At 43.1% G+C, this 144179-nt stretch overlaps 4 protein-coding genes and 1 long non-coding RNA gene across 12 annotated transcripts in view; 3 read left to right on the top strand and 2 right to left on the bottom strand.

Moving 5' to 3' along the window:
- Positions 1-48616: 48616 nt before the first annotated feature.
- SGO1 (shugoshin 1) lies at positions 48617-58868 on the top strand. 6 transcript variants are annotated; one of them, XM_082193409.1, is made up of 9 exons: positions 48617-48758; positions 51105-51253; positions 51335-51531; positions 52284-52388; positions 52652-52719; positions 53931-54094; positions 55181-56029; positions 57721-57904; positions 58498-58868. In XM_082193409.1, the coding sequence occupies exons 2-9, from the start codon at positions 51112-51114 to the stop codon at positions 58637-58639; spliced, it is 1851 nt and encodes a 616-aa protein (XP_082049535.1). In that variant the 5' UTR covers positions 48617-48758; positions 51105-51111; the 3' UTR covers positions 58640-58868. The 6 variants fall into 6 exon arrangements, with proteins under 6 accessions (XP_082049535.1, XP_082049537.1, XP_082049534.1 ...); XM_082193411.1 differs by lacking the exon at positions 48617-48758 and adding an exon at positions 48761-48793; XM_082193408.1 differs by lacking the exon at positions 48617-48758 and adding an exon at positions 48772-48862.
- Positions 58869-59514: 646 nt separating this feature from the next.
- KAT2B (lysine acetyltransferase 2B) lies at positions 59515-113171 on the bottom strand. 3 transcript variants are annotated; one of them, XM_082193329.1, is made up of 18 exons: positions 112797-113171; positions 94554-94680; positions 90139-90284; positions 87220-87309; positions 85776-85957; positions 84410-84601; positions 79400-79506; positions 78976-79101; positions 75995-76131; positions 74809-75017; positions 73269-73395; positions 71461-71571; positions 69607-69750; positions 67840-67954; positions 66572-66608; positions 66308-66371; positions 66137-66221; positions 59515-61726 (listed from the first exon to the last, which is right to left on the bottom strand). In XM_082193329.1, the coding sequence occupies exons 1-18, from the start codon at positions 113154-113156 to the stop codon at positions 61533-61535; spliced, it is 2553 nt and encodes an 850-aa protein (XP_082049455.1). In that variant the 5' UTR covers positions 113157-113171; the 3' UTR covers positions 59515-61532. The 3 variants fall into 3 exon arrangements, with proteins under 3 accessions (XP_082049455.1, XP_082049454.1, XP_082049456.1); XM_082193328.1 differs by having other exon boundaries at positions 74809-75020; XM_082193330.1 differs by having other exon boundaries at positions 61533-61726; positions 66308-66366; positions 74809-75020.
- Positions 113172-117181: 4010 nt separating this feature from the next.
- PP2D1 (protein phosphatase 2C like domain containing 1) lies at positions 117182-133934 on the top strand. The gene is made up of 4 exons (XM_082193326.1): positions 117182-117364; positions 119064-119114; positions 125391-127150; positions 132427-133934. The coding sequence occupies exons 3-4, from the start codon at positions 125392-125394 to the stop codon at positions 133428-133430; spliced, it is 2763 nt and encodes a 920-aa protein (XP_082049452.1). The 5' UTR covers positions 117182-117364; positions 119064-119114; position 125391; the 3' UTR covers positions 133431-133934.
- Positions 133566-144179, bottom strand: part of RAB5A (RAB5A, member RAS oncogene family) — a 20084-nt gene continuing 9470 nt past the window's right edge. The window contains exons 2-6 of the mRNA XM_082193559.1: positions 144096-144179; positions 142007-142158; positions 140824-140946; positions 138129-138222; positions 133566-135026 (exon numbers count right to left, since the gene is read on the bottom strand). The exon at positions 144096-144179 is cut by the window's right edge and continues 167 nt beyond it. Coding sequence (XP_082049685.1) covers positions 134911-135026; positions 138129-138222; positions 140824-140946; positions 142007-142158; positions 144096-144179 — 569 coding nt within the window. The 3' untranslated portion in view covers positions 133566-134910. The remainder of the gene's footprint in view (positions 135027-138128; positions 138223-140823; positions 140947-142006; positions 142159-144095) is intronic.
- LOC309515622 lies at positions 136939-137736 on the top strand. Its single transcript, XR_014212582.1, has 2 exons — positions 136939-137245; positions 137589-137736. It is a non-coding gene; the product is annotated as an uncharacterized lncRNA (long non-coding RNA).

Genomic DNA, 144179 nt, shown 5'->3' on the forward strand with positions numbered 1-144179 from the left:
AACTGCCTCTCACAAATGTACTCATGCAAGAGCTGATATTGCATTGGCAATTTTACCCAAGTGAGCAGAGTTATCACACACACACACACACACACACACACACACACACACGACTTTATATGTCTTTGCTTTTTCTTCAGTTTGTATTTTTTTTTAATTCAGGAACAAATGAAGCCTGTAATTGCTTTGCAGCAAAATACAACTTTAGGGGTTATTATTTCCCCCTCCCCTTAATTCTGATCAATATGCAAACTTAAAGCCCCTTAAACTGCCCTTTTATGAATTGCGCCAACTGTCCTTTTGCGAATTGCACACTGCACATTTCCCTGGAATTATTATCACAAAACTGCTGAAAGGCAGCATTGGGGACTAATGAGAATGTACATTAGCTGGTTTGAAAAGGAGAGAGAACGAATTGTCTAACGCAGATGTCGCCCGAGGATGTCTGCAAGAGGACAGGGACGGCAAAATGAGATAAGACAGTATGGAAACAAGAACGTTAACAATGCTGGTACCCAGACCTCCAGAAAAACTCTGTAGATGAGACAGGCACCGGCGCATTATGAAAGAGTTTTAAAAATAGCGCCTTGCCCTTGTGTGTTAATGAACGTGAATGCACACAACCAAGTGATTGGGAATACAAGGTGGCAATGAGGAGGCAAAGAACTGCAGTACAGCTGAGCAAGCACAAGGCTTTTTGACCTACTCACTCAGCAGCTGCAACCTGATTGATGCTTAGGATGCTCTCTGTAGGCTCTCCGCGTAGCAAGGCATTCTGTTCTCGTGAGCTTACAGCCACCTACTGGTGAGAGGCTGCTACTGCCTCATCTGCGCCCAAAGTTACTTATTTGAAAATTGCATGCCAAGTGATAAATGGCAAAGTGACCCCGCACAACTTCATACCAAATCAGCTATAGATTTTGTTATATAAAATTTATCTCAATAACTGGAAAAAACAACACCCGTCTTGCTAGCCAGTCAGCTAATCAGCTTGGGCCTTTTCTCCCCTTTCTCTCTCTCCCACCCCCCTTGTGAATATTGCCCTGGATATAATTTTCAGAGAATTGGACAAATTTGGAATCAGCTCAAGCAGCAAAGAAAAGCAACAGTCAAATTAATCAGAGCAGAGTCCCCAGACGAGACATGCGCTGCTGCTGAGCAAACCTTAAGGGGGAAGAAGGTTGACCTTGAAATATATTTCACTAAGCTGCTTTGCTAAGAAAGGGAATTAAGCAATGGAGAAAATAGGAAAGGCTTCAAGGACTGGCTTAATTCATGGAGCAGGCATGGCGGTGTCTAAGGGATGTATGCAGGCCAATTGGGGGGGAAAAGGTCTCCCTTTGAAATGATATTTGCAGCTATGCTTGTTAATCCAGGACATCCAAATTGCATGCTTTGGGACATGCAGTGATGGATGCAAAGCTTGAGGAAATGTTCTCCAACTTTGCTGGCTTTTATCCCCCCCAAAAAAATTATTCATTTTATAACACGAATAAAGGACACAAACAAAAAAAATACACAAACAAATTCTTGTCATATCCTTATTTTTCTAAGCATTGTTAAGTGGGCTTCCCCAAGTCCCCCCTATCTGATTTTCATTTTACTTCATCTTTAGCAGTTTACATATATCATAGTTTCTAACCATCTTTTTTTTTATCAGACTTAAAATAACTTCACATTTTATCACTTACAAATAATACTGTTTTAAAATACACTATCTTCTGCTTCTAACCCTACAGCCTATATCCACTTCCAAAGCTATTCAAAGATTTAAATATTAACATATTTTTTCAAATATTCTTTAAACTTCTTCCAGTCTTCTTCCACCGTCTCTTCTCTCTGGTCTCGGAGTCTCCTGGTCAGTTCGGCAAGTAGTCCATCATCGTCATCTGCCATTCTTCGATAGTTGGTATTCGCTAGCAATATTCTCGCAGCTGTTGTGGCATTCAGAAAAAAGTAACATCCTTTTTGGGGATTTCACCCCCCACTATACCAAGTAAAAAGGCTTCTGGTTTTTTAATAAATGTGTTTTTCAACACTTATTTCAATTCATTATAAATCCTTTCCCAGAACTCTTTTACCTTGGGGCACGTCCACCACATGTGGTAAAAGGTTCCTTCTTTTTCTTTACATTTCCAGCATTTATTATCGTGGATATGATACATTTTTGCTAACTTTACTGGTGTTAAATACCATCTATACATCATTTTTATCCAATTTTCTCTTAATACATTACAAGATGTAAATTTGATTCCTTTTTTCCACGCCAACTTTGCTGGCTTAATGATTATGCTTGAAGATCTGTAGTGTAGGCTCTGTGAAAGACTATTGCTATGGAGAATGCCATCAATAAGTTCAGATTGCTCCTAGGGTTACTATGCAAACCATGTGCATGTCCACCATTCATGTGTATTCATACACACACACACACACACTACCAAGAGATTTAGGATCTTTTGCTAGAGTTATGATGGGCGTTCATTATGAATATGTGTTTGCCCCAGCCTTATGTCCACAAGAAGTTCTCGCACAAAAGAAGTAAAGATTGGTTCCTTACCTGAAACTTTTTCAGCAGGGGGTCGGTCCACTGTCCCTCAGACCTTGTGGGGGGTGCGGACTATATTTTTTGGGGGGAGGGGAAATGAACAAATTCCTATGCCCCACAAATAACCCAGAGGTGCATTTTAAATAAAAGCACACATTCTACTCATGTAAAAACACGCTAATTCCCGGACCGTCCATGGGCCAGATTGAGAAGGCAATTGGGCCTGTTCTGGCCCCCGGGCCTTAGTTTGCCTACCCATGATCTAGTCCATCCCCCTGGAATGCAGGAATATGCATCTGTCCCATACAGGGATCGAACCTCAACCATGGCATTATCAGCACCGTGCTCTAGTCTAACCAACTGAACTGTGAGGTTCTGGAACTGATTATGGGTGGACTACATAGAGTGGCTATCTTGGGTGGGGGCTGTGCTACCTGTCCATTGTAGGATGTTAGGCAGGGATAGGGAGACCTACAGCAATACAGTGGTACCTCGGGTTACTGACGCTTCAGGTTACCACTCCGCTAACCCAGAAATAGTATCTCGGGTTAAGAACTTTGCTTCAGGATGAGAACAGAAAATGCGCAGCGGTGGCGCGGCAGCCCCATTAGCTAAAGTGGTATCTCAGGTTAAGAACGGACCTCTGGAATGAATTAAGTTCTTAACCAGAGGTACCACTGTACTGGAGAAGCCAGAGCAGTACAAGGGCTGTTGGTACTTACGCCATGACAGCTATGGGGAACCTGTGGTCCTTCATATGTTGTTGGACTCCAGCTTCCAAAAGCCCCATCTAGCTAGATCAGGGGTGATGGGAGTTGTAGTCAACCAACCTATGGAAGAACACAGGTTCCTTACCCCTGCTCTAAGGTTTATAATGCTGAAAGGATAGAGAATATGTGGGCTCCAACATAAGGGCATAGGTTGTACTAACCAAATCTGCTTGTTCTAGTAACATCTGTTTTGACAACCTCCCAATCCTCTTTTTCAGTCATCTATTCAGAGAGCAGAATCTGTACAACTTTTGGGTGGGCCACCCAGGGATCAAAACATCTTCACTTTCGAGCAGGTCATAGCGGTGAAATACTGACCCCGAAGACCTTTGCAGAACCGTTTTGAATGCAAGACAAAACAAATAAGTTACAAAATGTGTTTGCATCTGTAAGAATGAGCTAAACAATTTGCCAGTGTAAATGACTCTTCTGATATGCGATAAGTAATTCACAAATAAGAAGAGGGAAAGGTCCGCAAAATAACCAGCTGTTAAAAAGACTGGCGTTTCTTGATCTGTCATTACTATATTGCTCAGTTAAGAGTAAAAAGTAATAGGCTTTTATCAGAGGCATCTATCATCTCAGTTGTGGCATGAAACAAATTATGTTTTTAGACGAACTTTATGCTTCATATTGTGGTTTAAGGGTATTAGCAATTCCGTGTACAGCCAGTATGCTCTTTAAAATTAGATCCCATTTCTCAACACTGCTCACCACATTTGTTCTTATCAAAAGACAATCTAACAATTTCATGGGATGTAATGAAAAGGCATATTGATGATAGACTGTGAATACGCGTACTGAGTAATCACACCCTGATTTCCATGGGTGGACCGAAGCAGAGTGATATATACTAGCACCAACAAATCTTTTTGCCATCAGCACATGGCAGTTCAGGAATATTTCTTGTGTAAATTCAACTGAAGCAATGTCACATTTTGAAGACTTTTCCCCCCAGGCTGGTTCTTGGCCTAGCTATATGAGGACAACTCCTAGGTCAGATGGACAATGTGAGGCCCTCCATATGTTGTTGGACCACAACTGCTATCATCCTTGACCACTATCCGAAGCTGATGTGAGCGGGGAGTCCAACCACATCCAGAGAACCACAGTTTCCCCATCTGTGCCCTAGGTTGGTCCAGATGTTTTTCGGGAATGGGCTACAGCAAGCCTCACCAACCTTGTCCCCAGTTCTGCTAACTGGGGCTAATGGGAATTGTATCCCAAAACATATAGCAAAGGCTGAACTATAGGAATCCTGTTTTTCTCAAGGAAGTAAATATGGATGATTAAGCGCTCTACTTACTAATTAGGTCTATTTACTAATCAGGTCAGGGCCTTCTCGGTAGTGGTGCCCATCCTGTGGAATGCCCTCCCATTAGATGTCAAGGAAATAAACAACTACCTGACTTTTAGAAGACATCTGAAGGCAGCCCTGTTTAGGGAAGTTTTTAATGTTTGATGTTTTATTGTGTTTTTGATATTCTGTTGGAAGCTGCCCAGAGTGGCTAAGGAGGCCCAGCCAGATGGGTGGGGTATAAATAATAAATTATTATTATTAATGACAGAGCAAAGACAGAAGAAGCATCTAGCTTATGGCTTTGTAGCAATTCAACAATCAAGTAAGGAAGTAGCTGAAAAGTCTGAGACTGGCTTTTACCTAGCCCAGGGGTCAGCAACCTTTTACAGCCGTGGGCCGGTCCACCGTCCCTCAGACCACGTGGTGGGGCTGACTATATTTTGAAAAAAATAATGAACAAATTCCTATGCCCCACAAATACCCAGAGATGCATTTTAAATAAAAGGACACATTCTACTCATGTAAAAACGCGCTGATTCCGGACCATCCACAGGCCAGATTGAGAAGGCGATTGGGCTGCATACAGCATACTATTAGAATGGGAGACGAAAGATGAGGAGGTAAAAACAGTTATGATTAAATGGGCACAAGATGTAGGTCACAACATTATGATGGAAGATTGGGAAAAATTATGGAAAACTGGTTTAAAATTTACAGATTGTTCCCTATTGAAGGAGAATTACATGAAGATGATGTACAGTTGGTACACAACACCAGTGCAGTTAGGGAAAATGTACAAAACTAGTTCAAATATATGTTGGAAGTGTAAGGAAAAGGAGGGGACATTTTATCATATGTGGTGGGGGATTGTAAGGTAAGTAAAAAATTTTGGGAAATGATATACAACGAATTGAAGAAAATGTTCCATTTAACATTTGTTAAAAAACCTGAAGCATTTTTGTTAGGGATTGTAGGGAAAGATCTGCCAAAAAAGCTGAAAAACATCTTCATGTATGCGACAACAGCCGCAAGAGTTTTAATAGCACAAGGATGGAAGACTGAAGAAACCCCAACTAAAGAATCATGGCAAGAAAAATTGATGGACTATGCAGAACTGGCAAAACTGACATACAAGTTATGGGACAAGGATAACTGTGACTTTAAAGATGAATGGGAACCCTTTACAAAGTATTTGAAGACGCAACAAAGCGAACTGGACTCCTTGGCTGGCTTTGAATAAACATTCACAAACTTTTTATTGATAATAATCAGCTACATAGTTTGAGGATCTATACAACTGTGTAACATGCAGAAAACAGCATTTTTAGAGGAATCAAAGCCTAGAACTGAGGGAAGTCAGGGGGTGGCAGTGGGTGGGTTTTATAGGGGAAGGGAGGAAAGATGGGGGGAATAAGGATGACATGTTTCTGGATAATATGTTTTGTTTTAATTTTGAATAAAAAAGTTATTTAAAAAAAAGAGAGAGAGAACGTGATTGGGCCGCATCCAGCCCACGGATCTTAGGTTGCCTACCCCTGACCTAGCTTGTAGTAGTTGGAAGTTGTCCTGAAGCATGAGAGAAAGAAACATCTTCCTATTTATATTTTTAAAATGACCCGATCAAAAGTCAACAACTTGGTTAACAATTAGATTAACGGCTATTTCTAGGAATTGTTGATCTGAACGGGCCAGCAACCGAATCAAAAAGTTGCCTTGTTTTTAGTGGCCTCCTTGCCTTTAACAGCAACTTGACACATGACACAGGGTCCGGGAGGTGAAGCTATTCTACATTCTGTGGAAGTGTTCTGTACTTTGTTAATATAAAGGCGCCTTTGTGCCCTGCAAAATGAGTTGTCCGAGTGGTGGTTTTGCTTTGTTCAGAGATTAAGTTATTTCAAGGTATGGCTTAGAGAGCATGTTCAGATCCTCGGGGATGAAAAGTGCTATATAAATGTAAATTGTCACCATTGTTATGCATGAACTAGTGCCAAGCTTTTAAGCTCGCCTGACTATGAAAAATGGCACTCCCGCTGACCTTCCGCTGATGAGAGCCACTAAGATTAGAAAATCTCTAAACTATTTGGACACGGAGACAAACTCCGCTCCAAAGTCTCAAAAGGGTAATATAGTTTTACGCAAGGTGAGAGCATTTGCTAAAGGAAAGAAATCTACTTAATCTAGCGGATAAGACAGTGGCCAATGAGTCAGAAAAGCAGAGCTCTATCTTTTTTAGAGGCGAGGCCTCAAAGGGGTCGCTGGAGCAGAGCGCTTGATGCATTTCAGAAGAGCTTCTTTCCTTGAATACCTCATATTGATTGTTCTTAGGCATTATGTGCTATATACCTCAGCCATGGTGTATCGAGTGATACGGTTCTGCCTCCTGAACAAACGTGAAATTATGCAGTATTCTGCTGCTGCACTGTGCAGTGTTTGTGTGTGTGTGTGTGTGTGTGTGTGTGTGTGTGTGTGTGTGTGTAAATAAAACAGTGAAACCTTTTCCCAAGTGCCTTTCCTTATGTAGACCAATGCTTGGAGAGAGGGACTCAAAGTTTGCAGAAGTACAGAAACATATCTGAGGAGAAATAACTAACGGGGCAAAAGATCCCAATGAGGACTATGCCTGCTTCAAGGGCCTAGGATGGAATGTCCCTGGAAGAAAGCCTGACTTATTAGTTGGGATACTTAGAGGAGCACTTCCATTCTGCAACTTGCCTATCTACAGATGGGGAATTTGGGGTGTTGAATGTGTACTGATGTTAAGGCTCTAATCAGAGTTAAAGACTTGCTTTAGAGCTTTCATGAAATTCAAATGTGCATATAATATGGGGCGGGGGGGAGGACGATAAACAAATCCAAAAGCATATATACCCACAGCTCTGGCTGCAATTTATTGAAAATGAGTGGTGTAAGGAAGCGGAAGGGGCAAGCAGAATATAAAATGGAAGACTTGTATAAAGAGGTGTGGGATATAGCTATAAATGATAAATTTAGGTAAGATTGAGGTAAGATGGGGAATATGCAGGAGAAATGATCTTGAGGAAATATGGAAGGTGTTTGTAGAATTCGTACTGTTAAAACAGAAAGGGGTCAAAGCACCGCAAGAGGTGTTGAAATTTTGGGAGGTTGGATAATTACAATTGAATGGTCTCAGTGGTGGGGTGCACATTTTTATTCTCACTTATTTATGATTATTACTTTGTCAAAACAAAATTTAAAAAAGAAAACTAGAAAACAAGTCCTGAAACAAACCTGCAGAATTCCAAAATGAAAAGTATTTAGAAATAAGGAAGATCCATCGAGGGAAGGGAAGTCAGTAAGGAAAGCCATGGGTGTGGTGGGAATGGGAGCAGGAGCAGATGGCATGATGGGTTTGTGTGCCCCACCTGACTTCCCTCTGTCTGCACTGCTGACAGCAGTTTGGATGGCCTCCCATTCGGTAGTGGGGTGTGGAGTGGCAGAGCCACAGTGGTGAGGTCAGCACGGTAAAAGTGCAGAGCTAATCTGGCACTCCTGCTAGTGCATTCGCATTGCAACAATCTCACCGTCGCCTCCCTCTCTTTGTCCCAGTAAGCAGCAGTGACTCAGCTGGAGCACACAATGGGAGGCCGTTATTCTATTATTATTATTATTATTATTATTATTATTATTATTATTACATTTATATACCATCCGTCATCAAAATATCTCAGGGCGTTTCACAGAATAACATGTAAGACTAAACACAGTAAATAACAAAACATTAACCTCCCTTCCCAGATGGAGACAGCAGCCACGAAATTAAAAGACGCCTGCTTCTTGGGAGAAAAGTGATGACAAACCTAGACAGCATCTTAAAAAGCAGAGACATCACCTTGCCAACAAAGGTCTGTATAGTTAAAGCCATGGTTTTCCCAGTAGTGATGTATGGAAGTGAGAGCTGGACCATAAAGAAGGCTGATCACCGAAGAATTGATGCTTTTGAATTATGGTGCTGGAGGAGACTCTTGAGAGTCCCATGGACTGCAAGAAGATCAAACCTATCTATTCTGAAGGAAATCAGCCCTGAGTGCTCACTGGAAGGAGAGATCCTGAAGCTGAGGCTCCAATACTTTGGCCACCTCATGAGAAGAGAAGACTCCTTGGAAAAGACCCTGATGTTGGGAAAGATGGAGGGCACAAGGAGAAGGGGACGACAGAGGATGAGATGGTTGGATAGTGTTCTTGAAGCTACCAGCATGAGTTTGACCAAACTGCAGGAGGCAGTGGAAGACAGGAGGGCCTGGCATGCTCTGGTCTATGGGTCACGAAGAGTCGGACATGACTAAATAACAACGAAACCTCCCTTCCCACCAATACATTTAAAAGGCTGCAGGATATTAATCAGCCCAAGGCCTAGTTCAAGAGTAATGTTTCTTTGCCTGGCACCTAAAAATATATAATCAGGGTAAACAACCTAGCACTTCGAAAGCATGCCAGTGCAAGTCGATAAACAGGTACTGCTTCAGCGGGAAGGTAAACAGTGTTACCGTGTATTCTGACTTACATCACAGTGTTCCGTTGCGCCAATAGTGGTTTATTCCTGATGGCCACATGACCTGGAAAGCTCTCTGTGGACAAACGCCGGCTCCCTCGGCCTGAAAGCAAGATGAGCGCCGCAACCCCATAGTCACCTTTGACTGTACTTAACTGGCCAGGGGTCCTTTACCTTTACCTATATAATGAGGGTGCCAGGTGAGCCTCCCTGGGGAGAACATTCCACAAATGTGGAGCTACTACAGAGAAGGCCCTTCTTGTGTTGCTACCCTCTGGACTTCACATGGCGGAGACACACGAAGAAGGGCCTCAGGTGATGAATGGAGTCCAGGGCAGTTTATATGAGGAGAGGCAGTCCTTGACGTATTGTGGTCATGAGCCGTTTAAGGCTTCATAGGTCAAAACCAGCACTTTGAATTGGGCCCAGAGCTAATTGGCAGCAGTGGGGCCAGGATCAGTGTGATATGCTCAAACCACCCAATCTTTGCGGTCATTTGCCAGTCAGCTGTTGCCCACTGCATAGCTTTTGAATATGCTTTGCATTCAGTGCAGCGGGTCACGGTTCCTAGATAAAAGTGATGTTCATAAGACTAATGGCAATGCATTAGTTTGATGCATTTCCGCTTCAGTACCAGGCAAACTTTTATCAGACAATCCATTTAAATCTATTTTCCATGCAGCAGAGCTGAAGGTGGCACATCTCTCCTTAAATTCATCCTTGCTTGGGACCACTGGCACTGATCAAACGTCTGAAATATATGTAAGGTTTTTATTTGTTCCACCACTTCATGACTGCTCCATTTCAGTGCTTTATCTGTTGTCCCTTGTCCTAGATGCAACCACTTTGTCTTTTTGGCATTTACTGATACCACGGTGAAATTAAAGGCAGGGTGTAAGAAATCAATTCATTACTAAGCCAGGGAGCATCTCAGGGGGGAAAGAAAGAATTTACTTCCCTAGTTCCCATCCCCGCTGCCACTGCCGCCATGCTCTTAACAGTGTGTGTAGACTTAAAAGTACAGGAACAGCAATCAGACCCCTTTGAGAAATCTTTAAGTTTTAAAGTAGAAGATGCGCCTCAAGAAATTCAGCTTGAGCTGATAGAACTACAAGGAAACAGTGAACAGACAGGGGAGGAGTGCAGGAAACACAGGTTACACTCACACAATATCTTTAAAGCTATGATGCCACTTTAAACAGCAATGGCTTTCCCCCAAAGAATTCTGGGAGTTGTAGTTTTTTCAGGGCATTGAGATTCATCAGAAGGCCTCTATTCACCTCACAGAGCTACAGCTCTAAGAGTGGTTTAACAATCAGATCCTCTTCTATGGTAACTCTGGGAACTGTAACTCTGTGAAGGGGACTAAGGACTTCCTCACAACTTTCAGCACCCTTAACAAACTATATGGCTCCCAGAATTCTTTGGGGGAAACCATGACTGTTGAATATGATAATATGGCACTTTAAATGTTTAAACATGGCAAATGTGGCCACAATAATTCCAGGGAGATTCCAGGGAGTTCCAAGCATTTCCCCAGGGCCTGTCTTTCCTTTTGGGGAAAAAAGAGCCACAAGAGATTGGTATCTTTGTGACATAAGGTTTATTTATGCAAACATACAACCTGAGCCTACGATGGAGGAGTGCACAGCATGCATGCTCCAAGAGGCTCTGGCTTCTCGCAGTGACATCATTGCTCTCTGACTCTCTCTCTCTCTCCAGCCCGCTGTTTCCTAACTCTGTGTCAGGCTTCAGGGAATTGGCTTCCTCCCCCGTGGCAACAGATAAGCAGAACAAAGGGAAAGGAGTCTTCTTACCAGTTAGAAACTTTAATAATCACAGCAGGAAAACAAAGAACCCATCTCCTGGAAATGGCGGTGCTCCCAATTAAGGATTCCACCCCCTTACTCCCTATTAATCTACATCACTTCCACGTCTTGTAATCTGAGCTTGTACCCTTTGTGTTTTGTGTGCTTTCTGTTCTGCCACTTTCTGAGCTCTTCTTGACCTTGGGCTGAGCTGAGGAATGCTTTCTAGAGACAGGGAATCTGTTAACCCTCTCTCCCCCAGTGTTTTGTCTCCTAGCTGTTCCCCATCCGGTATTTCCCAGCTCCTGCCTTCTGAACTATGTCCCTCTGCAAACCACTGTTCCAAATCTATACTGTCCTCCTGCTCCTGGGAAGATTCAGGATACGGATCAGGAGCTGTGGGGGCAGTGGCTGCGGCAGGGGACTTCCACCATTGCTCCTCGGTCCAGCCCTCCTCAGCACGGTCCCTGACACTCTGTTTCATAACTCCCTACCCATCTGACTGGGTTGCCCCAGCCACTCTGGACCGCTTCCAACATATATAAAAACATAATAAAATCCCAAAAGCTCTCCCCTGAAACACTGTCATTGTATTTTAAACTAAATTCTTCAATTGAGGGAGGGAGGAAACCCACTAATTTGCAAATGAGATTAACCTTTGATCCTTTGTGTTGCCTAAATGGCTCAACCCCAGGCTAACACCTCAAAAGGAAATTATCCGAATTAATTAGCTGCTAACACATGTTGATTCCAAGTGATAAGCGAGGTGTCTAATACACAGTCTTATTACCAAAACCATGGAGATACCTGGTCTGAATAGAGACATTGGATTCTTATCTCATTATACACGATATAGTATTTTTAGCCATCTCACCCCTTGCTTTTTCCTATAAGACCAATTGCAGTCGTTGACAGTCGTCAACAGGTTTACCACACCTATCAGCCAATCACCCATTCCCACCACCCTTCTGAGGAATACCCCTCGCCACCCTCCCCCTATATATAAGGGTCTGGTGACTTCTGTTTCAGTGTATCTGAAGAAGTGTGCATGCACACGAAAGCTCATACCAATAACAAACTTAGTTGGTCTCTAAGGTGCTACTGGAAGGATTTTTTTTTGTTTCTTTGTTTTGACACAGTCTAGGAAGTTTGCCTAGCTTAATCACCTTTTCACATGTGCTAATTCCAGAAGATTAAAAGTGTACTTTAATACACAGGGAGCCTGTAGCACAGTTGGGCGGTGCATCTGACTGTTAACCAGAAAGTTGGTGGTTCAAGCCCACCGGAGAGGGCTGTGGGAAGGATTCCTGCACCACAAGGGGTTGGACTAGATGATTTCTGGGGTTCCTTCCAACTCTACAATTCTATGATTTTATGAAGATATTGAAACACTTGGTGGTCTGATACACAGCTTTAACACTCAAGCCTTAATTAAAGTCTAGCACCTATAACAATCGTTGTACTGGAATTCTATAAACTGTGCATGTCTGTGGAGAAATATCCTGCCCTCAGGAGATATGCACTAAGAAAAGTGCCTGTGTTTGGGATAACCTGCTGCTGTGAAGCACTGTTTTCAAAGTTCACCCAGGCCAAAGTTAACCATCTTTATGCCAGATTGACAGGTGACAACCCAGAAAGGCAGCTGAAATTGGTATCCACAACAGTAGAGGCCGACGAGGCTTACAAAGGAAAAGAGGCTGGAGGATTGGACAACTGACTGAGGTAGGCGGAGACCTCCAGGTATCCCACCTGAGGGAAGGCAAAGCCAATCCTATGCTGTTGGAGCCGCTCCAGACCTAGGGGCTGCAAAGAGCGCCCCCCATTTTAAGCGGGGAGAGGTCATTACACTAAAAAGAGGTCGGGTGTGGAAGATAAGGGTGGATGAAAGGGAAGTGAAGACCAAACAAAGGAAACCACTCTGTTATTTGTATCAGAGGTAAGAATTTTATTTTTGCCTTGCCCAATTTAGCCCCATCTTCTTTGCCTCCAGCCCTGCTAAGGATCAGGAAGAATTCGGTTTACATTTAAGCTGAACATACCTAAGGAAGGAAAATGTGGCAGTGGGCAAGGACGCATTTGCAATGCTGAGCTCATTTGTCCTCCCTCTGGGTTGCCTCATCTTATTTCTTAACTGATTTGTGATATGAATCGCTGCCAAGGCTGGCCTGAATGGAGAAGGATTGGCATGGTTAATACTAACTTAGCATTCTGTGGAGCTGAATTTGTTACTGGAAACAGCAGCAGCCCCTCAGTGAGAGGCTTGCTCTTGACTATAAATAGGACACTGTCTTTATTAGGAAAGCTAATACTAGGTTAGCAACAGGACAAGACATTTAGCCACATTTGTTGAAGGCCAAGGCGCTGCTTCTCCTCCATTCCAGGTACAAAAGCTGACTAGGAGAGCTGTTGAATCCTACTTCAACACTGGGTCCTCCACTCCACCAGAGGCAGCAGACTAACTTAGTGGCTGCAGGTGGAACATAGTTCTGTCCACTCTGTGCACATCAGCATCTGCTGCCTGAGGCAACTGCCGCACTCTGCCTAATGATAGGGCTGGCTACCATTGGCAAACATTGTTTTTTACCCTGCATTCTGGAACGGATTTCCCACTTAAAAAAACAAGGAGTAGCTGGGACCACACGGATCTGGACCATTAGTCCAGCTAGTGCAGTAAGACTGACAATAGCTCTTCAGGACCTCAGGCAGGATTTTGATCACTAAGCTACAGCTCTTCCCCACTGTACCCTTTTACATAGGTGTAGGGCTTGTGCATGCCCCTGTTCTTCCTAGACTGCTGGCTTATACATTCAACTGGAGCGATGCTGTAATAGCATAATAGGGGAACAAAACAAGTCTCTCCTCTCCACAAAGTAGATCACCTCCAATATGGACCAGGTCCTCTGAATGAGAGCTCAACAAATTGCTGTTGTTGTTGTTTAGTCGTTTAGTCATGTCCAACTCTTCGTGACCCCATGGACCAGAGCACACCAGGCACTTCTGTCTTCCACTGCCTCCCACAGTTTGGTCAAACTCATGCTGGTAGCTTTGAGAACACTGTCCAACCATCTCGTCCTCTGTCGTCCCCTTCTCCTTGTGCCCTCCATCTTTCCCAACATCAGAGACTTTTCCAGGGAGTCTTCTCTTCTCATGAGGTGGCCAAAGTATTGGAGCCTCAGCTTCATGATCTGTCCTTCCAGTGAGCACTCAGGGCTGATTTGCTTAAGAATGGAGAGGTTTGATCTTCTTGCAGTCCATGGGACTCTCAAGAGTCTCCTCCAGCACCATAACTCAAAAGCATCAATTCTTCGGCGATCAGCCTTCTTTATGGTCCAGCTCTCATTTCCATACATCACTACTGGGAAAACCATAGCTTTAACTATACAGACCTTTGTTGGCAAAATGTAGGCCCAGTTAATTTGAACCCTGATTTATTGTTGGTTGGCATCCATCTGCCTTGGAGAGACAATGGGTGGAGGTGAAGCCAAACCATTGGAGACTTATAGCGCCTGCTGTGGCTATACAGGCCAGTCTAGGAAAGACATGTTTTGTTGCAGCTGGGGCAGATGAAGGCGTCCAGTTGTGCTGCTGCAGATGCACCATGCCATTTCTTCTCTCTGTGCTCCTCCCAGCGGTCATTCTTCCGCTGGTCACTGCTACGGATGTACAACCTGTCTGTCTGTCTCCAGGCACTGCGATCATCTGCAAGGGATTCCCACATGGCGGGGTTGATGTCGCCAGCCTTGATGTCACATTTGCAGGCATCTTTGTAAGGCAGAGTTGGTCTGCCACTGGGCCTGGTGCCTGAAGCCAGCTCCCCATAGAGCATGTCCTTGGGGATTCTTCCATCTTCCATTCTGTGGACGTGACCAAGCCAGTGGAGATGTCACTGAGACAAGAGTGCGAACACGCTGGGAATATGGGCTTGGGAGAGCACATTATGTGTGTGTGTGTGTGTGTGTGTGTGTGTGTGTAGATGATAGCTAGCTAGATAGATGATAGATAAAAAGGTAAAGGGACCCCTGACCATTAGATCCAGTCATGGCCGACTCTGGGGTTGCGGCGCTCATCTCTCTTTATTGGCCAAGGGAGCCGGCATACAGCTTCTGGGTCATGTGGCCAGCATGACTAAGCCGCTTCTGGTGAACCAGAGCAGCGCACGGAAGTGCCGTTTACCTTCCCACCAGAGCGGTACCTATTTATCTACTTGTACTTTGAGGTGCTTTCAAACTGCTAGATTGGCAGGAGCTGGGACCGAGCAATGGGAGCTCACCCTGTCGCGGGGATTCGAACCGCCGACCTTCTGATCGGCAAGTCCTAGGCTCTGCGGTTTAACACACAGCGCCACCCGCATATAGATAGATAAGATAGATAGATGATAGATAGATGGTTTGCAGCATTCATCCACCCAGTTATCATAGAACTACTCCTGGCTGAATGTTTGAACTCAGTAATGTCCCAGATCAATGACAGATCTGCCACATTCCAATCATTAAGTGGTACAGCATTTGCTTTGCATTTAGAAAGAGCCTGGGTTCAATCTCCAGCATCACTAGGTAGGACAGAAAAAGAAAGCCCAAAGTGTTGCTGCCAGTCAGCTAGATGGGTGGATGATCTGGCTAATAATAATAATAATAATAATAATAATAATAATAATAATTTATTTATACCCCACCCATCTGGCTGGGTTTCCCCAGCCACTCTGGGCAGCTTTCAACAGAATATTAAAATACAATAGTCTATTAAACATTAGAAGCTTCCCTAAACAGGGCTGCCTTCAGATGTCTTCTACAAGTCTAGTAGTTGTTTATTTCCTTGACATCTAATGGGAGGGCATTCCACAGGATGGGCACCACTACCGAGAAGGCCCTGACCTGATTAGTAAATAGACCTAATTAGTAAGTAGAGCGCTTAATCATCCATATTTACTTCCTTGAGAAAAACAGGATTCCTATAGTTCAGCCTTTGCTATATGTTTTGGGATACAATTCCCATTAGCCCCAGTTAGCAGAACTGGGGACAAGGTTGGTGAGGCTTGCTGTAGCCCATTCCCGAAAAACATCTGGACCAACCTAGGGCACAGATGGGGAAACTGTGGTTCTCTGGATGTGGTTGGACTCCCCGCTCACATCAGCTTCGGATAGTGGTCAAGGATGATAGCAGTTGTGGTCCAACAACATATGGAGGGCCTCACATTGTCCATCTGACCTAGGAGTTGTCCTCATATAGCTAGGCCAAGAACCAGCCTGGGGGAAAAAGTCTTCAAAATGTGGCATTGCTTCAGTTGAATTTACACAAGAAATATTCCTGAACTGCCATGTGCTGATGGCAAAAAGATTTGTTGGTGCTAGTATATATCACTCTGCTTCGGTCCACCCATGGAAATCAGGGTGTGATTACTCAGTACGCGTATTCACAGTCTATCATCAATATGCCTTTTCATTACATCCCATGAAATTGTTAGATTGTCTTTTGATAAGAACAAATGTGGTGAGCAGTGTTGAGAAATGGGATCTAATTTTAAAGAGCATACTGGCTGTACACGGAATTGTCTTCTACAAGTCTAGTAGTTGTTGTTCTCTTTGACATCTGGTGGGAGGGTGTTCCACAGGGCAGGTGCCACTACCGAGAAGGCCCTCTGCCTGGTTCCCTATAACTTGGCTTCTCGCAGTGAGGGAACCGCCAGAAGGCCCTTGGAGCTGGACCTCAGTGCTGAATGATGGGGGTGGAGACGCTCCTTCAGGTATTGCTATAAGGCAGTTTCCTCTATTGCTTTGGGGGTTGCCTAACCTTACAGCCCTGTGGATGCTAATCACCTTTCATTAGATAATTGCACATGCAGCAAAGAAGAGCTTGCCATGAATCAAAACTACTTAATATAGTGAACACAATCACCCTCATGCCTGTTCGCCTCCGGGATTAAAGAATGGCATTGACTGTGACATTATTATTTCCGGCTTCAAATATCCAAGTCATAGACTAGTGACAAATATCGTCATGAATTTCTTTTCCTATTTCACTCTAATAACTCAGCAGGAACGGACTGTGCCTCAGGCAAAATGGGGTGGGCAGGAAAGTAAATAGATGGGACACACACACACACCCCTACACAAACACACAAAAGAACACTTCCAGGAAATCACTCCGTTTTAGGTAAGTATCCATAATTCCGTCATATCTTTTGGAATGGGAGGGCGCCAGCTCCTCGGTCTCGCTCTGTTTTCTTTTGTGCTATTCCGGCTGTCATTATTTCCACTTCGCCTTTTCATTCTCCTTCCCCTGCTAGCAGAAGCAAGATTTTAAAAGCAAATATGGCATCGTGTGCTCCAGTACTTTGCCAACGCCGGCTGAGCCAGCAAGTGTAACAACCTAAATAAAATATGTAAGGCGAGCGCTCGGGTCACGCAACTGAGAAATCTGCAATCAATCTTCCCAGAGTTGGAATGTGTCATTCATATACTGCTTTATATCCTGATGGCTGCAGCCATCATGTTACAGTTAGGATTACATTTAGGAAATAATAAAAAGGGGAGAAATATGTATGATATTTTCATACTTCTTGTCACCAATGTATAAATCCTGTATGAACAGCAGGCTAGGATCTACAAATCCTGACCTGCAGAAAGGCTTATAAAGTGGGATATTATTGGAGTAGGAAAAGAAGCTATTTTCATCTTTACTAGTAGTGCCCAGGAACAAATAAATCTTCTACTACAGGGGAAGGAATCCTTTTTTTATTTTACTGTTGTTATGATTAATAATCTGCACCATAATGTCCATAGTACCTTTCCTTACACCACAGCTCAAAGACACATACCCGCCAACCTTCCTCCGATGACAATTGGGGTGTCTTCTTCCATAATAATAATGATAATAATTTTATTATTTATATCCCGTCCATCTGACCGGGTTGCCCCAGCCACTCTGGGCAGCTTCCAACATACATAAAAAGCTTAATGAAGCATTAAACATTTTAAAACTTCCCTGTACAGGGCTGCCTTCAGATGTCTCCTAAAGGTTGTATAGTTACTTTTCTCCTTGGCTCGGGGACCACGTAACACCATACCCTCCGGTGAAAATAAGGACATCCTACCATACGCTCCAACATTCCTCCCAATGGAAATAGGGACGTCCTAAGGAAAAGAGGGACATTCTGGGATCAAATCTGAAACCAAGATGACTGCTGTACATCCAGGACTGTCCCTGGGAAATAAGGAAACTTGGAGGGTCTGTAATGGTTTATGAGGTCACAGAAGACCTGGCTTCAGACTGTATTCAACCAATAAAAGTAAGGCGAAAGCAATGGTGCCTTGTCCCCAAGGTATTGGTAGTTAATAGGAAACAGGGCAAGGAGAGGAGACTGGGCTGCATCCATTTTGAATTGATCTATAAACATTTATAACTTCTTTCATACATAGGTATTTTAATGCCGTATTGGACTTGAATTGTAGTCCAAGGTCATCTCGAAGGCCACAGGTCCCCCATCTATGACTAAACATGACAACATTATTCAGAAGAGGTTATGACCCAACATCTGGAGACAGGTAGAAGGGCACCACACTCAGCATCTTCAGTTGAGCATCACAGGGACAGGTGTAGGAAAGAGAGAGAGATGCTTGTGGTGAATAACTCAGACAAGCCATGGACCAGAAATATTTTACAATCTGGGCTGGAAAAATGTGCCCAACAGCAAGGTGGACAGCTATATATGTACATACGTATATAAATGTATATGATCATTGGAGTTCAATTGTTCCAGACCTTGCCACAGCAATTCTTTGGGATCACAGAACACTACTTCAGACTTACACTCAGTGTTATAGTAAATACAGTGGTACCTCGGTTTTCGAACGTCTCAGAAGTTGAACGTTTCAGCTTTCAAATGGCGAAAACCCAGAAGTAACTGCTTCGGTTTTCGAACGCTTTATGGAACATGCCTGTGGCTTCCATATTGAGTTGCTTCCGGCAAAGCATGGTTCGGTTTTCGAATATTTTGGAAGTCGAACGGTCTTCCGGAACAGATTACGTTCAAAAACCAAAGTACCACTGTACTGCTAATGCTTCTTAAAGCAAGAACTTTGAAGCCATTATATTAATGACTGCACTAAGACTGACTTTAGCAATAAGAAAGTGTGTATATTAATTACATGTTCATTATAGGCTCAGGAAATGCCAAACTAAACAAAATGTTCCACACTTCACCAGTGTTCACATACTCTGTAATTATTAGCTGTGTGCACAAACCATAAGATTCGGTTTGGACCCAGATTCAGTGCTTTGCAAAACAACCCAATTTGGCTCGAACCAATCTGACGGCAACCTAATTAAAACCTGGGGTCTGAACCCATTTTATTCCCCCCACTTCTATTTACATTGTTAGGGACATCCCTAAATACACACTCATTTCAGCTTATAGACCTTTATAACAAAATCCTGGTTGGTGGTAAATATATTTAATCCCACTTGTTTTATGGGATCAAAAAACCCTGAGCAAATTACCAGCTCCTATGTAATCTATGATAAAACTCTCGCTAACTAACTACTGAGAAAGAAATCTTTCCTGGTCACCTTGAGAAAAATCCTCTATGTTGTCCTTAAACTGCAGCTTCTGTAACTGAATTTCAACAGAAAATGTTACATTCCATCAAGTATTTTGTTTGACATTTTATATCACTCACGTCTGTCGCCCAAGTTGCCTAATATGAATTGACGTGAGTGGCAGGAGGCCAAAGTCACTTGTCACACTTGTGATGTGCTAGCAGGAAGATCTGTCTAACAACTGGAGTTCTCTTAAATAGAGGTTAAAGCAATGATGCCTTTATGGAAAGTTTATGGGGATGTCTCTTATATCCCTAAAAATCAGGCATTGTGCCTGAATCAAGCTTTTGCAGAGTATAAATAATAAACTTCTGAGGAGACTACTGACAGCTAAATTGAAATAATGCTTCTCCACACAACATTTCATCACTGTAATTATCAACACACAACAATCTTATTAATATTGATTCCTCACATGACACTCTCTCTGTATTCTACAGCAAGTATACTCCCTGAAATGCCCAAATCTTCTGCAACACTAAGGTTAAGGAAAATATTTCTCTTTTATCGGGTCTCTGTTTATATGTACGGTCGTGCTGAAAATGGCTTCTGTCAATACATTTTGTGCCTCCTTAATACATCTACTATAGCTGCTAAAATTCAGGTATTGAATTCTCATATACATGTATATGAAACTTGCACACACAGATGTTCCAGTACAAACCGAAATGACTCCTGCATCTGGGCCTCATTGCATCATAGTCATTCACTGAGTACAGTGCATTACTCAATCCAGGAGGAGACAACATAAGGCCAAACCAGTCTAGTTTGGAAGTCTACTCTCTGCCAGAAGACAGCAAGAACATGTTTCTGGCACCAAGGAATCCTGTTGCATCTTCTGGGCCAGCAAATCACAGCGGGACATTGCCTTGCTGCAGAGCCACCAAGTTGCACCCAACATAGAAGGTGTGTGTGTCACATGTATATGGTGTCACAAGTGTGATGTGCGCACGTGACGTCACACACATCGCAAGGTCATGTGACTGCCACAGACCTCCCAAATGTCTGTGTGGTGTCTCCCAACACTGTGCAGCCCAGGTTGACCTCCAGCCAGGCTGTGCCAGAACGTGCCAGGCTGCATGGCATCTCACAAGGACCACAGAGAAAGGTTGGGAGGGAAGGGGCAGGCGGGTGAGGAAGGGCTCAACAACCTCCACCCCTCAGTATTGAGGAGTGGGCTCAACCCCATCCCAACGGACATGGGGGGGCAGCTGAAAACACCTCAGCCCTATAGAGTTGGCACCTACGCTTTGCTCTATGATTTGTTCTCTGGCTTCCTTCCTCTTTATTATCCCAAGAGAAAGCGCAACTGTCATAATACTGCCGTGTTTCCACAGATGGGTGGCCTAGAAGCAATCTCTACTTGCCATAGGTGACTCCTCAGAGCGATGGACTTGTAATCTGGTGAACCGAGTTCATGTCTCCGCTCCTCCACATGCAGCTGCTGGGTGACCTTGGGCCAGTCACACTTCTTTGAAGTCTCTCAGCCCCACTCACCTCACAGAGTGTTTGTTGTGGGGGAGGAAGGGAAAGGAGACTGTTAGCCGCTTTGCGACTCCTTAGGGTAGTGATAAAGTGGGATATCAAATCAAAACTCTCTCTACAAGGATTTGATAGGGTGAGGCAGCCACCACAGGCAATTGATCTGTGCTGTCACAGAAGGGCAGCAAACTATTAGTTATTTAATTTATTATTAGCTGAACGGTTACTGCAGGTTACAGGTGAATGGTTGGATGGTTGCAGGTGGTCGTGGGATATTCTGTACTAAGTGCCAAAATAACTTGAGTGACCTTGATTACTGTCCACCTTGGCTTGGGGACAGGACGGGAAGGCATTTGCTTCTCCCACCCCACCCCCATCGTTCAGCCCCGACACTGAGGTCCAGCTCTGAGGGCCTTCTGGCGGTTCCCTCCCTGTAAGAAGTGAGGTTACAGGGAACCAGGCAGAGGGCCTTCTCAGTAGTGGCGCCCACCCTGTGGAACACCCTCCCCTCAGATGCCAAAGAAATAAACAACTATCTGACTTTAAGAAGACATCTGAAGGCAGCCCTGTTTAGGGAAGTTTTTAATGTTTGATGTTTTGTTGTTTTATTATTAATAATAATAATATTCTGTTGGGAGCCGCCCAGAGTGGCTGGGGAAACCCAGCCAGATGGGTGGGGTATAAATAATATGTTGTTGTTGTTGTCCACCTCAGGCAGTGCTGAATTAAACCATGTGGAAGCTCCTAGGCAGTCAAAATCTCTGGGTTGCCCTCACAAATTATCTCCTAAAACTAAGAAAACTTGATTGCACTTTTTTTTTTCCAGATCAAATCAATATTATTTCAATCCGTTGTCACGGGGCCCCTGAAAAGCATGGGGCCCATAGCTTGGTGGCTACTCTGCCAGTTTGGTAATCCAGCACTGACCTCAAGTAACAAAATCCCTGGTCCTGCAAAGATGTGCACAATTAATTTCAACAGAACATACTTCCACATAATTTGCTTAGAGAAACACAGTGCTGTTTTTGTTTTGCAAGAAACCCACATGGAATAGAAAGCAAGAATAGATTGTGGTTAATTACTCCAGCATGTGATTTGTTCAGTGAGATTTGGCCATCAGCAGTAATATCTTATGCATGATCTGAGCAAACCAAGATTACCTTCCAAATACCCAATCAACCTTCAGATTATTATTTTCTTAAAGAAATAAAAAGTTTTTTATATAAAAAAAAATATCCAGGCATTACCTCACTTCTCTCTCAGAAGCCTCATTGACTTCCAAAAGAGCTGGCAAAAGCAGAACACCCTGAAGATAAGGCTGCCTAACTTTATTTTAGATTACAGATTTAGGAAAGCTTTGAATTTCCTACGAAGACAGTTCTATAATGGAATAGGAATAATCTAATAACGACGCTGTCAGCAATGCAAAATCCTGTGACATTCCTTGATAGTTCTGCGCCACGGACATGCACGCGATAAAAGAGGCAGGCGGAATAGCACACGGAAATTGAACATAAGGCTGTTTTACCTCCGGCTGAAATTCTATCCGTGCTAAAACTGAAGCACAATTATTAGGCTGCAGTGGATTTAGTTCCATCGAGCTCCTAGTAAACCGGCCTCCACATTACGACGGTTCTAATGAGAAGTAGCGTTCAGCAACCCCCTTCCTCCCAATAAAAGAAAGAAAGACAATATAAAAAACAACAACTGTGGGGAATGACCATTAACGAGTTTATCACACACAGCCCATGACTGTAAAATCTACCATGGCCGGATCCAAAATAAAACAGAACCTGTGCTTTTCATTTCTGTCTGGATTATTTCATATACAGTGGTACCCCGGGTTACATACACTTCAGGTTACAGACTCCGCTAACCCAGAAATAGTACCTTGGGTTAAGAACTTTGCTTCAGGATGAGAACAGAAATCTTGCTCCGGCGGGGCAGCGGCAGCAGGAGGCCCCATTAGCTAAAGTGGTGCTTCAGGTTAAGAACAGTTTCAGGTTAAGAACAGACCTCCGGAACGAATTAAGTACTTAACCCGAGGTACCACTGTACAGCAGCATTCCACACAGCAGTAAACACTTGTGGCTGGTAACTCTTCGGGGGAGGGGAGGTGCGCATGTGTGGGTGAGAGGGATCACTCGTCTACAAACATTACATGACTCGATGCATGTACATTTTCAAGTTGCCCAGACTGAGCCTCAATTTGCAGAAATAAACAGTGCTTTTTCTGGGGGGGGACGCAGGGGGATGCATACCCCTAAACATTTTGTGAATCTAAGTTTGGCCTCATTGAGGGGCGGTATTTCAATATGAGTAGGAAAATGGGAGTACCCCTAAATATTTTTTTAGGGGGGGAAAGCACTGGAAATAAATAATCCCCGCAACAAGGAAGCCCCAGAGTCAATGGTCAGTAACCCTGGAGATAAACGTTACTGCTTTACCCATTGCAGACATAACGTATTTACTGATCCAGCATCACAGCGATAATTAACAGCGATAAATTAGTAGCTGGCTTTGCATTGGAAAGCGATTAAAGGAACTCGTGTTACAAGAAGGGAGGGAATTGCCCTCCTGGTGGGAGAACATTTCCTTCAACAGACCATATAACACCGGTCCTGAAAGACCTACATTGGCTCCCAGTACATTTCCAAGCACAATTCAAAGTGTTGGTGCTGACCTTTAAAGCCCTAAACAGCCTCGGTCCAGTATATCTGAAGGAGCGTCTCCACCCCCATCATTCTGCCCGGACACTGAGGTCCAGCGCCGAGGGCCTTCTGGCGGTTCCCTCACTGCGAGAAGCCAAGTTACAGGGAACCAGGCAGAGGGCCTTCTCGGTAGTGGCGCCCTCCCTGCGGAACGCCCTCCCACCAGATGTCAAAGAGAACAACAACTACCAGACTTTTTAGAAGACATCTGAAGGCAGCCCTGTTTAGGGAAACTTTTAATGTTTGATGTATCACAGTATTTTAATATTCTTTTGGAAGCCGCCCAGAGTGGTATAAATAATAAATTATTATTATAATTATTACTTCAACAAAGGGCTTAGCCTCACTTCCTCTGCTCCTGCTGCCCTTCCCCCTTGGGAAAACCACTCTTTGGCTTTATCCTACCTCCCAGAGGTACTTCACAACAGCAGGGTGAAGCTGAGGGTGTGGTTTGTGGATGAGCCAGCATTCAAAACCTAGTATTCCTAGCCCAAGGTGAACACTATATCCAACAGGCAATTGTGGTTTGCATCTGTCTTCCTCATCTGACTCATCCCTATATCTTATTATATCTAAGCTAAAATGCATACAGTTGAAAGACTGACATATTCTCCCCTGGCTATCAATCCCCAAGGTGGGATGGCTCAGTCGGCAGAGCATGAGACTCTTAATCTCAGGGTTATGGGTTCGAGTCCCCGGCAAAAGATTCCTGCCTTGCAGGGTGGTGGACTAGATGACGCTTGTGATCTCTTCCAGCTCTATATTTCTATTATTTTAAACCTCCGTTTTCTCCTTCCTCTGTTGTTTCCCTCTATTTCTTTCAGATTGTAAGCACCTTGAAGTAGGGATCTGCCATACCTGTTCTCTTATAATGCTCATGGACCTAGATGGTGTAATAAAAATAATATACACTGTGCAGGATTTACTGATAGCACTGGAGTCTTAGCAACAAAGGTGTTGAGATAGATATACAGTGGTACCTCAGGTTACAGAGAGAGCCAGTGTGGTATAGTGGTTAAGAGCGGTAGTCTCATAATCTGGGGAACCGGGTTCGCGTCTCCGCTCCTCCACATGCAGCTGCTGGGTGACCTTGGGCCAGTCACACTTCTCTGAAGTCTCTCAGCCCCACTCACTTCACAGAGTGTTTGTTGTGGGGGAGGAAGGGAAAGGAGAATGTTAGCCGCTATGAGACTCCTTAAAGGGAGTGAAAGGCGAGATATCAAATCCAAAACTCTTCTTACAGATGCTTCAGGTTACAGATGCTTCAGGTTACAGACTCCGCTGACCCAGAAATAGTACCTCGGGTTAAGAACTTTGCTTCAGGATAAGAATAGAAATTGCGTGGCGGCGGCGCAGGAGGCCCCATTAGCTAAAGTGGTACCTCAGGTTAAGAACAGTTTCAGATTAAGAACAGACCTCCAGAACGAATTAAGTTCTTAACCCGAAGTACCACTGTACATGATTTGTTTCTGATTTCCAAAGTATGAGTACTGTGGAGAAGCAACTACTTTTGATAGTCTGACTGCATCGCAAGACAAGTATGCAGCATGTAAGCATACTCACATGTCTTGGATATCTGAACTAGATCCAATTTCTTTCTGCTAATCTATTAATAGTGAGGCTCCCCAATTCATTTCGTCACACAATAGCTCTTTTGTGTTTTGTTGTGGCAGTTGTTTTCTGAGGCCGCAATTCACCAGGCACTCTCCCTCTGCCGCCTCCATTCATTTAACAGAGACTAGAATAGTTGTACAGTTTAGTGGATTGCACTTTAACTCTGTTGGGACATTCTTTAAATTTATCTGCTAATAGTCTGCTTAATTTTATTTTTGTATCCCATGGTCCTTGATAACAGCAAACTAATTCCAGTAGCCCTCTTTAATGAAAATGTGCTGATGGAACTCATATTTCACTTCATTGACCATAATGAGCTATTTCATCAAACTGTCCATATGACACCATTAGAGGGAAAATGATAAATTTACTAATTTATTCACTTGAAATTCAGCTCAGAATTAGAAAAGGGAAAAACCAAAGAGCTCTATAGAGAGGGACATTTACACTTCAACCAAGTGATATGTCAGGGTCGCCATGAAACAAAAGCACTGACTTTTGCTACACTTAATGGAGTGTAAACATTAAGTATGTGTTGATTAATTATTTGCATTGTAACAGCTCAGCAGAACAAATATATGCTTCATAAGTACAGGTTTCCTCTTGTACATATCTTAACGGATTAGGCGTTCATAACCGGCTGAATTACGATCATTCTTAATCTTTGTTCTATTAATCCATCCTTTGCTTGGCTCACTGATTTGAATAAAAGATGGTAGTGGTTGTCATTTAACTCTGCCTTACAAATCATGTTTTACTGTGCAGCTGACAGCAAATTAAATCCTTCTTAATATTTGTTTTAGTCCAAGATAGATGGGCTGTTCTGTGCCCCAATCATAGATAGGAACGAACTCCTAGGGGTCAAGGTCCCTTCAGTCCTCACAATAAAATATTTGAGGGGGCACCCCCCCAAAAAAAAGTTGATGGACATTGCATGCTCTTGTAATCAGTTATTCAGGACAGGGCTTACCTGGGGGCCCACAATATTTTATTCAAGTTGGCACCCCTGGCCCCAACATCACAAACCCTTCAGTGATTTAGAATATGGCATCAGATCATATTACCAAATGGCAAAGAAAATGAGATTGTGGTACCAGACACTGAGTTGGAGTCAGACTTAGTCATGTTCAGAACAGACTCTCTGAATTCAATGAGATCAGCCAATATGTGTCCCATTGATTTCAATGGGTGTTCTCCCCACTTTATCCTCCCCTAGGCTCCCACCTATTGGCTCACACTTGATAACTGTCTTGGCTCTATCCTGACAGCGACTTTGTTTGGTCTTTATATATATATAAAGATATATTATATGCATGGCCACCAGTATAACGTGTGATGATGACTTAGGTACGTTTGTGCCCTGCATGAAGAAATATCATTTTTACCCCTGACCTGCATGTACACCTCATCAATTTTACTCAAGCTCCATGTTCCTGTCTATCCGAAAATCTTACCTTTGGTTGCTTCTGTCTTGAAGCACACCAGGAGATTCTTTATAAATAGCTTCCTAACAGATGATACATCGTATCTCCTTTCCTTCTTTAAAAATGCATGAACATTCAGATGGGACACATTGAACTCAGTGGGACTTGCTTCTTAGTTTACATGTACAGGATTGCACTGTTGGATTATTTTGATCAAGGCTAGAAGGTTCACCCCTTCTTTCTTATCATTCGTTCAAGTCCAAATACAGTGATACCTCAGAAGTCGAACGGAATCCGTTCCAGAAATCCGTTCGCCTTCCCCAAACATTTGGGAACCAAGGCGCGACTTCCGATTGGCTGCAGGAAGCTTCTGCAGCCAATCAGAAGCCGTGTCAGATGTTCGGGTTCCAAAGAGCGTTTGCAAACCAGAACACCGACTTCCGGGTTTGCTGCGATCGGGAGCCAAAGCGTTCGACTCGGAAGGCGTTTGGGATCCAAGGTACGACTGTATATAAAAATGTGAAACAGTCTCCTTTGCCTAACTGGGAGTATGGTTCACACTTCAGTTCCTTTCCTGGAAAGTAAAAGGAGTGGGAAAATGAAGACAGATTTGTGTGTTTGCTTCAGTAAGGACCTCACATAATCATCTACATGCAGCCGCATCAATAATCGCTATGCTGAATGTGTGTGTGTGTGTGTGTGTGTGCAGTTTTTCTCACTCAGGCTGGTAGGAGAAATCTGATTAGGCTTTTCAAACCCACTGTGAAGTTTTAACCTTATTCCCACATTGCCTTTCAGTTCAGCAGCTATTCCTTCACATTTCCTCTGTGAACCAGTCAAGAATGCCTGCCGGTTCATCGGTGCTCTTATCTACAAAAGCTGTCTCTCACAGCAGCTTGATCCAGAACAGCCAGCTTCTATCAAAGAGGAAACTACTGAAGAAGAAGTTAGGCAAAGCAGCAGCTGCTCATTTTGCCCCCAGAACTGCTTCTTATACAAATCCCGCCCCCCATACTCTACATGTAAAGATCCCAAGCTTTTGACTGCAAGCAGCGTAGCATAGCGGCTAAGACAAATGGAACACATTGCTCATTTTGCACATGTAAGGAAGCAGACTAAAACACCTAACCCTAACCCTAACCCTACACTGGAACTTCCTGCCCATTGACTGTAGGTAGGATGCTTCCCCTGTATCTGGAAACCAAGCCTTATGAGGAATGGTTGAGGGAATTGGGTATGTTTAGCCTATAAAGGAGGGGACTGGAAGGAGGTATGATAGCCACCTTCAAATATCTTAACCGCTGTCACATGGAAGATGGAGCAAGCTTGTTTTCTCCTGCTCTGGAGAGTAGGACTTGAACCAATGGCTTCAAGTTACAAGGAAGGAGATTCCAACTAAACATCAGGAAGAACTTTCTGACAGTAAGAGCTGTTTGACCGTGGGACAGACTCCCTCGGGAGGTGGTGGACTCTCCTTCCTTGGAGGTTTTGAAGCAAAGGTTGGATGGCCATCTGCCATGGATGCTTTAGCTGAGATTCCTGCATTTTAGGGGGTTGGTCTATGTATTGTGTATTCTCTGCAAGCTGCTGAGAGGTTTATTTAGAGTAAAGTGGTATATACGTTTTGTTAAATAAATAAAACAAACCCCAGTCCAATCCTTGCTCGTACTGCTGGTGTTGCTGCAATTGGGGGTGGACACACACACACACACACACACAATTTGAAATAGGAATGAGTGAATCTGACAATTTCAGTTTCTCTCAGTCTCACTTTTTTCCGTCATAGATTCACTTCTCCACGTTTCCCCATCATGATTTTTTCAAAAATAAAAATAAAATCATAATGAAAACTTCACCAGCATTTTAGCGTGAATTTCTCAGAGTTAGGGACTCCCCCTGCATGTGAAGACAGGCATGTGAACACTCACTTCCGGGTTTGCGGCGTTCGGAAGCCAAAACGTCCGTGTACCAAGGCGTTCGACAACCAAGGTACGACTGTTTAGGATTTCAGCCCTTAACTTTGGTATGAATCGTTTTATTCACATGTCTAGCAATATTCAACGTAAGTGAATAAACAGATAACTGCAAAGACACATTAAAGCCCTGTGGAGTCCCCCCCCCCTCAAGTAGCCTTGGGCTGTAAAAGAATAATACTCATGACATTCTGAAACAAAATAATAATTTCCATCAGTGGATCTGCAGTGAATTTATTAGATGGAAACATGACTAACATTTTATAAATAGAGATGCATTACATTATACCCACAAAACATTAGGACATTTTGACATTTTAACTTGAAAAAGCTATTAATTACAATGCTTTGTTTTTGTTTTTAGAACAAACAACAACAACTTGCAAGTTGGGGTGCCAGGGGAAAAAATACTTACATAGTTTCCATAGTCATAACACCACAAATGTGGTTTATAATCATAGTGGAGAATACAGAAATACAATGGAATAAATTTAGAGGAATATGAGCAGGAAAAAGATTTGGTGCTCATCAATAAATCATTCAGACTCCGCTCCTATAAATCAACTCTACTTTAGAATTACCTGGTTTCAGACCTAGTAAAATATTATTTCCACCATACAAACTTTTAACTGCTATGAGATGTCATATAAGGTTGCTTCTTGGCCGTAGTTTCTTCAAAGCAATTACCGGTAACTATGTACCTAGGTATTTGCATATTTTAAAAAAGTCTACACATGCTCAGTGTTGTTCCAGTCTTCAGGGAGGGAAGTGTTTGTGTGTATGAGTTGGACGGCTGGAGAAGAAGATCCAGGAAATGTCAAAACAATCCATCTGAGTTCAATACCAGGGAAGATACGAGAATAGATTATAACACAGCCAGTTTGTAAGCATATTGATAGCTATACAGTGATTAGTAGAAGCCAGAGCATGGATAAAATTAATCTTCTTTCTTTCTTTCTTTCTTTCTTTCTTTCTTTCTTTCTTTCTTTCTTGTTCATGGATTGCAGGAATGCCCTGGGTGAAAATTATCTCGATTTCAGCAAGCTATTTCACATTTATTTTTGGTTAACTGGTTGAATTCAGGTTAGGTGATAATATTAGCAAAGAGGGGAAACTCTAAGCAAACTAGGTAGGAAACTGTCAGTAGAAGGAAAGTGGAAACAGTATAACCAAAAAAACCCTGAACTTCTGTATTTAAAACTCCCTGATGCAGGACCTAAGAAGTTGGAAATGTGTAGGACAACCTAACAGCTGTTTAACAACCAGTGCATTCAATGCTACGTTGCAGGTCTTTTGGGGAACTGGATCTTGTATAAAGTTAAGACAAACAAGATGATCCATCGGTACACTGACATTAGCAAAGAGTTAGCTACACAGCTGAAAGTATCAAAGGAACACTCAGATGATGATGACTAATGAATAATAATAATATTGCAAACTAGTACTGGTTTATTCGACATGTAAGGAGCAGAGAACATAAACTGAATTCTCCACAGACATCTCTGGAGGGACCTTTTAGGTTAAACAAGAAAAAAAAGTGGTGATTATTTACCCTTTGGGAACATGAGTGTGCTGGCCATTTGTGATAGTAGAGATCTGAGTTTCCTTGCTCACCTGGGTCCCCCTCCCCACTATGCTTAAATGTTGTTTTCTATGGAGCTGTGGTATGGCTTGTGCTATCTATTTTTCATTCAATAAATTTATTTATTTTTTTAAAAAAGAAACCTAAGTAAATGATTATATTGGTTGGACAATCCTTTTCCAAAATGCTTGAGCTCTTTAATATGTCTGCCAAATTGTGGAAGACATCGGTTCTGCTTTGGGCAGTGTAACAGCAGCAAGTTACCAACTTTATAGTTCTTGCCTAATTCCAGAGGCGTTAAATGCCATTGCATTGACATTTTCGAGCAGTTCTCTTTCAACAATGAGCTCACAGTAAGTTGACTTCCAGGTCCAAAAAGGAATGACTTCTAGAGGCATTTCCCTTTGTAGATTCTTGGAACCTAAAATTGTTTTAAAATGAGCAACGACGCAAATCACTAAAAAATCAGCAATTTAATCCAGCACTCATTTTGACTACAGTGGTACCTAGGAAGTCGAATGGAATCCGTTCCAGAAGTCCGTTCGACTTCCAAAACATTCAGAAACCAAGGCACAGCTTCCGATTGGCTGCAGGAAGCTCCTACAGCCAATTGGAAGCCATGGAAGCCATGTCGGATGTCCAAGTTCCACAGAACGTTTGCAAACCGGAACACTCACTTCCAGGTTTGCAGCTTTCGGGAGCCAAGACGTTCGACTCACAAGGCGTTTGGGATCCAAGGTACGACTGCATTTGTTATGTTACTCATGTATTTTATAATGTGAATTTGATTAGGTATTTTACTATTCCCTAAATATCTGTTATGTGTGCTGGCGTGGTTGCTCGAGAGCAAACAGGCAAGACTCCCCGTTGGTCTTTTCAAGGCTTTATTATCTGTCCAAAACGTTCACAATGCAGATCGACTCAATTCCATGTCTGCTCAGTCACTAGCAGAATCTGGGAGTGGGCGGTCCTTAAACTTTCCCCAGCAGAGTAGTATTTTGACCCCCATCCTACGCCTCCCCTCTCTGCGCGTAAACTGACTGCGCAGAGAGGGCATGGGCAGAGGGTGACCTGCTTTCCCCCCCCCTCATGACCTTTGGAGGCCCCCTGTAACCCGACAGACCTTCCACCTCACACCTCTGAGTTCATGGCAGTTCCCTGACAATATCCCTGCATTTTATTTTATTTTTAAATTCCATCAAGCTGAAAGGTTTGTTAAATCAGACTTGGGAACCTGAAGTCCTTAAGTGTATAAAAACGGGGTAGGATGCACATGGATTTTCCTGGCTTCTCTTCCCATTGCACCTCCTTGAAAATACCTCCTGAAGCATCTGATATAGTCTAAAGACCTATAATCAGAAGGCAAGCTCAACAAAGCAGCCTGCCTGCCCATGGAAGCTTCTTAGCCGTACTCATAGAGCTCTTTGTATCGAGTTCTTTGCTCTAGTTAGGCATTATCTTTCCTCCTCTAAATCTGTCATGTCAGCTCGAATTATACTATCAGTATAATGGAAATGAAGCAAGTTATTATGCATATACTTTGTTTTGCATAAGGAATTTTTACTTTTGCGAGGAACAAAGTAACAAGAAGAGAATGACAAGAAAAAGAGCAGGGGGAAATTAGAGTCAAATGGGCAATGTGACAGATTGTGAGGCAGGGAACATTAATGGTGGGTGGGTGGGTGGGAGGGAGGGAGGGAGATGCTCAGACTACTAATATATCACCTACTTTATGCTATTTTGAAACAGCATAAAGCTTTAGTCACTTTCCAAGTTCAGTTCTACAGCCATGAGGTCTAGGAACTTGAAAGTTCTTGGAGGGTTTTTAATGAAGACTCTGGAGATATTACAAAGCCCTGAACAAGTTAGATCCAGGGTGTGTTAGGGACCACCTGAACCTTTACATCCCAAGCTTGATCAATGAAATAATCACCATCATTGGTGTTATGTACTGAAGTTCTCACCCTGGGCCAGCAGGGGGATACTGTAGATAGTTCAGGTCCACATATGCTGATAAGGGATTGAAAGTGACGTTCAGTGATTGGATAGTTACAGAAAATGGTTACTGTTGCGTTCTAGTGGAGCTCTATATAAGCAGGTTGGCTGAACCCTTCAGTTCAGTTCAGTTCTGTTCTGGCCTGTGAATAAACAAGAGCTGTTTGAAGAATTGCTGTGTCGTCTGATATGTTCACCCACAACTTAACTATTGGTCATCTCCCTGAGTTGGTAAGGCTCATCTGACAGTGACATGAAACCTTTAGTGTCATTGGTCCAGTGCTCTCCCAACAGAGATTCAGTGGGAACCTTCAGCTTTAACCTTTAAATATTCGCTGCAAATTTTTCTATGCTGCCAAGCAATTAAGAAAATACCATGATTAGTGGTGTCTAGGGCTGGGTGATATATTGATATACCGGCCAAAATCAGTTTGAAGTCCATATCATGATATTGGTTTCACCATTTCTGACCTGGCGAAATATTGTGAATCATGATGTGTGTTAAGGATGGGCAATATATCGTATAAAACTGGTTTGAAGCCCATATTGTGATATCGGTTTCATAACTTTTGACCTGGCAATATATTGTGAATCATGATTTGGCATGTGTGTGTGCTATGCAAAAATCATGATGCAGGATAAACTGTGAAGCCAGCCAATGCCTCTACATAGCTCCATCCTTATTTCAGACATCAGTATATCACAATCTTTAGCTGGTGATATATCACAATGTTGAAAACCGGATATCGTTCAGCCCTTCTGTTTGCCTCTACATAGTTCCATCCTTATTTCAGACACTGTAATATATCGGTATATCATGATGTTTAGCTGGTGATATATCACAATGTTGAAAACCTGTTATCACCCAGCCCTAGTGGTCTCTGATTTCAAAATTTTATGTTGTCTTTATAGTATATATGTATGCATGTTGCAAACTACTCAGTCATTTTTATGAATACAGTGGTACCTCGGGTTAAGTACTTAATTCGTTCCAGAGGTCCATTCTTAACCTGAAACTGTTCTTAACCTGATGCACCACTTTAGCTAATGGGGCCTCCTGCTGCCGCCGGGCCGCCGGAGCACAATTTCTATTCTCATCCTGATGCAAAGTTCTTAACCTGAAGCACTATTTCTGGGTTAGCGGAGTCTGTAACCTGAAGCGTATGTAACCCGAAGCGTATGTAACCTGAGGTACTACTGTAGTGGTATATAATTTTTTTATCTTCTGTAGATTGTACACTGGAAGGATGTATTGTAGGAAGAAAACAAGTGTCTGAGAGCATCGATTTAGTCCTGCACCGTTGTCATGTAGTGCTACATGGCTGAATTCTGTTGAAAAAAGCATGCCTTCTTAAGTTTCACTTGCCTTGTTCAAATGTAATATACCTGCCATTTTCAGTTTGCTAGAATTGTGGTAAGTTTAGTGGCGTTGCCATACCGAACACATTTTCACCTCGGCTTCTTCAGCTTTTGAGAAGACAGCTGAATAACCAACTAAATAACAACGGTATAAATCTTCTTCTTAGGGTACATTTTTTTCTGTTAGCATTGGGCCTTCCCTTGCAATTACAGTTCATCATGCATAAAAAGTACTTGACAGTCTATTAATTTTCAACTAGAATCCTCTATTACTGTTCATTTGAGTATGCAGTTCAAGCTGCATTAGAATCCAAACACTACTGGCCATCATGATGAGAGAGAAATTCTTATTCCGTTCAACCTGTTCCATTTTAGCGACAGAGAACTTTCTTTGGAAAATGCTGCTGGGCTGAACATTTCGGCTTTTGCCCGAGGCCTGTGCTCAGTAACCATAAAGCCATGAATAAAAGTCACTTCTGTAAGCTTGTAAACCGAAAACCATGCATTCATTATGTTCCAAGTGGCTTTCTTATACACACAATTCCCTCCTGCTAAATGGCCAGTTGTTTGAAAGGGAGACACTTTAAGTCAAGGTTGGTCAGCCATTAGTTGTACTAGTAGTACTACTACTAGTAGTAGTACCGGCAAAATTATATACCACTTAATACCATGATGAGCCAGTGTGGTGTAGTGGTTAAGAGCGGTAGTCACGTAATCTGGGGAACTGGGTTCGCGTCTCCGCTCCTCCCCATGCAGCTACTGGGTGACCTTGGGCCAGTCACACTTCTTTGAAGTCTCTCAGCCCCACTCACCTCACAGAGTGTTTGTTGTGGGGGAGGAAGGGAAAGGAGAATGTTAGCCGCTTTGAGACTCCTGAAGGGGAGTGAAAGGCGGGATATCAAATCCAAACTCTTCTTCTTCTTCTAAGCGGTTTACAAAGTATAACAACCAACTGCACAATATTAAAATGGAAGCACACCTCTAAATGAAATTAAGATCAGGAGAATGCAACTTCCAAATTGGAAAAATAGGTAAAACATTCCAGTACTGTGTGCTATAGTTGGTAGTAACTAAGGACATTTAGCTAGCATTAATGGCTTGTTAGATGCTAAGCATGGAGACTCTCTGTCCTTGGGAGCAGCAGAGAATTCAAGAACATGATTTCTGTTTGTCCTTCTACCTCCACCTGCATGCATCTGCTTGCCCTAACTTAATATGTCCCTTTGGGTCTTGTCCCTGGTAAGATTACGGTCAACAACTACCGGTACGTCAAGTTACAAGGAAGAAGATTCCAACTAAATATCAGAAAAAACTTTCTGATGGTAAGAGCTGTTCAACAGTGGAACGGACTCCCTCAAGGAGGTGGTGGACTCTCCTTCCTTGGAGGTTTTTAAGCAGAGGTTGGATGGTCATCTGTGATGGATGCTTTAGCTAAGATTTCTGCATTGCAGAGAGTTGGACTAGATGACCCTTGGGGTCCCTTCCAACTCTACAATTCTGTGATTCTATGACCTAGCACATCAACTGTAGAATATTTCATATCCATCATGGCTGGGTCAAAGAGCCAGGACCATGCAGAGATATAGCAACAGTTGTTTGTTCCACTGAGAAGTCATGTTTCACCATGACCTGTGGCTATAGGGCGGTGTACAATTAAAAAAAAAATCTATTTGAGTCTGGTTAGGAATAGGGGAGACAGCATCAGACCCCACCCGAGTATGCAAGTTGCAGTCTTAATTGCCTATCAGGCTAACTGACCTCGACTGGAACAATTTCAAACCGCTTGGATTAAAGCATTAGACGCGAAGCTCATTCACCGACTGATGTGCAATTCTAGTGCAGGCTTTGATTCTGAGGTCTCCGAGCAAGTCAAGTATGGGTTGTTAGGCCTGGCCTCTTGCATTATCTGCCCTATTTTCAATATCTTTGCGAGCAAAGGATTGTTGCAAAATCAAAGCCTTAACGTATTCCTCGGTGTGTTGGCAGTCAATAATGTTCTCATTAAGACTAACTAATGTTCTTACGGTTGCTTGAAACACTTTATTGGCCTTTGGAGCTAGCTTACAGATTTGCAGGAGTAAATTAATTGTAGCAGTGTTTGAGTTGAAAGTACTCTCATCTACTCATGACCTCCTGAGACTTGATGGTCAATGCCTCTAAATCTAATCTGGAAAGCAACGATATGAAAGCTAATGATCTTGGCAGTTAAATCTCCATCTTCGGGCTTTTATAGATAAGCAGTTATTTGACTGGTAGAATCTCAAGAACTATTAACTACAGGGTAATTGTTAAAAAGTGCTATAGGAGAAAAGGACATCCATTGCTGCGATGTCTGCTGCTCTCATTGTCATTTCACATTTTCTTTGTTCATCACAGATATGTACTTTCATCTTTACCTTCCTTTTGTCTGATGCAGTTAAAGCTCCATCCATAGAACAACTTCCAAGTACTTTTGTAATCGGTCAATACAGTGATTGGACTTAAGTCTGCGTGCAACATGGATAATTCTGCAAATGATCACCATCACTTTTCCCTTGTAGAAAACACCTGTTGCCAGACCGGTCAAAAAGAACAGGATCTTCATAGCCACATTAGGTTTGAATGCCTATTTGCTAAGGAAGAAGTGATTTTGCATCTCTGCCATTCCTATTCAAACATGAATTTAATCTGAAAATGTATTAGCTAGAGTTTGTGTACAGCAACCCTGCAAAGTGGCTGCACTTTTCAGGTGACAATCACACATACATAGAACATGCATGGGCAGAAGCAGGATTATGGGGGCAAGCCCCCTGACTTAGGTTTTGTACACATTATGAGCACAGTGATCCAGTTGCAGCAACAGGGAACTACTCTCCCTCCACCAGTTTATGTACCTTCCCCCGACAGGCTGTGCACATGCAGCTGGAGGCTGTGCCTGCATGAAAACTTCCTCTGCTCATCCCTTTTCAGTTCCCTCCTGGTTCTGGGAGGCAGTGTTGCAGGAGAGGGTGGGGAAGCACCTGGCCCTTCACTTGCCTAACCTGCCTCTTCCTCCTCTTCTTCCAACCCATCCTGTGTTCCTCAGCTCTGAAGCCCCTGCCTCCTGGGTGGTGCTGTGGTCTAAACCACTGAGCCACTGAGCCTCTTGGGCTTGCTGATTAGAAGGTTGGTGGATTGAAACCCTGTGATGGGCTGAGCTCCCGTTGCTCTGTCCCAGCTCCTGCCAACCTAGCAGTTCGAAAGCACGCCAGTGCAAGTAGATAAATAGGTACTGCTGTGGCGGAAAGGTAAGTGGCATTTCCATGCACTCTGGCACTCATCACAGTGTTCTGTTGCGCCAGAAGCGGTTTAGTCATGCGGGCCACATGACCCAGAGAGCTGTCTGTGGACAAACGCTGGCTCCCTCGCCCTGAAAGGAAGATGAGCGCTGCAACCCCATAGTCGCCTTTGACTGGACTTAACCGTCCAGGGGTCCTTTACCTTTTACAGATCCCCACAAACCACTGCCCCCCTCTCCCAAGTCAGACTCCAGCCCAGCTTCCCCTGGTGCACACCCACCAGCATTCTTCCAGCCCCTGACACTTCCCATAAGCAGCTGCTTGGCCATTGGGACAACAAAATGCTGTGCTAGATGGATCACTGGCCTGATCCAGCAAGCTCATCTTATGTTCTTGAGGAAATATGGCAGTGTATGCATGACATTAGGGGGACGCGGGTGGCGCTGTGGGTAAAACCTCAGTGCCTAGGACTTGCCGATCGTATGGTCGGCGGTTCGAATCCCCACGGCGGGGTGAGCTCCCGTCATTCGGTCCCAGCTCCTGCCCACCTAGCAGTTCGAAAGCACCCTTAAGTGCAAGTAGATAAATAGGTACCACTTTATAGCGGGAAGGTAAACGGCGTTTCCGTGCGCTGCGCTGGTGCTGGCTCGCCAGAGCAGCTTCGTCATGCTGGCCACGTGACTCGGAAGTGTCTCTGGACAGCGCTGGCCCTCGGCCTCTTAAGTGAGATGGGCGCACAACCCTAGAGTCGGACATGACTGGCCCGTATGGGCAGGGGTACCTTTACCTTTACCTTTATGCATGACCACATGTGAAAGTGCACAAGAAATTTTTCATTACGCGATTTTACTTTTTGCTGGCATTGATTCCTGTCTTCCTGGTTATGTGCTAAAACACAAATTTGGTCTGTATTTTTTTTTTAAAGGAAGTGATAAATTTGTGAAACCATAAGCATGCTTAGTTCAGTTAAGAGACCCAAATCTGCACTTACACCACCCCACCCATCCAAACAAAATTTTCAGAAGTCATCCACTAGCTTCTGTCTGAATGCCAAATCTGAACGTACATACCCAAATTCATGCTTCTTCTTTCCATCTAATTACAAACACAACTGGTGAGTGCTGACAGGTTTGTAGCCAGAACAGAACCCCTCAAAGAGATCTCGGCATCAAGGGAGCCCTGAGGAAAAAATGGGGGAGAACTGAATATGCTCAGTGGTCATAAAATGTTGATAGTATGTTGGAAGAAAAAACAGAAAATGGGAGCAATATATGGCCAACTGGCACAATGAGCAGCACTTCATACGGTAGCATTTTGTTGCAGTCACGCATAATAATTATTACACAAAGCTCACATGCTCCTATCAAAAACTGCAAGATAGCTAAAGTGTTAATTTTTGATGATACACTTTTTAAAAACAGTACAAGCCTGTATGTGTTTACTCAGAAGTAAGATCAAGTGTGTTCAAAGTATATATAGGATTGCAGCCTGAAACACTTCCAAATAGGTTTGTTTTTTATTAATTAGTGCGTGCATGGATGTTCTCTTGCGAACCACTCAGGTGCCAAATTTAATTGAGCTACATCTGGAGCTGACCGAATATACATAGGCTAGGGATTTTCTGACTGATTAACTGTCTCTGCCTTTTAACCTGGACAAAGAGGCAACCACAAACAGATGACATCTGTATATGAGAAAAACTTGTGGAGGGCAGCAGAAAAGGGAAGAGGAAGAGCAAAAACTCGATGTCTTTGTGCTCAGACATCAATTAAAATGTCACATAAAATAAGGACCTGAAAATACTCCTCTTAGAGTACTATTATCAAAGCAAAGTTCTGTTGTGTTTTTTTTTAAAAAAAGATTCAATTTGTGCCAAATAAAAGAGATAGAAAAAACACGTATTAATATTCCAGTAGCCGTGCAACATTTCGCTGCAGAAGTAGAATAAATGAAACCCAATTTTAAAGCCTTCCAGCCGACAAGAATCAAATCTTACTGTCACCCAGGTGGTCAGAACTGTTCAGCTGGCACAAAGCAGGGAGGGAAAAGATATAGCAAAAATGCTAAAACTAAATCTAAATAATATGAATGGCAAAAACATGCCAAAGAACCTTAGGAGCTGAGTTGGTATATTTTAAAGATGAAAAACTAGATCATGGGTGGTCCTGTTAGCAAAAGGGCTTCCACCTTCACAATGGGACTACCTCTGTTTCTCCTCACATGTCCAGTCCCCTCAATCTGTTTTTGAGGTTGCTTGCCCCAAATCTCCCAAGCAGATTTGGAGGAGCATAGGAGAGGTCCTGTTGTTCCAGTGAAAGTTCGTAGGCTAAGTTGGATACAACCAGGGCTTTTTTTTCCAGCTGAAATTCACCGGAACCCAATTCTGGCACCTTTCAGGTGAGCGCCATTGCCATTGTAAGAGAACAAGGGAGGTGTTCACTGTGACTTTCAGCACATCACTTTTTCTAGAAAAATAACCCTTATTTTTTGTTACAGAAATGTTATCGCTTGAAGAGTTTAAAATTGAGAAATAAAAAGGAAAAACAAGGATCTAAAGGGGTTTTCACCCTGCCATAACATCCGAACCACTCCATATTATGTCCAAATGGTCCTCCCCATTAAGCCCTATGTGCTGGTGCCTGCTCTGAAACAACCTTATTAATTAAGTCACCCTCGTATGGTGGATCTGGCTCCTAATGAAAGAAAAGCTGCTGCAAAAATTAAGTTTTTTATTTACACCCTTGCGTGGTGTCTCTGGTGTACGCCATCCAGACCCAGATCTGCTGAGCTGCTGTATCCTACACCTTCAGACCACGGACTTCAAAATTGGGTGTTAGGTAGGATAATTGTTATTGCTTAAGATAATTATGCTAGGCATTAGGGTTAAGCAGGTGCCATAGAGTGGCTAAGGGCATGTACAGATGATGAGCAGCAATCTCAGATCCCTGCTGCAAACTACATGAGACTATAGCAAAGCAGGTGATAATGTGCCAGATAGGAGGTCCAGGCAGAAAGAGCTCACCATCCATCATACTGACACAGAAGCACTCTCTGTAGCCTTCCTACCAGTGGACTGGAGAAGGAGTTCTGCCTAGCCAGTGGTGGGAAGTGAAGAAAGGCAATTAGAAATGCTTTAAACTCCCGTTTTTCCAAAATATCTATTTAAATTCTCCTTTCTAAGTACAGTGGAACCTCGGGTTAAGAACTTAATTTGTTCTGGAGGTCCGTATTTAACCTGAAACTGTTCTTAACCTGAGGTACCACTTTAGCTAATAGGGCCTCCCGTTGCCGCCGTGCGATTTCTGTTCTCATTCTGAGGTAAAGTTCTTAACCCAAGGTACTATTTCTGGCTTAGCAGAGTCTGTAACCTGAAGTGTCTGTAACCTGAGGTACCACTGTAATTTATTACATTTTTCGGTACATTATTTATTTTATTTATACATGGCTTTTCCATTAAAAGATCCTCAAGATGACTTAAGGCACACTGCAAATGCATAAAAATAAAACGTACACAACTCCAAACGCAACACACGAACCCCAGCAGCTCATGGATGCAATCAGAGTGTAATCACAGTATTGGCCACTAGAAGATTGCACCTTGCCTCTCAGAAAGAACGTCACACGACAAGGGAAAGAACAGCCTGGCACTCCTGCCACTGGTTTACTTCTGAACAGTGCCTTTGAGATCTTCTATGAAAGTCTTTACAGCAAGTCTGTCGGTTTTGCCATTGATCTCTTAAGCGGTCTGCTGTGAAAATACACTCAGTTTGGGAAACAATCTAGCTCCACCAAGTGACCCTTTTTGTAACTGCTGTTCTGAAACTGAGATCAAACTAATGTAAATTTCGACATTTTAAAACCTGTCAAACAAAATGTTATCTCCTTCATAGAACTTATCGAGAAATGGACCTGACTTCATGCAGAAGAAGTTTATCTTCCTTAATTTATTGTAAAAAAACACATACACGCCTCCTCAGATGATCATGGAGCAAGGTAATAAAATAAGACAAAATATAGTCAAACAAACACAATAAACATAGCAGAGAAAACATTGCATCATTCCGTTCTATGTTTGTATTTTATAATGCAAACCACAGCTTATGTGGAAAACCTTCGTAGGTATATAAGGGACAAGAAGAAAAGCAAGTGACATTGCTAAGAAAATGAAGTGCAAACCGATTACACTTAGAAATGAAGATAAAAGATGAAGATAAAAGAATTTCCAGAGCTTTATAAGACTTGCAGCACAATCCTATGCATGTTCACTCAGAAGTGTCACTGAATTCTATGGGGCTTATTCCCAAATACATGTGCATAGTCCTATGTAATGTTGGCCCAGTGAAGACAGTAGAACTAACTCCAGAGAAAACATTAATTGAGATGTGCTGTAAGGGACTGAGAAAGAAAATACGGGGGGGGGGGAATCTGCCCATGTTCAGCTTTTCTGTCACTCAAAAATCTTGTCATAAGGGAACTTGGCATCAACCAGAGTCCAGTTATTGCTTTTAATATCTCTTTGCCAGCTTCCAAGCTTCCTAGCACTTATAACTACAGACATTTTTTTCCTTCAAACATTCTAAAAAATGAAGAGGAATACAAGCAGCAGGGTTCACTTAAAAAAAACATTTACAGTAAGTCATGATGGTATTGAATTTTAAGCCCCTTACCTCCTTATGAAGGACTGTTCTCAGCACTAGGTCAACACAAAGACTAATTTTAATTTCAGCTGAGGTGAGTTGGTAGCTAAGCTAGAAAAATCAGAAATAACCTGCCCCGTAAAGTATACAGCACATGACTATCCTATATAAACACTATGCAAGTATTCTTTTAAGTACATCTTGTAAAGCATGAGGTCTGAGCCAGCCTTTTAAAAATGTTTTAAAGAGGTTCCCTCTTATACATTCTACCTTCACAGATACAGGATCATAGGAAGGGACCCACAGTGGTGGGAATGTAGAGAAATGAAAAAAATTGGGAAATGATATACAATGAACTGAAAATGACATTTGTAAAAAAAACAAAACCAGAAGCATTTCTGTTAGGGATTCTAGGACAAGACCTGCCAAGAAAAATAAAGAACTTATTTATGTATGCTACATCAACAGCAAGGGTCTTGATAGTACAAGGATGGAAGAATAAGGAAATCCCAACGAAAGAACAGTGGCAAGAAAAATTGATGAGTTATGCAGAACTGGCTAAATTGACATACAAACTGCGGGACAAGGACAACTATGACTTTAAGGAAGAATGGGAGCTTTTTACAAATTATCTAAAAAGACAACAAAATGAACTGGATTCCTTGGCAGGGTTTGAATACACAAATTTATTGGTTGATAACATGATAGATAGATAGATAACATAAGGATATGTATAATTTTATAACATGCAGAGAATAATATGTGCTGAGAAATCAGAGAGAGGAGCTGAGGGAAGTCTCTGTGGGGGGCAGGGTTAGAAGGGGGTGGTAAAAAGGGGGAAATACTAATGAATATTATATGTTTTGACAGTTTGTATGTTGAAGTTGTTAATAAAAATATATTATTATTATTTTAAAAAAGGAAGGGCTTTTTTTTTCAGCCGGAGCTCAGTTCCAGCACCTCTCAGGTGGGCGCCATTGCCATTCTAAGAGAACAAGGGAGAAGTTTGTGGTGAGCTCTTTTTCTAGAAAAATAGCCCTGCCCACAGGTATCATCCAAGACCCCCTTCCCTCACCCTATAACAATATGAAGCTGCTTTGGGTGACAGATTTCAGATGAGGCACCATTTTCCTGCCTCCAGTCTTCATCTTGGTGTATCATAAAAAGGGGTAACTAATAGACAGCAAGAGTGACCATTTTGATTTTTGGGGTTCTGATTCCAAGACCAGTACTGTGCCCTTACTTTCAATCAGAGGGGGGAATAGGGGTGACCGCTCTCGAGCCTGAACTTTGGAAGCCCTACACCTGGTGCCCACAGCTGGCAACCGTGCTGCCTGGCCCCTGCTGCCCACACAGCAGGGCTCAGTGGAGGAGCAAGTGCATGGCACACAGGAGGTTTGGGGTTCAATCTTCAGCATCTCCTGTTTGAAATGCTGGACCAGCATGGCCGATACAGAGCTAGTTGGACCAATGGTCTTCGAGGTCATTGCCCCTGCTAAAACAGCAGCAAAAGAAGAGGCAACAACAACAGAAAGCCGGGGCTGGGGGTCAGACGGAGGGGGCATTGCCAGCATTATGTAGAGTAGGAGGGTCGAGAGCCAGGTGGGAGATGGTGTGATTTAACCCAGGCCCTGCATCTCGCCTAGGGATAGCCCTGCTTTCAGCTTTTTGTTTGGTAATTGCTGGATTCCAGCCCGATCCTAAAACAACACAGTTCTGAATGAGCACACGAGGTGACTTGTCAATAGTATCACTGCCACATCCTGTGCAAGCCAAAGAGGGCATGTCTCTTCTGATCCTATTGTGCGACTGTCTGGAATAAGAAGAGGGAAGTTAACACTGCTAATGCACATTTGTGCTAATGACATACTTGGCATCCCAGTGGTCAGGGCAAGTACAGTGGTACCTCGGGTTAAGAACTTAATTCGTTCCGGAGGTCCGTTCTTAACCCGAAACTGTTCTTAACCTGAGCTACCACTTTAACTAATGGGGCCTCCCACTGCTGCTGCGCCGCCGCTGCGCGATTTCTGTTCTCGTCCTGAAGCAAAGTTCTTAACCCGAGGTAATATTTCTGGGTTAGTGGAGTCTGTAACCTGAAGCGTCTGTAACCTGAAGCGTCTGTAACCTGAAGCGTCTGTAACCCAAGTACCACTATATGTACATCCCTAACCCCATTCCTTCCCATTCAGCACCCCTTTTCTTTCACCTTGCTGTTCATCTTGCAATGGCAGGCGGGGGCGTGGCTGGCGCACATCCCGGGGGCATGGCGCCAGGCATGGGGGGGAGTGCGCGGCGCGTGTCCAGGGGGCGGCCGTGATGGTACCCCCCTCCCTGATGGTGCCGGGGGCACTGCGTTCCCCTGCCCACCCTTTCCTCTGCCCCACCTGCAATAAAACATGTCTCTCTTACCCATCTCTGCAGTCACAGCAGGCGCTGTAACTCTCCAATGGTTTGACTTTACCCCCCGATGGCTCACCCTTCCATTGTCTCCCAAGACAGACGGAAGCCAGCATCTTTGGGCGGGGGGGTAAGACAGAGACCTCCAGGCACATCACATTGGTCTACAGAGCTGGATCAGTCAGGCTTCCAAGTTTTCCTTTTGCCCCTTCCCCCCCCCCCAAGAAAACCTCATACCTTCCAGCTACAATTTTTAACTTGTGAAACCCAAGTTATTAAAAAGGTACTTGAGCCGAACGCCTGCGGAGAATGGCAAAGCGACTGTCTCTTGCCAATTCTGGTCTGACTTTGTACCATGCTTACTGAGAGCAAACCTTTCAAAAGCAGTCGGCTGTGACCCAGACATTTTGATGCTAACTGCAGCAATGGAACTTCAGCATGGCTGTTACCCTTTCTGTCTAAAGCAAGGCTGTGGATTTGAATAGACCAGACTTTCCTTCATTCATTCCCTTTGTCGGCAGCTTATTGTGTGCTGGTGCTTTTTTTCCTTTTCATCTCTCAGCCTCAAAGATTGATGCTTTTGTCCTTGAGCTGATCATTTTTTATATAAACTTCAACCATGGGTTTTTGGGGTGGATACCGAGAGGGCGAAAAGATAGTAGGCAGCAATTTCAGTTATACACTGCTCTCTAGGCTCAGGGTGGCACAGAACAGTTTAAGAATAATTGCTTTCATTGTATTATTATATTTCATAATTCCCAATGAACTTCTTCACCACTTTACCATCGTTATTGCGTTCACATGTGCACTAAGAAAAACATCACTATTATTATTATTTTTTATGCTGAGGGGAATCAAAGATGGAGAAATTCTGACAAAGACCAAGACCCATGCCTTCAGTCCATGAAAGAGATGGACTTTGAACCAGACTGCACTAACGTAAGGGCTACTTAAAATTCATATTGACATTCACTCAATATTTATTTCAGGCCATGCCTATCCTACTGGCATTCTCAGGAACACATAAAACTATTTCCAGATGTCCTTGGGCAGGGTCTCTTTCCCAAACATTTCTTACTGAGACACAATTACAGTATTTCTGAATTAAAAGTGCACACTTAAACATGCTTGCTCCTTAAGTTTCTAAAATAATGAGCATGCATTCCTCATAAAGTTGTGGAAAACCTGATATCGCGCCCTCTCCTCTCAGAGAAGTAACTATGCTTCTGGAGCAGTTTTAATGCTTCATATTTAAATTCTCATGCTTTCAGAACGAATCTTAACTCTCAGAGCCTGTGCATTAAACATTAAGTGCAAGATAAATCTTCTCTGCCTCCCTAATAATTTATCATTTACGCATCCTTGCATTTGCAGGATGGGGAACAGAGGTATTATGGTAGGAAATTCAGAGCTGACATGATAAAACAATACCAGTATTTCATATTCAAGGATGGTGATCAACATTAGTCATAGAATCTTAAGAGTGGGAAGGAACCCAAGGGTCATCTTAGTCCAACCCCCTGCAATTGCAATAGTCATATATACACTCAGTGAAATCAATGGACTTAAAGCTTTGTTTTGATATGAAAATATGTATTGCATATGTATTTCAATTTTCCCTAAAATTAGCATTTCTTATCTTCTTCTTCTTCTTTTTAAGAAAAGGTAGAACAGCCCATGTCTTCAAAGTTACTGGGAATTTGACATCTCATCCAGAACCGTCTGCTGACTTACCATAGCCAAAAAAAGCTATTGGAAGCTTGGGAGTTATACCAAGTCCCTTCCCAGCTATGCCAGCTCTCCTCCATGTCTTTGCCATGTTACAGTTTTGATTGCCACAAAAATGGAAAACAGTGATTTGCCCCAGCAATTGCAGTAAACTTTGTTACCTCATATTATTGGAACAGCAGTATTTTATGCTCCTTGGGTATGCATTTGCTTGTCTAAAGGCTCCTGGAACTAGGCTGCTTGGAAACTGTGTGATGTTGCTTTGGTACACCTTCCTGGAACTTGTTTTTTCATCTCTTCTAGTCCCTTACCATACTTTAAAGGATTTTGTCGTTCATGTGACAGTTTAGCTTCTGCCTGCAACCTTTTTGCTGCTGCATAATGGAGTTGTTCAGAAGTCTTGCTGTTTGACAGATGCATAGCTGTCAACCTTCCCTTTTTTGCGGGAAATTCCCTTATTCCAGCACTGTTTCCCGCTGCTTCCTGCTGCTATCCCGGATTGTTAGATATCCCGTAGACTGTCCCCGGGACAGGTGAGGCTGATCCCTTATTTTCGAGGCTGCTGATCCCTTATTTTCAAATCTGAAAGTTGACAGCTATGGACAGATGAGAGTTAAAATGAAATCTAAGAAATATATTCAGAGGTGCAATTAGAAAAACTGAAGTGAAATGTGCAAATTTCACTGACTTCCAGTGCAATCCTACACATCTACGAAAGTGCCACTGAGCTCCATAGGGCTCATTCTCAGGTGTGTATGGGACTGCAGTCATAAAGACCCACTTACTCCTTAGTTTCACAATATCTGAACTATGAACTAACGTTTTTGTTATTTTAATTGCACCAAGGGATAAATATAATCTTTACATCTTATTTTCCACATCTTTATTGGGTTTGTTTTTTAATTGTACAGTGGTACCTCAGGTTACAGACTCTGCTAACCCAGAAATAGTACCTCAGGTTAAGAATTTTGCTTCAGGATGAGAACAGTAATCGCACAGCGGTGGCACGGCAGGCCCCATTAGCTAAAGTGGTATTTCAGGTTAAGAACAGTTTCAGGTTAAGAATGGACCTCCAGAACGAATTAAGTTCTTAACCCTAGGTACCACTGTATTGTTGTAGATAAGAGAGCCAAGTAGACCAAGTGGTATTTAGTTGCTCAGCCCCTCCCTTGTCCCAAAGAAGATCAGCAGGAGCTGTTGCCTGGCATGTTCTGCTAAAAGGTAAAGGGACCCTGACCATTAGGTCCAGTCGCGGATGACTCTGGGGTTGCAGCACTCATCTCACTTTATTGGCCAAGGGAGCCGGCGTACAGCTTCCGGGTCATGTGGCCAGCATGACTAAGCCGATTTTGGCGAACCAGAGCTGCACACGGAAACGCCGTTTACCTTCCCGCCGGAGCGGTTCCTATTTATCTACTTGCACTTTTGACGTGCTTTCAAACTGCTAGGTTGGCAGGAGCAGGGACCGAGCAACGGAAGCTCAACCCATTGCGGGGATTCGAACCCACTGCACCACCCACGTCCCTCTGGCATGTTCTACTAGTGAGAGTAAATTTACCTCCAGCATAAGTTGAGTAACCTCCAGTTGCTCAGTCTCACGCCCTTGCCTCGGAGGACATCAGTGGGAACCACTGCTTGCCAACTGCCACTTCTAGGCTATCGCTATTTTCGGGGGAAGGAATTCCATCACATTCCAACAAACTTGGGTCGTGCAAATTAGGGCTGAGCAACTAACTCGCTTCCCCAAAAGATCAGATTTTTTTTGCAGCAAAGAGGAAGCAGTTGCATTGGAAAGTGTGGGCCAACACTTGCTTTGATGCAATGTTATCTGTCCTCATCCTGCAAGCGAATCAGAACGAATGCTTATTAAGCAGCCAATGTTGTCTAATCAAAACAGGATACATACTCAATAAACAGGCCTTCTGGAAGCACCCAAAATCAAACCTTCAACTACAGTGGTACCTCAGGTTAAGAACTTATTTCGTTCTGGAGGTCTGTTCTTAACCTGAAACTGTTCTTAACCTGAAGCACCACTTCAGCTAATGGGGCCTCCTGCTGCGCCACTGGAGCACAATTTCTGTTCTCATGCTGAAGCAAAGTTCTTAACCCGAGGTAATATTTTTGGGTTAGTGGAGTCTGTAACCTGAAGTGTATGTAACCTAAAGGGTATGTAACCCGAGGTACCACTGTAGTTAGCAGTAGTACTGTACTGTAATTCCTTAAGTACAATTAGAGCACCAGGATCTCACATGCACACAAGGTGAGAAAACTATATACAGTACATTACTCTTGCACCAGTTTTCTATGTTTCAATAGCCTTGAACTCTTGCTTAGTAATAGGAAAAAGAACAGTGAAATAAGTTTTATCTCACAGCTAGAATAGCGACCAGCAGCCTCAGAAAGGCAACATACATTTTTTTAAAAATCTGACTCGAAAATATTTCGAGCTAATTCTGGAGTTTGCTTTTATCTGTTGAAATCTTTAAAAACAAATGTTATAAATGAGGGGGGGGAGAATCTTGTTAAAGAGTATTTTTTAAAAACACCTCCTGAAAATATATATATCGATATCGATATATATCTCGATCGTATAAATTATATTTTCCAGGGCAGAGCTGGGGTCCTTTTCTAATTGGTACTCATTCTAGACCCAGCAACACAAGACTTTCGCAGAAGCAGAAAAACAGCCCGCAACCCTCACCAGCCTTTCGACTGGCTCAGCCGCGCGTCAATCAGAGCGCCGTGCCCGCCCCACTTTGCGGCGTTGAGGACGGAGCGAAAGATGAAAACAAGGCTAGAGCTCCACCCACAGGTCCGTAGAAAGGAGGCGGAAACAAGAGAGGAGGCGGAGGAAATGCGAGATGACGAAACGACGACGCCGCTCAGCTGGGAGCAAGCTGGCCAATCGGGAAGCGCCGCGGAGAATTTTGAACGAAGTCGTCGCCTGAAAGACACAGACACACACAAAAAAACCCCAACCACCACCAACGGCTTTTTGGGTCGTCGCGCGCACTCGGTCGCGCAGCTGAGGGAAAAAGAACGAGGGACGAGCGCGCGCCCCTCAGACGCAGGTTCGGCGGTACTTCTTTGTCCGTAATGGCGGCGGGTGGGTGCGAGGGAGCCCGGCTGAAGGGCTCCGTTTGTGGTTCGCCGCCGGCCGGTGGGTCGGGAGGGGGTAGGAAGAGAGAGATGAAGGATGGAAGCAGGGGGGGGGGGATGGAGGCTCCCGCCATATAGAAAGCGGAGCCCGAAACTGGAGAGGCCGTTTCTGCCCAGGGCGGCTGGCCTCTCGGGCTCTGACTGCTAAGAAACTGAAGGGGTCGGATCCGCGCTTAGTCGTTCTCTTGGAGCACGCTTGGTTGAAAGGAGCGGCCGCTTGAAAGTGGCCCGGGTTGGGTGCGACCCAGACGGCCCAGCACTCGTCAGATAGGAGAATTGTAAAGTCGGAAGGGAGCCTGAGGATCATCTAGTCCAACCCGCCCCCTGCAACGCGGGAATAGGACGCAGGACCGTTACGCGGCTGCGCACTGAAATCAAATCAGGCCAGGCCCAATAATAATAATAATAATAATAAATACCCCTCCCATCTAGCTGGGTTTCCAGTGCCACTGTGCGGAACATTAAAAAGTGATAAAACATAAAGCATTCAAAACTTCCCTAAACAGGGTTATCTGCAGATATATTCTAAAAGTCGGATAGTTGTTTATTTCCTTGACATCTGATGGGAGGGCGGGAGCAACTACAGTGGTACCTCTGGATACGAGCGGGATCCGTTCCGGAGCCCCGTTCGCATCTAGAAGCAAACGTAACGGCACATCTGCGCACGCGTGCGTTGCTTTTTGCCTCTTCTGCGCATGCGTGTGATGTCGTTTTCAGCGTCTGTTCATGCGCAAGCGGCGAAACCCGGAAGTAACGTGCTCTGTTCCAGGTTGCCGCGGAGCGCAACTCGAACGCGCTCAACCCAAAGCGCATTCAATCCGAGGTATCACTGTACTGAGAAGGCCCTCTGCCTGTTTCCCTATAACCTCACTTCACAGTGAGGGAACTGCCAGAAGAACCTTGGCACTGGACCTCAGTGTCCCGGCAGAACAATGGGGGTGGAGACGCTCCTTCGGGTATACTGGGCCAAGGCCATTTAGGGCTTTAAAGGTCAGCACCAACACTTTGAATTGTGCTCAGAAACGTACTGGGAGCTAATGTAGGTCTTTCAAGACCGGTGTTCTATGGTCTTGGCGGCCACTCCCAGTCACCAGTCTAGCTGCCACATTCTGGATTAGTTGTAGTTTCCGGGTCACCTTCAAAGGTAGCCCCATGTAGAGCGCATTGCAGTAGTCCAAGCGGAAGATAACCAGAACATGCACCACTCTGGCGAGGCAGTCTGCAGGCAGCTAGGGTCTCAGCCTGCATACCAGATGGAGGTGGTAGATAGCTGCCCTGGACACAGAATTGACCTGCGCCTCCGTGGACAGCTGTGAGTCCAAAACGACTCCCGGGCTGCAGACCAGGGAGCCCCCTACACAAAGGTTCCAGGTTCAATGCATGGAATTGGATTTGATACTTGGGGGTGGTTTTTTGGGAGGAAGGGTATTTGAAGACAGAAGTTTGGAAAGAGTCTGCAGTGGATATAGACTCCAGAAGCTCAATTCAGGGATGGATGATAATGATATTATAATAATTTATTATTTATACCCCACCCATGTGGTTGGGTTTCCCCAGCCACTCTGGGAGGCTCCCAACAGAATATTAAAAACAATAAAACATCAAACATTAAAAACTTCCCTAAACAGGGCTGCCTACAGATGTCTTCTAAAAGTCAGGTAGTTGTTGATTTTAGTAAGTCAGATAGTTGTTTAATTTACTAATAACAAGTGCAGTGATTGTGCTCTGAAGGTTTTTCTTTATACACAGCTTGTTTGTAAAAGCAAAAACGTCTTAAGTGGTTAGGGTCTGATAAATCTTTTTCTATGTTTTTTTTATAAAGTAGGAAACACAGTAGGGAACACTGTTGCCCTACTGTATGCTGAAGGGAATGAGGGTGGAGGAAGGTTAATAAGAAATCTTATTAAGAAATATGTATTTTTAAATGGGTATTATTCCTAGGTGGTTTTGACCATCTTGTTTTAACAAGCTGTAGTTCACAGTCTTTAAGACTACTGGTTCAAATTGAATAAGTATATTCTTTCAAATTTATGATTTAAAATAATAGGCTTGCTCTTCAACAATATGTACTGTTGAAGAATAGGCCAGACATTACCTTTTCAGTACCATTTTATGATAAAAACAGATAGCTGATAGATTTTTGGGGGGTGGGGGGTGTTAATATAAGATGGGACAAAGAGTTCATTTTTCTATATTGGTAAGAAAGCCTTTTAAATAAATATTTGTTAAACTGTAATCACTTGTTTTTGTTTTTTAAGGTGGAAAATGACTAGAGAAAGGTGCTTGAAAAAGTCATTTAAGGACAGCCTGGAAGATATAAAAGAACGAATGAAAGAAAGGCGAAATAAAAAATGGGCACAGTTGGGCAAAACCAAACAAGTCTTATCTGTCAACGGTAAAATTGCAAGTAAGTATTTTTTAATATTGTATTTTATTCAAGTTTTCCCAGAAATAGAAATTTTAGGAATTATTTCCATTTTTTTTCCAGACAACTCATCTACACTGCTGAAAAGCTTTCAAACAAACAATCGAGCATTAGCTCTGGCTTTGGAAGAGGAGAAAAGCAAAATGAGGGAAGCACAAGATACAATCCTGTATTTAAAGAGAGAATATCAGAGTCTGAAATTTCAGGTGTTTGCCTTGCATAGAAAGCTGGCATTACAACAAGGAAAAGAGCATTCTGAGGTATTTTATCTTAATACATGTTGTACATATATAATGTCCAATTAAAATACAGGCGGCAATTGTTTTAGGAGCGTCCATTTGACATATGATTGCTGACACATGGGTCCTTTTGGATCCAAAAGAGAGTGGGATGTGCTCCAACAACACACGCAGGGCCCAGGAACAGAACATTTATTTATCACTTCAGACCAGAACCAGAAGGAGTTTGGAAGTAATTTGCAAGGAGAATAAAACACAATCTGTAAATAAATCCCTTAAAACGTTACAAATAATACTAGAAGTGTTTATCCAAAGAATTACCTAAAAGCACAAAATATCCACTTCAGCTGAAAACACAAATGACTACAAAAAGAAACCACATAAAGCCAGATCATTAGTGCTGCCCCAATGCCTAGGAAAAGAAAAGGTATTTTTTCTGTTGCTAAAAAGATGGCAAATGTTAGTGGCAGACAGACAAGCTTGGAGGCGTAGAGCTTCTCGTAATTGGGGACTATCACGGAAAAGGCTTGTTCTCTTGCCACCCTGCTGACATACCTTGCGTGGGGCACACAGATGAGGACCTCAGATGTCTTATTTCAAGGTTTGGGTTAGTTCATATGGGGAAGGGTGGTCCTTGCGAATGTAGCCTGTGGTAGCAGATAATTTGTATACTAAACAAGAAATAGGATCCACTATTTCCTGTTCATTTTATTTCTAAACAAGCTCACTGTTGTATTGTAACTACATCAGTTAACTCTTTTTGTTTCTGTTAGACTAGATTAATGGCTTTGAAGGAGATTATTTCTAAAGTTGTTCAAGACCTACTCAATGCAACAAGTCTTCTTGGTTCAGCAAAAGATCAATATAACACAGCTCTTGTAAGTCTTTTTCCCATCTTTATATTCATATGTTACTTTCTGACTTTAGACTGTTATCAGTTCTGCATTCATTAAGATAATTGCTTAAATATTTTGCTGTTACTGTCCAATAGTAACAGTAATCTTTTCTGTTACTGTCCAATAGTCTGCCTCATAAGCTGCAGCTGGGAGCCGCATTTTCAGACATCTCACTTTTATTATGTGCTTCATGTATGGTCTGTACAGCATAATGGTTTTCAGCATAATATCTTGAATTTTTACAGAACCAGACTCTCAGTGCCTCCAGTGCTGAGGAGTGTGATTCTAGCAATGTAAGAAGCAAAGATTCCTTGTAAGTATACTTAATATATTTCAATTTTTCTGCCTGTTTTTTCCCTTCAAAACAAAATTAAGAAACTTGCATCAATAAAATATATTTTAGATTGTGTTTTATACACGCAGGTGCACACCTACACAGACACTATGATAATTGAAAGTGGTTTCTGTTAATTTATCACTTCCCCCTCGCCCCCCAAAAAATGTTGCTGTGGGATAGAAAAAATGGTTTTCTCATGTTGACTGGTGGTTCTTGAATTTCAAGAGCTCTTCTCTAAAAAGCCTGTATATTAGATTATGAAAACTATTCCATGAATATATGTACTAAAGTTTATAGTCCATGTTATTAGAGCACTGAGTCAAAATTATGTGATGAGGACAATCCAAAAGTGGAAAATGCAGGGTGTGAGAGAAGAGCTTAGGTGCCTTTTGTCTCTCAATTATGAAATAAAATGATTAGAATTGAGAAATTTACCAAATGACCAGTTAACCATGCCAAGCTCAAAAATGTTTGCATGGATCTGAAATTATTCAGATCTATTCTGCATATTCTGCAACCATATTTTCTCCATAAGTACCAGTAATTATCAGGGTTAGCCTGTGGGCTGGAGTTTTGACTGAGTGTGGGCCAATGAGTCAGGACCAAAGAGCAATCTGGCAAACCAGGAAGCAAAACCCAAGAGGCAAGTTCAAAGAGCAGGACCAGAAACACAAGGCTCACTCTTAAATGAAGCACCACTGAGACAGGAAGCTCTCGTACATCCCTTCCTGTCTAGGAGAAAGCAATGGTTAGCCTGCATGAGTGAAGCAAAATCTTGTTGCATGTTTCCCCAGAGTGGGTGGAGTTATGAAGATCACAACAGGAGGCATATTTTAGCAGTTTCTGACAGAGTTATTTCTTTAGAACAACAGTACTTTACCACCAAGTACAGCACTTTTGAACAGGAATGTTTCTTAGCAAGTGTGTTTTAATGCAGTTTTTAATTAAAACATTTTCCCCTGTCCAAAGCCAATTTGAAGTTGAGAAAACTGACTGCCAAGTAGCTTTGTATTTCATTCTCAAGCACATTTTCCTGGAATATACCTTTGTTTACAAGAGTGAAGGTTCTCATTCAGTTTTAATTTAGGAAACCCTTAATTTTTCTTGCGGGGTGTGTGTACCAAAACTGCTGTATGAGAATCTGCTCTTAAAATAATTCAGTCCATTTCACCTCCCCCCCCCCTTAGGGCACATCTAAGGCATATACTTTCTGTAGATACAAGCAAGCAAGATAAAATATCTGGAAAAGAATTAAAGGATAATACAGATACAAATTATTCAGATGTTGCAGCTGATTCTCAGCAAGATGTTATGACTGAAGATGTTTTTTCAACATCAAAGAAGGATACAGGTAGGTAATCCCGCATTTAAGATTCTAAACATGGGTCAAAGGCTTTACTATTAAAGAGCATTGGCTGGGTTCTAAAGAACTGAGAACCACTGCTGATTCTGCATACCTTATATTCTCTTTCTTAAACCACGTGCTTCTTTCAAAGCTGAGTGGATTTTAAAAGCAGATTACAGTATTACTTGGAGGTTTGCTTACTGCAGTGGGAGCAAGGAGTATACCTTTCCTGTCTTAGGAACAACTAAAGTAGCTGTTTGGATTCTGGTCACAGGTAGCAGCATAACATCAAAGAAGTTTCATAATCTTGTGCAAAGCTATTTCCTTGCTATGTGCCATAACTGCAATTTTTATGAAAGGTGTCCCTCTGCTGACAGAAGGCTCATTAATTTAGCAAAGCCTCCTGTCAGTGGAACAGGGATCGAGGCAATCTTCAGTGAGGTAGCCCCTCAGCCCAAGCTCTGAAGAGTCCCCCTGCCTCCAGAGCAGGTGGCAGTGGAGTTGGGGATGCTGGGGAAGATTCATTTACAATTGCCTTAATCTCTGTTCTACTAACAGAAGGCTCTATTTGGATCAAAGGTTTGACAGAGGGATATCAACTGGTTTGCAACCATAATGCATTTTTAATTAAACATTTTAAGTCAAATTTGCTGCATGAGATAGTGGGACATAAATGTACATATAGATTTGGCATAATCAACTGATTCTCACAAGACTCAGTTCTGCAGTTCTCTTTCCCACTCTGCACAGCTTTGGCAAAGTACTTGTACTGAGGTGAAAATGACCTGATACCTTTGCTTGTGGAATGGAGCAAGTTCACAGATTTCTGTTGTAATTCTCTATGCACAGGCATTATTGGTACACGATGTCTACTTCTGCTGTATCGGTATTATAATGAATAAGAATAATAATGATTTTATTATTATAACTGTTTGTTATAACTGTTCAATCTGATGGACCAATCTACCAAACCTTACTAAACCATATTTAGCATCTAATTTTTTTCTGTGCTATTTTACTAACTACTTAAAGCTTTAATGTATGTATTTTTAAGCTTCCCTGCAGAATTGACACATTATTTTAAATTACCAGGTTGGCAAAGTAGTTCCCACTGTCATATGGAGTATGAGAACAGAAATGAAGAGAACATGCAATTTGAAAGTAGCTTACTAAAAAATGTATCTATCCGTCGTCACTACTCCAGGATCAAAACTCAGAATCCATTTGATGTATCTGATGGTAGTAGTCCGGAAGTACTTGAGCAGATAACAGAATGTTGCCAACAAGACGAACGTGGCCCTGAGTCAGGCTTGGTGAAAAATAATGAACAATATGAAAAAACTTACGTTTCTCAAGAGAAACATAAGATAAACACAGACAAAACTTTGGAACAGCCTAATATGTTACCTGAATCAAATACCCCAACAGCAGCCCCCAAACAAACTGATTTTAAAATTGTTGGAGGTTCTCAAACACACAAAGAGAGAGACCAGAAAAGAAAATTGGAAACAAAAACTAGGTTCAGGACAAGGTCCAGAAAAGAGAGAAGCCATAATAGGAAGTGCTGTTCCAAAGAAAAAACAGATAGATCAACTGGTTCCAATGATGCTTATGATTTTGTTTTTGAGGAGTGTGTCCATATCACACCTTTCCGACAAAACAAAGTTGAAGAGAATAACGTCCAAGAAAAAAATAATAGAGAAGAATCAGAAACTTCTTGTGACGAATCATTTGCTTCAGAAGAGGACTCTGATGATAGTCAGTATGTGCCTTGCATGAAAAAATCCAGGAAAAGCTTAGAATGCACAACTGATGGCAGCCCAAGACACACAAGGCAACAATCAAAGAACGCTGTGAATGAACAGCATGGCAGTAGTCCTGAGGGGAAAAACAGGAATACTAAAAAATCTGTTAATTCTGCAGATAAGGAAAATGTTGAAAGTAAGTTATAATTTTGTTTTGGAAAAAATCTGTATGTGAATAAGCATAGAGATACCGACAGCTAACTCTGAAAAGTTTAGAAATCTAAATTTGATCAAACACAATAGGATTTCTCTTTCTTTGGCTGCAAAAAGGATAAATCTAATTTGCACAGATGGAATGCCACAACTGGATATTTCCTGTAGTTTTTTCTCCACTTTAGAATTGCCAGGAAGAGGGCTAACTAGACCAGCGGTTTTCAACCTTCTTGAGTCCACGGCTCCCTTCACCAACCACATTCTTTCTGTGGCTCCGCTGTGGAAGCCACTTACACTGGGATTGCTACAGGATGCACATAAGTGGGGATTTTCTCATTCTACCCCCAGCCCTTTTTGGCACCATTTTTGGTGCACATGTAAGTGGGAGCGCACGTGCTGACTGGAACCCAAGCAATGCCACTGCTTTGCAGGGCTGAGCTGACGCACCCCACCTGGCAACCGGTGTGTGCCTTTCCTGAAATTAGCGTGCACATAATGGGGGTGGGGGGTGGGACGGAGAGAGCAATACCAGATTAAGATCAGAAGCAGAAATATTTTGTCATTATGGGGAAGGAAACCGAGAAACACAGCACAGGACACACATTCAGACATGCTCCTTTCCTGCAACATTCTCCCTGTCCCCATAAAGCTGGGTGACTCTTAAGGAGGGCAGTGTTGCCAGGGGCGGGGGGGGGGGGAGAGAGAGAGATAGAGAAGAAGAGGGGGGAGGGATGTTGGAGGTAAGGAGGAGTGAGAAATAGAAGACACTCTTCATTTTCAGGGTTATTTTTAAATCTCATAGAACACACATCCAGGCACACACATCATCAAGCTACTTTGCTGTTTTCTTGCATTTCTCATGCCCTCTGTGTAAAACTATGGAACTGTTACTGAAGCTGGGGAGGATTTTTGTTGGGGGAGATTCTAAGAAGATAAACAGTCTTGCAAAAGTGTCTCTGCTTTATTTGCCACTTTTATTTCAGGAAGATAATGAGCTGCAAGTTAAATCTGCCGGCTCCCCTAAACGTTCCCCAGAAAGAAAGACATAATGCAGGAAGATACAGGCTGCAAGTTAATGAAAGGATGGCCCCCAGGGTTCCCCTAAATGTTCCTCAAGTCCATGGTGCCACAGCACACAGGTGGAAAACCAATGAACTAGACACAAACATGCTCATGTTCTTACATTTTGTCTCCCAATAAAGAGCACTCGCCCTCTGGAGCTTCCCAGAGGGAGAAAGAATAGCCATACTCCTTTTCCTGGTTGATTTGCACATCATAAGCTATTAAAAAATGCCTAAAAGAAAACACATAATTTGCACACATTTTAGTCTTATAACCTGTAAAAGGTGGGAAAGCAGCATGTGGGCCAGATCCTCAGTTCTCCCACAGGCAAACTTTGGAAGTTCAAAGGATTTCCTGGTAACCACCAATCACCCTTTGAACTCCCATTTGCAGGCATGGTTTGAAATCGATTCTTGTTTTCCAGCAAGAGCCAAGTCTGGTTTTATCATGAATATTGGTTGTTGTCGTCTTAAAAATCAAATAAACTTAACATTCTGCAGAATTCATGTACAGAGCTTTACCAATATTAAGGTGTTGTTTGGAGCCACAGGAAGAGGGTTTGTTTAAAGCTTATTCATTGCTGACATTACCATTTAAACATTTTTCTCCCAGCAGATAAACCATCTAGGGCTCTTGAAAAATGTCATCCCTGTTTCAGTGATATTACCAATTTCGAATCAACTTCTATCCAAACTAGAGTTTCTCACCCACTGATGAGTACTGGAATAAAAGGTACTCCTCGAAAGAAACGTAGATGTACTGATCGCGTGAGCTATAAGGAACCAAGTCTCAGCAGGTTAGTATATTTGTTTCTAAATGGATATGCACCAGTTTCTTTCAAAAAATTATTGTATAATTTAGTTTTTAGAAATTTGTTGTATTAGTTTAGAATTAAATTTTGAATATAAAATCCAACCTTGCTTATGAATCTGACTTGCTTATGAATTTAGTTATGAGGCAAAGTAAGAATTAAAGGTAAAGGTACCCCTGCCCGTACGGGCCAATCGTATCCGCCTCTAGGGTTGTGCGCCCATCTCACTTAAGAGGCCGGGGGCCAGCGCTGTCCGGAGACGCTTCCGGGTCACGTGGCCAGCGTGACGAAGCTGCCCTGGCGAGCCGGCACCAGCGCAGCACACAGAAATGCCGTTTACCTTCCCGCTAGAAAGTGGTACCCATTTATCTACTTGCACTTAAGGGTGCTTTCGAACTGCTAGGTGGGCAGGAGCTGGGACCGCAGACAGGAGCTCACCCCGCCGTGGGGATTCGAACCGCCGACCATGCGATCGGCAAGCCCTAGGCGCTGAGGATTTACCCACAGCGCCACCCGCGTCCCTAAAGTAAGAATTACATGAATGCTTTCAAAACTAATCTACTATTTTGCTTTGATAGGAAGCTCAGAAGAGGAGACCCTTTTACAGATAACATCTTTCTGGATTCTCCAATTTTTAAGCAGAAAAAGAGCCGCATGTGTAATTCTCTTAAAAAGAAATCACTGCCCAGATCTAATGAGGTATTTGAATGCGTTGGTTGATTTTAATAACATTTTTAGGGAACAAACCCTTTAACTTGACAATTTAAGTAGTTGTATTGATATAAAGGTAAAGTTATTTGCTGAAATATCATTACTGGAAAATCTTAACTATGTACATAAAACAGCTTTTAGATTTTAACACACCCTGGCCCAACACAACGCACATACAGTTGAAATTTATGTAATATATGAACAACTAGATTTTATATTAAAAATTGTAAACATCAAATTTGTTGATGTATTTAGTGTTTTTTTCTAGTTTCATGTTACACAGGAAATGGGGATTTCTTTTTGCTTGAAATGTAGATTAATGTAATTCTACTTTTATAGCAAATCTTCAGATTTAACTGTTGAAAGTCTTTGTAGTGTTTTCTAAATGATCATATTGAAATAAAATTGTCAATGTTTTTGAAAAAGATAGCTATTTTAGTTTGCTATCTCAGTAGTGCTATTGTTCCAGCATCCATTCCGTTGTGTTTGTTCCGATGTTTCACTTTAACTGCATAAGGATAGTAGCACAGCTATCTTAAAAAGATTCCAAGGTGCATTCTTACGCAGTTACTTGGAAGTAAACCCTACTGATCACAATGATTCTGAGTAAACATGAATAAGCTTACCCTCTGGCTGTCCTCAATCTACGAGTAGGTTCCAAAGGGTGAATTGGAATGCTTAATTTATAAGCCAACATTTTTTGTGCACTTCATGTGAACATGTAATGAAGATAGTTTCTTTTGGTAATAGTTGCACTCTCTTCAATTCAGATCTATTATTGGGGGGTCCACAGGAAAACAGATTAACTACATGGGATAGCATAGTGTTTGGTTCTTACCATCTGAAAGTGATGGTACACTTGTCAGAAAGTCTATTCACACAAGTTAAATATTTCAGGGGTTTTTTATATGCAAAGTACGAAATAGCACACAAGATTAATTTTATACATATAATTTAAAACCATTTTATACCAGAACAATAAATAATTTTACAAATGTAGAATTTCACTTAAAGCATTTTTAAAACACATCGTACTATATAGCTTTATTGCACAATATCTATGAAAATAATCTTTAAATTAGAAACCAAATGTTCTCAATATAGAAGAGACTCTAATTTCAAGACAATAAGAATCTTTGAAAATAACACTTTCACAGGATATCAAGCTTAAGAGGTGATTTTGTTGGCCCAGTTTACAAAATAATTGAAAATTACTACTTAAATACTCTAACACACAGCTGCATCATTGTACCTTAAATACAAAGCCAAATAAATTGATTTTTATATAAAGCACTAAGGCATTTATATGTTACCATTTTGACTTAATTTTGTACCGTTACCTAGCAAGGGTAATCTAATCTTAGAATAAACACTACCATAGCCATTTTGAAAATATATTTCTCTTGTAATTCTGTTTGGCAATTTTTTTACATCAGTTTTGCTAGTGAAATATTTCAGCGCATATAAAAACAATGAAACTAGTTCTTGAATGCCTTTGTATAAATTAGGAGAAAGAAATAAAATGAATAAATTTACTTTCTTGGGTGTTGCAGAATTGCTGCCTGCTCACATTCAAACAAGTGAATATTTCCTTCCCTCACCTACCTGAATGAAGGTGTAACTCCAATATTTAATATAATGAGTAGGTAAAATACAGAAGTAATGATCAATAACATTCTAGTAATACTTCGGTTGAAATTCAGTTTAATGTAACCAAAATAATCCCTATAAACACTGGGAGAGGTGGGTGTGCTCAAAACTACTTTTATGGGAAAGTTCATAAAACCTTTGAAAGTATCAACAGTATTGATCTAGAAAGTGTTGAACACAAGAATTAAATAATTTGTGGTAGTAGCAGCTAGAGAGGAGACATTTCCATTGGGTAAGGATAGTAAAGGAAGATCATATGGGCTAGTCAAATGCACATGTAAATCTGCATGTGCTTTGGTTTCATATGTATGTCAGTCACATCTGGTCAGTGGCGGAGCTTCATGCTCTGGCACTGGGGGGCGGGGTGTGCTGCCCAGTGGGTGCAGGCGGGGGGGGGAGGCAGCCATGGTGGCACCCCACTGGAATCGCGCTGCTGGGGGTGGTGCACTTCCTCCGCCAGTTCATCTGGTGACATCTAGTGTTAGCCTATGTGTGTGAAAATCAAGACTATCTCTTTTCACCCAAGTACTGCAGGACCATGTGTGACTTTAAGGGAAGAATGGCTTTTCAGGGATAACGGTATGTAAAAACTTATGCAGACAAAGCTTTTGCTGGATTAGGGCATAAAGGTAGAAATGGTTATCGTTTATCTGAATTAAGCTTTTGCTGGCACTACAAAAGTTTTAAAAAGTGGTTTGTGACTACCACAGATTTTTTTGGAAATGACCTAACACGGTCAAAGTCAGATGATGCTACATATTTAGATTTTCTTTGCAAACTCTAATATTAAAGAATCAAATTCACAGAGGAAGTTTGAACCTACTGGGGTTTTTGTATCTTAGAGGATTTCTCTTTCATAGCACCTTCTTAGTTGAGTGTTTCATTAAAATATATATAAAACTCATTTCCCCCTTCATTAGCATCTTTTGTAAAAAATAAAAAGCTATTTTACAATTTGATACTGCATTACATTAAGCTTAAACATTCACTGCTTGGAAAAATTTCCCTTTTCAAATCCCCAAACAGTTTGTGCAATACTTCTAATAAAAATGTATTATTGAATACACTGCAAAAGGGCATGCAAGTGTACATTTAAAAAGACTTTAATAAAATAAACTCTTCTATATTACATGTTTTAAAAGTGCTAGTAAATAAAATGTTTTTTTAAAACATAAATTTCAATTCTATTCAAAGATCAACTGCATATTCTGCTCTTAAATTAGGCATCTTGATTGCATGAGAGGAGGACTGATTACTTGTCAATTAACCCAGCTTCTTTAATTTTTGTGTAGAAGAATTTCTCCAATATATTGGCACACTTGTAGTATTCACTTTCAGGAGGGTTGTACTCTCTGCAGTTTGTAAAGACTCGCTGCAGATCTGCCATGAATAACTTCTTAGACACGTAGTACCTGTTCTTCAGTCGCTCACTCATCGTTTTCAGATCTGTATAAAAACAGAAAAATCAAGTCTTGTTCCTACAATAGTAATATATCCTAGACTTGATTTTTTTTACTATTGTCATCCTCCCAACCCTGTGCTTCTTTAGTGAAAAGGTCCTGTTTCAAAAGTGCTCTTACAGACCTCCTAATTCCTATTTTAAAATGTACACACTGAAAATAGGCTGGTGGTGAGAGCTCTTTCCCCCATTTTTATTTTATTTAAACCTTGGCCCATGGTGATGACCAGACTACAGTTGGAATCATTCCAGCAAATATGAATTATGGGAAATGGGGGAACACAGTGGCCAGAGTTGTGATATGACTGCCACTACGGGCTGCAGTTTGAAAAGTATTTTTAAAAAAAACCCACCATCATGGTAAGTGCCCCCCACCAGCCAGACCTGTGGCTCCCATCCCCTGAAATTAAATCATTTGGGTCGGTGAAAATCTCAGTAGTGAAAACTTGTAATTATTTGGAGGGTAGGGCAAAGGTGTTACTGTAAGCTATACATAAAACACTTTTCTACTATCCAAAGTTCTGTTACTACAAGTAATTTCCACTTACACAGACTACTAGGGTAGCCTTTATCATAAGGGAAAGGTTTGATCTCTGGTATCTCCAGGTAGGGGTGGGAATATCCCTGTCTAAAATCCCGCAGACCACAGCCAGTCAGTGAAGATAATACTGAACTAGAGGGACAAATGTTCTGACTCAGTATACGGCAGCTTCCTTTTCCTGTTTCCTTTTGTACTATAAATGCAAGAACTGCTGCACTGTTGCAGTACACTGCAAGAAACTTCAGACATTTGTGCAAGATTTCATAGAATCATAGAGTTGGAAGAGACCACAAGGGCCATCGAGTCCAACCCCCTGCCAAGCAGGAAACACCATCAGAGCACTCCTGACATATGGTTGTCAAGCCTCTGCTTAAAGACCTCCAAAGTAGGAGACTCCACCACACTCCTTGGCAGCAAATTCCACTGTCGAACAGCTCTTACTGTCAGGAAGTTCTTCCTAATGTTTAGGTGGAATCTTCTTTCTTGTAGTTTGGATCCATTGCTCCGTGTCCGCTTCTCTGGAGCAGCAGAAAACAACCTTTCTCCCTCCTCTATGTGACATCCTTTTATATATTTGAACATGGCTATCATATCACCCCTTAACCTCCTCTTCTCCAGGCTAAACATGCCCAGCTCCCTTAGCCGTTCCTCATAAGGCATCGTTTCCAGGCCTTTGACCATTTTGGTTGCCCTCCTCTGGACACGTTCCAGTTTGTCAGTGTCCTTCTTGAATTGTGGTGCCCAGAACTGGACACAGTACTCCAGGTGAGGTCTGACCAGAGCAGAATACAGAGGCACTATTACTTCCCTTGATCTAGATGCTATACTCCTATTGATGCAGCCCAGAATTGCATTGGCTTTTTTAGCTGCCGCGTCACACTGTTGGCTCATGTCAAGTTTGTGGTCAACCAAGACTCCTAGATCCTTTTCACATGTACTGCTCTCAAGCCAGGTGTCCCCCATCTTGTATTTGTGCCTCTCATTTTTTTTGCCCAAGTGCAATACTTTACATTTCTCCCTGTTAAAATTCATCTTGTTTGTTTTGGCCCAGTTCTCTAATTTGTCAAGGTCGTTTTGAAGTGTGATCCTGTCCTCTGGGGTGTTAGCCACCCCTCCCAGTTTGGTGTCATCTGCAAATTTGATCAGGATGCCCTTGAGTCCATCATCCAAGTCGTTGATAAAGATGTTGAATAAGACCGGGCCCAAGACAGAACCCTGTGGCACCCCACTAGTCACTCTTCTCCAGGATGAAGAGGAACCATTGATGAGCACCCTTTGGGTTCGGTCAGTCAGCCAGTTACAAATCCACTGAGTGGTAGCATAGTCAAGACCACATTTTACCAGCTTCTTTACAAGAATATCATGGGGCACCTTGTCAAATGCCTTGCTGAAATCAAGGTAGGCTACATCCACTGCGTTCCCTTCATCTACCAGGCTTGTAATTCTGTCAAAAAACGAGATCAGGTTAGTCTGACATGACTTATTTTTCAGAAATCCATGCTGACTATTGGTGATCACAGCATTCCTTTCTAGGTGCTCACAGACTGTTTGCTTAATGATCTGCTCCAGAATCTTCCCTGGTATTGATGTCAGACTGACTGGGCGGTAATTATTTGGGTCCTCTCTTTTCCCCTTTTTGAAAATAGGGACAACATTTGCCCTCCTCCAGTCTGCCGGGACTTCGCCTGTTCTCCAGGAATTCTCAAAGATGACTGCCAGTGGTTCTGAGATCACATCTGCCAGTTCTTTTAATACTCTTGGATGCAGTTCATCTGGCCCTGGAGACTTGAATACATCTAAACTAGCCAAATATTCTTGTACTATCTCCTTAGTTATTCTGGGCTGTGTTTCCTTTGCTGAATCATTTGCTCCAAATTCTTCAGGTCGGGCATTGTTTTCTTTATCGGAGAAGACTGAGGCAAAGAAGGCATTGAGGAGTTCAGCCCTTTCTGTGTCCCCTGTTTGCATTTCACCATCTTCTCCTCTGAGTGACCCCACTGTTTCTTTGTTCTTCCTTTTGCTACGAACATACCCATAAAAGCCTTTTTTGTTGCTTTTAACCTCTCTAGCAAGCCTGAGTTCATTCTGTGCTTTAGCTTTTCTGACTTTGTGTCTACACGTGCTGGCTATTTGTTTGAATTCCTCTTTGGTGGTTTCCCCCCTTTTCCATTTTTTGTACACATCCTTTTTTAATCTTAATTCAGTTAAAAGTTCTTTAGCTAGCCACCCTGGCTTCTTTAGGCACCTTCCATGTTTCCGTCTCATTGGTATTGCCTGACGTTGTGCTTTTACTATCTCCCTCTTAACAAACTCCCAGCCATCATGAACTCCCTTTCCTTTTAGTATTGCTGTCCATGGGATCTCACCCAGCACTTCCCTAAGTTTTATGAAGTCGGCTTTCTTAAAGTCAAGAAATTGAGTCCTAGTATGCTTGGCTGCTCCTTTCTGCTGTATAGTAAACTTCAGAAGAGCATGATCACTCGCGCCTAATGATCCATCCACATCTACCCCACTAACCAGGTCATCGACATTGGTTAGGACCAGATCTAAAATGGCTGTTCCTCTTGTTGCTTCTCCCACTTTCTGGACAATGAAGTTGTCTGCAAGGCCAGTGAGGAATCTGTTTGACCTTATGCTCTTGGCTGAGTTTGACGTCCAACAAATATCCGGGTAATTGAAGTCCCCCATTACTACTATCTCCCTTCCTTTTGCATGCTTGGCCATCTGTTCCAGGAAGGCATCATCTATGTCCTCCGTTTGGCTTGGGGATCTATAGTAAACTCCCACAATGAGGTCTCTGTTATTCTTCTCTCCCTTAATTTTGACCCAAATGCTCTCACTTTGGCTTTGAGGTTCTAAATCTTGGATCTCTTCACATGTATACACATCCCTGACATATAACGCCACTCCTCCTCCTTTCTTGTCTGGTCTGTTTCTCTGAAATAGATTGTATCCCCCCATTATTACATTCCCATCGTGGGACTTATCCCACCAGGTTTCAGTGATGCCTATTATGTCATATTTAGTTTGCTGTACCAAGAGCTCAAGCTCATCTTGTTTATTTCCCATGCTTTGCGCATTAGTGTACAGACATTGAAGTCCATTAATCATTCCCCCGTGTCTCTTATTTAAGGATTTTTTCCTCCCACCACTAGGTCCACGTGCTGTTTGCTCCATTTGGTCTATGACATCTGGATGATCATCTTCATTAATTGATAAACTCCTACCTTCAGGAGCACTGTCTCCCTCCCCCACATTAGTCAGTTTAAAGCCCTCCTGATGAGGTTTCTGAGATTTTTGGCAAAAACATTTCTCCCAACCGTTGTGAGGTGCAGCCCATCACTTGCCAGAAGTCCATCTTCAAGAAACTGCAGTCCGTGATCTAAGAATCCAAACCGTTCCTGTTTACACCATTTGCGAAGCCAGCTGTTCACTTCCACTATTTTCCCCTCTCTCCCTGGGCCACGTCGTTCAACTGGGAGGACAGACGAGATGACAATTTGTGCATTTAGTTGCTTCAATTTCCTGCCGAGAGCCTCGTAGTCTCTTTTGATCTTCTGGAGGCTATTGCTTGCAGTGTCATTGGTTCCCACATGAACCAAGAGGAAGGGGTAATTGTCAGTGGGTTTTATGATTCCTTGCAGTCGTTCAGTTACATCTTGGATCTTAGCCCCGGGGAGACAGCACACTTCCCGAGACATCTTGTCAGGCCCACAGATCACTGCCTCTGTTCATGGAGCAGTATAAATGAATACCCTCTCCCCCTGTACTCTTGGTTTCTGGGAGCAAAGCCTATATACTCAATTTGCTTCTGGTTCATTGGCTGCTCTACTTTTTAAAAAGTTGATGGCCTTACCCATGGGGAACCTTATAACTTCATAATATCCAGGAGCTTCTGTTCTCTTCACTGGTTCCATGAATGGCCAAGCGCTTTGATGGCTCTGGTAGATGGGAGAAAATACACTCATGTAACAACGCTTCATAGCGGGAAAAGGTTTCAAAATATTTACAGAAAATTAATGCTCACCTTGACCTGCTGTAGAATGTTTTTTAGTGTGCTGTAAAGCTGATCTGGATCTTTGGGTTCTTTACTTGAAAAAAAAGAAAAGTAGACAAGATTAAAATGTATGATTTGTTTAGTTTCGTAATGCTATTTAATTAATAAATGCAATCGCCCACTAATTAAAAATGTACTTTAGTTACTTAGCAATTGTGCAACACATCAGTGCTTCACAGGTACAGTACAGGTGAACTCTAGAAGGCTTTCTTCATTGTCGAAAACAACGCTTACCCTTTTTCTTTACTGCTTGGTTTCCAGCCAGTATCTCCTATATAGCAAACAAAAGGGAAGCATTTAAGAATAAATTACATTAGATTACAAAGTAACTGAGTTGATGTGGACCTATCATAGAATTATATTGCATCCTTACTGAAATAGCAATCAAAAGTAACAGCTACAGTAATTCCAAGTCCACCCAGTTTGCTTTATTCAGCACTCCAATATTCAATTATATGTTCAAGTATGTCTAAGTAGGATAAACCACAAAATCCTGTGGACCGCCCCAAGATCTTTTGAAGGGCAGTATACAAATCTGATGAAGAAATATATTTTTTTTAAAAAACTGACTGATTTATCTATTCATCCTACTTTAGTAAAAATAATCTAATCCTACATGCCCAATGCTGCCCCCTTCCCAGGCTATGTGGCAAACCGCTTTTGAAACTGAGAGGACTTTCAAACACAGTTTGGAGTATGGAATGGGGTTCTGCTATTCAAAGGTGGGGAGAGTAACATCTGCAATTCTATTCAGTTATTTAGGAGTATGTCCCATTGCACTAATTTATTCAGATGCAAATTCCAAAGGACAGCATCCATTGCTGCTTTCTGCAAGCTGTAGCCCTTGTCTATTTAGAGGCCTTTCGTGAATTCTTCCCAACCTCCTGGAAAAGGTTTTAGGCGTATGGGCACTGCAGCGTAGAGGAAGTGGCAGGAATTGCTTGCTCTGTTGCAGAAGCAGGCTTCTTGTATAACTGGATGCTTGCTAACAATCCCATGTGAATTTTCTTTACAGATAGAGCTGCGCTCTGTGGGACCTACTTCTGAGTAGGTTTAGGACTGCAATGAAAATCTGTGTAGAGGCAATGATCATTTTGCTTAGCGGTTCCCGAACCCTGTGCGTGTCGGCGGAGCACACATAAGCCCACCCCCTTTTCTGGCCACTTCCGCATTGCAACAATGTGCACATTGTACATATACTGGACAAGCATAAAACAGTCGTTGCCTGTACTAGATAGCAAGACACAAAACATCTGATGGAGAAAGCACTGGCTGTACAGTACGGCATAAAAGCCCGTGGCTACAAAAATAAACCCAACATGTGCATAAAACATCACAGAGCATCAGATTCAAATATAATCAACTACTTTTAATGCATTATTTCAAAAGTGGTATAGAATTGTTATGAATAACTAGAAGCAAGTCACTTCAACAAAAGAAATTCTCAAGTTTAAACTGAAAAAGAATGAACCCAATGATAACTGATGTATGATGGTACATACTAATTCCGGGAATGCTTTCTATGGGAATCTGCCGTACACCATCTTTGAAACAAGAAAGGCCAGGATAAACTTTCCGAATCTGAGCTTGCTTCCTTTCGATCAACTTTTTAATAATCTGCAACGAAAGTAACACGGAAATTATACTTTTGGGGGGAAGGAAGTAGGTACTGCACCAACAGGCATAGATGAGTAAAGGGGCATTAGAGGTGCTTATGATTTCTATGGATCTAGGTGGCCTTCTCACACATTAGGAGCAGGCTTGAGTCACATCGCGGTCTGCAGTGTGATGCTTATCCATGCTCTACTGAAAGCATGGCTGCTGCACAAAACCAGTCGCCTCCAGCTAAAGATGAACCACAACTAGGGACTTCACTTATACATCTCAGCTTTCTTCCATCATGGAACTCAAGGTGGCAAGCATGTGGTTCCCAGGTAGTCTCCCATCACTCAACCTCTGACCATGCTACGGGACAATGGCATTAGAGGACTTTTGTACACCAAATTAAAACAGGTTACACTGTCGGATTAAAAATTAAGAATGTTCCGCTTTTCATTTTAAAAGCTGCTCTTTTATCGCTGCAAGGCAGCCTTTGGTGGTAGGGCTACCTGGTCCATGGAACCACTATGCTAGGTGTGGCTAACCTCTGCCCCTACCTCAAAGACCCCTGAGAATTTGGTGGTTGCAGAGGCACAAAAAACCCTTCACCCTCCCTCACCAACAACATGGGGGATCTGTCATTGAAAGACGGAGCACTTGGCGTAGGCTTCTGTTGCTGGGATGGGTTGAGAGTAATGTGGGGAACACATGGAAAGTTGTCCTGAGCTTGCCAATTGAAGGTCATGGGTTCAAATCCCACTTTTGCCATTTGTGTATATGTGCTAAAGTAGAGTGGACGGTTTTTCATCACACAAACTTTTTTGGCTGCTGCTATATGGCTCTCATGAGAGGTCCCCAGAAGGCAACGCTATCCTCTGGTTGAAAAAGGTTAGCCACCCCTGTTCTACATTATATGCTGTGAACAGGCAGAGCAATCCTATGCATGCTTACTCAGAAGGAAATCCCACTGCTCAACCGAGCTTACTCCCAGGAAAGTGTGCATAGGATTGCAGCTTAAAATAGAAAACAATATTTATAAACGGGGGGGGGGGGGAGGGTTGGTGTCAAAAATTCTAGTAAAACCTTTTTATTTGTCCAGGCTTTTTGAATTACTGTATTTTTTTTACCTGGCTAAATTATTTTATTCTTCTCAATTTTCATCAGTCTCATTCTGAAAGCACTGCAGCGCTGACAGTGACCCAACAGGATCAAATCTGAGCTACTGGGGCCAATTCAGGGTGGAATATAATTCAACAAATAAATAAATGTTGCTGTATTTTTGTATAGTTGATCTGTGTTGTTTTAATGTTGTATAGCAGATGAAAAAAAAAATCTCTTTTGAACGAAGGTGCAATTTATATATTCTTCTGATAAAGTAAGGCTGGCTTGTAACACAACGAGAAGAAAACCCACATTTGTGTACCAAACTGCCAAATTAACACTTCACTACTCTCCATTTCTAACAAATATCGTTCCATACATCAGTATTTTTTGCCTGTAAGAAAAGGAAAGGAATGCTTTCCCATTTCCAAAGCCACTCAGAACAAGCCCCTCTGTCAAAGTTGTGCAATAAACCATATCTCTAAGAAATACTTGCGGGGCAGGTACTAGTAATTCGTGTTTTAAAAAATAATAAAATAAAACATTTGGTTTACTTTTTTTTTTTTTACCTCTTTCTGCTTCTTAATGATGACTGAGAATTCGGTGTAAGGGATCCTTGGGTTTAGTTCACATCCCATTAAAGTTGCTCCTTCATAATCCTTGATATAGCCAACGTATTTTGCTTTTGGTACTTTTATGTCTTTTGAAAACCCCTAAGGGAAAGAAGAGTCATTTGTCAACGCACTTTGTTCACCTATTTCCAGCAGCCTTTTGGAACCACTGTGAGGTCCGTCCCTGTCCCCACCCCACCATGGAAGCACCTTTTGCCTTGTGGGCTTTCAAACCACAACTCTTGAGCCCAGAGGAATACATCATTCACCAACTTACACACTGCTGAAATACACATATACCTGCGGCCACTATATACCACAGTGCCCATTTTAGATTGAGTTCACTCTCTACCTCAGATTTTCAAAGTCGCCCTGCAAGCTACATAGGGCCTCAGGAAGACCTCAAAAAGGAAACAATGAAAGAAACCCAAATGGCATATAGATGTTCCAAAAACCTGTGCAATAAAATTAAAGGGGAAAGATCCCTGATGGAACTTCAATAGATGTGGATAGGATGCCTACGACTGACAGCAGTTCTACAAGGAAGGAGATGTGAGTAAGTTGAGTGCCCAAAGGCAGAGACAAAAATCCTGCACTGGTTCAGCTGCCCTCTCGATTTTTTGAAATGGAATGCATTAACTGCTACTCTCATGTGCATATTCTTGAAATATGCTTTGAAGAATTAGAGTATATATCCAGTCCCTGTTTGGAGGAAAGAGAGCGGTCACTCAACACATTTTTTTCCAATGTAACAGCAGAGCACAATTTCAACAGGGAAGTTTGGCATTAGGTCATCATTCTACTGCATAAGAGCAAGCATGATACCCATTTAAAAATGTAAATGCCCCCCAAATTGTGGATGGGATGGGGTGTGGCTTGTTAACGACATTGGCCGTAACCCTATACATTAATTATCTGGGATTGAATTCAGTGGAATATACTTCTAGGGAGATATACTGTACACTGGATTGTGCGGTAAATTAAAGGTGTGCTCGGGAAATTCGTTCAAAATACAGAATGCTCCATTAATGTTCACTGCCATTCCTTGGAAAACCTACTTATTAACAATATTTCTAATCGGACCTAACAAAAATGTTTGCAGGACACTTTACAAAATATTAGGAACACTGGAATAAAATAATTCTGTGGAACAGGAAAAAATGCAAAATGTGAAACTATGTGAAAGCAACAGTACAATCTCCAGTTAATCCTGGAGCTAATTCCTGCTAATTCTCCAGTTAATAGCTGGTGGGACACAAATTTCTTCCTCCCAGTTGTCTTTTGAGAAGCAGGGGAAAACATACAGATCTCTGAGGGAAGTGTATCCCATAATTCTGGGGCCGCCACAAAAAAAAATCCTGGCAGATTACAACCTTACCTCCTTAGAGCATGAAGTCCAATTTATGGCTCTGGCTATAGGAGGAGAAATTAAACACCACTTCACCTGCATAATAGTGGCTTCTTTAGGATGATTTCCCACCACCACCCAGTGATGTCTAGTATTGGTTACTAACTGACTGTTCCCTACCAACCCCAGATACCCTGTTGGGTGTATGGGACTGGTGCTAAAACTTTATCGAGTGCAGAAGAGTCACATGATAGCTGCACTAGACAATAAAGCTCATGAATGGCTTTAGGAAGCAGGCAAAGCATGGGTTTACATGCAGCGCTCTCCAGATTCAAGGAATAACATCGTTTTCCACTCAAACATTTGGTCACCGTCCACCTGAAAGACTTCTCCATCTTAGCAAACCGTTCTTAAAATTTCAGTCCCTCGCACAGGATTAAAAGCACTGTCTCAGGGCTACTTACTTGCTTCTTGAAGTAGCCAATTGCATATTCATCTGCATATGTGAGGAAGTTGAGAATATTGTGCTTAATGTGGTACTCCTTCAGGTGATTCATTAGGTGAGTTCCATATCCCTGCACAGAAATTAGGAGGACAATTTATTTTCTGCGAAATGCAACAATCAAAGAAACATTGGCACACCAGGAATGCTTTGTGGGCGCCAGCATAACATGCTTCCTACTTCCAGGGTGAAGGGTTGCTGATATCGCCCTTTTCAACTTCACATGTACACTGAATTCTGCCTCAGAGCCCAGCCTCTCGAGAAGCTTCAGGGTAGAAGCTCTCAGGCCCTGCGCTGGGAAGGGAAGTTTAAATGTTCTGCTGTGTGTGCCAAGTCTGCACAAAGGCCTTTGGGTCCCAGACTGAATATTTAGACCTGGAATCAACTACCATAATAAAAATTATTATTATTATTACCCTGTTCTGCTGGCAGAAGCCAGTGCAAGGACTCATACTAGTTCAATAGGGCTTTCCCTGCTCTCAGAACTGACGGAAGGATCTCCTCAGCACTACAATGAAATCCACCCTAAAAGTTTTTCCTTAGGTGTTCAAAGCGCATCACATATATTACTTCAGTAATCATTTCAAAAGAAGCTATCCCCATATTTCTGGTGGAGGCTGAGACTGACAGAATAGCGTTTTCATGGCTAAAGTCGAGATTTCAACCAGGGATTTTTTCCAGTTTTGCAGTCTATTATTATCATGAAATCTCTCTCCGCGATGAGTACCTTTTTCTGCAAAAGATGTCCTATTTAAAGGGGTTTTTTATTTTGGGTATGTATCAGCTAAAATGAACAGCAATAACAAAAACAACAATATTCTAATGGTCCATATTATTTTCCTGCCTAATGCTCCAACCTGCCACCTAAGTAATTTGCAGTGACTGAGGAGGAAACAGAATAATTTCTGTGGGTTAAGAAAGGGTTAACTGGGTTGGGTAATGATCACGAGCTATGACAAAGGCAGGAGAGCAGAACTGTGGAACGATGTATTTAACCAATGACTGACATAGAAACTTATTTACATGTACATTAGTTGTGGCAAGTTCCACGTGTTGCTGAAGTAAAATTCCCATCATCCCTGGCCATTGGCCATGCATGCTGGGGATGATGGAAGCTGAAGTCCAGCAACATCTGGAGGGCCAAAGGTTCTCCACATCTGGTGGGGAAGGAAAAAGAACAGATGTCGGAGGTTCCTGCCCTAAAAGGCTCACAATCTGAGATATATGCAAGCAAGCAAGGTGGGGAACAGAGGCGAGGGCAGAAGAATATGTGACTAGTTCAGTTACACTGACATTGACTTTGTTACATGACTAAAAGGCATTCCAGAAAAGGTGAATTCTGAGTTCCTCCTATGTGGTTCATTTCATGTGATAAGAGGCACGGCTGAATGCCTCTTAGAGATGCATGGATTCATAGTTCTGGCTCTCTGCTGATAGCCAAACTACACTTAGGAGAATAGCATAACGGTTGAGACAAAAACACAACACATTTTCTTCTTCTTTTTACAAGCTGAATTTCCAGGCTTTTTAAAATTTGGCAACCTTTCTACAGCTGGCGTTTATTTCTGCATCCAGGCACTTTTTGGCATGAGCCTGCTGTGGGAGCACCCTCGCCGCCTATGGGGCAGATGTGCAGTTGTTTCTGTTGGCTCAAAGTCAGGGGAAAGGCTGTGTGCTAATCAAATGGGATGTGCCCCTACACAATGCAATTATGCCTGCATATTGTACGGTGAATTTTGTGCCTTTCCCTACCACTGACTTTGTCCTTACCTTGACTTGTTCGTTGGAAGTCACAGCGCAGAAAACTATTTCTGTAAATCCTTGAGACGGGAACATTCGGAAGCAGATGCCGCCAATCACACGGCCGTCTTTGATCAATGCAAGGGTCTTGTGTTTCCTGGAGTTATATACATTTTATGTCAGGCTTGTTTCACAGCGAGTGATGCATAAGCATTAGCATATCTCACATCCACAGCTAGAGCAGCAATAAATAATAAAAGCATTTGATGCAAAGACCTGACGCCAACTTCATGCTCTGCACAGTCGGTAAATACAAGATCTTAGCAATATATTACATTAAAAAGAAACAAAGCTGCTGATTCACTTTATTTAAAAAGTAAAGATGCCCAGGAAATTGGGCCATTTCTTAAACAGAAGTAGTTATTACCGCGTTTTCCAACCCCCTTCCAAACGAATATCTGAACGCCCCATCATACAGTTCTATATTATGTTTTCTACATTATATTGAAAAATTACTTGTTTCTTCAAACTGAGGAACAGTTTTGAATGCCCAACACGAAATTATCATTGTAACAACCACAGGTGCAGATATAAAACAACAGTCCTCTTCCCCCCACCAAACAACAACAACAATAATATATTAACAGTGGGGCAGGTTTTTGAAACCCAAGTTTGGTGAAGATATTAGACTCCAAAAATAATAAAGAAATACAGATGCCATTAAGCAGGTGGAAAGAGGCTTTCAAGGAACAGCTAAGGAGACATTTTTATTGGCTGATATTAGAGAACCATAATCTACAATGGAGTAATATCTAAAATAGACAAATATTAATTTATATGAATCAATGACCTGGTTCTTACATAATGCTAGCCATGGTTTGTCTAGTTCAAGTGTGATATGTTTCAATGCCTGAATCCAGTCCAAAATGGCTTCTTTATCTTGCAACAAACCATAATGTGAAGTCAAGATTTGCTATTTGCTTAAGAACCATGGATTATTTGGGCTATAGTTTGGCATTGTGCCTGAATCTAACAACCTTGTTGAACCAGAGTTTGTTTGGCCACCGACAAACAGTCACTAGTCTACAGAGTGCACAATGCAGGAACAGCTAGAAAATAAACCATCTGTGGGACTACGAATGGGTTCATTGAGCAAACCATGGTTTAGTGTTACACAGCCAGTAATGTAAATACTGGTGCTTAAGCCTTACTTTTCAGTCTAGCCAAGCTTTGTGGGATTGGTCTATTTTATTAGTGAATTTTTCCAATTTTTTTATGTTGGCAGAAGCCACCTGATATATCGAGCTTTCTTTGCTCATTTCCTACAAATTTCATTATATTATAAATAAAAATGGAGAACTGTATTTTTTCATGTTGTGAACTGCCTTTCATATCTGGCGGACCTGCTTTTATTGTTCATCTTTACACCTTTCTTTTTCTGCTCTGAAGATTGCATCCACTCACCACATAAAATCTGAAAGCATGCTTTTTCTAGAAGCCAAATTTATCCAATATAAAGTATTGCCTTTCTCAATCTACCTTTCCCATGGAGAGGGGAGGAAAAACTTACGGATCAAAGACTAGACGAGTAATATACTCTTTCGGCATTCTGGGAAGCTGATGTGAGAATACATTCTGTAAGCCAACCAGCCACATCATGATTTTCTTATTTGGCTTTTGATTTAGGGAATTTCCAACTACGTGAAATTCAATCACTCCCCTGCGCTCTTCCATCCTCGCTGCTTCATCCCGGGCTGAGTGTGCAGATAGAAAATTAGTCTGCTTTATGAAAGGAAGAAGAAAAAAGAAAAAAAGTTCAGTATGCATTTGAGAATTTTGGCTACTTTGTTTTCACAGTCAGGCACACAGCACACCTGGAAATCTGTTCCATTTGTTTTGATAGAACACATTTCTAAGTGTGTTAGAAATTCCACTGAAAAACAACAGAATTTGATTACAATGGGACTAATTTCATCTTTCTCCATGTGATTAGAGACATGGTGTGATCCTATGACTTATCTTGATAAGGTGAACTAATCAGCTCCCTTTCTACATCCAGTGGTACCTTGGTTCTTGAACTTAATCTGTTCTGGGAGTCTGTTCAACTCCCGAAACCGTTCAAAAACCAAGGCGTGGCTTCTGATTGGCTGCAGGAGCTTCCTGCACTCAATCGGAAGCCACTGAAACCGCGTCAGACGTTCGGCTTCTGAAAAACGTTCACAAACCGGAACACTTACTTCCAGGTTTGCGGTGTTTGGGAGTCAATTTGTTTGACAACTAAGCCGTTTAGGAACCAAGGTACCACTGTATTAGCAATGTTGTTGTTTTGTTTTAAATGAGCTCTGATGAAATTCTGAATTCACACTTAAAGATTTTACCGTTCCACACCACCTATTCTATAAGAGAAGCCTTTTTTACTTAAAGCATTTCTTAGTTGCTATTTGCAGGAAAGGTATCAGTTTGTGTTAACAGGAAGAACATCATGGCAGGAAGGGAGCTGCTGTTAATCCATGTGAAAAACACTCAGCTGTATGGACCAATGGTTTATTTCAGTTTAAGGCAGCTTCTTATTCTGTAGGCAGTATTAAGTGTCACACTGAATTATGATATTCTGTTGGGAAAGGGAACAAATGCATTGCTTGAAATAAAAGGAAGCTAGGCGTGACAAAACCTACAGACAACTTCTAGTTCAGAGGTTGCCAACCTTACGGGGCTGATGGGCACATTTGCAAACTGGAGAAAACTACATGTCTCACCTCTGGACCGAGCATTGCAGCTGGATCTGTAATGGTTGACATCACTTCATTGATGAGTTCAATAGGAATGTCTCCTACAACTCTTGGCTTCTTAGCATCCTCCACAGAATAAGGCTCATTGCTTTTTCTCTTCTCCCCTGGATAATACAGCAACAGCAATTGAAATAATAATCTAAACTACTAAAGAAGCTATAACTCTGTCAAAAGGCAGACATTCAAAGAATGGGAAAATGCCAAATTATGTAACTCATAAGAGATGTAATAAATCAATATTTTAGTGTAGCAGCATCCACACCTTGGAACTCCCTGCCTATTGACATTAATGAGGTGCCTTCGCTGGACCCTTCTGGGTTCTGCCTTCTCCACGGAAATAAAAAGCCTCTGAGCAGGTATCGGTTTATGATACCAGGATGAACACCCCAGCAGATTAGAGGGCCAGCCTAGCCCAGTCCATTAGCCAAAGGGGAAAGCTTGCTTCTCCAACCCAAAAAGAACATTCAGCTCTAATGGCCAGTTTCCCTGGCTCCATCTGACACCAGGGGAACTCACAGCTTCTGGGTTGTGTGGGTTTGATTATATCCATGTGCATTATTGAAATCCATTCTAAGGTGCCTTAAGAAGATGAGTTACACTTCTTATAAATAAAGACAAATGACAGTTTTGGGTTACTGTGTTTTTTTAAATGTATATAAACACCTACATGTTGTGCAACACAAATTTAAAAATAAAAATTATCACTAATTTGCACAAAACGGGGTGTTATAGCCAATGCCAGTCCTGCTCTGCACAGGCCCACTGAAAGTAACAAACACCACAAACTCATATCCATTAATTTCAATGGATCTACTCTAAGTAGGACTTGTTTAGTCGTTTAGTCGTGTCCGACTCTTCGTGACCCCTTCATGGATCACTACCTTGCCATGGCGAAGGGGCTTGAATAACTCAGAGAAGCTATGAGCTATGCCGTGCAGGGCCACCCAAGATGGACAGGTCATAGTGGAGAGTTTTGACCAAACGTGATCCACCTGGAGCAGGAACCGGCAAGCCACTCCAGTATCCCTGCCAAGAAAACTCCATGGACAAAAACAACAGGCATATAAAAGTAGGACTAGCCCTGGATAAAACCCTAAGTTTTTGTCCCATGGAGTATACAGGCATTTCCTATTTGTGTCAATGTGACAAAAGTTGCTTGTCTCCAAGCCCGCCTTTGCACTCAGCTGCCTTTCCCCTCTGTGATGTAAGAGAAGTTGCACACAGAACTATGTGTAGTTATTTGATTCTTTTCTCATTTTCCCAACCCCCAATACAGGGCAGCTGCTGAGATGGAAGATGAGTATGGATGAACAGCTCCTGAACCCTATTCTCCCTGTACTTCTTTCCCACTGAAAATGCTTCTTCCTGCCTGCCTCCCTCTCTGCAGCTGCATTTATCCCTGCTGAAGGAGAAGATACAGATATACGGCTGCATTAAGAGTAGATGTCTCTTCTGGTTCATGAATCAACAAAAATGGCAGTTAAGCTTCCATTGTATAACGTTTTGCACATATGGCATTAAAAGCTGCAAGGAGACAGATTGGCACTTTAGGGCCAGGATCAGCTAAAAATAGCCGCATTTTGACTTGCTTCATTAACTGCTGGGCAGGGGGGCATGTTGCTGAATCAAATAACTTGGAAGGGAGGAAACACTTTGTCAATTCAGAATGGAAGATTTTAGATGAGCTTTGATTTTCCAAATTGCTCCTGAACAAAACATGGGCTTCAGAAGGTGATTACTGGAGGCACACGAAACATGTATGTGCTTGAAGTCAGGTCACCTGGAGAAGCAACAAGCATCCGCCACACCTCTCTGGACAATTTCAGTTGAATTCTTGCAGCCCAGTCCTTGTTTCATGACATTCAATAGGCCATACGTCATAGCAAGCCTTCTTAGAGATTGTGGAGTTCAGATTTGCCTGGGCTGCGAAGGGCATCCTTTGTCTCTTATCTCCAACAGGTATTTCAATTGTATGGAGGCTAATATCTGCTGAGGGAAAGTCACTCTGCACGCACTCAGGGCTTATCCACCGTTACCTTTCACCCTGCAATTTCCAGGCAGAAATCTGCACTTTAATGCTCTGTGTCTGAGCATCCTCTCCCCTGAGCTTTCCCCACCAAAACCCGCTCTTTAAAACTGAATCAGAGCAAACGTCAATTTGAGTTTTCTGCGGACTGGTGTCTACACTGTTTGGACACACACAGACCTGGAAAGCCCAGACCACGGCTGGAAAGAGCGGAAGAAAGTTAAGTGTGGATAAGCCCTCATTTAGTTGCTTCACATGTCTGAGGGTTGAGCCCTGCCAAAGACGTGAAAGTAAAGGTAAAGGACCCCAGTCAAAGGCGACTATGGGGCTGCGGCACTCATCTCGCTTTCAGGCCGAAGGAGCCGGCATTTGTCCACAGACAGCTTTTCAGGTCATGTGGCCAGCATGACACAACGGAACACCGTGACAGAAACCTGAGCGCATAGAAACACCGTTTACGTTCCCGCCACAGCGGTACCTATTTATCTACTTGCACTGGTGTGCTTTTGAACTGCTAAGTTGGCAGGAGCTGGGATAGAGCAATGGGAGCTCACCCATTCGCTCAGATTAGAACTGCAGACCTTCTGATCAGCAAGCCCAAGAGGCTCAGTGGTTTGGACCACAGTGCCACCCACGTCCCCTACCTGCCAAAGAAACTGGGTTTCAGAGTTGGGACCTGGTCAACCCAACTGATAGTTAAGCCCTCTAAATAGCATGAAGCAAAACTAACAGCAGACACCAACACTGCAGTACAATGGCTAGAACCCTTTTTGTTGCATAAACTATCAACGTGGGGCATCACCGACAGCTTTATCTTGCTCAACTCCCATTCTATTCAATGGGGCTTGCTCAGCAGAAATTCCATGCAGATTCCCTAGCTTGAGCACAAAAAAAGCTAGAAGCCCACTGCTCTTCACGTTACCTAGATTCGGGTCCAGACTAGAAGCAGCCTTGCAAACAGGACTCATACTTCCACCACTGGGTTGCTCTAGAGAGGAGGGGCTTGCACTGTAAGGAACAGACCTTACCACAGGGGGGCGGCTGATAACTGCAAGGAGACAGAAAGAAAACAACATTGAATGTAGGAATGATCGGCACTAAGTAGAGCCCCCCCCCCCCCGAAGATATTTACATGTTCAGGGAATCCTCCAGTTGGTGTTAATGGGAGCTTTCCTTGAAGTGCAAATGGCAGCTTCAGAGAGGGGATTGTAGTCAGGAAGAGAAAGGGTGAATTTTCCCATTCCCCACCCCATAGGCAGCTCAGGCTGTCCCAACAGCTGCTGTTTGCATAGCATCCATGTCTAATTTGACTTTCATTTCATTTCATTTGACCACATTCCATTTACCTGTCTGGATGCCTAGCTGGGCACTTCGAGAAGATGATGCTATGAAATCTGGATCCCAGATAGGAGAACTTTGACTGTACACCTCTTCCTCCAGCATGGACAGGAACCTTAACACAGGAATTGAGGCAGCATTAATAGATGGGAGTCTTATCTATCAAGAAAAACATACCTTGCTTCATAATAATAATCAAAGCAGGAACAAGCTGAACAAACAAAAAACACTTTTGGAAAAATGGTCCATTGCAAATTTCTGATGAAATTTAACAACAGTTGAGAGAAAAAGCACAGTACTGATGTGAAATCATTTGCTTATACAGTGGTGCTTTGCAAGACGAAAAGAATCCGTTCCGCGAGTCTCTTCGTCTTGCGGTTTTTTCCGTCTTGCGGAGCAAGTCCATTAGCGGATTAGCGGGCTTAGCGGATCAGCTGATAAGCAGCTTAGCGGATCAGCTGATAATCAGCTTAGCGGATCAGCTGTTAAGAGGCTTAGCGGATCAGCTGTTAAGCGGCTTAGCGGCTTAGGATCAGCTGATAAGCGGCTTAGCGGCTTGGGAAAAAGGGGGGGTGGAAAGGAAAAAAACCCTGCAGGAACTCGCAAGACATTTTCATCTTGCGAAGCAAGCCCACAGGAAAATTGTTTTGCGAAGCACCTCCAAGACAGAAAACCCTTTCGTCTAGCGGGTTTTCCGTCTTGCGAGGCATTCGTCTTGCGGGGTACCACTGTATATCTAATGCATTTGTTAGATGCTTATAAAAATTCTTGAGCTACTCTAGCTGGCGTTACTACTCATCACAACTGCCGACAATTGTTGTCACCACCATGTTTTTTTAAAAAAATTCCCCCCTTCTCTACATTGTATAAAGTCATTTACAGTATGATCCTATCCTTGTCTACTCAGGAGTAAGTACATTTCTGTTCAATAGGGCTGACTCCCAGGTATGTCGGTACAGGGCTGCAGCCTTAGAAGCTCACAAGTTTGTTTTGGAGTATTTTCTATACCAGGGATGAGGAACCTGAAGCCCTCTAGATGTCATTGGGCTCTAACTGCCATCAACTTCAGCCAGTACGGCCAGTTCTCAAGGATAGGAGTTGTAGTCCAGCAACATGAGGTGGGAGGCTTGGGTTTCTCATTCCTGCTTCAGAACCATTAGAAGTGAGCTTTTACTTCTGTCCTGTCCCATCCCATTGCCTGGGGCTCGTTCATGGAGGTACTGCCTTCAAGGTCACAGCAGAAAATCTAGGAACATTTATGCTAGAAGATACTGGAAAGCCTTCACTATTTAGGCCTGTAAATAGCTAAAAAAAATCTGAACAAACATTTAAAAGAAGTTTATGCTGCCATTATTCAGATCCTGCTAGGCATTTCATGAATGATACTAGAGAGCTTCCTTTGAAACATCGAAATATCTGACCGGGCTATGCATTAAGATGATAATCATGCAATATTAGAAAACCCTCATACTATTAAGGATATGCCTGCTTAATCCTTTCCCTGAGGTCTGTTGAGAATTCTGCTTTGAAAAATAAGAACTCGCTCAGAATTCTAAACCGAAGTTTGACCAGCTGAGTCACTCGTTTTGTGTGGAAATATTGCTCACAGCAAGAATGATTATTTTTAAAAAAACAATTTAACATTCATGTGAGGCTGCAAGCCCCAGCAAACTCAGTGGGACTTCTTTTAAAATAGATATTGCACTAAACCATGGTTTATGACAGCAGAAGAATGTTATTTACCTCATGTCCTACCTGTGGCCTGCCAAATGGCTTCTCTTTGCCACTGGTGATGCTAGACTACAGAGGTCTTTGATATGACCCAGCACAGCTCTTCTTATTACATCTGGACTACAGACCTCTGATTTAAATCACACCAGGGCAATAAACCTGGGTCACATGGTTCAGACGTAAGACGGAACTCTGGATTAATATAAACCAAGCTCTCCACACCAAACCCAGCACATGAAAGCAGAGCAAAATGTGCTCATTTACAGCTTCATGTGCTATGGTTTTACAAAATCCTCAATGATTGTCTGAACTGGGCCAATCTGTCTCTGTTGCAAAGCCAACAAAATCACATTGCTAACACAACATCATGACAGCCTCATTCAGGTTGATTTGCAGCGTAATTCCAAGATGCATTAGTCAACTATAATTGCCTTCAGTGTGGTGGAAATATGGCATTAGTTGTGATTATGTCACTGTGATCAGACTCAGGTACACCCTAACTAATCCCCAGTCCAGTCTTTACCCAACCTGGTGCCTTCCGGATGTTCTGGACTCCAACTCCCATCAGCCTCAGCCATCTAGATCAATGGTCAGGTATGGTGGGAGTTGTAGTCCAAAACATCCGGAGGGCACCAGGTTAGGGAAGGCTGCCCTAGACTCTCAAAGAACAAGTGGAGATAAACAAATTCTGAAAGAGAAAGAAATTGTTCCATGAGATGGTGCGAAAACAGCCAGCTCATCAAAAATGACATAGGGCTGGTTATTTTAAAAAGAAAAACCCTTAATAATTCTCATAGAACAGTTTCTTTCACTTTCACAATTTTTGTTCCCACACCCTTAGTTCTAAGAGAAGCAAGCCTAGATAGACAGGCATGAAGATCTATCTTTATCTTTATCCTTATCCTATTTGTTCTCTGAAAGATCTGAGTGTGTGGAAACTTTGCAGCATTAGATATTTAACTCATCTCATCAGAGACACTACTTTGCCAATGTTTCTTAATGATGAAGCAGTCACTATTAAAGAGCTGCATGTTACTGCTGAGCAATTTGTTCTTTGCTAAACCGGCAGCTTAAAAAAAAAGGTAATTACATGGTACCTTTTGCTATTGTCCCACTAATGTGTTTGAAATGCAAGCAGTCATGAATAAATTATTCCTGTTACAGTACAATTATTATGTAAACTGACATCTTCATGGCTTTCCCCACCAAGCTGCACGGCAAGACACACTACTTACAAAGTCGCAAGCTATGTAATGCACTGCACTGTGTTGATAGGTCTAAAAATGCAAGCGAGTAGCTTCTGCTAAATTATTGAAAATGAAATGAAGGGAAACAATAGATACTTGAACTCATTAGGGTACAAAAGACCACTTTCAAATCCTGCCACACAGACACATAAACTGATACAGCATAAAATATTTATATTAAACGATGTCGTTTGAATAACTCTCTCTCTAACACTCTCTCTCACTCTCTAAATATATAATATACAATGAAATGCAGCCTGTAAAAGGCTAAAGCGAATTAGCCTCACACACATTAAACCACAACTATGGTTTCAGATGGTGTGGCGAAGCTGGCATATTGCCGTCCAACCATGAAGTTTTGGACCTTTGGAGCTCATTTTGAGTCCTGAACAGAAACAATTTCAAGCCAACCCTTGTGGAGCTAAACCTTGGGTTATGAATTTCATCAACTTTAACAGCAGGTCAACTCCAGAAATGCCTGGCTTGGAGTATACATTTTTGCTCCGTGAACAGAAGGAGCTTCTGTTCACTGCAGGACCGCTTTCCAACGAGCGGAAGCTCTCTCCAGCCACACAGTGAAAACTCAGGTTCTGAGCCAATGTTTATCACATAACACATTCATTATACATATCTTAAGAAATTCATTAAGATCAGTTAATTGAAAGCTAGACCAAATTTCACTGAGATTTTTTAAAATATTTGTTTCACTGCATTCTTATCCTGCTTTTCTGCCTATGCCCAGACAGAACCGCATACAAAGGCCCACTTCACACGTAATGCTAAGCCAAACATGTCTTAGCGTAAATGGGGGGGGGGGAGTGGGATTCCCAGAGCTAAGATAGCAGCCACAGCCCTCTTTCCCTAGGGCCTGGCACTACTCAAAGCTAAGCTATGGTTTGATGCAGCACTACTTCCAAACCCAGGCTCATGGATTATCTCCTGCAAACCACAAAAGGCAACATGTCCATTTCTACGGCATGACTACTGCCGTGTGTTGTACACAGGGCTGCCTCTGAAGATGGTACAGAAACTTGAGCTCGTGCAGAATTCAGTGGCCAGGTTGCTCAATGGAACAAGACGATTTGAGCATATTGCACCATATTGCTGGCCTGACCACACTGTCTGCCAATTAGTTCCCAGGCGCAATTCAAAGAGCTGGTTTTGACCTATAAAGCCTTAAACGGCTCAGGACTGCAATACTTCAAGGACTGCCTCTCTCCATGTGAACCAACCTGGACCCTGAGATCATCATCTGAAGCCTTCTTTGTGTTCTGCCAGTGTTTGAAAAGGAAAAGGTTTTGACCTCCTCTGCCTGGTCCTCAGACCCCAGTCGGCACAAAGAGGACTCGAGAAAGAGTACTTTGCAGAATGCTGATTTTATTCTAAAAAAAAGTCTTCTCCAACTAGGCCCTACATATCATAACTACATTGACTATGAACTACATATCAAACGCAGCCAACTTTCTACCATCCAACCAACCCACAACACACACAATCAATGACAACTCTATATATTTATAGACATAGGTAGATAAAGGTTTGCATGAGTCATGTAGGCTTTGCCGATTCCTTGTAGGCTGCTGACTCATGCTGATTCAGTTCCTTTTGTATTAAAGAAGGGGCGGCTAATTTTAAGCCGTGACATGTTCCTCCTTCTCAAGAGGTCTGGAGGGTGTCAACACAAGAAAGGGCTTTTTCTGTTGTGGCTCTCCATTTGTGGAATGCTTTCCCCAGAGAGGTTTGGCCTTCATGATACACCTTTAAGTGTCAGGCAAAACCTTCCTCTTCAACCAGGCCTTTGGCTGATTAACATCTGATACCCTTTTAAATGTTTTGTGGGAGGTGGAGTTTATCGGTCTGTTTTTGTTTTTACTATGCATTTTGTGCTTTTATATTATATTTTGATGTTGTGAACCGCCCTGAGATCTGTGGATGAAGGGCGGTATACACATTTAAATAATAATAATAATAATAATAATAATAATAATAATAAAATGCATTTTAAGTTAATCAGAAAGTTCACAACAAAAGCAAAATTACTTAGGAAAATGTGTGAGTATTAGCGTTCGTTTCTCAGGTGGAAGCTTGTCCTTTTCCTGTCTTGCGTGTTCTAGGAGTTGCCTCCTCATGACGGTAAAGACGGAGCGCAGCAGTGTTCTCCCAAAAACTTGTGTGGTTTCGTATCGAGGTAGACTGTCACAAAACTGGGGCACGTTGCAGTAACACAACCACCTGCGAAGGGGGAAATATTAAGATAGAATAAACCCAGGTAACGGATCCAAACTAATATGAAAAAATATCTCCTTTCAAAACCTAACTACTCTATTCACATCAATTCACCTTAGAGCAAGGATCCTCTTAACAAAAAGTATATTTAATTAATATCCAGAATCACGACATTTGCAGCGAAGAATCTGGTTAGAAAACACATTAAAATTCCGTAGCTACATGCACACTAGAAAACTTCTAGCAGGTCCAAATTGTAGAATAAGAATTGCAAAACTGGGTCAAACGTAAGCCACTAGCTCTTCCAGCTCAGGCATCTACTGACATCTAAACAAATGTAGACCGACAAATCATAGAACTGTAGTCCTGTAAATGTCCAAGATGTATTTTGTATGGTTAAGTTTTTACCTCTATCTTCAGTACATTTTATTTTATTGCTATGTCATCTTCTGATGATGATGACCTAGTCCAATCCCCAACAATGCAGGAACCTCAGTGAACATGATATTCTCTAGATGCAAGATGTTTGCACCCTTCCCTGGAGAAATTTCAGGGAACAGAACGGGCCCTGAGGCGGGCAAAGCTTTCCTTGCCCCCACTAAGCCAGATTTGATACTGCAGCAGAACAGGACCTTTGCGCGAGGCACTAAAATGTGTGGGGAGGTGGGTCGTTTTAGGAAGATTGTGCAAAAATTTCCCTTTCCCAGGCAGCTGACTCTAGGTATTGTAGCAATCATGTTGCTTGCAAAATCCTGCCCCAAATGCTGGGAATATGCACACAGTAAGCAGGTTACTCACACAGAACTTGCACCTGATTACCTGCAAAGCAAATTCATTAGCACCCTCCTAAAGGCTTGGCCACAAAACCATAGACATCTGCAACAGGAACATTGTTAGGCAGCACCAAAAAACAGGGCAAAATAAGGATGGCCTCAACAGGAGCAAGAAAATATTTTATTGAGGAATGGTGGCAATATCCTAGCCCTGCTGCCACTCCCCAGCATCTGGTCATCACAGGTAGATTGCATTGGAACTCGTGGGTTGTGCTTTTGTCTACAGCTTGACCCTACAAACAGACTTTCCTTCCATGTACGTAATACGGAAAGGGCAAATGGCACCCACTACCTGCCGGAACGGATCCTACAGGTACAAATGAATACCTGAAACAAGACACTGTTACCTTGTGTAGTTCACTTTGTAGCTAGCAATGTCGTCATTAGGTGACCTCTGTCTTCGCTGGGAAGGTGTCTCCAGGTGCCAGTAGTTGATGCGATTCAGGAACATTTTAGCCAGCTCTACTATCGTTTGCCTCTCTTTCGATGGTAAGTGACTAAATTTGTATTGCACAAAATTATTAACTCCCTTCAAAAGAGACGACAAATAAATGAGACCATTTGTAAATCAAAAGGAAGACGAGGCTCTAAATGCATATTTAGGATTTTATTTATGTTAAGTGATGAATTAATATGTTTAATTCCATAAGGTGAAGATTTAAGGATGTTAATGTCTAAGTTAAATTTTATAAGAATTGGGATTTGAAAAACCGTTAAAAGGACATGCAATGAAATTCACCCAAGGGGAAGCGAGGAAGTCACTTAACAAAGTTAATAAGTGTAATTCTCAATAAGGCTATGATTTATGTTTGTTTGTCTTATGTGTTTGTTTGTTTGTTTGTTTATAATACTGTGAAAACTAATAAAAAAAATGGGGGGGGGGAGGACTAAATGCATATTTCCTATTTAATGACTGCATTCTCTCTAGTGGCTAGTTAAGATCCACTTCACATTTTATCTTTTTCAAAATCCAAACAGCACAGGTGACACGTGTAAGTAAATCTCTGGAAGAGAAACCGAAACCACCTCTTCAATAAAAATAAGGACTTTCTCCTATAGATGTAGCTTGTCGAATGACCATGCCACTGGCTGTCACAGATTATCTTAACAGTCAAATGAATTTGGAATCTACTTTCACCCAGACTCTACTGAAAAGCAAAGTGTGTGCGTGTTTGTCTGTGTGTGTTTTGTCTATCTGTCAGCTCTGACCTAGAGAATAGACGCAACAAGACAGGGAGGTGCAGACTCTGTGTCAAAATTCCAAATGTGCCCAAAAAGGTTTGCACTCCCTGATTTAGTACAACTGAGGGCCGTAAGTAGGGTTTTAAGCTCCCCACTTCAAGCAGCAGACTAGCCTCCACCGCTGGTAACTCACAAAAAGTCTCTTAGCAAAGCCAGGGGAACCATCTAGAGCAGTACCTTTAAAGACAGGATGGGCAACTGTCTGAATGAAATTGCAGAAGTGTGAAAGGGGGCAGGGGGTCTTTCCTAACTGCAGTCCAGAGGTGCATATGTGCTCCCATTGGTAAGCATGGAAACCACAGCTGAGTGAGTGTTCCCAATAACAGGGAAGCCCCACTTTTGCACATAAATCGAATCTGCACCAGCCAAGCTAACTTCAGTCAACTAGCATGGCATAGCTAGTCTGCAGACCTTTTGTTTCTCACTGGGTACTTGGATCTATAACACCACCTAATATTCCTAAAAGTCTTTAGTCATCATTCTTAGCCCCAAGTCAGCAAGACACTTCATATACTGATAGGAGATGACTCTGTATAGGTGTTACTTTACCTGTTCAATACTAGGTTTCTCAAACGGGGGGCTCTCCAAAGATCCTTCTACAACAGGTTTTCCCATCTGTAATATACACTTCCTCAAAAGCTGTTGAAAAGAGATTTTTAAAGAATAAATAAATAAAATAGATTCTAACTAGGGCTGGGTAATAACTGGTTTTCAATACTGCAATATATCACCAGCTAAACATCACGATGTATCACTATATCACGATATCTGAAATACGGAAGGAACTACGCAGGGGCGAACAGGACAATGTCCTGGCAACTGCTGCTACTTAAGGGTCTAAAACTGATAAATGTTTAAATTATCAGTCACCTCATGGTCACTTTCAGCAGCAGGCAAGCCAAAATGCATCCAAATGAGACTTTTGGTTTTGGGCTTGGCTAATCTGAGAGTCCCAGATTATTTGTATTTGAGGCATCTGATCAAGGCCTGTATTTTAAAATGAGCTTAAAGATATATCTGCAAATGTTTGTATGTTTCATGCCAGGCAGAAACCAGCTGGCTAAGTACTTTGGCAGTTGTTTATCTTCCTGCTCTCCTGAACAAGGGCCCCCCTGATTTATAGCAGTAGCAGGAGACAAGTTTCTCAAAGTTGTAAAAGGAAATTACAGGCTGGGAGCAAATGTTACACTGACCCTACATATTACAGAATACAATCAAGCTGCAAAAACACTAATTAAGAGTTGGTAAATAGTAAGATTTATTGTTTAACAGAAAATAATACCATGTGCCTCCCATCAGACTCTAGCCATATTTTCCTAAGGTTTAAGGTATACTGAGAGAGTTAAAGGGCAATAAATTTTGGGAAGAGCTAATGGGGAAAACAGCTGGCTGGGAAAGGGGGGTGTAAACTGAAGAGGCTTCTTTTGAAGCTGTTTTTACTGAGTTCCTTTTTTACTTTGCAAAGGCCTTTTCTTCTAAAAAGCTATCTATGTTATGTATGAGATTTGTTGGCTTAATGTAATTATGCAAAGGATTTAGAAAGTAAGAAATGTTAGATTCTTATGTTAGATTCTTATTTCATTGATGGTGTATAAGAATGTGAACCCAAGATCTCTGTTTAGATAGAATTTAATACCATGAGCCATTTGTTTTGGAATGCAGGGGCAACAGGGGCAAAAGGTGATCTGGTAATTAAGGTGCCTTGTCGAGGCAAATGTAAGATATATGGCTACTTGTCTGCCATTTATGGATAGAAGGAAATATAGCTCTTTGTCTCCCATAAAAGGTAATAGGAAATGGGTGTATCTTTTGTTACGGTGTGAAACCTAAGACGCTGGCAAGTTAGCAATGTCATGTAACTTTAAGTAGTCAAGCTCGTTAAGTTGTTAAGTTGTTGAGTTGCTCAGTATATAAAGAGTGTTTGTTTTCTCTGTGTGTGGGGCGTGAAGCAAAAATGTCCGAAAGCTCCGGAGGTGTTTCTGTTATCTTTCTGCAATAAACCTGTCTTTGGAAAGACAGGCTTCCCTGTGTCGTTATTTCTTTGCTGCTGAGACTCTGAAGCTTGTACTGCAACAAGAATCTCTGCACTGGACTTAATTAATACTCTGCAAAGAGAGCTGTTGCTGGTGGCGCAGCGGAAGCGTTTACTGGACCAGGACACAAACTCTCTTATCTTTTATGATTGGTTCTAGCAAACAGCCAATAGGAATTTCAACCAGGCTGATTGGACAGAGGCAGCCAAAGGGGGCTGGGCTGAGGAAATATAAGTGCTGGCCATCAGGGCTAGAGGGGGCAGAGCTTTGGTAACCATATACCACTGTGCCTATCATTTATTTGTCTGACAAATAAATTATTATTTTAATTTCTCTATTGCTGCGTTGAATATTTCATTCCAGCTAAGCGTTAACCACGAGCAGGGTGCTACATATTCACTATGACTCAGCACCATGCTTTGGATTGTCCTGAATATCACCATTTGGTACTCCAAGCCCAAAGTATCCAATGAAGCCATCCTGTTTGTGCAAGAACTTCTGCTTGTGCAATGGAACTTTCCCCTCTGCCTCCTCCCCACATGCCCCAAATCTGTTCTGCAGGTTCCCTGAGGCCTCTGGAGGAGATCTGCAGGGGGCATGTGGCAAGGGGAAAGGGAGGGGGAAAGATCCGCACACCAAAGGAATGTCTTCACTGAATAGAACCTATGGTTTGCAACTACAACAATTATACAATAATATAATAATAAATTTTAATTTATACCCCGCCCTCCTCGGCCAAGGCCGGGCTCAGGGTGGCTAGCACCAAATATGAATTACAATAAAACATAATAGAAAAACAACAACAGCAGCAACAACAACAAACAAACAATTAAAATACAGCTTAAAATGCAGCCTCATTTTAGTAGTAGTCCATAAATCAAGACCATAATGGGAGGAAACATCAGATCTTCACCCGAGCCAGCTATCCATGCTGGTCCTACATGGGCCAGCAAAAAAGCCAAGTGAAAATTTATATACCAAATCCCATATAAGGGGTCAGAGTGAGTCTAAGCCGAAGGCCAGGCGGAACAGCTCCGTCTTGCAGGCCCTGCAGAAAGATGTCAAATTCCGCAGGGCCCTAGTCTCTTGAGACAGGGCATTCCACCACATCGGGACCAGTGCTGAAAAGGCCCTGGCCCTACTTGAAACCAATCTAACCTCCTTGAGGCTTGGGACCTCCAAAGTGTTGTTATTTATGGACCTTAAGGTCCTCTGCGGGGCATTACCTACAGACTCTATCATATATAGAGGAAAGGCACTACGCCTTGTATGAGTCAAGCCCAGAATTACCGTCACACTGGATCCAAGCCAAATACAGTGCACTAATTGATGGTAACATTGCTCAGTTTTTGAATCAATCTCTAGGGATGCTTTACGCAAGATAACAGCAGCACTGAATGTATTCCGGGAAACAAAACAAAAAACGGCGACTTGCCTTGAACAAGTAAAAGTAGACTTGCTTGGTATCTGCATCTTCTTCCTTGTGAACACAGGCAAAGAGATACTCGACATCCAGCACAATCCCCAAGAGCCTGTTCATTTCGTCTTCAGATACATTCTCCAAATGGGAAACGTGAGCAGCTAAACAAACAAGTAAATCCAAAGCTTAAAGGGAAAGACCTGAGCAAATGGAAGAGCATTTATCTGTTCTTTGTTAAATTGGCCTGTCTCGGGAATGGGCAACCGACACACATAAGCCAAAGCGAGCTCATGGAGAATCTTTTTTTCAACCCGCTAGAGATGCTATCACAGACATTAAACACATCAAGTATTTTCCACATCCAAACAGTTACTGTCAGATTTGCACCCTGCTGTGTTAAACACTTGAAACAATAACAAAATTTCAAATATAAAAAACCCACACAATTAATATTGACTCCCCCCCCCCCACTTCCATGGTGCATTTTATTACATTCTTTTCCACCACACATTCTAATTTCTCCCCATTTTATATCTCGGTATTTTTAACTGCTGAATTTATTCTATTACTGTTAACATTTTTAAAGTGCTTGCAACATTTCTCCAAATAATCTATAAAACATTTCCAATCTTCCTTGAATGTTTTTTTTATCCTCATCTCTTACTCTTATCTGTCCATCTTGCCCTTTCTATATATTCTATTAGCTTCATCTACCATTCTTCCTGGGGACACGGGTGGCGCTGTGGGTTAAACCACAGAGCCTAGGACTTGCTGATCAGAAGGTTGGCGGTTCGAATCCCCGAGACAGAGTGAACTCCTGTTGCTCGGTCCTTGCTCCTGCCAACCTAGCAGTTCAAAAGCACGTCAAAGTGCAAGTAGATAAATAGGTACCGCTCCGGTGGGAAGGTAAACGGCGTTCCATGCGCTGCTCTGATTCGCCAGAAGCGGCTTAATCCTACTGGCCACATGACCCGGAAGCTGTACGCCAGCTCCCTTGGCCAATAAAACTAGATGAGCACCGCAACCCCAGAGTCGGTCACGACTGGATCTAATGGTCAGGGGTCCCTTTACCTTTTACCATTCTTCCTTCGCTGGTATTGTATCTTGCCTCCAATTCTGAGCACACACCATTCGTGCTGCTGCAAAAACTGTATTAGCAGTGGCTGACGACATGTTGAGGTGGTAACACTCATCTGACCTCCGGTCAGTCATGTTGCTGTGTCTTACCGAGAAAGAAGGGGGCAAGATAGCAGCGAGGCCAGTGCAGAGCGAACACAGTGGTGAAGCCCATTTGTGGCTCCTGTGGGCGTTTGCACTGTGCTGACCTCCCTGCCACCCTACTGCTCAACCTCCCAGTAAGCCACAGCAACATGGCCAACCACAGGGCAGGTGAGCACTACCATCCCACCACACTGTCCACTGCTGATTATTAACCATTATGTGTAGTAAACTATAGCGTAGTGCATGAATCAGTCTTGTTTTCTTCTGTTTCAGAAAATGTTATCTCTCCTGTCCTTTACAGTGTGCCATTTAGATTCTCCATAGCTGAGAACACATTATCTACTGTGTTGATAGGGCTGGGCGATATAGTGATATATCATCCAAAACCAGTTTGAAGTCCACGTTGTGATATTGGTTTCATAATTTTTGACGCGCAATATATCACAAACCATGATGTGTGTGTGTGTTCTACACAAAAATCACAATGTGGGGAAAACTGTGAAGCCAGCCAATGCCTCTACAAGAGCTCCATCCTTATTTCAAACATTGTAATATATTGCACTGTTTAGTTGGTGATATATCACAATGCTGAAAACCAGATATTGCCGAGCCCTATTGTATAACATATCTTTGCAATAAGAATATTCCTAACAAATTCATATGTGAGAGATTTCTGTATGTCTGCTAGTAGGAAAGCGATCCGGTTACAGTTTAGATATGTGAGGAGTCCCCAAACCTCTCCGAAATAATATTGTCAATCTGAGATTTCTCACTTATTTCATTCTATGGTGCATTTGGGTCTCAGAGATTTGCAAAAGATTATTTGCAAGATCTCTGGTGTAACTTTATTGGAACAAATTAGTTCTCCTAAATGTCATCAGGCTACCCTAAGAACGCACAGGTGCTATAGCGTAAAAACTTGCACCAAAATTCTTTCCTAGGCTACCAGAAGCATATCCCTGAGAACCGAAGAAAAGCAAATGCTTCAATGTCTTAGAAGCTTAATAAATGGCAGTTGTAACCATCTAACAGCAGGAGGCTAATTGGGAAATTAGTTACACTGTCATTTTAATGACAGCAGGGTCTGAACTGTGAAGACACTTCTGTTATCAGCTCCTATTCTCAATAGATTATCTATTCTCTCCAAAGGAGAGAGAAAGGAGTCCGACATTTCTGAGACTGTTCAGACTCAAGGTCTTATTGTCCCTGCAGATCTAACCAAATGTATTCAGTGGCTCTATGTTGTAATAAGAAAGCAATTCTGTTTTCCATTCTATGGTATTTAAACTTACCTCCAATCCTCACAAATAAAGGGAATATTAGAGAATACCTTACTACATAGATATTCAGCAATCATTAGCATACTAGTCATAGAAAGCTGTTTTAAATTTTAATATATTTATGTTTGAGGTACGGCAATATTGAATTTTAGCAAACTTGTACATTTTGCAGCTTTCTTGTGGAGCTGTGGCTATCAGTTTTTGGTACAAAATTGCCTCCCTAGATCTGCTGAAGAAACTGCTAACAAACAACAGCAGAATGACATATCTTTTAATCATGCTTCTTTGTTACTTCTTGTTTTCCATACTTAGTTGAGCCGCGTAGGTATATGCATAATCTTCAGATTTATTTTGTTTTTGAAGCTGAACACATCTTGAGTCATTTAAATGTATTTTGTTCACATTTCTGTGATGTGATAGGAAAACACTGTTCCAAGAGTCTGATCTGGGAAAGCTATTTCATGCACTGAAATCCTGAATCCGTACCCAAATCCAGGTTGATAGATGTAGCAAAACAAGCAGCCATGGAGGGCGTTACATTTGAAGAATAAGAAGAAAAACCCTATATATGTACAGCGGTGCCTCGCAAGACGAAATTAATTCGTTCCACGAGTCTTTTCGTCTTGCGATGTTTTTCGTCTTGCGAAGCACGGTCCGTCGCAACTGCGCCTCTTCAAGTGGCTTTAAGAAAAAAGTGAACAAACTCGCAAGACGTTTCCGTCTTGCGAAGCAAGCCCATAGGAAAATTCGTCTAGCGAAGCAACACAAAAACCGAAAAACCCTTTCGTCTAGCGAGTTTTTCGTTTTGCGAGGCATTCGTCTTGCGGGGCACCACTATAATTTGACTTCTTGGATCAGCTATTTTTGCTTTAAGGTTTCAAACTGCAGCCTTGAAAATAACTTTGGAAACTGACCCATACCGTAAAGTTATTTATGGAGCTCCCCCCCCCCCTTTGGTTATTACAAAGAATTTTGAAGTGCTACATGAATCAGGTATTTCATCTTCCTTAAAAAAAAAAAAAGTGTGCAGGTGAGTTATGTCCATGTGCTGCACAACTGCACATAAACGCATATATGTAACAACAAAAATAGGATTTTTGCCCCTCACAGTACATTATCATAATAATTATGAATCTAGAACAACAACAATAATAATGTGTTTTCCACGTAAGGAATTCTGAGTGCAGAACTTGAGAGCCACAATACATTAGAGGCTTTTGTTGTTGTTTTTAAAAAATAATTTTACTACTATCCAGAGTAGTAGCAATAGATAACCATAAATTGGGAAATTCTACTTGAAAATGTTTGCATTACATTCTCTTTATATAATGATTTTACTTTAAAATTGTTTAATTGTAAGAATACCAACAAATATTAATAGAAAAAAGGAGAAGAATGATAACTAAAAAGAGAACAAAAAATTATGCATTGTCTCTGCAGAACTACTGAATATCTGGTCTTGCTTCTACCCTTGTGCTCCGCTTTAGCATATTTTCAAATACACAGTATATTTAGGTCCATTTGTTTTTTTCTTAATTTACTCAATTCCCCGAACCTTTGGAACTGGGTAGGCTATGAACTTCAATTAAGTGCACCTTGGGAGTGCAGAGAAATACCAGTACCCGAAACTTTACTGTCGGTCAACTTTCGTATTTGGTTTGTATTTATGTGCTTAAGCCAAAATTGTTGTTTTGTTTTGTTTTGTTGCAATAACTGAATTTATCCTGTATTTGCTTAATTTCTGGATTTTGTTATTTTGAATAATAGCAATTCTGAATGATATTTGTGGGTTTTTTATGTTTCTCCATTTTAATGTTGCAAATGGGTTTGCTGTGAGCCGCTTTTGGGCACAGCTTACTGTGGGGAAAGCGGCGTCTAAGTAATAAATAAACAAACAGAAATTCCAGAAGAAAATGCTACAAAACCTACCTAGTGCATGATTACAGCTACGACATGGTTCGTTAAGACTCACAACCGCCTGCTGTAGTTCTGCTCTGGGTGGAGTTGGAGGTGGGTTAGGGTTTTTCCAGCCATTACATTTACAAGATTCCTCAGCCTGCAATTTTAAGAAAGTGGGGTGGGGGTGGGGGATAGGGAGACAGAGAGAGAGAGAGAGAGAGAGAGAGATCGTATGAGTTTAGAGAATGTATACACATTCCCCATATTACTAGTAATGCTAGGAAAGGAGAGCTTTTACATTGCCACAACAAAGCTATTTTCTTGACTTCTGTAAGATGCGCTTGTGTTTATACACAAACACAGAAGAAGAACATAAGGAAAATCCTTCTAGATCAAGCCAGAAATGAAATCCAGCATCCCTGTTCTCAGTGGCCAACCACATTCCTATGGGAAGCCTGAAAAGAAAGACCTGAGCCAGGGGTCAGCAATCTTTTTCAGCCGTGGGCCGGTCCACCGTCCCTCAGACCTTGTGGTGGGCCGGACAATATGGGGGGGGTGTGTGAATGAATTCCTATGCCCCAGAAATAACCCAGAGATGCATTTTAAATAAAAAGGCACATTCTACTCATGTAAAAACACGCTGATTCCCGGACCTTCCGTGGGCCGGATTGAGAAGACGATTGGGCCGCATCCAGCCTCCGGGCCTTAGCTTGCCTACCCCTGCCTGAGCCCAACAGTTCTCAACTCACTTGTGATTCCAAGCAACTAGAATTCGCTGGCTCTGACAATGGAGATAAAAGCATAGCTGTCATTTCTACTAGCCATCTTCTATGGATATAAAGACAGAATATTACTCTATGCTCCTGCTCATGTAAGGGGGAAGAATATGATATTCACCACCATCCCACAAGCATCTGCTACGAAGGGCTGGAGGAGCCTGATGGAAAATAAGTAAAACTCACTTCCCTGCCATCTATTGTGAATGGAAGCCTCTGACGGTTCATAGCCCCTTCACAAAAGAGTAACTCTGGATCTAAGCCATTATATAAACATTACAAACAGTATATTCTATATGAAATTATATATTAGATGTGGAAGAAGTACTGGCTGAAAAAAAGTAGGCAACATCGTCAAAGGATCATTCTCCTAGCCATTAACGAACCAAAAGCTACAATGCAATTCTGGGCATGCATTACATCTAATCATGATGTTATAGGTCAATGTTTTCTCACCCTTAAATGATTACATGTGCCAGAAATACTGTGGATTTCTACTGGGAAATTCCCATACATTTTTAATGAAAACTTCCACAAAGGTTAACATTAAACCTTTCATTTGTTTTTGTTTTTCCTGGAGGCCACCAACATTCTCACTATCCCAAACGTAACATGCAGACAAAGCCTGGCATTGCTACTGAAGTAATTCAGTATTTTTTAAATTAATAAAACACATCATAACACACAACACCGTAGTTTTAGAGATATACGTTACTGCAAAATTTCCTATTAATATTTTAGTAGCTTGGACTACGCTATTTATGCTAGTAATGTGCTTCTGGACATACCACATATATTACAGGAATCTGCAAACGCCACACAAAAACTACTACTGTATCTTGCAGTCTTTCATGTCTCAATAAGATCAGGCTTTCCCTCTGATCCACGTTTGGATTTTGTTACCTCCCAGTTTAGGAGTTCTAACAGAAAGATCACTGGAATCTGTAACGTTTCATGTTTCAGAACAGAACATATCTGAAAGTTGTGCCAAAGCAACTTCTTTCTAACAACCATTTGCTTTATTTCACTTGCATGACAAATCTGTTGAACATTACAATGTGTTCATTTATTTATTTGCCCTTGGTATGAACTCTGTGTATGCGTATGATTGTTTTTGTGTATGTGGAGGGGATTTGTTTGTTTGTTTTACTAAGTATGCCTGTTTTTAAGAAAAACACTGGAAGGGTTGCTGCCCAGGTTTGTAAAGGGTAAGCTTGCTGCTGTGGATCTGTAAATCATTGCTGTAAGAAAAATAAATTTAAAAGCCTCTGTATGGCGTGCGAGCGAGCGCGCGCACACGCGCGCACACACACACAGAGTTTCTCCCAAATATGAATAAGCACTTGATTTTAGAACACTGTGCCATAATTATCCCAGAGCCCCAAACCCATGAAGACTGAGTACCTACACAAAAATGTAGCACTGCACACTAATTAGCATCAGAGATGCAAACAGATGTACCAATATTGTAGTCGGAAGAGCTAAACTGCCAGGAATGAATACCAACCCTCCTACAGGAACAGAGAAAAAAAGTGTTTTGTTTTGCTGGCAGGCATTCGTTGCAGCTCTCAGTTTTATTTCTAGCAAGCTAATTCTTGTTAAACAACCAATCTCGGGTTCCGAAAAGGAAGGGATTCGGAGCAGAGATGCTCATATGCTTCCAAAAGCATCCTGTATCAAGGCCACTAAGGGCTTTAAAGATGAAAAGGGGCACTTTGAATGGTGCTAGGAAACAAACTGGAAGCCAGTAAGGTTCTTTCAACACAGGTGCTTCCACCAGCTAAGAAAAAAAGCCGCTGCGTTTTGTTTCTGAGTGCTTTTCAAAGGCAGCAAATGGCATTCAGATCCAGCATTCTTGCTGAGGCCATATGCCTTCTGTTCTTGACCCCAGCAGTGAAAATATTTTGCCCTCAATAGTGAGTGCAGCATTCCTAAGGAGTTCAAATTACACCCCGCTGAGTGGCTTTTGAGTCTTTTGCAATGTTTCCTCTCTCGCGCAACTCAATAAAATGTCACTCCTCTGCTTTTCATTAGGAAAGAATGTATGAAATTACCTCTTTTGAGAACTTGAGAGTGATGGGAAGGAGCTGGGGAGAGTAGTTAAAAAATATTTAGTGCCAACGTTATGAAACATTGTACAAATTGTATAGTATGTATATGAGGTTAAGAAATGAAGGCTGTGGGTACTTAATAGCAGGGGTAGACAACGTGGTGCCCTCCAGATTTTTGGACTCCAATTCAAGAGAGCCAGCCTGTCTCCTCAGCTAGAAGCAAGAGGTGCAGAGAACTTTGCTGTTGATTTAGCTCATGCAGGAGATAGCTCAGTTGGTTAGAATGCGGTGCTGATAATGTCAAGGTTGCACATGCAGGAGATAGCTCAGTTGCTCAGAGTGCGGTGCTGATAATGTCAAGGTTGCACATGCAGGAGATAGCTCAGTTGCTCAGAGTGCGGTGCTGATAATGTCAAGGTTGCACATGCAGGAGATAGCTCAGTTGCTCAGAGTGCGGTGCTGATAATCTCAAGGTTGCAGGTTCGATCCCTGTATGGGACAGCTGCATATTCCTGCACTGTAGGGGGTTGGACTAGAAGACGATTCTCAGGGTCCCTTCCAACTCTAACGGTCTATGATTCTATGTACATTCCACTGGTAAGTACGGCCCCAAAATAAGATACAACAAACTGTAGGGCATTGAATTGACTATGTGTGCTTTAGAGTGTTCCACAGAGTTTAGTCCACTTGGGAAATGATCATCACTCTCTTAAACAAAGGAAGATTTGTCATGCTAAGGGACGATTACACAGACAAGGAACCATTGCTGAAAATGGCTCCCCTGTGTTGAGCTCCCCCCCCCCACTCCCTCAGAATATGCCATGTGATTCATGCTCCAAGGTCACCACATTGTGAATTTCTGACCCCTGTTGGTAGGAAAATGTAGGACATAATTATGACAGCAGGATAAGAGCAAGCGATCCTACATGTTTGGGGGGAACTCAACAGGATAATGCCATTTGGGAAGTGGAGTGTAATGTGTTGTTCAGCCCTCAACATTCAGCCCACGAACTCAGTCAAGCCAAAGTACTTAGCTGAGCATGTCTTTGTTTTCTATAATTTACCAATTAACTGGATCATTGTGTAACTTTGCATTACTACCTTCCCTAAACTGAAACTCTAATCAATGAGGAGCCTTGGCTCTCATGAGTCGCCCGCATTGGAAAATAAATTACTGTATGGATTTGGTTTATGATGAACATTTTTCTAATGATATGTGCTAGCACAATATATGGATTGCAGATTATATACACCACTCTCAAAGACCACTGTGATTAATCTACATATCCACCACATGTCTAATTATATCTACTGCCCTTTCTTCTAATAAATAGTAAACAGTGAAGTGCTAATAATTAGGAAGATTAATGTAATAATGTTTTGGCTGTGATCCAGAGAGCTGTGAATCTACTTCTGTAAGCACAGAAGGACTGTATTTATTGCCTGACAAGCTGCTCTTGAAAACCAGAGAGTTTCAGAATGAGTAGGTGCTGCTGCTGCACTGAAGAGAGATTTAAGTGGTGAATTCAGGCTCGCCCAAAGAAACTCACAGTCTCCGAAGGTGTTTACGACAACAGGGATCTTTAGTTTCCATTGAGATAGACACACAAATAATGAGACAGAGAGCACAAGTATTCAATTACTATCTTTCACATCTGAGACCTTCTGTACCAAAGTGCATAAGCTACGTGCACAGAGTCCTCAGTTCAGATCCAAAGGTCAAACTACAAGTGCACTGTTGGAAATCACGTCAAGAGTTTTACAATTCAGAATCACAGGCTTGGGTGGGCATCATTTAACATGTGGATGAGGGACCTTTTATCATGCCACGGGCTTTATTCCCATCTCAGTCACATGCCGGTGGTGTTGAGGGCCAAACGCAAATGTGGTTAAAGCAAAAAATGTGATTTTTTTACATTCAGACAGTAGGCTCGTTTCTATATACTTCTCTCACTCTCTCTCCTCCATCCAGGCGAGAAAAAACAATGGATTTTTGTTGTTTTAAGAAACACTTCCAAAAATGAACATTCCCAGTATCTCCAGGACTGTTCGTGCATCATCAAATGGGCCTGCTTCCTTATCTGCACCCATCCAACCATTTGCCATCTGCCCCAGTTTTTCATGTAATTTTCCGATCCCTTCAGCCCTAACTAGTGCTTCCAATTTGTTAAAAGTAAGCAAGTTATGCAGTTGCAAAGATTAATTCTTCATATTAATTACTGCTGTCAAACAAACGGCATAAAGAGGGATGAGATGTGGATATGCATGGACGAGAGAGAAGCAGACTCACGTTAAACTGTGCAACATGACAAATAAGAGACACTTGGAAATCAGACGCAAAGTACAAGATTAGATAGATGATTAGATAGATAGATTAGATTAGATGCTAGATAGATCCCCTTTCTGCCATTACATTTATGGTTACGTAAATGCTTGGGAGGGTAGCAGAGATTAGTTTGGGACACAGGTGGTGCTGTGGGTTAAACCACAGAGCCTAGGGCTTGCTGATCAGAAGGTCGGCGGTTCGAATCCCCGTGACAGGGTGAGCTCCCATTGCTCAGTCCCTGCTCTTGCCAACCTAGCAGTTCAAAGCACCTCAAAGTGCAAGTAGATAAATAGGTACCACTCTGGTGGGAAGGTAAACAGTGTTTCCATGTGCTGCTCTGGTTCACCAGAAGCAGCTTAATCATGCTGGCCACATAACCCAGAAGCTGTACGCCGGCTCCCTCAGCCAATAAAGCAAGCTGAGCGCCGCAACCCCAGAGTTGGCCACGACTGGACCTAATGGTCAGGGGTCCCTTTACCTTTATTTAAATGCTTGGGAGGGTAGCAGAGGTTAGTTTGGTAGGTCTGCCCCCCTGATGTTCTGGTCGCGCTCTAATTTGGGGAAGATTATCTTCTAGAGTGTGATGCCTTCTATACTCAAAGAAGCTCTCCAAACACATTTTAGAACCCTGGAAACTCAGGGTTCTAAATATGTGTCAGGAGCCTCCATAAGGATTGGAGGTGCCAGCCACCAAAGTTGGAGGGAGACAGGAAAAGTGGCAGGGTGGGGCTGATGTTTTTATCCCTGCTGGCCCCCCTCAAGTGTTTACCTAACTACAAAGCTAACCCCCTAAAGAGGGCTAAAAGACAAACTGCATTCATTTACAGCATGGTTCATGTTTAAATGCTTGAACGAAAATAAACTCTCGGATCTGAGAACTTTTGAAATCAGTCTAAAAAGACACACACACACCCCAATCAAATTAAGTTACTCCACTGATTCCAATGGATCTAATCTTGAGTATGACTTACAACCTGCTGGTTATTTTTATTTCTAATCCTCTAAAAACATTATGCAGAAACCTCCAAATGCATGCCAGTTATTTAAAAAAAAACAGAAACAGTGGCATTTGCTTTCAGGCTTGCCTACAAAGGGGCAGTTTAAAAGGATTTTCTGATTTGAAATTTACCCGACACTGAAGAGCATTTGGAGACATTGTACACTGAACCACTCTAATCTAAGAGGAGTGAACACCATTACGTAAAGTTCACAGGAAATATTAGTTCCCAAACACAGGAACATATCAGTACCCCAACACTACAGCACTCTTAAGGCTTATGTTCAGAGGAAGCCAACACAGTGCTGTCCAGTTGTTGTAGACTACAACTTCCATCATCCCTGAGCATTGGCTGTGCTGGTTGAGGCTACTGCGATTTGTAGTCCATCAACATCTAAAGGGAACCAGAGTGCGCTGGTGACTAGAGTGAAATTCCCAGCCAATTAGCTATAAATTACTTTTAAGTAAACTTGTTCAGAGCTGAGTTGCACATATACAAATGTTTTAACAAACAGTTTCCTCTATTCAACCTCACAACATAGGGTTGTTTCATGGACTAATTTATCAATGGAAAACTTTTGTCCCTGTTCTAGCAGCATGATTATTATTACTCCTATTACCCACAGACTATTACTGCATGACTCAGGGTATTGGAATGACAGGAGGCAGAGAGTGTTCCAGCAGGAACTAGCATCTTTTGAAGTATTATTTCCACTATTGGAATGTAGGGGATCAAAGCCGAATTATTTAAATTCTCATCCCCTATTGTAACTAAGCTTGAATAAGCGAACTCTAAATCTAACCAAGACTGTTCCCCATTTTCACACACACCCCATCTGTTGTTTCCTCTACGTTAAATTTTAGGTTGTATGCTACTTGGAACAGAGAGCAGTACACCATGTAAGCAATGTGCAAAACGATGACATATATGTATATGCATGATTTAAAAGCATTATTCTGCCAGTTTTACTAGCTCCTAATGTCTAATTGCCCTTATCGCCACTCTAAATATTGCTGGTTGGAGGGTGTCAGGGGGTTGATTAGCTGCTTGTGCTTAAAAGTGTGCCCCTTCAGAGTTTGTGCGGCCCCACAAGTCTCTGTGCGTGACAGAGCTCATCAGACATGTCTGCTCTAGTCACTGGTGGAGTCCGACAGTGGCTGTTTGCGGAAACGCCTCCAACAAAGAAGTTCCTTAACGGAAACACGTCTCCTGGACTCACGACGTGACAGCTTCCGACGAAGCATGGGTCTCCCTGCAGTTGCTTCTGACACCTCCCCACTATTTTCGCTAGAAGTGTCTCTCACCCCTTTCTCTCCCCTGCTTCCTGCCTGCGTTGCTGCGTCTCTCTCAGTATTACTGAGATTCCCCTCCAGAGACCCCGTGCTCCCCCTGCTGGTCCCTGCTTTGGCTGTTGAGTCTCTCCCAGTCTCTGGGAGCCCTACCACCTCCTTTCCCTCTGATGTCAGTTCCCTGACATCCACCTCCCCTCCAGGGCCCCCTTCCCCCCCGCCCCCTCCCTCTCCTCTGGGCGGTGAGGAGCTGAAACCCCGAAACGAATCCTCTTCATCTTCAGACGTCTCGAACATCTCCCTCCATCGGTCTTCGTTCCGACTCGCTGAATCCTCCTCCACCTCGGAATCAGCGAACCCCTCCAACTCTTCTTCTTCGTCGGTGGTGGCGAAGTATTCCCTCCGGAACCTCGCCACTGGCTGGGGTTTACGAGGGAATCTCTGATGAAAGGCTTCAATCAGAACCTCGTCATCTACATCCTCTGCCCTGACCCAGGTGTTTTCCGACTCCGGTTCCCCTTCCCACCTTACCAAGTACTCTACTTGCTCTCCCTTCCACCTGGAATCGAGAATCTCCGCTACATGGTAGCTTTGTTCTTTTTCCTCCATCGCTGGTCCCCTATTGACCCTCCCCTCTCTGTCCCCTATATACGGTGACAGCAACGATCTGTGGAACACTGGGTGCAACTTCATGTGGTTCGGTAACCGGAGTCTGAAAGCCACTGGGTTGACCTGTTGCGTGACTTCAAATGGACCCAGTCTTCTGGGTCTTAACTTCTTACAACCTCCTTTAAACGGTAACCCTTGGGTGGACAGCCACACCTGGTCCCCCACCCTAATGCTTTCCCCTTCCCTTCTGGTTTTGTCTGCCTGCCTCTTATATTCCTCCTTCGCCCGGTTTAAATTAAGTTGAAGTTGGCGGTGGATAGCTTCCATTTCTTCAACGAACTGTTCTGCGGCTGGAACGCTCCAGTTCTCCCCCTCCCCCCCTGGGAAGGCTCGGGGATGACACCCGTGATTGGCCAAAAAGGGGCTCATCCCCGTGGACACGTTCTCTGCATTGTTGTAGGCAAATTCTGCCAACGCCAGCTTCTCCACCCAATCATTCTCTCTGTCATTAACATAACACCTCAAATATTGCTGGAGGACACCATTGGCTCTTTCCGCCTGCCCATTGGTTTCGGGATGACGGGCAGTAGAGAAATTGACCTCTACATGCAATAAGCCCATGAGCCTCCTCCAGAACCTGGAAGTAAATTGTTTCCCTCGGTCCGAAACCACCCTCAAGGGGGCGCCATGCAACCTAAACACATTTTCCACAAACAATTTGGCGGTTTCTTCTGCTGTGACCGCATGTGAGCAGGCTATAAAGTGGGCCATCTTGGTTAACAGGTCTACCACCACCATGATGGCTGTTTTCCCTTTGGACCTGGGCAGATCAGTTATGAAATCTATTGCCACTGCCTCCCATGGCCTCTCCGGCGTGGGTAGTGGTTCTAATAAACCTGCCGGTGCCCGCCTCTCCCCTTTGGCTCGTTGGCATCTGTCACACCCTCTCACATATTCCCGCACATCTTCCCTGACCTTGGGCCACCAGAATTCCCTGGTGACCAGCCACATGGTTTTGTGTTGCCCAAAATGCCCGGCTGTGGGGTTATCGTGCAGTTGCTTGAGTACCTTTTCCCTCAATTCCCCTTCAGGTATGTATAACGCTCCCTTGTAGTACAATGCCCCATTTCTCTCCTCAAAACCCCCGGGTTTGTCTCCCTCCCTCCTGAGACTCCTGAGTTTGTCCTGGGCGTATTCATCCTGCACCGTTCCCTCTACCAGCTCCCTTTGCCCCACCAATGCCGCCCCACACACCCAGCGGTCCTCGGGAATGACATGGGTCTCCTCGGGTGCACCCTCTCCCTCCAAATATTCAGGTTTGCGTGAGAGAGCGTCAGCCCTAACGTTCTCCGGGCCTGGTACGTAACAAATCTCAAAGTTAAATTTGGAGAACTCCTGAGCCCATCTCAACTGCCGTTGGTTGAGCACTCGCGCAGTTCTCCAATACTCTAGATTCTTATGGTCCGTGCACACTTGCACCTTCTGTTGTGCACCAATTAGTAGATGCCTCCATCTCCGGAAGGCCTCATAAATGGCAAGAAGTTCCCGGTCGTACACCGTGTAGTTCCTCTCAGATTTGTTCAGTTTTCGCGAAAAGAAGGCACACGGTCGCCACTCTGACCCCTCCTTCCCCGGCTGCAGAAGAAGCACCGCCCCTATGGCTCTGTCCGACGCGTCTGTTTCGACCCTCAGCTTTTTTTGTAAATCCACATGTAGAAGTTGTTCGTCAGAGGCGAAGGCCTTTTTCAGTTCATCAAACGCTCTCTCCGCCTCCCCCGTCCAAACAAACTTCTTTTTGCCGCTAAGACAGTCCGTGATGGGCGCCGTCAGGTGGGCGAAGTTCCGGATGAACTTACGATAAAAGTTTCCAAACCCTAGGAACCTCTGCACATCCTTCTTGGTCTTGGGTGTTTTCCATTCCAGCACCGCTTGAACCTTGCTGGGGTCCATAGCCAACCCCTTATCGGACAAGCGGTACCCCAGGAATTCCACCTCCTTGGTATGAAACTGACACTTCTCCAGTTTCACCCACAGTCTGTTGGCTTGCAGCCTGCTCAACACTTCCCTGACGTCTCTCACATGTTGCTCCTCGTTCTCCGAATACACCAACACGTCATCTAGGAAGGCCACGCAATTCTTGTAGAGCAAAGGCCCCAGTACGTGGTTCATAAAGGCTTGAAAACACGCGGAGCCTGTTTGTAATCCAAAAGGCATCACGAGATATTCAAATGCCCCCAAAGGGGTGAACATGGTGGTCTTCCATTCATCCCCTTTCCTTATACGTATCAGGTTGTACGCCCCCCTCAGGTCCAGCTTTGTAAAAATCTTTCCTTTTCGCACCCTGGTCAAAATATCATCAATCCTGGGCATGGGAAAAGCCGCAGGCTCAGTCACTGCATTTAACTGTCGAAAGTCACATACCAGCCTCGGCTTGTCCGTGTTTTTTTTATCCACAAAAAACACTGGGCTACCCCCCGCTGCCTTAGACTCCCTGATGAAGCCTCTCTTCAGGTTCTTGTCAATGAACGCTCTCAACTCCTGCATCTCCCTGTCTGACATGGCATACAGCTTGCCTACAGGAAGCTGGGCTCCAGGGAGTAGATTAATCTGGCAATCAAAGGGCCTATGCGGGGGTAGTTGATCAGCTTCCTTCTCGCTGAACACATCGTTGAAATCAGCATACTGTGGTGGCACCGTCCCTTTCTCCATCACTTCAGTCCCTGCCAGGGTGGCTTGGGCCCCTGCTGAACCCCTTTCCCCCCTGCAGTGTTCTAAGCAATGTGCTGAACCGAAGGAAACCACTCTTTGATGCCAGCCCACCAGCGGATCATGTAGGGCTAGCCAGCTCATTCCCAAAATAATGGGAGCGCCTCCCAAGGTGGCCACATTAAACGCTATCAGTTCTGTGTGCCTTGCCACCCTCATTATCATTGGGACGGTCTGCAAGCTGACTCCTCCTCCCAACAGCTCCCTGCCATCGATTGTGGTCACCTGCAGGGGGTTGCTTAAAGGGATAGTCTGTATCTGATGTTCAGCAGCAAACTCCTTGCTCATAAAATTGCAAGAGCTGCCGGAATCCAACAGCGCCTTTATTTGTAGGGGGTGTCCATTTTGCAGCTCTAGCGACACTTCAATCACTAGGGCAGGTCGAGGAGCTTCTGGTACGGGCACTTTCACTGCTCTTGAGCCTGGTTGCAGTGCCCTGACGGCAACCAGGCGTTGGCTTTTACTTGCTCCGTTTCTCCCTGCTCTCCTCCCTCCACTGCCCCCACCATCCCTTGCCATTCCTTCCTCTGGGGGCAGACTCTGGCAAAGTGGCCTGGCTGTTGGCAGAGATAGCATTTCCGGGCTCCCTTTCCCTCCTTCTTCGCCCCCTCACTGGGCTTTGAAACTGCGCGCGCGCGGGCTGTTCCGATTTCCATCGGCTCTGCCGGCGGGAAAGCTGGCTCAGGAATGTCTGGAATGCGTAACTCCTTCCAACGTTCCCCTCTCCCTTCCCGCCTCTCCAAGGCTCTTGCCTCCTGGCGCGCTCCAATGGTCAGCGCAGACTTGGTCAGCTGATCCATCGACACAGCCCTGGGGCTCCTGGACAGCTCGTCTTTCACAGCTGAAGAAAGACCTTCTTCAAACAGCATCTGAATGGGTGCTGCCGATAAATCCCACCCCAATCTGTGAATCAGCATGGTAAATTCAGTCCAGTACTCACGGACAGATCTGCTTCCCTGCTTGCAAGCCATCAGCTGTCTGCGCACCAACCCTTCCTCAATATCACTGGAAAACATGATATCCATTGCACGAAAGAATTTCATAGTGTCCTTTAGGATATCGTTGTGCGTTGCCATCAGGGGCCGAACCCAATCACGCGCGCCCTTCTCAAGATGCCCAATTACGAAAGCAACTCGCGATTCCTCATCAGGGAACTCATCAAACTGCACATTCAGGGCATATTGCATCTCTGTCCTAAAGGCATGATAGTCCTTGGGGTCCCCCCCAAACTTCTGCACCAATCCTGGTACCTTTCTGGGGAACTGAGTGGTTCTCCCCTTCTTGTCAGCATCCTGCGCCCTCCTCTCCTCCAGCCTCGCCGTCTGCAGCGCAAGTTGGACTTCCAATGCTCGGTATCTTTCCTCCAAGCTTGGATCAGCTCCTCCTGCTCCGGCTCCTGCTGGGTCGCTCATGATGCTTTCTCCTGCACAGGCAGCGTACAAAGACTGTCGGACTGCTGTCAGGGGGTTGATTAGCTGCTTGTGCTTAAAAGTGTGCCCCTTCAGAGTTTGTGCGGCCCCACAAGTCTCTGTGCGTGACAGAGCTCATCAGACATGTCTGCTCTAGTCACTGGTGGAGTCCGACAGTGGCTGTTTGCGGAAACGCCTCCAACAAAGAAGTTCCTTAACGGAAACACGTCTCCTGGACTCACGACGTGACAGCTTCCGACGAAGCATGGGTCTCCCTGCAGTTGCTTCTGACACCTCCCCACTATTTTCGCTAGAAGTGTCTCTCACCCCTTTCTCTCCCCTGCTTCCTGCCTGCGTTGCTGCGTCTCTCTCAGTATTACTGAGATTCCCCTCCAGAGACCCCGTGCTCCCCCTGCTGGTCCCTGCTTTGGCTGTTGAGTCTCTCCCAGTCTCTGGGAGCCCTACCACCTCCTTTCCCTCTGATGTCAGTTCCCTGACAGAGGGACATGACAAAGTTAACGGGGATTAGGCAGCAACTTCTAATGAAGTTTTCATCCAATCCTGCCTAATCTTATGATTTGGCCATTTTTAACAAGCAGGTCATGCTGTGCACATTATCAGTGTTAAAAACAATTCCAGTCAAAGAACGACTTTTTAATTTTTAGAAACTTCAGAGTACTAAAATGTTCCATAGCAAATTCTGAGGGCCAAACTATACCTTAAATACACAGTGTACAACTAGTATTTAAATTAATAGTAGGTGTATTTGGAGGGGCGTTGTAATCCAGAATTCACGACACAGGGAGGGGGGATTAAACCCTTCCTCACATCCTGACAGAATGCATCCCTCGCTGATGGGTGGCGCTGTGGTCTAAACCACTAAACCTCTTGAGCTTGCCGATCAAAAGGTCGGCGGTTTGAATCCCCACAAAGGGGTGAGCTCCCGTTGCTCTGTCCCAGCTCCTGCCAACCTAGCAGTTCGGAAGCACACCGGTGCAAGTATATAAAAAGGTACTGCTGTGGTGTAAATGGCGTTTCCGTGCACTTTGGTTTCCGTCATGCTGTCTCATTGCACCAGAAGTGGTTTAGTCATGCTGGCTACGTGACCTGGAAAGCTGTTGGACAAACACTGGCTCCCTCGGCCTGAAAGCGAGATGAGCACCGCAACCACATAGTCGCCTTTGACTGGACTTAACTGTCCAGCAGTCCTTTACCTTTTATACCTTTTTTTTAGCTTGGCATGGGGAGGGGAGCTGTCAGTGGGGATTGGGCAGTGGCAAGGACTTTTATTGGGAATACTGGGAAAAGGTTTTTATAATCTTATCTTCAGATTGCAGAGGGGGGAATGCTGTCAATCTTATTTCGCTAGAGAATATACTGCGTATTCCAAATATGCTTGTTTCATTCACACATTGCAATACAGTGGTACCTCAGGTTACATACGCTTCAGGTTACAGACTCCGCTAACCCAGAAATAGTGCTTCAGGTTAAGAACTTTGCTTCAGGATGAGAACAGAAATCGTGCTCCGGCGGCGCGGCGGCAGAAGGCGGCCCCATTAGCTAAAGTGGTGCTTCAGGTTAAGAACAGTTTCAGGTCAAGTACGGACCCCCGGAACGAATTAAGTACTTAACCCGAGGTACCACTGTATGAGGTATAGAAACCTAGCCTTAGATGTAGCCTTGAGTGTTTGCAAACCAGTGTGATAAAGTGGGTTCGAATACTGGACTAAGACTTCGGAGAAATTGAACTCCACCCCCCTCACAGAGTGCAATTGGGCGAGACACCTACTTTAGTTAGGCTGTTCTAAGGATAAAATGGGCAAGGAGGAAGATGCACCACAATGAGTTTCCTGGAGAGAGAAAATGATAAAAATGAAATAAATAATTTCCACATTATTCTTGGTTCAAGTTACTGCATCTAGCTCGTTTTTACTGTAATAAAGAAGAGCAGGGGAAGATCCTTCACCTGCGCTCTCCTGAGGCTGAGCTTTGAGCTTCGAGCTTCTCATACTATTGGTAATCTGGGTTTCCCGTCAGCTACAGGCTGCAAAAAAGGAACAAGCCACAGTCTCCACCTCCTTCAGCTGTCATCCTGTCAAAACAAAGGCTCTGTTGCCAAGACCAGGCAGAGGGAAAGGGGGGGGGGGAGCTTGGGAGGAGTTACAGCTCAAAGCGCCCAATCCAAGCTTCTCCCTCCCCAAGTACACTGGCATTGCACACAACTGGATACAGAGTGCTGGAATGGCTTTCTTGTGCAAACAAAAAAGAAAGAAAGGGGGGGATTGTTTATCTCTTCAAACAGACACACACAGCAGGCACTTAAAGGAGTTTGTCTCTGTGCTCAATCCTGTGTTTACATGACAAGCAGCTGGGGCACCATTTTACCAAGCAAATAATAGAGTAAAAAAAACGGCTGGCGTAACCTGCTGGGCTTGAGTTTTCTTTTCTTCTGAAAACACAATGTTCTCCCTGGTTTGTTTCCCTTCTCTCTCTTTCTCCATATCACTTTCTCCAAAAAGATGCACTGACATCTCGCCTTTTTGACATGCATTCTCAATCCTGCGTTGCCTTACAGCTGCCTGCAAATTGGTTCTTTTTCCTCCCTGTGCAGAGAACTGTGGAACATCTCCACTTAAACACTGTACAGACATTACAACCTTCAATCTTGCCATGGGGCTTCCTTAAAAACAGAGCAGGGAAAGTAAGGAGCTTTTTTTTGGAAAGACCTTCCATTGGGCTGTCAAGTAGAAATAAGTCATAGAGAAACTGAAGGCAGACAAAGTACAGGGAAGGGTAAATTTCACCCAGTTCTGAAAGATGTCTCTCATGCCAAGCTTGGGACATATGGCACTAAAACCAAAGAACTGAGCAGCTCTAGCCATGCACAAAGTGCAAAGTACTCCCTTTTTCTTAAGTAATCGCAACCTGTCCCACAATGTGGATTGGGGAAAGGGTTTGGTTTGGATTATACCTTCGGGCGCCCTCCAAGTCTGTGGTTTTATATCTGTACAATGGGAGTCTGGTCAAGTATAAATGTATTGCCATAGAAACAATTTGTTAGTGATGCCTCCAGCCCCTAGAGAACGATAGGCCAGGGGTGGATAGCTCAGTTGGTTAGAGCACGGTGCTGATAATGCCAAGGTTGCAGGTTCGACCCCAGTAGGGGACAGCTGCACATTCCTGCATTGCACAGGGTTTGACTAAATGATCCCCAGGGTCACTTCCAGCTCTACAATTCTACTCTGGGATAGACTTGTATGGAGCTGGGAAAATACAGAGGCTTGACTTGCTCTCTGTGCTGTAACCAAAGCTAGGAGGGAAGGGTCCCTGGAGACCTAATGGGGTATTAAGATCTGTTGCAATGTTAAAGCTGTGAGTCCTTCTATCTTATGCTCAGGTTGTGTAAATGTGGAGGGAAAGCTATATTTCAAAAAGACACAACAGTGATCTTCATGCCAAAGAAACCGAACCCAAGATAAACTCTGGCACTCAAGTATCCCACTGATCAGAGACTGATTGTGTGTGTGTTATTATAATTACAATTAATGAATTATTTGCATTCTAAACCAACATTTCAAGACAATTTACACTTATGATAATTGATAACAGTTAAAACACACACACACACACACACACACACACACACACACACATATATATATATATATATATATATATATATATATATATATGCAGGTTTTGGTGTCTTCGGGTGTCTTCCCGTGTAAGAGTCGGGGTGTCTGTGCGACGTTTCGACGAGGTCTCACTCGTCATCTTCAGGCTGGTGCTTTCGGCTTCTTGTTACTGGAACAGAGCAGAATCTGGTGTTTGAGTTCCTATAAATACTGTTGAGGGGTGTGGTGTATAGCCTCCAACGTTCTGGGCAGAGAGGAAGTTCCTAGATTAGTGTGCCTCTTCTTCTTTTGTTCCTTAATTACTTGAGGGATATCTTGAGTGATTTCATGAGTGATATTCTGAATACCACTGGGTGGGTCATTAAGTGTAGATTAGTTGCTAAAGCTTTTGTGTCTTGACCTCTTGAGCTTGTGAAGAGTTTTTCTGAGAAGATGGCTGTGCTGCATTTAGTTGTGCTCTGGCTTGGCTTCGTGTATAGGGGCGAGCTGTGGTTTTGTGCCTTGTGCCAGCCAGATCTGTGTAGGGATTGCAGGGGGGTGCAGCATCCGGAGGTGCCACTATAGTTTGGCTACTGGATGGAGTCTGTAATATGTCTGTGGAGAGGGTCTGGGTTTGGGTCTGGTGTGGTTGATTGGTGACGGCGTTCATATTACAGACTCCATCCAGTAGCCAAACTATAGTGGCACCTCCGGATGCTGCACCCCCCTGCAATCCCTACACAGATCTGGCTGGCACAAGGCACAAAACCACAGCTCGCCCCTATACACGAAGCCAAGCCAGAGCACAACTAAATGCAGCACAGCCATCTTCTCAGAAAAACTCTTCACAAGCTCAAGAGGTCAAGACACAAAAGCTTTAGCAACTAATCTACACTTAATGACCCACCCAGTGGTATTCAGAATATCACTCATGAAATCACTCAAGATATCCCTCAAGTAATTAAGGAACAAAAGAAGAAGAGGCACACTAATCTAGGAACTTCCTCTCTGCCCAGAACGTTGGAGGCTATACACCACACCCCTCAACAGTATTTATAGGAACTCAAACACCAGATTCTGCTCTGTTCCAGTAACAAGAAGCCGAAAGCACCAGCCTGAAGATGACGAGTGAGACCTCGTCGAAACGTCGCACAGACACCCCGACTCTTACACGGGAAGACACCCGAAGACACCAAAACCTGCATTCCTGTACCCGTGAAAATCTACAAAAGCATATATATATATATATATATATATATATATATATATATATATATATAAAGACTAAAACCCTAACAAGTGGGCACTCGTGGTAAAGAACCCTTCACCCAGCTGGGAAAGGCTGTTAGAACAAAAATGTGTCCAACTCTTTCCAGAAACTGTAGATAATACGCACCTGTCATATCCACAGGACAGGGCAACCACACAAAACACACTGCTCCAAGTTACTGGGGAGTGTGCTTCTGAGAGCTTTGGAACTTGCAGGAGAAACTGTCCCACAGACTGCAGCAATCTACTGGGAGTATAAGAAATAAGGCAGTCTCTCAAGGAACCTGGTCCTGAGCTGTACAGGGAGTTATGTGCATACCAACACCTTGAACTTGGCCCAGTAGCAGATTGGCAGCCGGTGCAAATCCTTCAAGCAAGGTGTCACATGCTGGCAGTAGTTTGTCTCCAACCACTGCAACCACATTCTGCACCAGCTGCAGCCTCCAGGCCAACCCAGAGGGCAACCCCACACAGAGTGCACTGCAGTAATCCAACCGCATGACAACATAATACTGTGTGCATCACTGCACCCTGAGCCAGTTAACCCACAATAACTACCAACCTCAATCACAGTTAACAACGGGGCTTGCAGGAGCTAATGGGAAATGATCCTTCTTTTTTATTTTCAGCTACGCTGGCATGCATGCATGCATGCATGCATGAACTAATCCGAATCAGGCGATCGCGCAACGAAACATAGCTACAGGTCAGGAAGAAGAAAATTAAGCAAATCGCTGCTTCCCCAGCGAACAACCTGTTGCCAGGCTGCCTTAAGTGCGAGAGGCAGGAATGAAAACACCCGTTTGCGCGTGCGTACACATACACATACACACACACACACACACCCTCCCCTGTACCGGTGCAGCCGTTCCCTTTTTTAAGGGCCTCCTATTTGCTCCGCTTTCCAAACGGGCCGAAGGAGTAGCCCGGCCGGGCAGCTCCGGCGCCTCCCCTTCTGACGGCAACTAGCAAACGGCAACAGCGGCAACGCTGGACGCCCCCTGGGGGCTGCAAGGGAACAGGGCGACGTCTATGGAGGGATGCCGCTGCCGAGTCCCTTATTATTATGATTAATAATTATTATGATTAATTATTATTGTTGTGTTTTATTTTTCGTTTGCGTCCGTCCCCCCCCCCAAAAAAAAACCCCGCACCGAGCGGCTTACCTTGCAGGCGGAGTAGACGCCCAGCTTCTCCAGTTTCTTGGCGCGCGGCGCGGCGCGGAGCTGCGCCTTCTTCCCTACGACGCGAGCCGAGCCAGGGCCGCCGCTGCCCGGGCCGCCGCCGCCGCCTCCCGCTGCAGCAGCAGCAGCCGCCGCCGCCGCCGCGGGGCTCTCGGCAGTGGCGGCGGCGGCGACCACAGCCCGGACGGGTCCGCAAGCGGCCAGCCCTCCGGCGGCCGGGGAGCCCTGCTGCAGCGCTCCGTTGCCGCCGCCGCCGCCGTTTCCCCCGCCGACCGCGGCTGCTGTGGTGGCGGAGGACGCCGCGGCGGCGGCTCCCGCCCCGGCCGCGCCAGCCTCAGCCATGCCGCAGCCCGGCCGGCACTACGAGGCTCGCCGCCAGGCTCCTCGCCCAGTGCCCGGCTCGGTGCGCCCGTCGAGCGAGCGCGCTGGATGGAGCCTCCCCTTTTCCCCGCTGCCGCCGCCGCCGGCTGCTCCCTCCGGAGGGAGGGAAGGAGGGGACAGGGCCGCACCGCGGGCGGGTCCTGCTGGGCGGAGAGGAGGAGGCGGAGGCGCCGCTACGAAGAAGCCAGCGGGGAGGAGGGGAAGGCGACGGACATGTTGTTGCCGCCAGCGAGCCTGGCTTCGGCTGTCACCGCCCGGCAGCCCAGGAGGAGGAGGAGGAGGGAAGCCGGGCGGCCGCGCGGCCTGCCTGGCCCTTCCTTCCCTCCTCGCCTGGGAAGCGGCGCAGTGGCGTCTCCGCCGGTCCTGGCCATAAAGCGCGCCAAGTGCCTCAGCAGCTCAGATTTGCCCGTCCGGGTCGCGCCTCTTCGGGGCCCCGCGGAAGAATTTAGCAACAGTTCCAGAGGGCATCTCTCTCTGAGGAGAACTGGCGGCGTGTGTCTGTGTGCGCCACTGCGGCGTCCCCTCAGGGCAAGTCATACAGAGGAAGCAGAAGAGTCCTCGTCCGGCACTTAAAAAATAATAAAATAAAGCAACGTATAAGTCCGTCAGGCTTTCAAGCGCCACAGAGCTCTGGAGCGGCGGGCGGGTCTCCGCTTTTGCCAAGCGGCTTCTCCCGCTGCCGTCGGAGCGCGCTTGCAAATGCGATTCATGGGGGAAAGAGGACGGCGACTCGGGGAAGCCGCCAATCCTGCAATGCAAAGCCGCCCCCCGACGTGATTCTAGGGTTAGGCGAGCGCGCGTGGCGTCGAAGCGCGCCCGCTTTACTTTCCCTTTCCCTCGAGGGCATTGCAGTTTTTAGGACCGGGGAAGGAAGAAGGAGCCTTTTTATTTTTTTAAGAGCACTCCGCTCGTTGTTATTTGTTATTTTATCTTCAACCAAGTAGTTTTAATGCTGGGCTCTTCGCAAACTTGCAGGGAAGGAAATGGGCTCTTTAGACGGGTCGCAGCAGCGAGTTGGGGAGAGGGCTCAACCTGCCCATTACTGTAGAGTTCAAAGTGAACTCTGTTGGGAGTTCATTGCCTCTAAAGGTAGACACCCGAAAATAATAATAATAATAATTAATAATTATAATCATGCCAATGGCCCACCTCCTACAGCATCCTATTCTCACAGTAGCTGACCAGATGCCTGTGGGAATCCTGGAAGCAGGATTCTAGCCCAAGAGACTCTCCCTGTGTCTACTAGTGACTAGTGTTCAGAATCATTGCTGCCTCCAGTTGTAGAGGCAAAGTATAGCCATCGGCTAGTAACCATCCATAGGCCTCTCCGCCAAGAATTTGTCTAATCCCCCTTTAAAGCCATCCAGGATGGCATCCATCACTGCCTCCTGGTGGAGTGAGTTCCATAGCTCAGCTATGTGCTGTGTGTCTAAAATAAAGTACAGTACAGTACTTCCTTCTATCTGCCCGAAGTCTTCCAACATTCAGCATCATTGGATGTCCCCAATTTCTGGTGTTCTGACAAAGGGTTTAGCTGAGATTCCTGTGTTGCAGGGGGTTGGACTAGATGACCCATGGGGTCCCTTCCAACCATAGCTGTCAACTTTCAGATTTGAAAATAAGAGATCAGCAGCCTCGAAAATAAGGGATCAGCAGCCTCACCTGTCCCAGGGACAGTCTACGGGATATCTAACAATCCGGGATAGCAGCAGGGAGCAGCGGGAAACGACGCTGGAATAAGGGAATTTCCCGCAAAAAAAGGGAAGGTTGACAGCTATGCTTCCAACTCTACTATTCGATGATAACTTCTTTATCCATCTTTTAAAAAAACCCACTGCCCAGTACCTGCTGTTCAGCTTCTCATGGCGTTAGTTGTATCTGGAAATGGCTGTTTCACAAAAGCACAACACAGTATGTGCAGTTATCTATGGAGAAATGCCGCAGTTTAAATAAATCAAAAAGAGGTACACTCTTTGCTCTGAGTAAATTGGCATGAAATAGGGAACAAAACAAACTGTCTGTAATGTGATATAGCGAAGTGAAACTGATACTGTGCATTTATTTAAAAGATGTACATGCCTCCCACCAGCAAAGCTTCGCAGGGACATTTACAGAAACATAGTAAAATACAAAAGTGAAAAGAGAATAGAATAAATCACAACATTTTAACAATATGTTAAGACTGCAATCAGGGTGTTAAAAGATGGGGGTGGGTGGATTATAACTTTGGTAACCCTAGTCTTGTGGTTTTGTATCTATTAGGCAGGAGTCTGTAGTTGAAGTGGTCAAATCAGTCTTGGTTAAGCTAGCGCTTATATGAGCCTATTTTACATATCTAAACAACTAGCTAGTGATATTTGCAGAAAAAGGAGGTAAGACAGAAGTTAGTCTCTTCTGGACTTGGAAAGACCTTCAGGCTTGGCTTGCTGAAACCCAAGCTATGACGGGGGGGTGGGACTCCCTGGAAACCATGGGTGTAGCCAAGGTTTATTTTAGGGGGGCAGGCTTTATGTTGGGGGGCAGAACTGAGTTATCCATGATGCAATTGGTCAGTTTGTTAATTATTTTTATTCATTTACTTGATGGGGGGGGCAGCTGCACCCCCTGGCTACATCCATGCTGGAAACCTAATGGGGGAGCAACTTCTATTGGAGTATTAATGCTGTGAGTCCTTCCATCTCATTCTTAGGTTGTATACGTGTGTAAATAGAGCAATAGGACAAAAAACAAACAAACCACCACAGTCTCCAGGGACCATTACAAGGAAATCTAAACCAAAGTAGGTGCCGGCACCCCTGAAATCTCTCACAATTTGCAGTGTGTGTGTGTGTGTTTGTGTAAGTGTAACAATATGCACACTTAGGTATAAGAGACTTTTTAGGATTGCATTGTAATCTTAGGATGCCACGGACTTTATCTCATATGAGGATGATGGAGCAGAGCTTTGATACAAAGGCAGATTAATAATGCGCAGGTTAATGCAGAAGCAAACATTCCTTCAGCTACCTGCATAGGGTTTTTAAGGTAAACACCAACTCTTGAATTGGACTCTTACATGGACCGGAAGGCACTGGAGTTCTCAAAGTGCTTATACAATATATTTAGTCTCAGTTTATACAGTATGCATTTGCAGTTTCATTGTCACAGTGAATTAATCCACATGAATTGGTTTTATCAGTATGAAACAGAAGTAGAAACGGATATAGAGTGGTACCTCAGTTTAAGAACAGTCTGGTTTAAGAAGTATTTGGTTTACAAACTACGCAAAACCAGAAATAGTGTCCTGGTGTGAGAACTTTGCCTCGGTCTAAGAACGGAATCCGAACAGTGCAAGGGCACTGGTGACAGGAGGCCTTATTAGGGAAAGCGCGCCTCTGTTTAAGAACGGTTTTGGTTTAAGAACAGACTTCCGTAACAGATTAAGTTCATAAACCAAGGTACTTGGTTTTATAGTGATTTGTAAGTGGCGTTACAGCTAACAGTGCAAAAGACGAAATGTAAGTTCCATTACATTCTGACAAAAAGTACAATATAGCAGAGCGATACTGAATTGACATCGCTCCCTCATTTTGAGGTGGTGGTGATTGTAACCAACATGTGCTGAGGACTATGACACAGAATGCCTCAAGACCTGTTCACAAGACAACTGCAACAAGGCTGTTGTTTTTGCCGGGGTGGAGGGTGCGTTTCTTGGTCACATTCTTTGGAAAATACAGAGGCTCTGTAGAAGAAGAAGAGAAGAGTTTGGATTTGATATCCCGCCTTTCACTCCCCTTCAGGAGTCTCAAAGCAGCTAACATTCTCCTTTCCCTTCCTCCCCCACAACAAACACTCTGTGAGGTGAGTGGGGCTGAAAGACTTCACAGAAGTGTGACTGGCCCAAGGTCACCCAGCAGCTGTATGTGGAGGAGCAGAGACACGAACTCGGTTACCCAGATTACATGACTACCGCTCTTAACCACTACACCACACTGGCTCTCTGTAGCACCACCCACACCTTTTAATCTTGATTCTTAGACAAACCAGAACAGCATCTTAGTGGCTAAGGATACGGTTACTATAGTAATAACTGTAAACACTGGAAAGGCACCGCCAATCCTGTCCCAGTGTTCCAATAGCAACAGAGGGAAATGGCTTCCAAAGAATCCACAACTTCCTAGGAGTCAAAGGTATATTTTTTACAGAATTTCATTGAGTAAAACTTTATTATTTATTATATTTTTCAGATATATACATTTCACTGATTTTACAATCATTTTGACATTTTAAATCTTAACTTCCTCCCCCCTCTTTCTGCAGTTCCTTAAATTTATTTTTAATATCTTCTGCATATCCAAATTAACTTGACTTACTCATTTATTTACCTTCTTTAAGTATATACTCTTACGTAACTGCAGGTTACTACAATAATCCTGCCAGTGTTTTTATCTGTTTACGATTTATCTATAATAGTCAATAAACCATTTCCATTCTTTTATAAAAAGTTTGTTATCTTGAGTTCATATTCTCCCAGTAAGTTTCACCATTTCTGCATATTCCATAAGTTTTGTATCCATTCTTCCTTTGCTGGGACTTCTGCTTCTTTCCATTTTGGGGCAAGTAGCATTCTTGCCGCTGTAGTCGCATATATGAATAAGTTTCTATATGATTTAAGTAGTTCTATCCCTGTAATTCCCAAGAGAAAGGATTCTGGGGTTTGTTTGTTTTTACAAACGTTATTTTAAATATCCTTTTCATTTCATTGTATATCATTTCCCATTGAGTAAAACTTTAAACAAAAGAAAGAATGAATGTAAACAAAATCAACTGAGGTCTGAAGACACCTTAGCACAAAGGCATAAATGAGGATCAGAAAAATCATTGTACGTGGAACAGGGAAACTGAAGAGCTATCGTTAAAAGTCTTTTTAGGAGCACCTTTCTAACTAAGCTAAAAAGTGGCTCATCCCAAAGGCAGCGACCAATACAACCCATAAGAAAATAGGGTTTTTTTTTAAAGTAACTGTTTCCAGATGTTCAAGTTCCCTGGACTTGCTTGCAGTTCAGGAGCTGGGCTCAGGAAGAAGGGTGGTCCCTGGGGATTGTCTTGCCCAAGGTTCCTCCAAGATCTGGAAATGATACTAACTTTTGGATACCTGGCTTTGAAGCCCCACTTCTCATGAAGGTAATTTTGAATCAGTCAATACAGACTCAGCTTAAACCATCCTTTCATTGCTTATTCAGTTCCCCATAGTTTGCTCTTGATTTCTTCTAGTTAGAGCATCACTATTTAATCAAGTAGGCTATTAATTTTTTTTAAAGACCGCTTTCATAAAATTGAAGAGTTGGAAGGGGTCCCAAGGGTCACTTTTTTAAACACCCAGCAATGCAGGAATTGCAGATAAAGAATCCCTGACCGATGGCCACCCAACCTCTGTTTAAAAACCTCCAAGGAAGGAGACTCCACCACTTTTCAAGGTAATCCATTCCACCATCGAGCAGAAAGCTCTTCCTAAAGTTTAGTCAGAATCTCCTTTCTTGTCATTTGGCTCCATCGGTCGAGTCCTACCTTCTGAAGTAGCACAAAACAAACTGTGTCTATCTTCCACATGGCAGCCCTTCAACGAAAAATTGCCACAGTTAAAAAGACAGTATGTTATATATATATATATATATATATATATATATATATATATATATATGACTTTAAAAATTAAGCACTGCTTTTAAAAGGAGAATATATTCCAAGATTAGGCCTGCTACAATATACAGGCACATGATCTAAGAACAAGAAATGTATGGTGCCCCACCAGTACAATATTCTCACCCCATTATATGTTGATTTGTGCAAATTCAATTGATTCATTAATATTTCCTTCATTTGTTACAGCCCTAGTTTCTACGCTTCCTGAGGTGAACTATTTCCTAATTCATCAGACAAGTAAGTACATATTCCATGTTCTGTCCTCAGTTGCCGACCAAGTGGCCATCAAGGAAATTATCCAAATGTGGAGTCCATAGACCATGAAGCAGCCAGCCGTGGAGATCAGTTACTAATGTGAAGGAACCTTTAAGCAGCCTCTGCCTGGCATTTTTATTCTGTGTGAGGTTTGTTATGTACTGAAGTTCTCACCCTGGGCCAGCAGGCAGATACTGTAGATAGTTTTCACTCAGGTCCACATATGCAAATAAGGGATTGAAAGTGACGTTCAGTGATTGGATAGTTACAGAAAATTGTTACAGTTGTGTTGTAGTGGAGCTCTATATAAGCAGGCTGGCTGAACCCTTCAGTTCAGTTCAGTTCTGGCCTGTGAATAAACAAGAGCTGTTTGAAGAATTGCTGTGTCGTTTCATATGTTCACCCACAGCTTAACAAGGTTCCTTCTCCTGCTGAAAGGAAAGGCCCTGAGATTGCATCAAATATTATCGTATTTGGAGTTACTAAAATCTTTCTATATCTAAAACAAAAATAATTCAAACACTTCATATGGTTGTACAGTATCTTAAGCTTAAAGGATAGGGCAACTTTATCATTGTTATTGTTCTGCTCTTCTTGCCAGTGGCGTAGCGTGGGTTGTCAGCACCCGGGGCAAGGCAAGTAATTTGCGCCCCCTAACCCCCAGATGTTGCGCCCGGTGCGGCCCGCCCCCCCTGCACCCCCCACGCTACGCCACTGCTTCTTGCAAATCTTTACAAAGGAGCTCTGCTCAGTTCAGTTACAGAAAAGCTAGCTTCCCCCCCCCATTGCCAGTCACTTTGTTTGGGGGGGGGGGACTCTAATTTATTCTGGGGAAACAGCCCTGTTGACACACCATGTAAATATGCCTTGTTACACTATAAAGACAGCAATGCCCCACAACTTTACAGATATTTTTCATTTGAAATTGTGCACCCCCACTGAGCATATCTCTCCCCATCATTTATTTATTTTTAAATGTGAACAGTAAATACATAGGGTTGCCATATTTCAAAAAGTGAAAATCCAGACACAAAAGTTGTTTATCTTTTTGGGGGGTGGGATTGCCAAATAATCAACACTATGTCTGGGAAATTATGGATGTATGACAGCCACATACATACATACAGTGGTACCTCGGGTTACATACACTTCAGGTTACATACGCTTCAAGTTATAGACTCTGCTAACCCAGAAATAGTACCTCGGGTTAAGAACTTTGCTTCAGGATGAGAACAGAAATCATGCTCTGGTGGCGCAGCGGCAGCAGGAGACCCCATTAGCTAAAGTGGTGCTTCAGGTTAAGAACAGTTTCAGGTTAAGAACAGACTTCCGGAACAAATTAAGTACTTAACCCGAGGTACCACTGTAATTTTATTTGTATGCCACCTTTGCACAGTTCAAATCATGCTCCAGGCGGCTTACTACAGGGGAAAAATAATACAGTGGTACCTCGGGGGGGGGGCACTCTACGGTGTTGCCCGGGCATATGGCAACCCATGTTGGAAAATTTAATTTTTTCCAGAGATTTTGCAAAAAAAGAAAAGAAAAAAGAAAAACTCAACAACTTTGCCCAAAAAAGTGTCCTACAGTAAAACAACTAACTTCCTCTCTTGTCTTCATCTCTAAAGATGAAGGGTGTTTAAATTTGTATTTCTTTTTTTCCTTTTTTCTCTTGTTGGGGGTGGGTGGGTGTAATGGATATTTGGTTGGGGATTTATTTTAGTATAATTGTTCGTTTTTTGTTTTCTGTTGTTTTATTGGTTCTGTATAGTTTGTGTTTTGTTTTTAAGGGGCGGGATCGGGGCTGCCTGGGAGTGAGGCCCCAGCCAACACGATGGCTGGGACAAGCTCCACAGGGGGGGAAGCACTGGGACATCCGATCTCGGTGATCATGGGCAGGAGGCGGAGTTACGCTAAGACCAGACCATGTCATTACCGAGGAGGCAGGTTTAGTCGTTGTTTGAAGGCTATCCCTGCCTCCGGGTCTGGCCTTGACCAGATGGATACTGGAATCAACAGGGGAAACCCACATAACCTGAAGGTGTTGCTGTGTAATGCCAGGTCAATGATGAATAAAACCACTGCCATCCACGACCTGATTGTGGATGGAGGATTTGACCTGGCTTGTGTGACAGAGACCTGGTTGAATGAGGCAGATGGGCCTGTCCTTGCTGCCGCTTGCCCACCAGGTTTCTCTTATGCACAGCAACCCAGGTCATGTGGGCGGGGAGGGGGGGTTGCAGTGATTTTTAGGAAGTCATTAGTTTGCATCAGGCGTCCTACTTGGAAGACCCAGTTTTCTGAGTGCATGTTCTGGAAGTTGGGCAATAGGGGCAGTACAGGATTTCTTTTGGTGTACCGACCTCCCCGCTGCACCAAGGATTCCCTGTCCGAGCTGCTTCAGGTCGTGGCGGATGTTCTCCTGGAGACACCTAGTTTGGTTGTCCTAGGGGATTTTAACATCCACGCCGACACGACCTTACAAGGGGCCGCTCGGGACTTCGTGGAAAGCATGGCCTCCATGGGGCTGTCCCTGAATAAGTTGGGCCCAACTCATAGTCATGGACATGCCTTAGACCTGGTATTCACCTCTAGTGACGTGGGTGATCTGACACTAAGTAAAAGTGAAACCAAAGAAGTGCCATGGTCAGATCACTTCCTGGTGCAACTGGACTTCTCTGCGACCCTTCCCCTCCGCAGGGAGGTGGGACCAATTCGGATGGTCCGCCCCCGCCACTTAATGGATCCAAATGGTTTCCAGAGAGTGGTAGGGGATGCTTTATCCCATGTTGATGGCCTTTCAGCTGATTCCCTGGTGGCCCGCTGGAATGCGGAGTTAACCAGGGCTATCGACTGTCTGGCTCCGAAGCGCCCTCTCCGATTGCATGGAGCCCGGACAGCCCCGTGGTTTTCTTCGGAGCTGAGGGCGATGAAACAATCGCTGAGACGGCTAGAGCGTCGGTGGCAGAAAACTCACTCCAAATCTGACCGGACACAGGTTAGAGCTCAACGTCGAGCCTACCAAGTGGCGATAGCGACGGCGAAGAAGACTTTCTTCACCGCCTCTATTGCATCTGCAGAAAATAGTAGCAGGAGACTCTTTCAGGTGGTCCGCAATTTAACGGAACCACCTTTACCACCGGGGCCTTGTAAAGACCCCAAGATCTCCTGCAACGATTTTGCAAAGTTTTTTGCAGATAAAATCACTCATATTCGGAAGGAGCTAGACACCACCATGGGAGCAGGGCCGGGGCGGGAGAGTGCTAGAGCCCTGTCTGGTCAAGTTGCATGGAATCATTTTCAATCCGTTACCCCCGAGGATGTGGACAGGCTGCTTGGACGCGTGAAACCAACCACCTGTCTCCTTGATCCTTGCCCATCCTGGCTAATAAAAGCAAGCCGGGAAGGGCTGGGCGATGGGCTCTGCGGGGTGGTGAATGCTTCCCTCTGTGAGGGAACATTCCCAGATCCGCTGAAAGAGGCGGTCATTAAACCGCTTCTTAAAAAACCATCTTTAGACCCGGCCAGTATGGCCAACTATCGCCCAGTCTCAAATCTTCCATTCTTGGGCAAGGTGATTGAGCGTGTGGTTGCTGAACAACTCCAGGCACGCCTGGAGGATGCGGACCATTTGGATCCCTTCCAATCAGGGTTCAGGCCTCATCATGGGACTGAAACTGCCTTGGTCGCACTGGTTGATGATCTCCGGCGAGCTAGGGACAAAGGTGAGAGTTGTTTCCTAGTTCTGCTGGATCTCTCAGCGGCCTTTGATGCAATCGACCATAACATCCTTCTGGACCGTCTAGAGGGGTTGGGAGCTGGGGGCACTGTTATACAGTGGTTTCGCTCCTTCCTCCTGGGCCGTGTTCAGAAAGTGGTGGTGGGGGATGAGTGTTCAGACCCTTGGGCCCTCACTTGTGGGGTGCCTCAGGGTTCCGTCCTCTCACCCATGCTTTTTAACATCTATATGAAGCCGCTGGGAGAGATCATCAGGGGGTTTGGACTGGGTGTCCATCAATATGCAGATGATACCCAGCTCTACCTCTCTTTCAAATCAGAACCAGTGAAGGCGGTGAAGGTCCTGTGTGAGTGCCTGGAGGCGGTTGGAGGATGGATGGTGGCTAATGGATTGAAGTTGAATCCTGACAAGACAGAAGTACTGTTTTTGGGGGACAGGGGGCGGGCTGGTGTGGAGGACTCCCTGGTCCTGAATAGGGTAACTGTGCCCCTGAAGGACCAGGTGCGTAGCCTGGGAGTCATTTTGGACTCACAGCTGTCCATGGAGGCGCAGGTCAATTCTGTATCTAGGGCAGCTGTCTACCAACTCCACCTGGTACGCAGGCTGAGACCCTACCTGCCCGCGGACTGTCTGGCCAGAGTGGTGCATGCTCTAGTTATCTCCCGCTTGGACTACTGCAATGCGCTCTACGTGGGGCTACCTTTGAAGGTGACTCGGAAACTACAGCTAATCCAGAATGCGGCAGCTAGACTGGTGACTGGGGGCGGCCGCCGAGACCACATAACACCGGTCTTGAAAGACCTACATTGGCTCCCAGTACGTTTCCGAGCACAATTCAAAGTGCTGGTGTTGACCTTTAAAGCCCTAAACGGCTTCGGCCCAGTATACCTGAAGGAGCGTCTCCACCCCCATCGTTCTGCCCGGACACTGAGGTCCAGCGCCGAGGGCCTTCTGGCGGTTCCCTCATTACGAGAAGCGAAGCTACAGGGAACCAGGCAGAGGGCCTTTTCGGTGGTGGCGCCCGCCCTGTGGAATGCCCTCCCATTGGATGTCAAGGTGATGGACAACTACCTGACATTCAGAAGACATCTTAAGGCGGCCCTATTCAGGGAAGCTTTTAATGTATGATATTTTAGTGTTTTTTGGTTTCTGTGGAAGCCGCCCAGAGTGGCTGGGGAAACCCAGCCAGATGGGCGGGGTACAAATAATAAATTATTATTATTATTATTATTCAGTCCAAACAGGTACTGGCTAACTCTCACCATGATTGGGCAGCTATTTTAAGGCTAAACAGGCCCTGACAAAACTAGCATGGTGCTGCTCTTGAAAACTCTTTCTTGTTTCCAGTTTTGTTGACAGTAGAATTGCATGCAGCCTACTTTGTTCAGAGTTAGGTTCTTGTCATGTACTGAGCTGAATCTTAGAACAATAGTATCCAGAATGCAGCAGTCTGATTGGTCTGCAGGAGCCACCCAATCCAGCTCCAGATGGTTGTGAAGCAGAGACCTGATTGGCCTGCAGGAGCAGCCCGGAATTAGCCAATCACGCGGGGCCCATTCTGTAAATAATGTATATATAGCTAGACGTTTTGGGGAAAGTTTCATTCATTGCTACTATGAGCTGAATAAAGAGCATGAAATTCACACTCGACTCCGAGTATTTTTCAGCTCTCTTTGGTAATACTGATCATATTTCCTAATTTTCCTAACATGGAAACTATGCATTGTAAAAATAGCTATTCACTATATACTGTATAGTGTAGGTAGCAAGCATATGATTAATCTCTCATTTGCTCATAAAGGGGTATGAATTAAAACTTAAAATTGATATCTATTCTGAAAAAAAGTCCCAACTGTTCATGAAATTGTACTCCTATATATGTGTGCATAGGCTGCAATTGGTTAGAAGTCCCATTGAACTCAGCAGGGCTTACTTCTAAATAAGCCACATCTATACAGTATGGCATTATTTTATTTCTTACACAAATATTGAGGCACGTGATCACTCAGTGCTGCCACTATATGCAAATGTGTATCAGGTTTAAGTCTATATAGAACCTTTATTCTCAATAATGATGGAACTCCCTGTTGGAGAATACTTTTTAAAAAAAAAAAAATAAATCTTTATTGTTTGTAAAGGAAATCTTTGTAGGAGTTAATATTTTATTATCCCTTTGGAGCTGTCTTTCCAGGCTGTGACGCTTTATGGTTTATGGTTTGATTTTTAAAAGATTTTTTAAAAATATTTTCCTTTTTGTTATGTTTGCACCTGTTTTTTTTTTGGTTAACAAAGCAATAGAATAAAAAAAGGAAAAAATATTTCCTCTCTACCCGCATTCCATATCAGACACCTTTAAAACTCTTTGAGAAGCAGTTGATCATATTGTATGCAGGCTATCAGAAAAATGCAATCCTAAAGCCCCATTTGGCACGTAGAACTAATTGCAAGGTTCTTTTATGAGTATTTCTTGGTTTTGTTTGAGAAGGATAGTTGAAACACATTTTTCTTTGTTTTTATAGAATGTCGTGGGAAAAAGGATCTCCGCAATGTAAACCCGACAAATCTGAAGAAGATCCCACAAAGGTAGTTAAGATTGACTTCAAGAAAGTGGACAAACTCGATATTACAGTACTTTGCTCCATATGCCAACAAACGGTACACATTAGCGAAATTCTTTTCCATAAAAAAGTCCACCAGGCTCTGGCAGTACTGGATTATCGCCGGCCATGGGTGGAATCAATAGATGTAAATAAAATAGTTCTTCAGAGAAAACGTCTGCTTTTAAAAATGAAAAAATATAAGACTCCTAAGTATGTTGAACGAAAGACGGAAAAGATTGGCTATTCATTTGATCTCCTTAAAGAAAGCATGAAGCCTACTCCATATTTTTGCATTGATAGTATTGCTCAAAGTTCTGTGCACGTTGAAGAAGTTACCAATCCACTGATAAAAGCCATCGCAATATGTCAAGACAAAAATGCTCGTTGGCATGAAAACTTGGAAGACGTATTTGTCGTGTTAGATAATTATGGGAACAGGGCAGGTACGTGCTTTCTTGGGGTTTTTGATGGAAGCAATGGAGTCTCTGCTGCAGAGACGACGTCCGTGGAACTTCCCGTTTTACTCCTTGACCAGCTTTCTCATGAAGATCCCTCTTACCAAGTGAGTGAAGCTGGGAAAGAATTCATAGATTCCTTCTGCACCGTCTTCAGGGCAGATTACATAGTGAGGGAGAGACTTTTCACTCAGAAGGGCGCCAGAGGCAAGAAATCTTGGCCAGGTGATTATGAATGGATTCACAGAGCATATGCTAAGTCTTTCTGGCGTATGGACAGGCTTTTACGGCTCGGAAGAAATGAAGTTTCCAGAGTCTGCTGGAGCAGTTGTACAGCTGCCACCTGTATAATAGAAAATATAAGCAACGAAAAGGAAAACCAAGAAGAAGAAGAGGAGGAGAAAACACTTGAAAAGGTAACTGATGAAGAGGAACAGAACGTCGGACAACAGAGCGAGGAGGAGATGCCTAAAAGGATATTCATAGCAAAGAAAAAAGGTGACGCAGAACAGAGAGTGGCTCTGCTTAGAACTAATAAAGAGAGGGGCAGTGTCACAGAACAGCAGCCAGAGGAGCCACTTGGAGGAACCAACGGCAAAAAGGAAGGCAGCACGGTAGAGTCAGAAAACAATGAGCAGGTTGCCAATAATAAGGATGTGATTCAGGAAGAGAATCTGCTTGAAAGCAAGGAAGAGCAGCAAGAAGAATCACTTGAAAGAACAGATGATCATGCCAGAGAGCCAGGGGACAATGTTCAGATTGCTGATCACATAGATGAGAGCCAGGAAGAGGGTTTGCTTGAAAACATGGAACAGCAGCAAGGAGAGTCATCTGAAAGATCAGATGATCATGCCAGAGAGGCAGGAGACAATGTGCATGTTGCTGATCATATAGATGAGAGCCAGGAAGAGGGTTTGCTTGAAAACATGGGACAACAGCAAGGAGAGTTGTCTGAAAGAACAAATGATCACACCAGAGAGCCAGGAGACACTGTGCATGTTGCTGATCATGTAGATGGGGGCCAGGAAGAGGGTCTCCTTGAGAACATGGAACAGCAGCAAGGAGAGTCGTCTGAAAGAACAAATGATCTCACCGCAGAGCCAGGAGACAATGAGCACGTGGCAGATAGCATAGATGGGAGTCAGGAAGAGGAAGAGCTTGAAGACGACAATAGTTCTGCACCGACAGAAGAAAAATTTGGACTCGTGCATATTGCTAATATTGGTATGTATGGAACACTGTTACCATTTCCCACTACCCTACCCCATTTTAAAATTTTGGCCTGTCAGTTTTGAATGATACAGCAAGTGCCTGCAATTTAATTCAATACTGCATAGCCTTGGGTCCTAACTCACTCTCCATAAACAGAAGGGCTCTTTCCACTGGCAGAGGAAATCGGGCTCCAGCATAGGTTTCTGCCTGAGTACAGGGTGGCGTTTTGTTTTTGTTTGTTTTTTGTCTCTTACCCCACTTTCTAGAGCAGATACTTTCTTTTCTTTTAAGCAAAGGGACTTCAGGGGAAAGGGGATATCAGCAAAGAATGTCACACAGACCTTCCACATGGTGGGAGTATCTTGTTAGCAGAATTCCGTTCACAGAATATTCTCGCCAGCAGAACCTTAGGACCTAAGTCAATGTTTGCAAGATGAAGCACTTTTCAACTATCTTAGCACCAAAAAAATAAAGAGTGGGAAAGAGACAAGTCAATATGGCATGCAATATTTTTGAATAACAGATATCTTCTTTAATGGGATTGTTCTCACCTAAACTTTGAACTGAAATAGGAACAATAAGTCTGTATTCCTAAACTGTAACAAGCTTCCCTTCCCAAATTTTTTTTGGTCATTGGTCTGTTTCTTTGTTATGTTCAGCAAACACAATCTCTCAGCAAACCATAGTTTAGCCAGCTCCTAATTCAGATGCAATAGACTATTGTTACAGACAGGGTATGTGCAAAATGGATCATCACGTGAAAAACAGATACCATCTATCTGTCTTAGCTATATTTACAAATGCCTTGGAGAAGTCAGATGGCTAATGGCTCTTTTTTGGGGGGGGGAAGAAATAAGACCTGGCAGGTTGGACATACCCCTTCAGTCAATTTATCTCCTTTTTAAGGTTTACCTTTTCCCCATATAAGAAAACCAGCCTCAGTCAAAGAAACATCAGCTTATTTAGGAACCAGAAGGTTGATCACTCATCTGTGGATATGGGGAGTAGAAATAGCTGTGATATTATGTGTGAACTGGGTTGTTGACTTGTTGAAAGAGGGGGAAAATACTATTGGTAAAATCCTATCAAATGCATTTCATGAAAAACTGCTTAGCTGAAATCCTCAGTAATTTAAGCAGAAATACTGACGCAAGCTTATGGTAGGAAGATTACCCTTCCTGCCAACCCTTGTATTTTAATTTGTATCTCTCATAAACCTTTTCTGTCAGATGTCACAAGGAACATGCCCACTTTACTTACATAATTGCTTCATTCTTTTATTCCATAATTGTATTCATCATTTGCAGCTGTAGAAATGGTGAAATTCCATGATAGGGATAATTAGGAAAGGGGTTGAAAATAAATCTGCCAATATATTAAAGCTGTTATACAAATCTGTGGTGTGGCAGTACTTGGAATACTATATACAATTCTGGTCACCACACATAAAAAGGATATGGTAGAGCTGTAAAAGTTTCAGAACAGGACAACGATGACGGTGATGACTCAACTGCCGTATGAGGAAAGATGATGATGATATTTATATGCCACCCATCTGACTGGGTTTCCCCAGCCACTCTGGGCAGCTTCCAACAAAATATTAAAATACTGTAATACGTCAAACATTAAAAGCTTCCCTAAACAGGGTGGCCTTCAGATGTCTTCTTAAAGTCTGGTAATTGTTGTTCTCTTTGACATCTAGTGGGAGGGTGTTCCACAGGGAAGGCGCCACTACCGAGAAGGCCCTCTGCCTGGTTCCCTGTAACTTGGCTTGTCGCAGTGAGGGAACCGCCAGAAGGCCCTCGGCGCTGGACCTTAGTGTCCAGGTAGAACGATGTGGCTGGAGACGCTCCTTCAGATATACAGGACCGAGGCCTTTAGGGCTTTATAGGTCAGCACCAACACTTTGAATTGTGCTCAGAAAGATAAGGGAAGTCCCCCCCCCCCACCTCCAATCATACTACAGTGGTTTACAACCATCTATTCTGGAGGTCCGGTTGTAAACCAAAACAGGTTGTAACCCAAGGCACGCTTTCGCCAATGGGGCCTCAAAAACAAACAAACAAAAAAAAGGGTTGCAGTCCAAAAAAAGAGACATGCACTTCCAGGTTTGATGTGTTTGTAATCCAAAATGGTTGTAATCCAAAACGGTTGCAAACCAAGGTACCACTGTACAACCCAGGGTTATCTATTGGAGGAAGATTCAGGACTGACAAAAGGAGGTACTTCTTTACACAGTACTAGGGTTGTCATATGTCTGGAATTTCCTGGACATACCCGGAGTACTGAAGCCAGCAGCAGTGTCTGGGCAGAAATCGACTAAATGTCCAGGAAAATCTGGACGTATGGCAACCCATGTCAGCAGTGTCATTTTTGCCAATTTCCCTTAAAAATAGCTCAAAAACTTCCTGTTATTTCATATTTTTTTTAGCTTTTGCCCAAAAGCTCAGCAACTGTCTGGATTTCCACTTCTTGAAATACGGCAACCTTGTACACAGTACATAACTGTAATATGTAGTACTGGTCACCAACTTGGATGCTTTAAAATGAGTTTAAACAAATTCGTAGAGGTTAAAGCTATTGGTGGCTACTAGCTATTATATCTCTCTACTACCTCCAATTTCAGAGGCATTGTTGGGGAGCGCAAGTGGAGAGAGTTGCTTTTACACTCATGCCGTTCTTTTGGGTGGCCACCATGAGAATGGGATGCTGAACTGAATATCAAAGCCTTTGGCTCTTCTTAAATGACTGCTGCCGCGCCTTGTCGACAAAACCTTGGCTCCAAAGAGATAAATATTTGCGCTTGACTCAAAATGATCTAGATTCTTTTACTACCTGAGTTCTAAATCCAGTCTGTTGAAAAGTTGCCCTCTAAGATCCAACATGTTTTACTTGCACACACACTCATTTGGAACCAGATATTATTATTTTTGAACAAATGAGATCTTTTTTTGGCAGTGACTGGCATCTGGGAGGTACCCAGCTATAGATGTGACAGAAGCTACATAGCAGACATGGAAAACAGCAGCCCTAATGATCTCATAATTTTCAGGGAAGATAGGCGTGATGCCTTTGCTCTGCCTCCATAGGTGAAGTAATGCTTCTGAATACCAGTTGCTGGAAGCACAGAAGAGGGGAATGTTATTGTGCATGGGTCCTGTTTGCCCACTTCCCACAGCCATATACCTGAAGGAGCATCTCCACCCCCACCAAGGGCCTTCTGGTGGTTCCCTCCCTGCGAGAAGTGAGGTTACAGGGAACCAGGCAGAGGGCCTTCTCGGTAGTGGCACCCGCCCTGTGGAACACCCTCCCATCAGATGTCAAGGAAACAAACAACTATCTGACTTTTGTAAGACATCTGAAGGCAGTCCTGTTTAGGGAAGTTTTGAATGTTTGATGTTTTGTCGTGTTTTTAATACTCTGTTGGGAGCCGCCCAGAGTAGCTGGGGAGGCCGGGCCAGATGGGCGGGGTATAAGTAAATTGTCATCATCATCTAGGTGTCCACTGAGAACAGATTGGCTTGATCCAGCAATCCTTATATCTAATTGTACAAAGCCTATTGCCATGTCACTGTACTGCACATTTGTCTCCCCTCATTGGACACTGAGAATCTCCATGCAATTGTGATCTGACAGAAGTGTATGTGGTGTTAGGGAAAGGGTAGTACCTCTGGTGGGGGACACATCGTGCTCCTTCTAGGGTAGTTTGTCCACCTTTGGTCCCTACCCTCCACTCAGCTCTCACCTGTGACTCATAGATGCTGTCAGCATGTGGCAGTGGCCACATCCTGGGAATGGCTTTGACTGGATGTAGCCAAGGGCTCTGAAACCCTCAGCGAGTTAGGGACTTCCCTTGCATGCGAAGACAGCTTGAGCAGAGACCAATGGTCAAGAAGGTGGTTTCTGCACGGGCCGCAGAGGGAAGTGAGGGGCAGATGGGGCTCATCAAGCTGGGAAGGCAGCCCATCTAGGAAAAGGGAAACTGGTCCTAAACTTCCGCTGCCTTGCGTGGTATTTTTGGGAGAAGAGAAGGCTAAGGAATAAACACAAATCTGGAGCGCAGTGCCCAGTATGGTTGGATAGTGCCTTGCACGCCTCCTTCTGACAACAACTGCAGCCAGGTTGGTGCCAAACGTATAGCTGTGATTTCCTTTGGACTACATCAGAGAGGGCGAGAAGGGGGTCTTGTTGTCTGGGCAGCCCAGGACGACTTCCATACACACTGCCTGGAGAGGTCCCTTCGGTGCTGCTAACACAGTGGTTTTGACTTCACCCCTAGAAGTGCGCTCTACTGTCTCTTGAGACAGATGGATGCAAACTATTTTGCACAACTAAAACAGCCTTCCCCAAATGTGTTCCCTCCAGATGCCTTACGCTACACAACTCCCATCATCCCTAAGCATTGGGACCATGCTGTCTTGAGCCAGTGGGGTTTTTTAGCTTAATGCATCTGGAGAGGGCCTTACGAGATATTGCCAGTGGAACCTGCTCTAGCCATGTTTGCATCTCGGGTACTGCAAGATGTACAAACGATTTGATCAGGAAAATCCACCACCACTCTTCCCATTTTTCTCCTCCAAATTCACACTTTCTGTGGTTCTCACAGGCCAATAAACACACCCAGTCCTCATTGGGCTGTTTGAGCTTTTTGCTATTTTGGTTTTGTAAACGAATGTGACGTTTCTACATACTTCATGGCTCTCTTCTAATATGCCAATACATCCTCATTTCTTAGTGGCCCTGTTTTGTATCCAAACCTATTGGCATTGAACCACCCGAGTTTGCTATTCGTTGAAATGATAAGATGGATTAAATTTGCCATTTGCAGCCCACTGGCTCACATTGTCTAGTTTCAGCCTATAGATGTAGTAATTTAGGTATGTAGAAAGTAGCACTTGACTTGGAATCGTGGGAGAAGGGTAGGTAAGATAAACTGAGCACTTGGGACTCAGCTAGACTTGTAAAGAAAAAGTGATTTATATGCGTTGTATGTGCGATAACATTGTGCCACCAGATGGTGACACAAGAGTCCCGTTTTTCTCTACCTGCTTTCCCTGTTTAAATTTACAATGCTTTGAACTGAAATGTTTCTTTGATGTGCCTAGAATCCAGCTTTAGACTGGTTATCTCCATGAATGATGAAAGATGGCAGAACATGAATTGTGTATAGAATCTGCACAGCATAACGTGTAGAGGAAAAGCAACAGCTGAAGTTTTAAGTGCTTTCAAAGATCAATTCAATTACGTTATACAGTGATAAGTTGTGTGTGTGTTTTTTTTAATTGTAGGCAATGTTCATGCTGTTTTATGCAAAAATGGGAAAAGCTATTGGGTTACTAAAGAACACAGCACTTATTCTAGAGAAGAAAGGATCCGTGTTCTTAAGAATGGTGGATATATCAGCAGCAATGAACCCAAAGGACTGATAGAAGGACTTATCAAGAGCACTCGGGGCCTTGGCCACCACGGCAATCCAAAGCTGAAAAATACTGTCATTCCTGTACCACATACAATCTCCTTTCCTGTTGACGATTCATGCCAATTTCTTATTTTAGCTTCTAATGGACTCTGGGAAGTTCTGGATAAAAGTGAAGCAGTACTATTGGCATTAACAATGTTTTCTGCTTATCTGGAAAAGTATCAGCGCTCCCAACTGAAGAAAGCCCGCATGTCCAAAGGCTCCGAGTTACCTTCAAATGATTTGGAAACTGAATTCTATTCATGGTATTTAAATAAAGATTTTTTGGCAGATATTGACTTACAAAATTTAAGGTCCTCAAGTAGCGTTGTGCAAGAAGAAGAGATGGTTCAGTCAGGTTCCTCAGCAGAGCAAGAATCAGAAGCAGAGGAAGAATCAGAAGAAGCAGCGGAAGAATCAGAAGCAGCGGAAGAATCAGAAGCAGATGAGGAAGAAGCTGCAGAAGAAGAAGCAGAGGAAGAAGAAGAAGCAGCAGAAGAAGAAGAAGAGGAGGAGGAGGAGGAGGAAGAATCAGAAACCACTTTAGAAGTTTCTGGCTCATGGGACTTAAGTGATGATACAACTCATGAAAGCACAGAACAAACTCTAACCCCAGAGTTTGCGATAAATGTAGAAGAACCTGAACCTGAAAGTTCTGAATCTTCACAAATATCAGAAGATTCAGAAATCAATTCTAGGACATTTTATGCCCTTGCAGCTAAGTATATTAGTAAGCACCTTGTAGAAGCTGCACTAAAAGCAGGTTCCAGAGATAATATTACTGTTCTGATAGCACTCTTAAATGGATGTGATAAAATACCCACTTATATTTAGCATGTATACTGTGCTTAGGAGGATAGTTCAAGTGAAGGAAAGCTATAGTACAGTTCATCCATTTTATGATAAAAGAAACTGCCACAATAAATTCACAAAGTGGGTTATTTTGTATTAAAAAAAGACTGATTACAATTATTTCCTTTTTTATACCACTTTATTCAAACCTGAGCACCTCAATATAAAACTAAACACTGGTGAACTGTCATTTTCCTTGCTAAGCCCAATTACTGCAAATTTACAATCTGCACATGTAAGTTTCTGCTAGCAGTTCAACATTTAAATAGATTAAATCATCTTTTCTGACACTTGGTAGATTTCATATAATGAAAATAACTAAAGAATTAGTGCAATATACTGGACAGATCAAAATAAAATGGACTTTGGAAAACAAAGTTGCAGATTTCATTACAGACAGACAGTAGTACTTATGTTACATGTACAGGAGCGTCATTTATTACTGTTCTAGCCATTAAGGAAGAACTTAATCCCCTTGAGATGTGGGGGAAAGAAATGTTAGCTCTTGAAAGTAACTGTACATATTGTATACTTTTAAGCAACTCTTAAATAGTACAGAGTATTAAACAGATGTAGACTACAATGCAGTACCCTATTTACAGTACATTAATATCCCAATTTAAAATCAAGTTGAATGTACATAATTGTTAGTGCACTGACTGATTTTATTCTGAGGGGAAAGATAATTGTGTTATGGTCAACAGTGATTAAAACCAAAATCACGATATCTAGTTTTTGTTGGACATGTCTCAATAGTTTATGATGAGGGAAATTTTGCATTAGATGTTGAATTCATTAGCTGTGCCATTTTATAAACAGGGGAAAAAATTGAATTAAACTTGATTTTTACTTTAAACTGGGTTGACACATTTACATATAGTGGAACAACTAAAAACCAATTGTTCTGCAAGCACAGGATCCATAAAATTGTTAATGCTGCACATATTTTGCAGTTACATTATGGAAATGTGGAATGTATATTTAAATGGTAGATACCCACATAAACAACATTTTGCATAAATACTGTGAATAAGCTTATAGGATCTTTAGAAGGTGTGTTATAGTTAGGGTTTTCCCCCCATACCACAAAGGGAGAATCCCAATTCTATTTCACTAACAGTAACCAATATCCAAAGCTTGAGGAACTAACCAGTTAGCTGCAGACCCATGGAGTAGTTCAGTCTCTATCCCTAATGACATGTGATACAGTTTATAAACCTTTCAACTGAAGCAAGACTATCCAGCTTCCATTTCCCCCCTCTTTTGCTGAAACGTAACAGCCAGTGATACATGCATGTTATTAAAAATTAGGACAAAGTCGTTTCTAATACAGAATGATTATTTTGTAAGTCTCTTCGATTTTGGAAGCTGTATTGGGCCAGGTTAAACACTCCAAATTCCTTCGTTATTAACAAGTTAGGAAGCAGAAGAATATTCAAGACAGTTTAAAGCAGCTGAAGGTTTAGTTACTACAGCATTGACTCTTAGTTGGTTGTGTTGGTTCAGTAAGATCTACTCCTCTTCCTCGGACAGAGTTGGCCCCTGCATTCTGTTGTTCATTCTTCGGCAACTTTTTAGCTGCAAGGAAAGGTAATTCTTAAAAACTAGCATTGAAACTTTTTTTGTAAGCATTTCCTACACACGTCCGCATCTACCCGTATTTTTCGCTCTATAACACGCTCCCAACCATAACACACACATAGTTTTTAGAGGAGGAAAACAAGAAAAAAAATATTCTAAACGAAACAGTGGATGTATGATTTTTGTGGTTCATGCTGCGGCCACAGACATGTGATTTGACGGTGAGTTTGGGGTAGCCCAATGCAAAAATCCTGAGGATCCATGTGGATCCGTGCTTTGTAACCACGTTTTTGCACCATGTGATCTGATGGTGAATTTGGGGTGACCCAGTGCAAAAATCCTGAGGATTCGTGCTTTGTAACCATGTTTTAAGTGGGGAGGGAAGGAAAAGCACTCAAGGGACAAGGAACACACGTGGGGTGGGTGGAGAAGGATGCTGTTAATAATGCAGAAGAGGGGTATAAGAGGAGGAGGCTCTTATAAGAGGAGTGGGGAGGAGAGAGAGACAGAGAGCCTACTTGCTTTAAAGGAGCCAACCAGACAGGAGCCGCTTACACTCTCCTCTCCCGCTTTGCTCCCCACTCACTAAATAGCAGCAACGTTTTTTCAAGCAGGCTCTCTGTCTCTCTCTCCTCCCCACTCCTCTTATAAGAGCCTCCTCCTCTTATACCCCTCTTCTGCACAGGATCCTAAGTAAAATCAGGCCAATTTGGAGAGGTATGTGACTTGCTGTGCCAAAGTGAGACCGCTCTGAATCACCCCCAAACCAAATCAGAGACCTCCAAAGTCATTTGGACCTTAAAAAACTGCAGTGTGTCTGCAAAAACCATAGGGTGGTATACAAAACTGCTGTTCTACTTGTACAATGAAACTTTTCCCTTTCATTTCCCCTTCAGCCTCAAAATCTTGGGGAGATTTGGGGGAATAAGGGTGAAGGAGAAATCCTACTGAACACAATCCACTTCTCCCAAACCTTGCCATGTAAGGAAAACATCAGGGCTGGGAGAGACAGTTCTTGTGGCTGACAGGGGAGCTTCTAATCAAGAGGGAATAAATTTACCAGGCCTTTGAGGAAGAGATGATGAAGCAATGTACAATATTGGTCCTTTCTGTTCTGTACAGTTTTGCTAGTTCAGCAATGGTGCTTGCTTAGAAAACTCTAGATATTCAAGTCCTTCTGCCTCTGCGCCACATGCCCATATTCATGTCAAATCAGCTTTGCACTTAATAATTTCTGTGAATTTTGGTACAAACTGACCGGAACACAAGCTTAAAGTCTCTCTCTCTCTTCCCCACCCCCATCCAATCTACCCTAACTATAGTTCCTGCATCTATCTTGCTGGTTACTCTCCAAGGGGCACCACTGATATACCATTTTTCATACTAAAATGAATTGCTGCCCACAAAAACCACAGAGTGGGGAAGCCTGCTTCCATCCCACCCACCCCAAATCAACTTTTCAGATACCTAGTATAAAAACTACTCCGCTCTTCTGAAATGTGGCAGGGGTTTTTTTAACCTATGGGCACTTCTCTAATGCTTGCTATTTTCCTACAAATTGCTCACAGAATAGTGGAAATTAAGGAAATGCTTTCTTAACCACTGCCTGCTCCAAGGAATCAAATGAGGGCAGAATAAAATGGAAAAGAAGAAGAAGAAGAAGAGTTTGGATTTGATATCCCGCCTTTCACTCCCCTTCAGGAGTCTCAAAGCGGCTAACAATCTCCTTTCCCTTCCTCCCCCACAACAAACACTCTGTGAGGTGAGTGGGGCTGAGAGACTTCAAAGAAGTGTGACTGGCCCAAGGTCACCCAGCAGCTGCATGTGGAGGAGCGGAGACGCGAACCCGGTTACCCAGATTACGTGACTACCGCTCTTAACCACTACACCAACACTGGCTCTCAAAACATATATGTGACTCTCTATTTCACTAGCTCCAGTTAGCAGAGGAAAAACACTGGACTCTTGGGTTATCACACCAGTATGGAGAAGTTATCCCGCAACGTGGACAATGTGAGTTTTGGTTCTGTTTAAATCAAACGTTAGCAAATAGTGTCCCAATAAAGAAGTTCAGAGTTTACCTGGACTTAACAAAAAATGTGTGGTGGTCCCCACAGGCAACAGGCTTTCCCACCCTGCTTTCCACAGCTTCCCTATAGGCTCTATAAAAAGCCACTAATGAAGGTTCGGAAAACCCACAAAATGTGCATACAGTGGTGCCCCGCAAGACGAATGCCTCGCAAGACGGAAAACCCGCTAGATGAAAGGGTTTTCCGTTTTTGAGCTGCTTCGCAAGACGATTTCCCCTATGGGCTTGCTTTGCAAGACGAAAACGTCTTGCAAGTGTTCCGATTTTTTTTCGCTCCCCCCCTTTTTCTAAGCCGCTAATAGCCTTTTAGCTGCTAATCCGCTAATCCTTTAATAGCCGCTAAACCGCTAATAGCGCTAATCTGCTAAACCGCTAATAGGGTTGCTTCACAAGACGAAAAAAAACCGCTAGACGAAGAGACTCACAGAACGGATTAATTTCGTCTTGCGAGGCACCACTGTACAATGTAGCCTTGCAACCATAAATCAGCAACCTTCCACCTCAAATGCAAAAGCAGAAATGCCTTCCACATTCAAAGGACATTTGGGATTTAAGCCACAGTTTAATAAAATACTCACAAGCTGACAACATATACTTCATTCTGCAGATAATACAAAATGTACTGTTTTCTGGTAGACTCATAAGAATTGGGGACTGAAAACCAGTCGTGTCGTAACTCTGAAATCCTTAAATCTACATTTCTTTTCAATATTCTGCATTCCCCTGATATTACTAAATAAAGCTTTTTAGATTTGTACAGTCCTTCACAATATTCTAATTTTGCTCAACACTGCCATTTATCTTGTTTGTTCATTGTAAAAGGTCAAACAATGTATGATTTAGAATGGCAAAAGCTTACTGAGTAAACAAATCAGTGCTCAGAAACAATGGCTCCATTAAGCACTACTATCAGATAACTTGTTTGGTGAATGCTATTAAGTCCCACACTCTTCAATGAAGCACATACAAATATGTTTTAAAAATGTACCTTCCATTAAAGCTTTACTTACCAATTGCCATGAATATTTCATTTACATTCATTGACGTTTTAGCCGACGTCTCCATGAACAATAAACTGTTGTCATCCGCATAAGACTGTGCTTCCTGTAAATTAAGCATACAAGTTTATTATTCATATAGTTGTGGACTATACACAGCATTTTTTTTACTGCCAGCTTAGAATCTACTGTTCCTTTTCAAAGGCTAAATGTCACCATACCAAGTTTGATAAGCTCTTTTCCCTGCCCCCTAAAAAACAAATAAATCAGTCTTTAGGGTTTCAAAAGGCTACTGCACAAATCTGTACCAACACAAAAATACTGCAAATCACAAATCTAAACAATTCTGATGTAATAAAAATGATAGGTGAGTATGAAAGTGTGCAGCAATTGTGGGAATGAAAAATAGGAGTAAACTTTAAAAAAATCCCCAAAAAACACCACTGACAAGTAACCTTCCTAGAACCCAGAAAAGCTCATCATCTCAATGCTGGAATCTAGAGCTATAGGATTATGCAGTAAGATCAGTATCAGTTATTCAGAAATCTTAAAATAGGAGCAGAAAACAAGCTTTTTATGAATGCAAAGTCTCTCCACACTACTATTTTTATTATGGAAAAGGCATGTTATGATCACAGCAACTTTAGAAGACAGAGACATCATTACAGTGCTGCCTGTATCGGAAAACATCCAATTTGCACAACAGGACATCAGGATCCTCTACTTCCTGCTTCCAACCAAAGAAAGAAGTACCTTTACACAAATCAGTTATCTTTCTGGCTCAGAATGCATCTTTAAAAAAATGCACTTTGCAGACTTAAGTGGGCCTTCACTAAAATACAATGAAAGAAAAAACAGCTTATGTTGAATAACACACCATCCATGAATATCTTCAGCTCCAAAGACACTTACTACACTACACTTGATCTTAGCCAAAAGGCTAAGCCCGGAGCAGTTGCTTTTTGTGTCTTAAAGTCATGTTTCTAACATTTGTGGCTACAAATACAGGTTTGGAAAGGAGACTGAAGGCTAGCAGTAACATTATCCAGAGAGGCAAGTCTAAAGTCAAACTAACTATTCTCAACATATAAATATTTGACAAAACACTGAATTTTTTCCTAAAAGTGCCCATTTTAGGAAAGAATATTGTAAAAGACTTGACCACTAGCAAATTTGTTATTTGCTAAATTCATGGATATATTCTGCATGTATTTAAATCAGCAGCGAACTTGCATATCTCAAGATAATGTTGATGCTTCCCCCAGTAATAAATTGTACACCCTTCATTTAAAGCAGTTAATAGAAGGTGCCATATAAAAGCTTGCATGGGGAATTAAAGAAAGATGTGCCCCTCCCATAACCACTGTGTGTGCAGGGACATTTTCCAGGTTTTTACTGCTTGAAATTTTTCAGAATAAGGCTCAGTGGTAGAGTATCTGCTTTGCACGCACAGGGTCCCAGATTCAATCCCTGACATTCCAGTGTATGCACTGGGGTTGCAGTATCAGACCCAACCAATATTGTTTTCACTAAACATACTGCGTTTATATTCAAATTAAAAGTTAACACACAGGTATTTCCCCCCTTTTTCATACATTCAATAACCTTGTTAGGCAGACTGTGATGTTTAAACAGGCCCACTATCTGCTTCATGAATGAGTGGAGCCTTAACTCCAGATCCTCGTACAAACATAATGTTCAACTTACCCCACCGCAAACTTATTTACTGCCATCCCTTCTAGTAGCTTCACAGGAGAACGCTATACAGTGGTACCTCCGGTTAAATACTTAATTCGCTCCGGAGGTCCGTACTTAACCTGAACTGTTCATAACCTGAAGCACCACTTTAGCTAATGGGGTCTCCCACTGCTGCCGCGCCGCCGGAGCACGATTTCCGTTCTCATCCTGAAGCAAAGTTCTTAACCCTAAGCACTATTTCTGGGTTAGCGGAGTCTGTAACCTGAAGTGTATGTAACCTGAAGCGTATGTAACCTGAGGTACCATTGTACTCTTCAGATCTGCCTACATCATTATATATTGATTTATGTGAGAAAGAAGGTTGTGCTGCCCCACTTCCCCCAAAAGCTCATATTTTATTGATGTTTGCAGGAAATAAGAATATGTTGGTCAAGGCAGTGGGTGAACTGCCCTTTCTACTTGTAACATACACACAGATTATCTGGTAGAGTAAATCCTTAAAACGGCTTGCTTTCTAAACCACTTGCATTCCCAAGTTTGTGCGTGTGGTTTCCAAAGCAAGCGAAGTAGGAACAACACAAGTTAACAATATAAAAGGTCAGTGCTGCCAAAGACCTGCAGCAAAACAATAGCATTACTGAGGGGGCTTTAAAGTTCTGTATAATACAGTGGTGCCCCGCAAGACGAAAAACCCGCTAGACGAAAGGGTTTTCCGTTTTTCGATGCGCTTCGCAAGACGAATTTCCCTATGGGCTTGCTTCGCAAGACGAAAACGTCTTGCGATTTTTTTCGCTCCCCCTTTTTCTAAGCCGCTAATAGCCTTTTAGCCGCTAAGCCTTTAATAGCCGCTAAACCGCTAATAGCGCTAATCCGCTAATAGGGTTGCTTCACAAGACAAAAAAACCGCTAGACGAAGAGACTCGCGGAACAGATTATTTTCGTCTTGCGAGGCACCACTGTATTCTAGAAAAACCAGAACTTCTGATCAAATATAAGAGACATAACTTACCTGAAAATCTACAGCCCTTTTGTTAGCTAAATCAGCTTTATTTCCTGCTAAAGCTATTACAATGTTAGGACTTGCTTGCCTCTGGAGTTCTTTTACCCAATTTTTTGCTCTTGCGAAGGATTCCTGTTAATCATTTAAAGAAAGAAAAAAAAGCTCATTTATTCTTTTCCACCTTCATTGGTTTATACCACAAACAGAATTTAGAAAAAGAGCAATGGTGGGCGCTCATTACCCAAAAGCACATTATAATATTATCCCTTCTCTCCATACCCCTTTTGTTACAACAATTTTAATTAGTAAGCCCCTAAATTTTACTTACCGTATTTTTCGCCCTATAGGACGCAATTTTCCCCCTCCAAAAATGAAGGGGAAATGTGTGTGCGTCCTATGGGGCGAATGCAGGCTTTCGCTGAAGCCTGGAGAGCGAGGGGGGTCAGTGCGCACCGACCCCTCTCGCTCTCCAGGCTTCAGGAAGCTATCTGCTAGCCGTGGGAGACGCAGCTCTCCCACGGCTAGCGGAGAGCTTGCCGGCACCCTGAAGCTTGGGGCGCGCTGAGCTCAGCACGGCCCAAGCTTCGGGCTTCGCGCAGCCCTCCGCTAGCGAAGCTCTCCCACGGCTTGCGGATAGCAGCCTGTTCTGGGGGCTGGGGTCGGGGGAAGCTCGGGCTTCCCCTGCCCCAGACCCACACCTGGGGGGGAAATAAATTTTTTTTCTTTATTTCCCCCCCAAAAAACTAGGTGCGTCCTATGGGGCGAAAAATATGGTATATTTACTTGAGGAGGAAATCCTCTTTGCATCAATTGAATTTTGAAGATGACTAAAGATTACTATTTAGATAAGGCTTCAAATGCAGCCTTTAAATTATGGTTTTACTTTATACAAAATCAAAACAGGATTCAACAAATTTAAAATAAAATATGAGTTTTAAAACAATCCATGAAACTCTGCTAAAGAATCAACCTACATTATGAAAGGTATACCGAAAATATAGTTATCGCAAAACAAACAAACAAACAAACAAAAACAAATCAGTCAGCCAGAAACTGGCCGTAAATTGAACTTAGAACATAAAAACAGAACTATTAAGAATTTCCCCTTTTTAAAAACAATTCACGAATACCTCAATAACGAATGCAACACTAAAAAAGTGAGCAGATTCATTCAGTTTAGTTCACACATTACCTCGTTGGTAATATCATATACAACTATAGCTGCTTGGGCTCCTCTGTAATACATTGGTGCCAAACTGTGATATCGTTCTTGACCAGCTGTGTCCCAAATCTCAAATTTTACTGTTGTGTCATCAAGACATACGGTCTGTGTTAGAAAAGCAGCTAAAGAGAAAATAAAGCAATAGGGTTTGTGACTCTACGTATGCTCATTACATTTTATTTTATCTGGAAACCACTTAACGTTAAAAAATATCTGAAGTGTACAACATACAATAAATCACAATCCCACATCGCAGTAGAAAACCAAAGAAATGTTTTCATATGTAGAACATTCTTTTTTTCTTTTTTGCCAGGAGATGAATATAGTGTGTGGAATTCAGATGTTGACTCCCAACTCCCATCAACTGCAGCATACATAATGAGGGAAAGAGGTAGCAAAATCACAAGAGCCACAGATTCCCACCCCCAATGCAGCCCCCAGTGCCACTCCAAATCAGCTCAGGATCTGCAGGAACAGATTTGAAGAGGACACTGTGGGCTGCAGGGAGGAAGGAGCAGTAGGGGAAAACAGGTATGCAAAATTGTGGCTCTCCAGATGTTATTGGGGGTCTAACAACACCTGGAGCAGTGTTAGAAACTGAGATATGAAAGCTAGGAGCTAAACAGCACCTAGATGGTTATGGATGCAACAACCGAATGTCTAGGTGTGCTTTTTATAACAAGAATACAAAGCTGAAAATGAATGAACTGCAGCTAAAATCTTATGTTCATTATGTACATTTTTATGGTCTAGTCATCTGAAGACTGCAAAAAACAAAGCCAAGAAAAAACAATTAGGTAGGATACTACAGTTGCTCTAATCAGGAAAGCCTGGTCACATATAAAACATACAAGCCTTAATTCTGAGAGGTATGATGGGTTCCTTGAAACAGACAAACCCCTCTGGCAGAGTTTATATATCTTGGAAAGTACGAGTTAGGCTCAATGACCTCACAAATGCTGTTGTATATCGTAGAATCCTAGAACTGTAGAGTTAGAAGGGACCCCAAGGATCACCTAGCATTGCAGGAGTATGCAGCTGGTTCATATAGGGATTGAACCTGTGACCTTGGTGTTATATAGTGGTTGGCATCCAGAGGGCAGCACAAAAGGACTCAGACTTACAGCTGTTTTCAGGAACACAATGAACGGCATACCAACAGACAAACAGGCTCCCTCGACCTGAAGCAAGATGAGTGCCACACCCCTTAGATGCCTTTGACTGGACTCAACCATCCAGGGGTCCTTTACCTTTTTTACAGGTGTTAGGCAGCATCTAGTTTTAAAGAAGCTGAATACGAATTAAAGTAGCTATGAGCTCATACACCCATGCCACAACTAGCCCAGATCTTTATGCAGGAGCTGTAGTTCCTCAATGAAGGAGGCAACTCCTTTTAAAAGAAAGAACAATAATACATTTTGCACACAAAGCACCACCTCACACTTTACTAGGAAGTTTCCTATCTTACTATCTATGAGTGAGCTATTAAACCCATTTACCCCTGTCTTTCAAAAACTTTAATGCAAGTATCTGTTGTCAGCTGTGGATTGGCTTCACCAACCTGGCACCCTCCATACGTCTTCAACCCCCCCCCCAGCCAGGACACACTAGGGGGCATCACAATGGGGAAGAGTGCTGCATGTGTACACCTTGATTTCTACACAACTCAAGCTTCCACAAACCTGTTACAGCAGAAGCTTAAAATTAAAAGTTACCTTTTAATCAACAGAAAAATTCAAGATAATGCAATATTCACAACATAACAAAAATATGGGGCAAATAAAAATAATTAAAGCACTGGATAAAATACAACAGGCCCACCTTGCCATGAAAACAAGAAATCTTTGATGGAATGTCCCCCACCTTAATATCTGCTTTGGATGGCCTTCTAGAGCAAATTTGGTGGCATGGGGAGGATTACAGCAAGGGAGGAGAGAGAAGGGGAAGTTTGCTTGTGCAATGTTTGCTATTGTCCAATGAAATTTGATTTTGGATTGACAGCAGTAACAATTCCCAATAAATATACAGTGATATACATAGATACACAACATTTTCTCACCTCCAATCGTACTCTCTTGAAACTCATGAAACTGGCCTTTTACAAAACGAAGCACCAGACTTGATTTGCCAACTGCAGATTCTC

Source organism: Podarcis vaucheri (genome assembly GCF_965113315.1).
Source record: "Podarcis vaucheri genome assembly, chromosome: 12".
In the NCBI taxonomy this organism is placed as follows: domain Eukaryota; kingdom Metazoa; phylum Chordata; class Lepidosauria; order Squamata; family Lacertidae; genus Podarcis; species Podarcis vaucheri.

What these genes read in the sequence shown, in the direction of transcription:
- KAT2B (XM_082193328.1), bottom strand. Translation starts at nt 113,156, where the DNA reads ATGGCTGAGGCTGGCGCGGCCGGGGCGGGAGCCGCCGCCGCGGCGTCC. An exon ending in CCAGCTAGGCATCCAGACAG is followed by an intron (nt 79,102 to 79,399) that starts GTAAATGGAATG and finishes GTCTCCTTGCAG; the next exon opens with TTATCAGCCGCCCCCCTGTG. An exon ending in AGTTATAAGGTTCCCCATGG is followed by an intron (nt 61,727 to 66,136) that starts GTAAGGCCATCA and finishes GTTTTTATACAG; the next exon opens with ATCTGAAAACGATGAGTGAG.
- PP2D1 (XM_082193326.1), top strand. Translation starts at nt 125,392, where the DNA reads ATGTCGTGGGAAAAAGGATCTCCGCAATGTAAACCCGACAAATCTGAA. An exon ending in CGTGCATATTGCTAATATTG is followed by an intron (nt 127,151 to 132,426) that starts GTATGTATGGAA and finishes TTTTAATTGTAG; the next exon opens with GCAATGTTCATGCTGTTTTA.
- SGO1 (XM_082193406.1), top strand. Translation starts at nt 49,542, where the DNA reads ATGCGTGTGATGTCGTTTTCAGCGTCTGTTCATGCGCAAGCGGCGAAA. An exon ending in TGTCAACGGTAAAATTGCAA is followed by an intron (nt 51,254 to 51,334) that starts GTAAGTATTTTT and finishes TTTTTTTTCCAG; the next exon opens with ACAACTCATCTACACTGCTG. An exon ending in AAGGAAAAGAGCATTCTGAG is followed by an intron (nt 51,532 to 52,283) that starts GTATTTTATCTT and finishes TGTTTCTGTTAG; the next exon opens with ACTAGATTAATGGCTTTGAA.